At 34.3% G+C, this 143,901-nt stretch overlaps 4 protein-coding genes and 1 long non-coding RNA gene across 9 annotated transcripts; 4 read left to right on the top strand and 1 right to left on the bottom strand.

Moving 5' to 3' along the window:
• The first annotated feature begins 43,127 nt into the window (after window positions 1-43,127).
• LOC106623146 (lipopolysaccharide-induced tumor necrosis factor-alpha factor homolog) lies at window positions 43,128-59,347 on the top strand. 3 transcript variants are annotated; one of them, XR_011395962.1, is made up of 4 exons: window positions 43,149-43,237; window positions 48,888-49,030; window positions 49,766-49,922; window positions 49,985-50,163. XR_011395962.1 is itself a non-coding variant. In XM_070108165.1 (4 exons), exons 3-4 carry the CDS (start codon window positions 57,878-57,880, stop codon window positions 58,823-58,825), a joined length of 234 nt encoding a protein of 77 aa, XP_069964266.1. In that variant the 5' UTR covers window positions 43,154-43,237; window positions 49,766-50,244; window positions 57,844-57,877; the 3' UTR covers window positions 58,826-59,347. The 3 variants fall into 3 exon arrangements, 2 of the variants coding, with proteins under 2 accessions (XP_069964265.1, XP_069964266.1); XM_070108165.1 differs by lacking the exon at window positions 48,888-49,030 and adding exons at window positions 57,844-58,008; window positions 58,723-59,347 and having other exon boundaries at window positions 43,154-43,237; window positions 49,766-50,244; XM_070108164.1 differs by having other exon boundaries at window positions 43,128-43,237; window positions 49,766-50,163.
• A 2,149-nt stretch (window positions 59,348-61,496) lies between these two features.
• Window positions 61,497-71,148, top strand: LOC106623143 (lipopolysaccharide-induced tumor necrosis factor-alpha factor). The gene is made up of 3 exons (XM_014242554.3): window positions 61,497-62,275; window positions 67,006-67,141; window positions 70,476-71,148. Exons 1-3 carry the CDS (start codon window positions 61,852-61,854, stop codon window positions 70,585-70,587), a joined length of 672 nt encoding a protein of 223 aa, XP_014098029.3. The 5' UTR covers window positions 61,497-61,851; the 3' UTR covers window positions 70,588-71,148.
• A 4,921-nt stretch (window positions 71,149-76,069) lies between these two features.
• LOC138856881 (uncharacterized) lies at window positions 76,070-124,140 on the bottom strand. The gene is made up of 2 exons (XR_011395863.1): window positions 123,991-124,140; window positions 76,070-76,286 (listed from the first exon to the last, which is right to left on the bottom strand). It is a non-coding gene; the product is annotated as an uncharacterized lncRNA (long non-coding RNA).
• LOC106623145 (lipopolysaccharide-induced tumor necrosis factor-alpha factor homolog) lies at window positions 76,217-79,132 on the top strand. The gene is made up of 3 exons (XM_036362911.2): window positions 76,217-76,571; window positions 76,659-76,794; window positions 78,882-79,132. Exons 1-3 carry the CDS (start codon window positions 76,397-76,399, stop codon window positions 78,985-78,987), a joined length of 417 nt encoding a protein of 138 aa, XP_036218804.2. The 5' UTR covers window positions 76,217-76,396; the 3' UTR covers window positions 78,988-79,132.
• On the top strand, window positions 83,980-86,962 carry LOC106623142 (lipopolysaccharide-induced tumor necrosis factor-alpha factor homolog). Of its 3 annotated transcripts, none has more exons than XM_036362910.2 (4): window positions 83,980-84,134; window positions 84,246-84,742; window positions 86,430-86,571; window positions 86,673-86,962. In XM_036362910.2, the coding sequence occupies exons 2-4, from the start codon at window positions 84,319-84,321 to the stop codon at window positions 86,791-86,793; spliced, it is 687 nt and encodes a 228-aa protein (XP_036218803.2). In that variant the 5' UTR covers window positions 83,980-84,134; window positions 84,246-84,318; the 3' UTR covers window positions 86,794-86,962. The 3 variants fall into 3 exon arrangements, with proteins under 3 accessions (XP_036218803.2, XP_014098028.3, XP_014098027.3); XM_014242553.3 differs by having other exon boundaries at window positions 84,001-84,140; XM_014242552.3 differs by having other exon boundaries at window positions 84,022-84,182.
• Window positions 124,141-143,901: the final 19,761 nt, after the last annotated feature.

The following is a 143,901-nucleotide window of genomic DNA, read 5'->3' as shown; positions in this document are numbered from 1 at the left end:
TGTGTTTACCCTACTGTATGAAGTCCTGTCAGAATGCCAATCACTATTGTCCCAATTGTGACGCATACATTGGCACATACAAAAATTAACAAAATAATAACCAAAGCGGAAAATAAGAAGCTAAAGGAAAATCAAACAAACTCAAATGAAACAAACTCTTTTTAAAAACATTAAAGCGACGAAGTGGCCAAAAACGAAATTATTCAGACCGGATGACTATAGCATATAGCTGCCATACAAACTGAACAATCGGAATGAAGTGATTGTATGGAAAACTCTTTCATTTGACGAGGTATCTTCACGAAATTTAGCATGGATTATTATTTAAGGCAATAATCTATTCGCCGAAAGAATTGTATAGATCGGATGGCCATAGCATATAGCTTCCATATAACCTGAACGATCGGAATCAAGTGCTTGTATGGAAAACTCTTTCATCTGACGAGATATCTTCACGAAATTCGGTATTGGTTTTTGTTAAATAAAGCTATGCAATCTCCAAAGAAATTGTATAGATCGGATGACTATAGCATATAGCTGCCATATAAACTGAACGATCGGAATTAAATACTTGCATGGAAAACTTTTTCATTTGACGAGATATCTTCACGAAAATTGGCATAGGTTATTGCTAGAAGTATTGCAATATCCGAAAAAATTGTACAGATCGGATCACTATAGCATATATCTGCCAGACAAACTGAACGATCGGAATCAAGTGCTTGCATGGAAAAATTGTTCATTAGATAAGATATCTTCACGAAATCGGGCATGGATTTCTCTCAATGGCATATAGCTGCCATACAAACTGACAATCTTAATTAAGTTCTATGAAAAAAATTGTTTACGACAATTTATCTTCACGAAATATGACATGGATGATGATTGTCCAAGATATCGCTACAATCTTCGAACGAATTGTTCATATCAGACCACAGCTATCTTAGAAACGGACCGATCAAAATAAATTTTTATATGGAAGTTTTTAGTATGGATTATTGCTTAAGATATGACTTCAATCTTCGAACGTATTGTTAAGATCGGACCACTAAAGCATACAGCTGTCATAGAAACTGACCGATCAAAATCAAGATCTTGTATGGGCAATTTTTTTATATGACAAAATATATTCACGAAGTTTGGCATGACTTACTTTTTTCATTAAAAAGAGAACCCATTTTTTCCGAAATGTAATATAGTTTGTAATAGAAAATTAAACCCTTAAATTTTTCCTATATGGTAAATAGTGAGTAACATAACTAATCAATCTTCTCCAATATATTTACATTGTAATCAGATTTAACCACTTTACAAAAAATATATTATAAACAAATCAGATTAATTAATAATTTATACTGTCCAATTTGAGCTTTCAATAAAATTTTTCTTATATATATCTGCCAAAAACTGTTTTGCTTGTGCCAAAAGTAAGGTATGACATGTAGCTAATTGGGGCAATAAGTTGAAAATTGTGTTAAGAATGGATACATATGAGTAAGGAGCAAAAATATTATTTAATTAACCATAAAATAAACAAATCCCTAATTATTCAAGATAGATTATTATTTATTAATAATAATAGAACACTAACTTTGAAAACATAATTATTCAGTTTTAAAACCCTAATTAACTGATGGGTAAGTACAAAGCATTCTAGGTAGAATAACAGGTAGGAAATAAACATTGTTCGAAGCGTAGCTCAAAAGCATAACCTAGATAAAAAAACTTCGATAATGCCCCTTTTGTATTTAACGTCTTAATATTTCCAGTAAAATTACTTGATGAACTTTGGCATGGATTATTGGTCACGGTAACAATAAAATATCTTAAGAAATTTTTCATATCTGATTACTGTATCATATAGTTGCCATACAAACTGATCGATCTAAATAAATTTTGGTATGGAGGTAAGTAGACAATTATGTTAAGAATATATACATAAGAGAAAGGCGAAATAATATTTTTAATACTCATAAAATAAATAAATCCCTAATAATTCAAGATATATTATATTTATTAATAATAATTTTAAAACCCTAATTAACTGATGGATAGGTACAAAACAAAACCTAGGTAGAAAGATAACATAGTTCGCAGGTGAGGTAGAAAATATAACCTAGGTAAAAAAGAACCTCTACAATGTAACTTTTGTAATTAACGCCTTAACATTTCTTCGAAAATTCCTTGATTATACCAAGAAGGGCAAAAGAGTTTGCAGATGTGAAGTCGGGCTCTAAAGCATTCAATAAATAGGGCCCAAAACATCGGATCACTTCAGCCTACGCGAGCAGCTTAAACTTTCAACAAGGCACACTTTCAAAACAACAAAAAAAATCCTTTTCAAATAATAAGCATTATTTTAAAAATATTATTATTTTTTAAGAATAAGCATTATTTTATTTCTATTATAATTGTTTGACTGTTTATTTTTAGTATATTTTTAATTTGTATAAATATTAGGTCAAGTAAAAAGTTCTTTCGGCTTTTATTTAAATGATGGTGTTATTGTCCATAGTACTAGTGTTACGTGTCATACTATACGGCGCTGAAAACGTGTTTATTTGCGCTAAAAGTTTGTCTTTGACAGTTTTTCGATTGATTTACTCAGTTCGTTGTGAGCGCTCGTCAAAGATGGACACACAAAGAGAAAATTCGTTATATTTTACAATTTTTCTTCGATCAAGGCGAAAAAGCAGCCAAAGCGGCTGAAAAAATTAATTTAGTTTATGGGCCCGATACTGTAAACGAACGTGTAGCACAAAAGTAGTTTGCTAGGTTCCGTTCCGGTAATTTCGATGTCAAAGATGCACCACGCGTCGGGAGGCTTGTCGTCGAAAATTGCGATCAAATCATGGAAATAGTGGAAACAGACCGTCACGTGAGCACTTATTTAATTGCTGAGGAAATAAAGATAAGCCAGAAACCCTTTGGAACCATTTGCATAACCTTGGATTCAAAAAGAAGCTCGATGTTTGGGTGCCACACGAACTAACGCAAAAAACATGATGGACCGAATTTCCATCTGCGAATCGCTGCTGAATTGCAACAAAATCGACCCGTTTCTGAAGCGGATTGTGACTGGCGATGAAAAATGGGACACTTACGACAATATCGAGCGCAAACGGTCGTGGTCAAAGCTCGGGGAAGCGGCCCAGACTAAGCTTACCGAACTTGCACATGCCAATACTTTTCCCTTTCTTAAGACAAAACAATTCTTTGGAACTGTTTTGCCAATATTAATACTTAGCTTGCGTTTCCGGCACATGCCAATATTTCGAACCAATTTCCCAACTGACCAAATATGCAATGTCAACATAATTTTGCTTGAAATTAGATTTGTTTTGTTTGGGTGAGTTTTGTGTGAAAATTTGTTGGTTGTCTACTCGAAGGTGAGCATATCCAGCTTCAAATAGGATGTTCATTGCTCCTTCCAAAGTGTTTGGGTTTCTACATGTAAGACTAGTTTTCATGGGTTCGGGAATTTTAGATTTAAAAATATTTAGAGCTGTGCGAGAGTTATTTTGAGTTACCGCATTTGCAGCGACATTTTGTCCGAGGACAAATAAGGTTTTATTGTTGAGGCGTCTAAGTATTGCTTTTATAGCATCAAAAAAGTCGAGACTTGTGGTTTTAAATGTAACTGCTCTTAGTAAATCGTAAAGTTCATCGCAACTTAGTCGATCGCCAAAATTATTTTGGAGTACTTCCTTAATTTCGGTCCAGGAAGTTGCTTGGCAATTTATTTCAATAACCTCCCTAGCTTTGCCTTTTATTTACTTTTAATTAGGTCGGAAAATAGTCCTTGTGACAGTTCGTCATATGCTTGTAGCATGGGATGTACCCTGTCTATTAAATTTAAAAATGTCTGTAGGTTTTTATTGTCACCGTAAAATTCAGGTAAATTTCCCAAATATTTAAGAGGATCGAACTGTATTTGAGCCATTTTTTTTTTTTTTTTTTTTTTATAAGTCTACTTATTACAATACCTTATATTACGAAGCTGATGTTCTTCTGATTAGTGTTATCTTCGAGATCTTCTTTGATATCCTGGGATGTGGTTTTCTGATTACAGTTGTATTTCGGCTTCTGTCCAATAGTTTCCTCTTCTGCGACGGATTTTTGCAATCAAGTTGTTGAGTGTTTTTATTTATATAAATTTTGTTGAATGTTTTTATTTTCCAGCAGCAATTTTTTTTGCGTGTTCGGGTTTTTCGAATTAGAACGTAAAATGTTTTTTATTTTCCTGCAGCAATCTTTTGCGTGCTAGGAGTTCAGAAAGTTGTACTTTTAATGTAAAATGTTTTTTTTTTTTTTTTCCTGCATCAATCTTTTGCGTGCTAGGGGTTTAGAAAGTTTTACTTTTAATGTAAAATGTTTTTTTTTTCTGCAGCAATCTTTTGCCCACAGTTTTGCACTTCGTGACAATAAATTTTTTTTTTTTTCACTGTTGTGACAATCTTTTGTCCACAATTTCGCGAAAAATTTAGATTCGGATACCGTTTTTAAGGATTAATATCCACGCACTACTTCGCACTATTTATGTTGGCTAGGACTTATCGGTATCCTACCGACTGCGCCACTTTTAGTCTACAAGTTTTTTTAAACAAAAAAAAAAAATTAAATTAAATTATTTTCTTTATTCACTTGTTTATTACGTTCCTCTTGGAATTACATATTACGACTCTTAACTTCTAACAAAGTGCAACACTTATATCAAAATTATGTTGACATTGCATATTTGTCAGTTGGGGAATTGGTTCGAAATATTGGCATGTGCCGGAAACGCAAGCTAAGTATTAATATTGGCAAAACAGTTCCAAAGAATTGTTTTGTCTTAAGAAAGGGAAAAGTATTGGCATGTGCAAGTTCGGTAAGTTTAGTAAATTAATATTAATTTATATTATGTTGAGGGGTTTTGCTATAACACTGCTCCCCTATGGCCAAACGCTCAATTGAGCCCTCTACTGCCAACAACTATACCGCTTGAAGGCAGCACTCATCCAGAAGAGGCCATCTATGATCAACAGCGGCCGAATTGTGTTCCATCAGAACAATGCCAGGCCACACACGTCTTTGGTGACGCGCCAGAAGCTCCGGGAGCTCGGATGGGAGGTCCTAATGCACCCACCCTATAGTCCGGACCTGGCACCAAGTGATTACCATATTTTCCTGTACATGGCGAACGCGCTTAATGGTGAGAAGTTGGCCTCAAGAGAGGCCTGTGAAAATTAGCTCTCCGAGTTTTTTTGCCAATAGGGACGCAGCCTTCTACGAGAGGAGAATAATGAGGTTGGCATCTGGTTTTCAACAAGTTTACGAATAAAACGGCGCATATTTGACTTAAATCGGCCAAATGTACACAAAGTTATCATCTTTTGAAAAATCAATAAAAAACCGAACGAACTTTTTACTTAACCTAATATCTTATTAATTTATAAAAATGCCAAGAGTATCTAGACAATCGCAGGAGCAAAGACGTCGCAATGCTCTGAATCGAAGCCGACAACAATATAGTCAAAATTTGGAAAATAATAGACAGAGGAACGCAGCTCAAAATTTGGAGTTCCGCAATGAGGAGAGAACTCGTGACAGTTCTGCACGTTCCACTAGACGACAGAACCTACTTCACAGAGCAGCAGAGCACTAGCGTAATACAGTAGGTCATTCAAACAGACGTTTGAATCCAGAATATAGAGCAGCGGAGCAGGAGCGCAACACAATAGGACATTCGAACAGGCGCTTGGATCCGGAATATAGGACTGAAGAACAGGAACGCAACAACGCGGAACATTTAAATAGGAGAAACAATCCGGAATATAGAGCAGCGGAGCAGGAGCGCAACACAATAGAACATTCGAACAGGCGCTTGGATCCGGAATATAGGACTGAAGAGCGGGAACGCAACACCGCGGAACATTTAAATAGGAGAACCAATCCGGAATATAGAGCAGCGGAGCAGGAGCGCAACACAATGGAACGTTCTGTACGGCGTCAGAATGCAATAATAAGGGAAGAAGAGAGGCAACGAGATGCAGCATTGAGGAGAAGTCGTCGAGAAGATCCAATAAGAAGACGTCGTGAGCAAATTTTAAATTCTTCTCAAAGAAGAGTGAACCGCCAGCAAACCAAGCAACAACTAGCAAACGAGCAGGAATCAACGTTGGAAAGAGTACAATTGCATAGATCGGATCCCGCAAATCGTCAGTTAGAAAGCGAGAGGCAAACCAGGAGGAATATAAGAAGACGTCGTGAACTTTCTCCTGATGCACAGCTAGAAGAACAAGAACGTCAACGTCGAGCTGCCAATATCTTTGATATGTACGCATTGTTGATAAAGAAAGGACCCACTGAAATATGCGTGTGTTGCATTGGCACTTGGTTCCCTCAAGTGAAAAAACTAAAAAAATGTCAGACTTCAACAAAATTTGCGCTCTCAGAAGATGCTAGAAAAGTGTTTTATCTGTCATCAAAGTTTCCGTCTTCGAACCACAAGTACAACTTTTGCAACACATGCTATCATATTGTTAGAAAGGGCAAGATACCAAATATCTGCCTATCGGAAGGATTGGAGTTTCCTGATATTCCGGAATGCCTTCAAGATTTAACGTGTCTGGAAGAAAGACTGATATCACCGAGGATCCCATTTATGTGCATCATCTCCTTAGGATATGAACGACAATGTGCTATCCGTGGAGCAGTGGTGAATATCCCCATTTCAGTTGTAGAGACAGTCACCATGCTTCTACGAAGATTTGATAACAGCCATATTATTCAAGTGCACTTGAAACATCGATTGGAATATGAACAAAATTTTATGACGGAGACAGTGCGCCCAGCAAAAATATTGGAGGCACTAAACTATCTGCTGGGTACAGAGCTCTACGTCAAGCATAATATCCAAATGTCAAGTGATTGGCTGGCAAATGTTGGAAACGAGGAAACTGTTCCATTTCTTGCGGATCCTGCAGATGAGGCAGAAGTAAGAGACCTTCTTAATGCCCGTCAGGAAAATGTACCGCTTGAAATGGACGAGGATTTAAATCCAGGTGGTCAGGAGACTTTAATGGACAATGAACCCGTTGAAAATCGATCCATTGAACGGGTTGCAATGGCACCAGGACAAAGTAGACGCCCAAGAAACGTTACAACCGACGACGATGCTCAGGAATTGTCGTATCCAACGATTTACTGCGGAAAAAAGAGGACAACTACAACCACTTATAGTAAAATTGCACGTTCTGAAATTCGACGCTATGATCGGCGTTGTGTGCGCGTGGACGTGCTCCTGTATATTTATAAGTTCTACGAGTTGGAGCGCATTAAAAATGCAATTTCCATTTGCCTGCGTAAAAAGTCTGGATCGAGGAATATAACTGCTTCAAATGAGAGGGATGAAAATTTTGTCAGCAACCTTATCCAGCATGATTAAGGCTATCATGCACTCAAAGGACTTCGATTTGGTCCAGTTTGGTTTGCCAACATTTTTTATCACAATGTCTGCTGCAGAAACAAAATGGCCTGAGTTGTTAGTCATATTGAAGAAACTGGTGGATAAAGTAGACATTTTGGAAGAGGAAGCTACTGCTCTATCAAGCTCTGAAAAGGCGAGACTGATAAGGACAGATCCAGTTACATGTTCCAGGTATTTCGACAATCGATTCCGCCAAATGCTAAAATTATTACAAAACGGACTATTTGGAGAGAATTTAGTAGTCCGTTACTACTACAGAATTAAATTCCAGCATAGGGGATCACCACATTGTCTTGGCATGTACTGACTAAGTAACGCACCACAATTGGAAAGTGATGGAATCACCAACACAAATGATGTTGAAACATTCATCGATCGACACATCACAACCGATGGGGATGATTTGGACTTACTGAAATTCATTCAGTATCAAAAACACAGACATGGCCGAGCTTGCCTAAGAGACCTACATGGAAAACAAGTGTGCCGATTCAACATGCCATATCCGCCGATGCCACGGACAGAAATACTTTTCCCTTCGGAGAATGAGGAAGGTATTGAGCAACACAAAGCTCAATTCCAAAAAATACAGGAACTATTAACTCTAACGGATCTCCCAGAGGAAGAAACAACACGGTTGAACTGCTTCGAAAATTTTTTGGCGGATGAGCGAATCAACACTGACTATGAAAGATACAAGCTTGCTCTTCGCTCATCTGTAAAAAAAAGCCACACATTTTCCTAAAGAGAAAATTTTCAGATAGGACTCTAAATGCCTATAATAAAAATATCCTTAAATTGCATAGAGCAAATGTAGATATTCAATTCATTCTGGACGCATACGCTTGCTGCAGCTATATCATTAATTATATAAATAAATCCGAAGGAGGAGTATCAACATTATTGAGACAAGCTATGGAGGAAATAAATGCAGGGAATTTCTCCATGAAAAGAAAACTGCAGCACATCGGAAACAAATTTGTAAATGGATCGGAAATATCGGCTCAAGAAGCAGCTTATAATATTTTGGGACTGCATCTATCAGAAGCCAGTAATGGAGAAATATTTATAAATACATCCCATCCAAACAACCGAGTAAGGACGATAAAGCCCCGACTTGAATTGAATGCTTTACAGGAGGACTCTACGGACATATATGTGCCGAGTGTGCTGGAGCACTACTCTCAAAGTCCCGATCAATTGGAAGAACTATGCTTAGCAGATTTTGCAGCATGGTTCAGATTTTGCAAAACAAGCAGAAATGTTTCTGATAATAACGAAGAATACAACGAAGTAGAGAACGAGGATGACACGACAGCTGCACTTCCAATGGCATTAAAGGATGGATCAGGATTTCTAAGGAAAAGGAAGCAAGCCCTTATTCTGCGTTGGAAACGTTTTAGCGTTGAAAGTTCAAGAGCCGATTTCTTCAGAGAAACCGCCATGATATTTCACCCATGGAGAAATGAGGAAACAGACTTATTAAATTATGACGTCGAGAGTATTTGCAATTCACACATCGAGCAAATTGAGCTGAATAAGCTCAAATATGACAAATTTTCATCGAACGAACTAGAACGGATTTTAGAAAACCTTCATGTCACAGCTGATGATCGAGCTGCCATTAATGTTTTTCAAGAGCACAACAATACAGAGGAAGAGGCGGTTCGATTAATTAAACTCCCACCTCTAATATTAGAAGAATATTTACTGGCAATGGTGCAGTCACTTAACAGCAAACAGAGGGAATACTTTGCTCGTGTAATGCACAATGTCAGTAAAAGGGAAATCTTCTTCGAATATCTCGGCGGCGGTGCTGGAGTGGGCAAGAGTCGGCTTATAGCAACTATATATCAGTCGTTGACATTGCGAGCTAATAGTGTACCAGGAACCAACCCCTAAACAGCCAAGGTGTTACTCTGCGCACCCACTGGTAAAGCAGCATTTGGAATTGGGGGCCTAACCCTTCATTCGGTTTTTTCACTCCCCGTTAACCAGTCTTCCGGCGATCTTCGGCCACTAAATAGTGACACATTAAACACAATTCATGCCAATCTCATAGATATTAGGCTTATTATAATTGACGAAATTTCAAAGGTTGGAGCAAAGATGTTTGCATATTTAGATTACAGGCTAAAGCAAATTTTCAGGAGCACTTTGGAGGCATACCAATTATCGTGTTTGGTGACTTAAAGCAGCTGCCGCCAGTAGGAGATCGATGAATATTTGTGCCGAATAGGAATGATCATTACAGTACAATTACAGGAACACCGCTTTGGGATCAATTTCGGTACTTTGAGCTCACTGAAATAATGCGCCAGCGTGAAGATCAAGCATTTGGCATCGCTTGAAATAACATGTCAGAGCGAAATATGACACACGCTGACATCCAATTAATCAAAAGCAGGGAAAATACGTCTAATGAGATACCGAACGAAGCCATCCATCTATTTTATTCACATGCTGGAGCAAATGATTTTAATTTAACTAAACTGGCGAACACGATGACCGAGGAGTACATTTCGACTGCGAAGGGCAGACATTTTAGAAGCTGTGAAGTCTTTTAAGCCATCGGAAGGAATGCTTTATACATTGCAGCTCAAGACTTCGATCAAATATACGGTGACAGTCAACATAAGCATAAGTGATGGTCTCATCAATGGTGCTACGGGGGAACTAATGCAGGTTGATTCCGAATCACATAGATCTGAAAGCTCAGTGGTGCGACTATGGATAAAATTCGCAGAATCAAGAGTTGGAAGCTTTGCACGTTCCAAGCAGCCTCACAGTCGCAATGCAGATTGGACACCAATCATGAACGTGGTCCGATCATTCCAATACAAGAGAAATGAGCAAATAACCCTAGAACGCAGACAGTTTCCGGTCATTGCAGCTGAAGCCATCACGATACATAAAAGTCAAGGTAAGTAAGCAGATCAGCTTTATATGTAGGATGTAGCAGAGCCACAAGTGCCAATGGATTGTATATAATCGGGACATTTTCTTCCCCGAACCCATTTGGACCGCAGGATCTAATTAAAACTCAACTTAATAGGTTGAAGACAGACGGATGCTACAGATTTTGACTGAACAACGCCTAGGTATTTAATATCAAAATGTAAGGATTATTGAAGATATTAGATCAGACAAGCTGTTTTGTTCTGCTGATATTCTGTGCTTTGCCGAGACATGTGCCTTACCTCAAGCAGAATTCCCAATAGAAGGCTACAGTGTTACTGCACGCCTTGATGGAGAAACAAGATCATCCCGACGACGCCTAGTTGATAGGTGCCCAGGTCTATCAGAATGATCATTTTCAAGAAACGACACCGGTTCAACAAACGTTTACCAACTGTTAAACGTAAACAATTCAACAGTTTCCATATCACTTGTGAACAGGAACCCCCGCTATAGACATCCGGAATTTAGAAACCAAGTGGAAAATAATATCCGTCAGATAACTGAACAGTATAATGGACCGTCAGTAGTCCTTGGTGACTTTAACATATGTCGCCTAACAGCAACTGATGATTTGGAGGCTCGATTGCAACAGTAAGGATTTCAATCTTCATTTGCTAAGGTCGCCACAACAAAACAGGAAACATCAATAGATTGGGTATGGACAAACATGGATTCTGCAATGACCTCATGTATCACATATGAAACACCATATAGTGATCATGACGGAATATTTTTAAGCTTTAGAAAATAGGTATATTATATATATAGATATATGTTAGATTCAATATTATTAAATTTAAGTTTGTATTATAATATAAAGTGTAAGTCATAGATGTAATTATTGTAATTTATATATCATATAAAAAAGTATTATAGAATAATAAATATTATTATATGTTATACAATATATTTTCTAATTTCTATATATATTATAATTTGTTTTGTTTTCCATTAATTAATGTGAAAAATCAATCAGCTTAAAAAATTAAAATTTATGTAAATGTCTGAAAGATCTATTTACCTCAATAACTAACCTTAATTCGAATAGAAGATTGTTTATAGCAAAGAACCTGGCTATAAAGAACTGGCAAAATGCTTTACGTTGGATGCAAACCGTTGGCAAGTCACGTTTTCAAATGTAGTCATACATATAATAGTTACTAAAAGAAATGCACCTGTGAAGGGTATTATAGCTTCGGCGCAGCCGAAGATAATGTTTTCTCTTGTTTTTACAAAAATAAGCAATGATTGAAAAAATTAAACCGGACGGATTAATCCTGATATAACCACATGTCGTATGTAATGAGTTTTTCAAAGTTCTCGGGAAAAGTATTTAGAAAGCTTTATATGTACAGCTATTTTGGAATAGAGTTGCCATTTCACAGAATATAAAATTAAAAAATTATATATAAAAAATTGTATCCGAATAGAGTTTCAAAAAAGCATATTCGCAGAGTTTTATTTTAAACATATCTTGGCATATTGTTATCCCTAATCGAAAGATGGAAATTTTTCACCCAATTTTATCCATTTTAGGCAAAAAGATACACTGTTATTATAAAAACACGCTCTCTCAATTTCACTAAAATAACTCACATATTGGCCGATATGTGATATGGTATAAAGTCAACTGGAAGTTCTAAAATCTTTAAATTAGCTATATGGAGACTAAGGGAAGTATTGATCCAATTCTCAAATTTTCAAAATTCAAACATTTTCCAACGTTTTCGACAAAAAGTCAGCCATACGTACTGGAGTCCACATATCAGAAGGTTGGCATACTTTTAAAGTGATTATTTTGAAATGAGTGTGAATTCAGAAAAAGGCTTTTATTTTGACAAAAATTATTATACAAGTGAGTGAATACATTGCAAATTTGAAATGAAAGGAAAACATACGGCAAATTTGGCTAGACACATACAAAGAAAGCACGCCGACGTTTCAGAGAAGATCGTTGGCGATATTTCGAAGAAGAAATTCCAAAAGCACTCTACATTAAAATTTCTTTCATTGACAGTCTACATTTTTTCATGCTACATATGTATTTATATGCATAATATAATAACTATTGGTATCTTCCATGCTAGGTATATTAAATGTATTTAGTTTTTTAATCAACGCTGAAAAGTTTTAATACATACAATATTTTACACGAATTTGATCTCAATTATGAAGCCTTTTATTTCCGTAGATACATAATTGCATGTATGTATATACATAGCATATCAATATATCAATTAGTATAAAAACTGAATAATTTGAACCGAACCGATACTCATACACCGATTCTTGAATCGGTATAAGTAGTTTCTGATTGGTTCGACCGCTGAACCGAACAGCATCGATTTTTGTAGTGGTTTGCAGCTCTGCTATTTACAATGATATCGTCGTGGACACTTTGCCGAATATATGGCTCCATGTGTGTGTTAGCTTAGAAAAAATTAGGTGCAAATTTTTAAAATAGTTTTTTTAATATCAAAAGTAAATTCAAACAGTCCAGACCTTCCTTGACTAGTATTAACTCATTAAAATGTTTTTTGACCTTCCGGTTGATACCATCTCTATATTAGCAATATGTTCAACTCTTGAACGGAATTAAAAATTGGTGTAACCCCATTTCCTTGCCTGTTAGCCCAATATATCGAATTTCAGCCCACATTAGTAATATGATGAGTATAGATATTGGTGTTAACAAAGTTATACTTGTAGTATAAATACCTCGGGCATGAAGGAAAATATAATAATGAAAAATTACCTATGGTATGACTTTTGATCCTTGAAAATTTCAAAAGTATAGATTAATCGATTATACCCGAATGTAGCCGTTACTTACTTTAAATAATTAGATTTATAGGAGATTTAAAAGTTTACTTTTAAAACTAAAATTTAACCGGTTTTTATTTACATCAATTATACAATTATTATTTACATTATACATCTTCTAATACTCGTTCTAATAACTGGTGTCAGCTTATGTAAATATATTTATATATGTACGTCTCTATAAATTTTTATTAAATTGCTATAATATTTTTGGGAGACTGAAAAAGGCACTATTATAAAACTGTAAGTGTGTTAGAACTTTCACACAACGTTCTCAGCAACGTGTTGCAGGGAATTAGTCATATATGTATGTAACATATGTATTGTATGTGGCTATATTGGCAAGTGAAACAGTGTTGACATACCTCAAACAACAGGAGATTATCAATGTAGTTTGGAGCGCCAACAAGCAACGACGTGTTGTCGGAATATTGCCAAGAAATTCGGAGCGTAAAACATACAAAAAGAAAGTAAGTGAAGATTTCGATTCGATGCGGTGCCGTCATCTTCCGAGATGTGATATATTTTTTTATATTGTAAAGTGTTAAATAATTTTTAAACATTGATAAGTTTCAAGAGTGAAATGAGAAAAAAATCATATATAATAATATAATTGATTCACTCTGATCTGGATTTGGCAAGGTCAAAAGTAAATACTTGAATATGGAGACAAGAGTCTTGTTGATGAATGAGCTAAATTCATGTTGCTCAGTGTACGAAGTGCTTGAATTTGCAAACTGTAATGGAGGAGAAAACATATTTACATAGGTCGCACCAGGATCCTTTGCTATTTTTCTTTCGATAAAGTTATCATATTGAACAAAAGTTAATCGACAGCTTGCTTGAAAGCAGTTTTCTCTCCCTAGAATCTACTTTCCTGAACTCCTTTTTCAGTATTCTCAATGATTTCGTAGTAGTAATTTTATCGGAAATAGAAAGTTTTCAGCACAAATGTTAGGTTAGCTAAGGTTAAATGGTCGATTCTAACAGGAATCTCCCTTGAACAGCTTATAGTTGGCCCACTGTAGTACAAGTAAGAACTATTAGGATTGGGGCAAGACGAACTTTGATAAGCGCAAGTAGTACAATACTTGTAGATCTTTTATGTTCTAGTCTAGGCCAGAAGGATCTGGAAAAAGCACAAATGTACTAGCTTTCAAAAATTAGTATAATATAATATAAATAGTATATATATTGCCAGTGTGCCGGGTTATATATATTATAGTTTAACCGTTACCAAAACTCATATTGATGGTTTCATATTCACAATATATCATATACTGGCGAAAGTATTGATGTACATACTATATATTATATAAAATAGTCGGCGCCAAAATTGCATTATTACAGTAATCAAGTAATAAGAACACTTGCATCTCGTGCTTCTCTCATTTCGGCTGACTCTTCTAACGACAGACAATTATCCATACATTTTTAACCGCCAACGTGTCGCGGGCATGTTTACCGACGAAAGTACAAAAAACTTCGTGGCGCCGAAAATTCAATAAGTAGGTGAATTTTGAGGGTTGACATTATGGCGTCATCTCTGAAGACGGAGCATATTCCTCTTACACTAAATATAATATATACATATGTACCTACATAAGTTTATATTTACGGACGGTTGCATATTCAATATGTATAAAAATAAATTTCAGTTTAATTGATCGAGTGACTCGAGATGTGCTTTTAATTAATGCTTAAGCTTGCTCGTATATAAAAATAATTAAAATTCAAATTTAGAAGAAATTAATACTTAACGTATGTTGTGTGTTTATTAAAAAAATATTAGCTGTCATCAATTTGTTTAACCTCTGCTCTCTTGTTAAACATTTAAAATGTAAAAGCAACAACAAAGTGGTTGTTTTTTTAATGTATACCAATTGTTTGTTCGATTTGACACTTTCTAGGTTTTAATGAATTTTTTTAAGTAAAGGAATTATATATTCTTTAGTCTAAAATGAGAACAAGCGAGCTAAATATGTTAGTCAAGATACTCGCAAGCGACACTGGCCACTAGGAACCTAATTTCTCTTTATATAAACTGAAAATGGCATTACATATAGATAATCTATGTATATATATATAAAAGAAAGTCGAGTTAGCTACACTATTTATTACTCAAGAGCGGCCGATTTGGCTAAAAACTTGTGGGAAGGTAGCTTAGAACCAATGGACGGATACAGGATAATTTTAATCTTTTTGTGTTAAAAGTCAAAACAATTATATTATATATCAAGCATGTGTTCAAATTTCATGTAAGAATCATTTGCATATGTATTTTATTATAGCTAGCACAGAAATTTTTTTATACATATATATGTATGTTGTATATGGATTTTACTAATTGTTGTAACTGAACAAAGCGGTTTCTATTCTTGCACACAACATGTGGAAACGACAAGGCATTTATACAGGTTGGTTTGAAAGTTTCTATTTTCACAAAGAAATAGCACTACTAGCTCCAATTTTTTTCAAGTTGGTTCATCTCTACAAGTCATTCAGTTAATTTATTTTTTTGTTTGCAAGTCATTTGAAGTTTTTTAATATGGAAAAAATTTAATATCGCGCAGTGATTACATTCTAATTAAGTAATTAATAAGTTAATTTTACCTTCACTCACCGTTAGCAAATAATAATTAAAAAAGAAAAAGGATCGATTTAGGCGGGTGCTCAAAGAACTGATCGCTAGCGAGTCGATGAAAAAAAGGGAAGCGGGATCCTTCTTTTAGTCCCTTATATACCTGTTGATGTCTTCATGGTGGTGTGATCGGCGTTAAGTTGTATTTGTGTGCGTGTTGGTGCATGGTGTAGTGATGTGGAATGTATGGTAAGTAGGTGTGGTGATGTGGATGTGAATTGGTGTAGTGTGACAGTGTCTTACGGTGAGGGGGGATTGAGTGGTCATTTAGCCATCCCGCCCCCCCCTAGGCAAATTATTAGCCTAGTAGTCGCTGCAGCTGTTGTAACGTTTCCACAACGCTGCTCAGTCCATTGGAACGACGTGGTTGCGGTCTAGGCTGTCGACGCCGTGGTGTTACATTCCGCGGGCGTACCGCACGAGGTAGGGGATCGAGGTCCTGTTGCGCGGCTTCGCAGAGTAGGTGTCCGACCAACGTCGCGCCTCGAGGTGCGATGAAGTAGTGTGTGATGTGGTCTGCTGCAAATTTGGCACAGACCCGTGGACACACACTCTTGAGTCCCATGCGTGTGCGATAGGCAGTTTAGACAGTGTCCGTGTGCCTGGGCAACTTGTTGTCGTTGCAACGGTCGCATACTTCTGAAAATCCCACAATGTTGCAGGCGATGTGGGCGCCGACAAATGGGACATCGTATACGATGTGCCTCTGAAGGCGGCGATGATAGCGTCGGTGAAGGTCGCGTGCCCCCGCGAGGAACTGGTGCTGACATCGGTGTCGTTGCAGGTGCGCTTGCAGGGGCAGTTGCAACTGCAGATCGGGGCATTGGGGTAGGCCCCGTGCGTGGCACGTTGGTAGCCGACCGCACAGTTGGCGTGGGAGTAGTTCGCGTATCCACATCCATGTTAATCTGTATGAAAGAGTTGTTTAATTATGCAGACTTGTCATATAAAGGATATGGATGATCGTGTCACGTTATGTGGCATGAATGGGTCATCGTATTGATCGACCATTTTTTTATTAGTTATTTGTTATTTTTAACGGTTATTAACGAGTTTTTCGGTTTTTTGCTTATTGATTTGATTATTTTATTGGATTGCGGTAGTATCGGTTGATTGTTTGCGATTTGCTGTGTCACTATTATCGGCGGTTGGGAGAAAGCATAGCTTCACGAGCTGTCTGGTTATCATTCCGCTTTGTGTACGAAGATCAACCACTCGTATGTGACCGTATGTGATAGAAAAGCTACATTACGGCTCCATGTAGCTTTTCTATGCGCCCAAGCCGCCATTCGGTAGGAGGTAGACAATCATCATGGATGATGACACAATCTCCAAGTTTTGGTGCTTGTTCAGGAGTCTTCCAACGGTATCGTTTATGGAGATCCTTTATGTATCGTGATGGAGAATTTTAATTCTTTCCCAGCGATTTAATAAGGATAGCGACTCCACGCCTGGCTCAGGTATGGCCAGAATGGGTGTTCCTTTGAGAAAGTGCCCTGGAGTTAAGGCTGTGAAATCGGAGGGATCTTGCGAAAGGATTGTAAGAGGCCTGGAATTGAGAACGGCTTCACTTCGAATTAATAATGTCGTGAATTCTTCGTAATTGAATTTGTAATTTCCAGCTACTTTTTTTAAGTGGGATTTGAAGCTCTTTACAGCTGATTCCCATGAACCACCCATATGAGGAGCGCTTGGGGGGATGAATTGCCAATTAATGCCTTGGGGCGCGTACTTTTGTACAATCTCAGGTGAGACTTGGTCCACAAATTGTTTTTCGGTGGCTCTTTGAGCGCCGATAAATGTTTTACCATTATAACTCATGATCTTCGATGGAAAGCCGCGTCGACCGACGAAGCGAGCAAATGCCGCAAGAAAAGCCTCCTTCGTCAGATTAGTACAAAGCTCAAGGTGCACTGCTTTTGTCGTAAAACAGACAAAAACAGCCACATAGCCTTTCATCAGAGTGGGAGACCTTAACATGGACGCCTTCATTTGAAAAGGCCCAGCAAAATCGACACCTGTGATAGAGAAAGGCAGAGCAAAGTTGCAGCGTTCCGGGGGAAGTGCTGCCATAATCTGTGTTCGCATCTTTTGCTTGTGCGTGGTACAGATTTTGCACAAGAAAATGCACTTCCTTATTTGAGGCTTAAGTCGGGGAATGCAAAATTCTTGGCGGACCATATGTTGCATGAGATGATGTTCGGCATGAAGCATTAATATGTGGATATAATTGATTAGTAATGTGGCAAGTTGAGACTTCTCTGGTACAATTATGGGATGGCGTTCGTTATACGTTAGGCTTGAATTGGCAAGCCGACCATTCACACAAAGAAGTCCTTTCGTGTCGAGGAAGGGGTTTAGAACTAAGAGTGAACTCCTTGTCAATGGGTTTTGATTCTCTTAATAGTGTTATATCGCGGCTGAAGTAGCGCGTTTGAGTTGATGCGATTAGAGCGACCTTTGCCTTTTGCAATTCTAGGTGCGTCAATGTATCGCATTGGGGGTACTCTGAGGGAACTCCCTTAATTTTAATTTTAAGTCGCTCTATGAACTTTAATATAGAGGCGATTACTCTGAGGGCTCGGGAGAACGATGAAAATCTCCTCAAGGATGTCAGTATTCTCCACTGCTGTGTGAAAGGAGTCGATTTTTCGACTTTCTGGGGCTATTATATTGCGCATGGGCGATTGTGGCCAAGAATCGGGAGATTATGTTAACCATCGGGGACCATTCCACCAGAGGGTGCTGGTGGTAAAGTGCAGCGGTTTGCACCCTCTTGTACCTAGATCGGCAGGATTGTCAGCACTGGCTACGTGTCGCCAAGTGGCTGATCCCACTAGGTCAAGTATTTGAGACGTTCGATTAGAAATATACGTCTTCCATGCATGTGGTGGTTTTTCTAACCAGGCTAGTACAATTTCAGAATCGGACCACAGATACAATTTGTATTTTGCCATATTTAAATGCATTCGCACCATGGATACTAGTTTGGCTAGTAGTAGCGCTCCGCACAGTTCAAGTCGTGGCAGACTTATTGTTTTTAACGGAGCTACTTTTGCTTTTGCCACTAGCAAGTGGCTTGTGGTCGCAAAGTCGCTTTGTGTGCGAACATATTATATATAGTTGCGCAATATGCCTTTTCAGAAGCGTCACAGAAGCCGTGTAGTTCGACTTTGTGCTCCGGGGCATAATTTACCCATCGTGGGATTTGTATCTGTGAGATATCGTTTAGATTGTTTGCAAACTGGGACCACTTTTCTAAACGAAGTGGTTTTACTTGTTCGTCCCAGTCGGTTCCATCTAGCCATAATTCTTGTATTAGAATTTTTGCTTGTATCATAACTGGCGAAAGCCATCCTGCGGGATCGAAAAGTTTCGCCACAGAGGATAGAATTTGTCGCTTCGTTATGGCGGATAATGCAGATATTGACTCTCTAGTGTATGAAAACTAGTCAAATGTCGCATTCCATTGGATCCCCAGAGTTTTTGTTGTACTTTCCTTTTCGAATTTAAGGTGGTTCGCCGTTATCTTTTTCAACTGAAACCCTGCGGTTTTGAGGGCTTTCCCCACTTGTGATAGTGACTCGTATGCTTGTGGAAGACTGTGACTTCCATACAGGATATCGTCTACATACGTTTGTGTTTTTAACACCTGGGTTGCCAGAGGAAATTCTGACTTGGTGTTTTCTGCCAATTCGTGCAATGTTCGAATGGCTAGATAAGGAGCACAGTTGACGCCAAAGGTAACTGTTTTTAATTTATAGTCGCGGAGTGGACTATTGGGGGATTTTCGGAAAATAATTCGCTGAAAATCCTGATCGTCTTTATGTACGACTATTTGTCTATACATTTTTTCGACGTCTCCGTTGAATACGTATTTGAATATACGCCAATTTAAAATGAGTAGCATTAAATCTGGTTGGAGCGTGGGTCCCGTAAATAGGATATCATTTAGGGAATTCCCCAAGCTGGTGGATCTTGATGCATTAAAGACAACTCTTACTTTAGTTGTGTTTTTGTCTGGCTTTACCACTGCATGATGAGGCAAGTAAAATGAGTAATATTTGCCATTTATGATTTTTTCGTATGGGCTTACTTCCTCCAATGTGGTCTAAATGGAGGTATTCTTTTAACACGCCATCGTATTCTGGCTTAAGCTCACCTTTTTTAAGTAAGTTTTTTTCCATACTTATTAACTGCTGTATTGCAGAGGTGCCAGAGTGACCCAGGGCGAGTGTGTTAGGAAATTGTTGTTTTAGTGGTAGTCGTACGACATACCGACCATTACCTGATCTAGTAGTTGTGGCTTTGTAAAAGTCTTCACAATACTGATCTTCTGGGGTTGTAATTGATATAGGGGGGAGCTCATCTAACTCCCAAAATTTCTTTAATTGTGAATTGAGGTATTCGTTTGAGATTTCCTCAACCTGAGGATCCAACCGAAAATAGTATTTTGTGCTAATAGTGTATTTGAAATTTTCTCAATACCTTCGAGTATTATCTGTGGTATGAGATCGCTGCCTAATAGAAGGTCTATTTGAGCGGGAGTGTTGCAGTTGGGATCTGCTAGCTTTAGTTGTGAAACCTTTTGCCAATGCTTGCTATTTTTGTGATAGCTTGGAAGCATATTTTTAAGTTGCGGTAAGACTATAGCTTCTGCTTGTATGTGCTTATTCGCTTGGGGGGAAATTAAGGTAATGGGGCAGATTTTATTAGAGTTTTGAACTACTCTTCCGCCCATTCCTGTAATTTCAAAGTTGGCTTGTTTTGTTGGCAGTTGTAGCCTATTTTGTGCCCTAGACGCTATGAAAGATCGTTGTGATCCTTGGTCTATTAAGGCCCTAAGTTTAAACAGCTCTCCTCGGTGTTCGATGGAGACGACTGCTGTGGGTAGTAGTACCCTACTTTGGTTTTCGCTGTGTAGCGTTTGAGTTTTTAATGCCTTTGAGCAGCATGGTGCTTCTTGGCAATTATCGGGATTTCGCACTTCGGGATTTGCTGTTGCAACTAAACCCGTGGCTCTTTTCATATTTGCGCTGTTTGGGGGTGAGCTGGAAAATGTGTTGTAATGCAGCATTGAATGATGTCGTTTATGACAATAAACGCAATTAAATTTGCTTTCGCACTCTTTAAGTGTATGTGCATGTGATAGGCAATTTGTACAAAGTCTTTTTGTTCTCACAAAATTGTTCCTATCGACAATATTTAATTTTTTGAATTTATCGCAAGATTTAAGTTTATGCCCTCCTGTACACAGTTCGCATGACGTTTGTTTATACTGTTCGGACGTGAACGATTGATTTTTAAAAAAACTTCTATTTAAATGGTTATTGCTACTGGTTTGGGGTCTATTAAAGCTTCTATTGAGGTCGTTTTGAACGTTTTTAGTTCTAACTAGTTTTTTGTCTACCCTTTCTGCTATTTCATATTGGGTAGTTAGAAATTCTTTCATTTGCTGCCACGTTGGGCATTTTTACCGAGATGAGGGCGATTGCTCCCACAAAAGTAACGATTTTTCTGGTAATGCCGCGGTGCATATATTTACCAGAATAGGGTCCCAGCTGTCTGTGGGAATATTTTGTGTCGATAAAACCGACAAACAATTAGAAACAGTGGATTGTAGTCTAATAAATTTATCACTTGTTTCTTTCTGAATTTTAGGCAAGTTCATTAGTATCGTTACTTGTTTATCGACCAATATTCTTTCATTTTCGTATCTCGCTTTTAGAGCTTCCTAAGCCAGATTGAAATTATCATCCTTTTGTTTTGTATCGGAGGTGATACAATTTTTGTGCAGTTTGTTGGGTGGTTTATGTAAACGGCTGTAAACATGTCTCGGAAGGACGGCCATTGTTCATAACCACCATGAAAGATTTCTGTATCACATGTGGGCACCTTGAGATGGATGTCTGAATTTGACTCTTGACATTGAATTTGTGGCAGCTCTACTCTCGGATGTGGAGCAGGTGCTATGGCTTTAATTAATTTTAATTGATCCGAAATCATTGCTTTTGTTTCTTCAAACTGGTCTAAGCAGTTTTCGTACTTGGCGTAAGCCGAGGATTTAAAATTTTCAGGTAGATCTGAGTCGTCAGATTCTACTATTGCGTCATATGCTTGGAGACGTGTCCAGAAATTATCAAGCTTTTCCTTTTTGATTTCTAATACCGATTCAGAATTGTCCTGAATCGGCGAAGATGAAAATCGAGTGCAGTATCGTATTAGACTGTCACTCTCAGAGATAAATTTGGTGTATGAAATATCTTTCACCCGTTTTGGTTTTGTAGCACCTTGCTTTGAGTGTGTAGCTTCTGCAGGTGTACATGGACTCTTTTCTTCAGAAATCATTTCATCATCTCAACAAAATTAATTTTAACTTTCGTATATGTGTATAATCGCAAACTCTTTTAGTTAATAAGAGTTTTTAATTCGAATTAAGTTTCTTAAATACGCGGATTTAGTTTTTTATAATTACTGGTCGTATTTATTTTATGTTTTTATGTCCTTATGTAGGGGTATGCATGATCAATGCACTTTGTACCTAGGTATACACGAATTATTGTGCTGAAATGTTTGTTCGCAATTCTGCTTGTGTTTGTTTGCCAAAGAACAAGGGGTATTGCGGGATATTTGCCAAAATGGACTTTGAAGCAATTTTTAGTTGAGAATTTTTTTTTTTATTTTTTTATTTAGCTGTTAGCAAAAAAAAAATAATTTTTTTTTTGTATTATGGAATTATTTATTCATTTGTTGCTAAGATTTAACCGCACCGTTCAATTAGTTTTAAAATGATCGATATTTAAACGATTAAATTTAATAAAAATATGTATTTGTACCCACTGTATATGGGTTATGTGAGCATAGGCAGATCGTATGCCGTATGTCCAAGTGTGTATGTGTATTACTTTGCACGCGTGATATTTTTCGGCGTGAGAGAAGAGTGTGGAGAAAAATAAAAATTGTAATACGCAGGTATTTTACCGACTGCGCTTATGTTAATATATTCTGATATAATGTATATGTAAAAATATAAGAGAATGCTTAGTTATAAGATTTATCGGTAAATGCAATTTGCTTATTGTTTGCCGATTGAAAGTATATATATGTATGTTTGTATTTTTGTCTTTTCGCTGTGGATTCTAGGTGTAATTGTTATTGTGCCTTTAGCTTACTTATCGTTACGCAGTCCTGCTTGTTGCTTTATTAAGCCTAAGGGGTACTGCCGGAAATTCTTTGCAAGTAAATACTTGAATTTTTATTTTTTATTTTGTGGTTGTTGTGTGTATATATAGTATATACAAATGTAAGCACATAAGTTTAGGCAATCAATAATTTGTTAATATAATATATATATACATATATGTGTAAATATAAGTATATATGTATATAAGTATATTAACCTGATTTTTTGTTTTTTATGTATCGGTTATTTTAAATTTTCCGTTAACGTTAGGAAAAATTATAAGTATATAGTACTTCAATTTTTAGTTCCGTTTTTTTTTTTTATATATATATTTTCCGTTAACGTTTCCTGTACCCGTGGTTTCAAACTGTTAAACGGATTTTCCTAGTTTTAATGGTATACAGGATTTACAAACATACATATATAATTAATAAGAAAAATGAAAACGATACACTCACTTTGTCTCGCCTCAAGGGGGTTTTGGGGAGAATGTAAGAGGTTTAATTTTTGAGCGTTTTTTGGGTTCCTTCTTTCCCAACTTCCTTCACTCCAGCTGTCCTGATGCCTGTTGTGCAGCTCTCTTCCTGTGTTTTGTTGTTGCTGGCTGCTGTATATTTTGTTTTTGGTCTCGCGCCCGTTGTTGATTAATTTTTTTTTTTGTATATTTTCGGGTTTCGCGCCGCGTTTAGATTTTTTTTGTTTTTTGGTTTCGCGTCCGTTTGTTTTTGTGTTGAAGTAATTTTTGATTTTATGTGTTTTATATGTAACATACATATGTATATATTTCTTTATTCTATTACACTGCACTTTTTTTTCACTAACTGTCACTGCATCGTTTTGGGTTTTTTTTTCACTTTGTCACTGCACTTTTTTTTAATAAATGCACCGGCTTTTTTTCCATTGTTTGTTAAATTTTTTTTTTCACATTATTTGTTGTTCACGTTATTTTAATATTTTTTTTTCTACTTTTATGTTTAGCTACCCATAGTGCCGTCCACTAGGGCTCGAAGGACCATAATTAAGTAATTAATAAGTTAATTTTACCTTCACTCACCGTTAGCAAATAATAATTAAAAAAGAAAGAGAGTCGATTTAGGCGGGTGCTCAAAGAACTGATCGCTAGCGAGTCGATGAAAAAAAGGGAAGCGGGATCCTTCTTTTAGTCCCTTATATACCTGTTGATGTCTTCATGGTGGTGTGATCGTGTTAAGTTGTATTTGTGTGCGTGTTGGTGCATGGTGTAGTGATGTGGAATGTATGGTAAGTAGGTGTGGTGATGTGGATGTGAATTGGTGTAGTGTGACAGTGTCTTACGGTGAGGGGGGATTGAGTGGTCATTTAGCCACATTCTTTGTTTTGAAATGTTTGAAAAAAAGTAAAAGGAAATTTATGAACAATTGTTAGAAGTGTATAAGGAGTCCTCACCTTCAAAACGCACCGTTGAATTTTGGGCTGGTGAATTTAAATGTGGTCGTACTAGACTTGAAGACGATCCACGCAAGGGACGATCAAGAACCGCAACCACATCAGAAATCATTGAGCAAATTTATAATATTGTTAGTGAAGATCCAAGTTTAACTAAGCGTGAAATTGCTAATTCTCCGGGCAGCTCAGACGAACAAGTACTTCATATTTCACGTGGAGACTTACATATGAAAAAGCTGTTTGGAAAGTTAGTGCCGCACGAGTTAACAATACCACAAAAACCGGATCGAAAACAAGTTTCTCAGCATTTTTCATTTCTAGCGCAGAAACTTTTCTACCAACCTGTAATATCACAAAAGAAACCCGTATTCTCAGTTGCAACGTCAGGCATTGCGGCTACTTTACTTGATGATCGGCGAATGACGCACATGCATTCATAACAAACCAAAAACAGCATGTAACATAAACAAGTAAGGAAGGACTACGTTCGGATGTAACTGAACATTTCATGCTCTTGCTACTTACAAGAATAAAAGCCCGAAAATCTCCTTCAGGTCTTAACAAAATACTTAATTATGCATTATTCGATGAAATCGTGAATATATTACGATCAAATTTGGTATCTTCTTGACTTACATATATTGAAAGCCATAAGATTAGACTTAGTTTTATTGCTATATTTTAGTTCCGGTCAGGTATAGTCGAGAACATATTTTGAAGCAATTGTATATATAATATAAATAAACCTTGTTAAAATAACGAAAATCGTTATAAGTAGTATACTGTTCTGGGATGTATTGACCCGAATTTATCAATTCTTGACAATACCACATACTATTAACATACCACAGACTAATCTCGTTAAGGTATCTCACATACCATCACCAATCATATGGAGTAAAGTCAGCCGGATGTTCGAAAATCCGGATATTAGTTTTATGGCGATGAGGTCAAGTTTTCTCCCAATTTTATCCCTTTTAATCACAAAGATACACTGTTATGGTTAAAAACCACTCTCTAATTTTCATTGAGATAACTTACATATTGGCCGATATACTCGTGTGCGGTATAAAATCACGCAGAAGTTCAAACATATTTATATTAAGTATATGGGAGCTAAGGGAAGTATATACCCGATTCAACCCATTTTGGACATACAGACATAATATTATCAGGAAAGAATTCGACCTAAATTTCAATTATATATCTCACACATTGACGGATATTTTCGGTAAACAGTCAACTATAGGCACTGGAGTCCACATATATGGTACATATGTAGGGGCCTGAATAATTTTAGTTCGATTTTGACAATTTTTGGTCATAAGGTGGCACACTTTTAAGGCAGTATTCCTACAAAGTTGTATTCCGATACATCCATTTGTGCTTGATTTGCATAACAGAAAGTGAGACAATCAGATGAAATTTAAAATTGTGTTATATGGGAAGTAGGCGTGGTTGTAGTCAGATTTCGCGAATTTTCGCACTAACATAGGAGTTTTATTGTATTGAATAATTGATAATAATATAATGTAATGTATACCTTAGCCACAGCAACACGTGGACGGAGCCTTATATGAATGAAATGAGACCGTTTCTATGGAAAATCAATAATTTTAACATTATGATTCCTTTTTCTTTGCAGATCTCAGTCAATATGTCAGCTCAGGTCGGACCGGAACCATCCACGATCATTTGCCCAAATTGTAATAAGAAAATAATCACAACCGTGGACTATGCATCATCCACGAAAACACATTTGATCGCTTTGCTTTTATGTGTTATCGGGTAGGTCTTACCTCTAGGTGACACTTTTATTATATTTATGTAAAAAAAGAGAGTGAGACAGAGAGGTAGTGGGCAGTAAGAAAAGTCTAGGGAGATTTCGACTAAGTTAGACCTTACGCCAAGTGGCAATTTATTTAAGAGTAGATATTGTAGATATTATAGTTTCGAATAGATTAAGCCTCGGAAATTGGAACTATAAAAGAGTTTATCGCACTGGCCTGAGTCAAAATACTTTCACGCATTTTCAAGACCAGTTGTTCAGTTCACATACAAATGTTTTCTAGTTAGTTTTCTTGAATTTTCCAAAACTATAAGGTGTATCAACTATATTTGTTCCTCGATAGTGTTAAAGATGTTCATTCGTATCTTTGTTTTATGCTCAGCTACTCTGATCTTAAAAGTTTTGTAAAAGTTAAAATGTAAAGGAGCTGTTTAAAAATCGTACAGAAATTTTTAAGTATTAGTTTGCGATCAAAATCGTCTCATTTGTGCGTACTCGCTAAACATATCTTTCGGCCAAATATTAGCTCTCAGAGACCAATCATTTTGATTAATATAAAATTAGCTCTGAATTTAAATTGAAGTTCACCAAACCTGATCGATAATCGATAATGTATTCGCACGATCTGGAGAATTTGTTTGCCCACCATACATAAACCTTAAGAGAACATGTAATTCTACCCCATTATCATTAACTCTGACCCTTCTTTGTAAATAAATAATCCGTCCACGTTCATCCAAGGTTGGAAAAAAATATAATTTTAACATATTTTTTGTGATTCCAGCTTTTGGCCGTGCGCTTGCTGCCTTTACTGCACCAAATGTGCTCGTAATGTCGAACATCGTTGCCCATCGTGCAACTCTTTCGTTGGAATTTACAAACATTGAAGTGGCTTATTAAGGATTACTAACAGTTATTGTCGTTGAAAACTACTATACTGTATATAAAGCGTATATATGTATATGTAGGTATATATTTAACCTTTTTATAATAATCTTTCAGAAAAATTGAGATTCCTTATATGAAATATGAAATATACATAAAAACTGGAATGAAATCTGGGGAGATAATGCTCTTTTTAAACGATATAAACCTTTCCGTTTTTTTGAATCCGTAATATTGTATGTGTAAGTATGGGAAGGTTTAAAGCAAGGTAAGTAACGAAAGTTTAAAGCAAGGTAAGTAACAAAGGTTTCCAATAAAAATGATAAGTAAGCTCTTGCTCAGACAGACTAGGTTTTAGGAACTAAGGAGGTAACTAATTCAACAAGATTACTTTGTTTTTGCTTCAAATTAGTCTCAGACATAGCGAACATTAGCGGACTAATAACTCATTAAGGGGTTATATTCACTTGCAAGTAAAACCAAACGCTATTTGAAATTTTTTTTTTTTTTTTGAAGAAGCATTTCATATAATAAATAATGAATAAAATGTACATTTACAGAGTTTAATGTTTATTAATAGTCGGCGATCCATTATGGTAAATTTTGTATTGCCTTGATAGGAGATGCCCGATCTCCAGGGAGACCTCCGAAAAAAACCTTCTGGCGATGAGGAAGATTTTTTACCTTAGAATTATCTCAAATCCAAAAATCAAAAGCAAATTGTATTACTATAGATGCATACAGGTAATGATGGAAGGACATTCAAGTCAAAGTTTTTTTTCGACTTCCCACAAACAAAATCATTTTTTGTTATTGGCTTCAAAAAATTGGAACTATTATCTTAATCTAATTTTTTCGATCATTACCTAACAATTATATCTGGGAACTATGTAAGAAAATTTCCAGCTTATGGGTCCAGCCGTTCCGGAAAATTAACCTCACTGACTCTGAAAATTTCCTTTTCAGTGTTCTAGAACTTGTGCTAGGAATACCAAGAGAAGAAGAATTGTGTGTAGCTTTTGTTATTATTAACAAAAAAAAGCGCCAACCAATTCATTCGCTATTTCTGTTGTTGAGCTTAACAAAATTAACCGATTCATATCAAGCAGTAGAAATACTTGATCAAAAAATATTCGCTGGTAAAAACCAATAAAAAATCATTCGCTGGGTAACTCTCACTCTTACGTTTAGAGAAGAGCATAAAATGTTGCACTTTTTTCGGGGGAGAAGGCAACAGTCTGAGAAAAGAGCAAACGAAGCTAAACAAATTTGAGAAAATAACAAACAAATTTGATAGCCCGAGAATAGCGCAGAATGAATGCTACATTTTTGTGAGAAAAGAAAACGCTATTAGATTAAACATCATTCAGAAAGAGAGAGAGAAAGAGAGATACAATTCTTAGAATATATGAGAAAGAGTTAAATAATGTCCTGTTTAAGGCACAAACTTTATTATTTCATTGTATTAGATCTCAGATTATGATCCCATTAGCCATGTGCCTCCACTTCTTGCTTCTGTTCAAATATCATATTATATGCCCACGATTATACTTTCTCTACAAATCAATTAAATTCAAGGTAAACACTAAAAATGTTATTTCCCACCATTTTATTGATTTAAATTTTTTGCTGAGCTTTTGAAATATTTTCTAAGATAACTTTGAAAGATAAAAGGATAAATTACAAAATTATAAATGCACATGAGAGACATTGCATGCAGTTTTATACAGTTTTATTTATTTTTGTATATATATAAGTGGGCACAATTTAAGTGCATATATACATATATAATATGCTCAGTATATACATATGTTAATACCCATTAGAATGTAGATAATCATAAATGGCGCAACGAATGCAATGTCACCAATTAAATAGTTTTGAAACGTCCTTTGTGGACGACGTGTTTATAATGGTATTTATTATTTAGAACAAATTCTAAAGTAACAAGTAAGGAAGGGCTAAGTTCGGATGTAACCGAACATTTTATACTCTCGCAAAGTCAAATGGTATACTCGTTTAAGATTTCTTTGTGGATTGACTGATATTTTCGGTAGAAGGTCAATTATAGGCACTGGGGTCCACATATTTAGTACTTAGGGGTTTGAACAGTTTTGGTTCGATTTAGACAATTTTTGGCCGCAAGGTGGCATACTTTAATTGCATTATTCACGCAAAGTTTTACCTTGATATAATCATTGTTACCTGATTTGCATAGTGGAAAGTGAAAGAATCAGATGGAATTGAAAATGGTGTTACATGGGAAGTAAGCGTGGTTGTAGTCCGATTTCACCCATTTTCGCACTATTATGCACTGAATTTGGTTGAAATCGGTTGAGCAGATCTCAAGATATGGGTTTTCACCTAAAAGTGGGCTGTGCCACGCCCACTGACTTATTTTGAACGCGGTTCCTATAAAGCCAATTTATACCATTTTAGAGATAAAATTTAATGTCTCTGGCGTGTTAAGTGCTTGATTTATCGCGCTTTTAGTAGTTTTTAACAGTACCGTTATATGGGGAGTGGGCGGAGTTGCCACCCGATTTCAACTATTTTCACACCGTCAATAGAAGTGCTAAAAACATTTGCTTCTAGTGAATTTTGTTATTATAGCATTAGCGGTTTAGGAGATATGCACATTAAACCTATTAGAGGCGGGACCACGCCCACTTTTAAAAAAAAGTTTTAACTGCAGATGCCCCTCCCTAATGTGATCCTGTGTACCAAATAACAGTCTTGTATCTTATTGCGGAGCTTAGTTATGGCAAGTTATTTGTTTTTGATTAATGGCGTTTTTTGGGCGTGGCAGTAGTCCGATTACGCCCATCTGCAATACCAACCGTCTCACGGTACCAAGAAACATGTCTAGCAAGTTTCATAAAGATATCTCAATTTTTACTCAAGTTAGAGCTTGCACGGACGGACGGACGGACGGACAGACAGTCACCCGGATTTCAACTCCTCTCTTCATCCTGATCATTTATATATATATAACCCTATATCTAACTCGATTAGTTTTAGGTGATACAAACAACCGTTAAGTGAACAAAACTATTATACTCTGTAGCAACAGGTTGCGAGAGTATAAAAATGTAAAAAAAAATATTTGGAGCAAAAAAAATTTAATTGTACCTTAATTTCTTTTACCTTTAAGTTTAACAACTTTATTCGATTTTTTATAAAGAAAACTTACCTAATCGTGTAAATAAAAAATAAAAAGTTTGGAATATTGGAAACATTTTCAATCAGATTTGAAAAATTTTTGGATTAACAATATATTTTCTGTGAGCTTTCCAACGGACTGCAAAAAGAAGAAAGACATTTACATAATACCATTCACAAATAAAAAAAAATTTCCATACATGACATGATTTTGATCGTCCAGTTCGTAATTCAGCTATATGCTATAGTAATCCATTATCGGCGGTTCCAACAAATAAGCAGCTTCTTAGGAAGAAAAGGACGTTTGCAAATTTTCAGATCGATATCTTAAACTTAGAACCTAAGAAGTATTGCTATTTTAAGTTTACTAAAACAAAAAATATATATATGTAGGCTTGCCATTTTCGGGGATTCTATCGAAGACACAAACCCAATTTTAGAGTTATTAAATATTCAACTAATACTTAAAACCAAAAAAGAGCAGATTCTCGTCATGCATAATTTTTATCCACATTTCCATTTTTAAAGCCATTTGATAATTAAAAAATGAATAGCTGAAATTGCTACTTTTATGACTGTTCTACAATTTTCTTTTGCTATTCTTTAACGAATATTTTATTACGCACTTAAAAATATCGGATAATCAAATATATTAAAGAAAATTATCTTTTTGTAAGGCACGTTAATGAATGAGACAGACAGTAACCAACAGTGAAAATATTTTTGACTAAAAGTAAATTTTACATAATCATGCAAGTATTTGGGACAGTCTGTCAAACGTAGAAACATTTTTTATATATACCCTTGGTTGATTGGTTGAAAAGAGAGGCACAATTACGCCTATTGTGCTCCGAAATACGTACCGATATGTAGTAACATATCTACACTTCTTGCAAGGTGTGGTCGAAAACAAGGCGTGAAACTCAGTTAATTTTTATAAGCATAAGGACATACTTAGGTATGTGGTATGTGTTCACTTGATTTGTTTATCCACAAAGGTCCTTTAGTTATTTATTGTGCTTTACAACAATGCAAATGGCTAGAGTGACATAATGTATTTTAAGGAGGAAGGAGTTAGAAGAGTTTTGTTGGGGTGTGCTTTGACCGTGAACAATGGAATGAAGCGTGCAGAATTTTGGTTGGAGTTATCTACTTGTAGTATGAACTTGAAGTGTTATTATACTTGTAGATAGCAAAGAAAAAAAATTTTGGTAAGGGGAATCTTTCAGTGTGAACATTACACGAAGTTAAAATAGATTAGAATAATTGTCTAGCCTTAACTAAATAATTTAAGATTATACACGTCGACCAAATAACCAAAGCCCAGAAAAAAGCTTTGTAACCACACATTAATATACATGCCTCAAAAAGACACATTAAATTAGTAATATTCTCACCTCTTAAGGCGAAAAGTAAAAATTGTTTTTGAACCGACTCTAACTTGTCAGAATGGATTTGGTAGCTAGGGTTCCATACCACAGAGCCATATTTCAATATAGGTCTAACCAAAGTTGTATAAAGTGTTTTAGTAATATACGGATCTCTAAATTCTTTAGACCAACGTTTAACAAAACTGAGGACAGCTTTTGCTTTCAAGACCATGGTATCAATATGAAGACTGAAATTAAGCTTAGGGTCCATATTAACTCCCAAATCAACATAGTTAAAAACTTGCTCTAGAATATGGTGTTTTATTACATAAGAAGAGGGGTGCACAGATCTACGGAAAAAGCACATCGTCTTACATTTATTGAGATTCAATGGCAAATCATTTCTATCACACCATGCAACCAAATTGTTTAAGTCTGTTTGCAACAGACACCTTTCCACAGTTGAAGTGTATGATTTAAAAAGCTTTACTTCGTCAGCGTATAATAAAATTTTTGAGAGTTCTATTACTGAAGAGATATCGTTAATAAACAACAAGAACAGAATCGGGCCAAGATGACTACCTTGCGGAACACCTGAAGAAACATTAGTTGTATCTGAAGGTGTATCCTCAAATATCACTCGTTGTGTTCTATTATAAAGATAGGAAGATACCCATTGAAGGAATCTTGGCTGAAAGCCCAGCAGATCAAGTTTATGTATGAGAATCGAGATATTTACTTTATCGAAAGCTTTGCTAAAGTCTGTGTATATAACATCCGTATGCTTATGTTCCCTAAAACCCAGTGATACATGGTTTACAAATTCAAGTAAGTTTGTTATAGTCGAATTCCCTTTACGAAATCCATGCTGAGATGAGGAAATTAACGGAGAAATCGAAAAGAATATATGGTCAGTGATGATAGCTTCAAAAAGTTTAGGTATAACTGATAGTTTTGCGATACCTCTATAGTTTTCAATGTTGGATCTAAATCCAATTTTATGCAAAGGGATTATAAATGACTGTTTCCATATTGCAGGAAATATACCGTGTTTAAGAGAGGAATTAAATATCCTTGTCAAAGGCAGGTAAATATATTTGGCACTATTTTTTAGGAAGCATGAGGGTATCATGTCTGGGCCATAACTAAAAGATGGTTTTATCTTATTTAAATTAAGTAGGACTTGAAAATTTCTGCAAACATATTGGATATAATATCGATGTCACTTAAAGTAATAGATTTGTATTTCGTCGCGGACGGAAATTTGGAAATCCTGCGTTTGGAGTTGACGAAATCATAAAACGATTTTGGATTATTTACAATATTTTTTTTTTACTTTATTTAAGTAATTATTATAACATTTTTTGTTTAGGTTAAAATATTGTCAACGCAATAGAGAATATTTAGAATAGTCGACAAGTGAACCGGTTTTTTTAAAATGTTTAAAGGCTCGAGTTTTTCTGTTTTTCAATTTATATAACTCTTTCGAAAACCACGGACTTATACTTTTGCTTTTATTAACAATTACTATTGGAACATACTTTTCAAATAATTTCATAATAATGTTATTAAAATGAGAGACACTCAATTCAATGTCACCATTATAATTAGGCCATGTTATTGTAGAAAGTTCTTTATTTAACTTTTTATATTCTCGCAACCTGTTGCTACAGAGTATAATAGTTTTGTTCACCTAACGGTTGTTTGTATCACCTAAAACTAATCGAGGTAGATATAGGGTTATATATATATAAATGATCAGGATGAAGAGAGGAGTTGAAATCCGGGTGACTGTCTGTCCGTCCGTCCGTCCGTCCGTCCGTCCGTGCAAGCTCTAACTTGAGTAAAAATTGAGATATCTTTATGAAACTTGGTAGACATGTTTCTTGGTACCGTAAGATGGTTGGTATTGCAGATGGGCGTAATCGGACCACTGCCACGCCCACAAAACGCCATTAATCAAAAACAAATAACTTGCCATAACTAAGCTCCGCAATAAGATACAAGACTTTTATTTGGTACACAGGATCACATTAGGGAGGGGCATCTGCAGTTAAAACTTTTTTTTAAAAAGTGGGCGTGGTCCTGCCTCTAATAGGTTTAATGTCCATATCTCCTAAACCGCTAATGCTATAATAACAAAATTCACTGGAAGCAAATGTTTTTAGAACTTCTATTGACGGTGTGAAAATAGTTGAAATCGGGTGGCAACTTCGCCCACTCCCCATATAACGGTACTGTTAAAAACTACCAAAAGCGCGATAAATCAAGCACTAAACACGCCAGAGACATTAAATTTTGTCTCTGAGATGGTATAAGATGACTTTATAGGAACCGCGTTCAAAATTAGACAGTGGGCGTGGCACAGCCCACTTTTAGGTGAAAACCCATATCTTGAGATCTGCTTAACCGATTTCAACCAAATTCGGTGCATAACGTTCTTCTCATGTTTCTATGTCATAGTGCGAAAATGGGCGAAATCGGACTACAACCACGCTTACTTCCCATGTAACACCATTTTCAATTCCATCTGATTCTTTCACTTTCCACTATGCAAATCAGGTAACAATGATTATATCGGGGTAAAACTTTGCGTGAATAATGCAATTAAAGTATGCCACCTTGCGGCCAAAAATTGTCTAAATCGAACCAAAACTGTTCAAGCCTCTAAGTACTAAATATGTGGGCCCCAGTGCCTATAGTTGACCTTCTACCGAAAATATCAGTCAATCCACAAAGAAATCTCAAACGAGTATACCATTTGACTTTGCGAGAGTATAAAATGTTCGGTTACATCCGAACTTAGCCCTTCCTTACTTGTTTAAATAAGCTTTTGCAAAGTTAAACCGAGTACAGAAGCACGAAGTTTGATGATTATTATCCCGTACAATGCCTGAGATTTCGACAGATATTTCCAAAGCAGGATGATATGAGTCCTCTGGTAGAACAAGAGGATTACTCTGAATAACAGAACACTTTGCAGAGGTATCAACGTATACTAAATCTAAGCATTTACCAAATTTATTCTTAATCAAATTAATTTGGTTCAGACCCAACTCGGACATTTTTTCGAAAAACTCATTAAAACATGACCGATTGCAAATCGGCACGATATAGTCATCGAAAGGTTTCCACGAAGCACACGGTATATTGAAATCACCTAATACAATTATTGAATCTGCATTATTTGCCATCGAGGTAGCACTATTTATTAAAGAAGCATGCTGCATGTATACAGATAAGTCCGAATGGGGTGGTATATAAGATAGGGTTAAATAAATAAAGCAACTATTAACATAGATTCTAATACATTTAAATTCAAATGAGTCGGTTCCTGGAACGAGAACGTCTTCAAATGGGATAGAGGAATGTACGACAAATAGAACACTTCCACCGATTCTGTTCAGTCGATCGCATCTAAATATTTGAAATCCGCTGTTTAAAATCTCATTATCAAAAATGTGAGGTTTTAACCATGTTTCTGTAAATCCAATTATATGGAAATTAAAATTGGAACTGTTCAAATACAAGTCAGTTAATTTTGTATTAAGACCTCTAACATTTTGATAATAAATGCTTAGCGAATTTCTACCAATCAGTTTTTTATATCGGTGGTTGCTTTTGGTAATTTAACAATGTTTTCCTCAGTTTGACTTCTAAGTTTAGGTTTAAATTCGCGTACAAAAGCCCCAGGTGGCCAGAATGAACTATCTAAGATCTTTTTGAATGTTTCAAGAGATACGTCTATTTTTAACGATGATATACAATCTATCTATCATAATTGAAGTTAAATTTACGTAGGACATTCGAACAGGTGCTTGGATCCGGAATATAGGACTGAAGAACAGGAACGCAACACCGCGGAACATTTAAATAGGAGAACCAATCCGGAATATAGAGCAGCGGAGCAGGAGCGCAACACAATGGAACGTTCTGTACGGCGTCAGAATGCAATAATAAGGGAAGAAGAGAGGCAACGAGATGCAGCATTGAGGAGAAGTCGTCGAGAAGATCCAATAAGAAGACGTCGTGAGCAAATTTTAAATTCTTCTCAAAGAAGAGTGAACCGCCAGCAAACCAGGCAACAACTAGCAAACGAGCAGGAATCAACGTTGGAAAGAGTACAATTGCATAGATCGGATCCCGCAAATCGTCAGTTAGAAAGCGAGAGGCAAACCAGGAGGAATATAAGAAGACGTCGTGAACTTTCTCCTGATGCACAGCTAGAAGAACAAAAACGTCAACGCGATGTGTACGCATTGTTGATAAAGAAAGGACCCACTGAAATATGCGTGTGTTGCGGTGGCACTTGGTCCCCTCGTCAAGTAAAAAAACTAGAAAAATGTCAGACTTCAACAAAATTTGCGCGCTCAGAAGATGCTAGAAAAGTGGTGAATATCCCCATTTTAGTTGTAGAGACAGTCACCATGCTTCCACGAAGATTTGATAAAAGCCGTATTATTCAAGTGCACTTGAAACGTCGATTGGAATATGAACAAAATTTTATGACGGAGACAGTGCGACCAGCAAAAATATTGGAGGTACTAAACTATCTGCTGGGTACAGAGCTCTACGTCAAGCATAATATCCAAATGTCAAGTGATTGGCTGGCAAATGCTGGAAACGAGGAAACAGTGCCATTTATTGCGGATCCTGCAGATGAGGCAGAAGTAAGAGACCTTCTTAATGCCCGTCAGGAAAATGTACCGCTTGAAATGGACGAGGATTTAAATCCAGGTGGTCAGGAGACTTTAATGGACAATGAACCCGTTGAAAATCGATCCATTGAACGGGTTGCAATGGCACCAGGACAAAGTAGACGCCCAAGAAACGTTACAACCGACGACGATGCTCAGGAATTGTCGTATCCAACGATTTACTGCGGAAAAAAGAGGACAACTACAACCACTTATAGTAAAATTGCACGTTCTGAAATTCGACGCTATGATCGGCGTTGTGTGCGCGTGGACGTGCTCCTGTATATTTATAAGTTCTACGAGTTGCACGAGCGCATTAAAAATGCAATTTCCATTTGCCTGCGTAAAAAGTCTGGATCGAGGAATATAACTGCTTCAAATGAGATGAAAATTTTGTCAGCAACCTTATCCAGCATGATTAAGGCTATCATGCACTCAAAGGACTTCGATCCTCACCTGCACATTGGGAGGCTGAAAAGAAGAAAGTTTTAGCCATGATCAGCATTTTAGCCAGCCAGTTTGGTTTGCCAACATTTTTTATCACAATGTCTGCTGCAGAAACAAAATGGCCTGAGTTGTTAGTCATATTGAAGAAACTGGTGGATAAAGTAGACATTTCGGAAGAGGAAGCTACTGCTCTATCAAGCTCTGAAAAGGCGAGACTGATAAGGACAGATCCAGTTACATGTTCCAGGTATTTCGACAATCGATTCCGCCAAATGCTAAAATTATTACAAAACGGACTATTTGGAGAGAATTTAGTAGTCCGTTACTACTACAGAATTAAATTCCAGCATAGGGGATCACCACATTGTCATGGCATGTACTGACTAAGTAACGCACCACAATTGGAAAGTGATGGAATCACCAACACAAATGATGTTGAAACATTCATCGATCGACACATCACAACCGATGGGAATGATTTGGACTTACTGAAATTCATTCAGTATCGAAAACACAGACATGGCCGAGCTTGCCTAAGAGACCTACATGGAAAACAAGTGTGCCGATTCAACATGCCATATCCGCCGATGCCACGGACAGAAATACTTTTCCCTTTGGAGAATGAGGAAGGTATTGAGCAACACAAAGCTCAATTCCAAAAAATACAGGAACTATTAACTCTAACGGATCTCCCAGAGGAAGAAACAACACGGTTGAACTGCTTCGAAAATTTTTTGGCGGATGAGCGAATCAACACTGACTATGAAAGATACAAGCTTGCTCTTCGCTCATCTGTAAAAAAAAGCCACACATTTTCCTAAAGAGAAAATTTTCAGATAGGACTCTAAATGCCTATAATAAAAATATCCTTAAATTGCATAGAGCAAATGTAGATATTCAATTCATTCTGGACGCATACGCTTGCTGCAGCTATATCATTAATTATATAAATAAATCCGAAGGAGGAGTATCAACATTATTGAGACAAGCTATGGAGGAAATAAATGCAGGGAATTTCTCCATGAAAAGAAAACTGCAGCACATCGGAAACAAATTTGTAAATGGATCGGAAATATCGGCTCAAGAAGCAGCTTATAATATTTTGGGACTGCATCTATCAGAAGCCAGTAATGGGGAAATATTTATAAATACATCCCATCCAAACAACCGAGTAAGGACGATAAAGCCCCGACTTGAATTGAATGCTTTACAGGAGGACTCTACGGACATATATGTGCCGAGTGTGCTGGAGCACTACTCTCAAAGTCCCGATCAATTGGAAGAACTATGCTTAGCAGATTTTGCAGCATGGTTCAGATTTTGCAAAACAAGCAGAAATGTTTCTGATAATAACGAAGAATACAACGAAGTAGAGAACGAGGATGACACGACAGCTGCACTTCCAATGGCATTAAAGGATGGATCAGGATTTCTAAGGAAAAGGAAGCAAGCCCTTATTCTGCGTTGGAAACGTTTTAGCGTTGAAAGTTCAAGAGCCGATTTCTTCAGAGAAACCGCCATGATATTTCACCCATGGAGAAATGAGGAAACAGACTTATTAAATTATGACGTCGAGAGTATTTGCAATTCACACATCGAGCAAATTGAGCTGAATAAGCTCAAATATGACAAATTTTCATCGAACGAACTAGAACGGATTTTAGAAAACCTTCATGTCACAGCTGATGATCGAGCTGCCTCACAACTTTTAGATCCCGAATTTAGAGCTCTAGCCGTTCCAGAGCAAACAGGAGACATTAATGTTTTTCAAGAGCACAACAATACAGAGGAAGAGGCGGTTCGATTAATTAAACTCCCACCTCTAATATTAGAAGAATATTTACTGGCAATGGTGCAGTCACTTAACAGCAAACAGAGGGAATACTTTGCTCGTGTAATGCACAATGTCAGTAAAAGGGAAATCTTCTTCGAATATCTCGGAGGCGGTGCTGGAGTGGGCAAGAGTCGGCTTATAGCAACTATATATCAGTCGTTGACATTGCGAGCTAATAGTGTACCAGGAACCAACCCCTAAACAGCCAAGGTGTTACTCTGCGCACCCACTGGTAAAGCAGCATTTGGAATTGGGGGCCTAACCCTTCATTCGGTTTTTTCACTCCCCGTTAACCAGTCTTCCGGCGATCTTCGGCCACTAAATAGTGACACATTAAACACAATTCATGCCAATCTCATAGATATTAGGCTTATTATAATTGACGAAATTTCAAAGGTTGGAGCAAAGATGTTTGCATATTTAGATTACAGGCTAAAGCAAATTTTCAGGAGCACCGCTTACTTTGGAGGCATACCAATTATCGTGTTTGGTGACTTAAAGCAGCTGCCGCCAGTAGGAGATCGATGGATATTTGCGCCGAATAGGAATGATCATTACAGTACAATTACAGGAACACCGCTTTGGGATCAATTTCGGTACTTTGAGCTCACTGAAATAATGCGCCAGCGTGAAGATCAAGCATTTGGCATCGCTTGAAATAACTTGTCAGGGCGAAATATGACACACGCTGACATCCAATTAATCAAAAGCAGGGAAAATACGTCTAATGAGATACCGAACGAAGCCATCCATCTATTTTATTCACATGCTGGAGCAAATGATTTTAATTTAACTAAACTGGCGAACACGATGACCGAGGAGTACATTTCGACTGCGAAGGGCAGACATTTTAGAAGCTGTGAAGTCTTTTAAGCCATCGGAAGGAATGCTTTATACATTGCAGCTCAAAACTTCGATCAAATATATGGTGACAGTCAACATAAGCATAAGTGATGGTCTCATCAATGGTGCTACGGGGGAACTAATGCAGGTTGATTCCGAATCACATAGATCTGAAAGTTCAGTGGTGCGACTATGGATAAAATTCGCAGAATCAAGAGTTGGAAGCTTTGCACATTCCAAGCAGCCTCACAGTCGCAATGCAGATTGGACACCAATCATGAACGTGGTCCGATCATTCCAATATAAGAAAAATGAGCAAATAACCGTAGAACGCAGACAGTTTCCGGTCATTCCAGCTGAAGCCATCACGATACATAAAAGTCAAGGTGGAACATACACACAAGTTGCTGTTCATCTAGAGGGTAGAGTAAGCAGATCAGCTTTATATGTAGGATGTAGCAGAGCCACAAGTGTCAATGGATTGTATATAATCGGGACATTTTCTTCCCCGAACCCATTTGGACCGCAGGATCTAATTAAAACGCAACTTAATAGGTTGAAGACAGAAGGAGCATTGACGACATGCTACAGATTTTTGACTGAAAAATCGGAACAACGCCTAGGTATTTAATATCAAAATGTATGGAATAATGAAGATATTAAATCAGACAAGCTGTTCTGTTCTGCTGATATTCTGTGCTTTGCCGAGACATGGGCCTTACCTCAAGCAGAATTCCCAAAAGAAGGCTGAAGTGTTACTGCACGCCTTAATGGAGAAACAAGATCATCCCGACGACGCCCTGCCAACGGCTTTATAATATACTACAAGCAAGATAGGTGCCCAGGTCTATCAGAATGATCATTTTCAAGAAACGACACCGGTTTAACAAACGTTTACCAACTGTTAAACGTAAACAATTCAACAGTTTCCATATCACTTGTGAACAGGAACCCCCGCTATAGACATCCGGAATTTAGAAACCAAGTGGAAAATAATATCCGTCAGATAACTGAACAGTATAATAGACCGTCAGTGGTCCTTGGTGACTTTAACATATGTCGCCTAACAGCAACTGATGATTTGGAGGCTCGATTGCAACAGTAAGGATTTCAATCTTCATTTGCTAAGGTCGCCACAACAAAACAGAAAACATCAATAGATTGGGTATGGACAAACATGGATTCTGCAATGACCTCATGTATCACATATGAAACACCATAGAGTGATCATGACGGAATATTTTTAAGCTTTAGAAAATAGGTATATTATATATATAGATATATTATATATATAGATATATGTTAGATATATGTTAGATTCAATATTATTAAATTTAAGTTTGTATTATAATATAAAGTATAAGTCATAGATGTAATTATTGTAATTTATATATCATATAAAAAAGTATTATAGAATAATAAATATTATTATATGTTATATATTTTCTAATTTCTATATATATTATAATTTGTTTTGTTTTCCATTAATTAATGTGAAAAATCAATCAGCTTAAAAAATTAAAATTTATGTAAATGTCTGAAAGATCTATTTACCTCAATAACTAACCTTAATTCGAATAGAAGATTGTTTATAGCAAAGAACCTGGCTATAAAGAACTGGCAAAATGTTTTACGTTGGATGCAAACCGTTGGCAAGTCACGTTTTCAAATGTAGTCATACATATAGTAGTTACTAAAAGAAATGCACCTGTGAAGGGTATTATAGCTTCGGCGCAGCCGAAGATAACGTTTTACATAAAATAAGCAACGATCGATAAAATTAAACCGGAGGAATTAATCCTGATATAACCACATGTCGTATGTAAGGAGTTTTTCAAAGTACTCGGGAAAAGTATTTAAAAAGCTTTATATGTACAGCTATTTTGGAATAGAGTTGCCATTTCACAGAATATAAAATTAAAAAATTATATATAAAAAATTGTATCCGAATAGAGAGTTTCAAAAAAGCATATTCGCAGAGTTTTATTTTAAACATATCTTGGCATATTGTTATCCCTAATCGAAAGATGGAAACTAATGTGAAACAAAATTAAAAAAGATTAAAATTTTTCACCCGATTTTATCCATTTTAGGCAAAAAGATACACTGTTATTATAAAAACACGCTCTCTCAATTTCACTAAAATAACTCACATATTGGCCGATATGTGATATGGTATAAAGTCAACTGGAAGTTCTAAAATCTTTAAATTAGCTATAAGGAGACTAAGGGAAGTATTGATCCAATTCTCAAATTTTCAAAATTCAAACATTTTCCAACGTTTTCGAAAAAAAGGTCAGCCATACGTACTAGAGTCCACATATCAGAAGGTTGGTATACTTTTAAAGTGATTATTTTTGAAATAAGTGTGAATTCAGAAAAAGGCATTTATTTTGACAAAAATTATTATACAATACAAGTGAGTGAATACATTGCAAATTTTAAATGAAAGGAAAACATACGGCAAATTTGGCTAGACACATACAAAGAAAGCACGCCGGCGTTTCAGAGAAGATCGTTGGCGATATTTCGAAGAAGAAATTCCAAAAGCACTCTACATTAAAATTTCTTTCATTGACATTCTACATTTTTCCATTTATATGCATAATATAATAACTATTGGTATCTTTCATACTAGGTATATTAAATGTATTTAGTTTTTTAATCAACGCTGAAAAGTTTTAATACATACAATATTTTCCACGAATTTGATCTCAATTATGAAGCCTTTTATTTCCGTAGATACATACTTGCATGTATGTATATACATATTGCATATCAATATATCAATTAGTATAAAAACTGAATAATTTGAACCGAACCAAGTCGCGGTTCAGAAATACTCATACACCGATTCTTGAATCGGTATAAGTAGTTTCTGCAAAAATTAGGTGCAAATATTTAAAATAGTTTTTTTAATATCAAAAGTAAATTCAAACAGTCCAGACCTTCCTTGACTAGTATTAACTCATTAAAATGTTTTTTGACCTTCCGGTTGATACCGTCTCTATATTAGCAATATGTTCAACTCTTGAACGGAATTAAAAATTGGTGTAACCCCATTTCCTTGCCTGTTAGCCCAATATATCGAATTTCAGCCCACATTAGTAATATGATGAGTATAGATATTGGTGTTAACAAAGTTATACTTGTAGTATAAATACCTCGGGCATGAAGGAAAATGTAATAATGAAAAATTACCTATGGTATGACTTTTGATCCTTGAAAATTTCAAAAGTATAGTTTAATCGATTATACCCGAATGTAGCCGTTACTTACTTTAAATAATTAGATTTATAGGGGATTTAAAAGTTTACTTTTAAAACTAAAATTTAACCGCTTTTTATTTACATCAATTATACAATTATTATTTACATTATACATCTTCTAATACTCGTTCTAGTAACTGGTGTCAGCTTATGTAAATATATTTATATATGTACGTCTCTATAAATCTTTATTAAATTGCTATAATATTTTTGGGAGACTGAAAAAGGCACTATTATAGAACTGTAAGTGTGTTAGAACTATTCATATATGTATGTATGTAACATATGTATTGTATGTGGCTATATTGGCAAGTGAAACAGTGTTGACATACCTCAAACAACAGGAGATTCTCAATGTAGTTTGGAGCGCCAACAAGCAACGACGTGTTGTCGGAATATTGCCAAGAAATTCGGAGCGTAAAACATACAAAAAGAAAGTAAGTGAAGATTTCGATTCGATGCGGTGCCGTCATCTTCCGAGATGTGATATATTTTTTTATATTGTAAAGTGTTAAATAATTTTTAAACATTGATAAGTTTCAAGAGTGAAATGAGAAAAAAATCATATATAATAATATAATTGATTTACTCTGATCTGGATTTGGCAAGGTCAAAAGTAAATACTTGAATATGGAGACAAGAGTCTTGTTGATGAATGAGCTAAATTCATGTTGCTCAGTGTACGAAGTGCTTGAATTTGCAAACTGTAATGGAGGAGAAAACATATTTACATAGGTCGCACCAGGATCCTTTGCTATTTTTCTTTCGATAAAGTTATCATATTGAACAAAAGTTAATCGACAGCTTGCTTGAAAGCAGTTTTCTCTCCCTAGAATCGACTTTCCTGAACTCCTTTTTCAGTATTCTCAATGATTTCGTAGTAGTAATTTTATCGGAAATAGAAAGTTTTCAGCACAAATGTTAGGTTAGCTAAGGTTAAATGGTCGATTCTAACAGGAATCTCCCTTGAACAGCTTATAGTTGGCCCACTGTAGTACAAGTAAGAACTATTAGGATTGGGGCAAGACGAACTTTGATAAGCGCAAGTAGTACAATACTTGTAGATCTTTTATGTTCTAGTCTAGGCCAGAAGTATCTGGAAAAAGCACAAATGTACTAGCTTTCAAAAATTAGTATAATATAATATAAATAGTATATATATTGCCAGTGTGCCGGTTATATATATTATAGTTTAACAGTTACCAAAACTCATATTGATGGTTTCATATTCACAATATATCATATACTGGCGAAAGTATAGATGTACATACTATATATTATATAAAATAGTCGGCGCCAAAATTGCATTATTACAGTAATCAAGTAATAAGAACACTTGCATCTCGTGCTTCTCTCATTTCGGCTGACTCTTCTAACGACAGACAATTATCCATACATTTTTAACCGCCAACGTGTCGCGGGCATGTTTACCGACGAAAGTACAAAAAACTTCGTGGCGCCGAAAATTCAATAAGTAGGTGAATTTTGTGGGTTGACATTATGGCGTCATCTCTGAAGACGGAGCATATTCCTCTTACACTAAATATAATATATACATATGTACCTACATAAGTTTATATTTACGGACGGTTGCATATTCAATATGTATAAAAATAAATTTCAGTTTAATTGATCGAGTGACTCGAGATGTGCTTTTAATTAATGCTTAAGCTTGCTCGTATATAAAAATAATTAAAATTCAAATTTAGAAGAAATTAATACTTAACGTATGTTGTGTGTTTATTAAAAAAAATATTAGCTGTCATCAATTTGTTTAACCTCTGCTCTCTTGTTAAACATTTAAAATGTAAAAGCAACAACAAAGTGGTTGTTTTTTTAATGTATACCAATTGTTTGTTCGATTTGACACTTTCTAGGTTTTAATGAATTTTTTTAAGTAAAGGAATTATATATTCTTTAGTCTAAAATGAGAACAAGCGAGCTAAATATGTTAGTTAAGATACTCGCAAACGACACTGGCCACTAGCAACCTAATTTCTCTTTATATAAACTGAAAATGGCATTACATATAGATAATCTATGTATATACCTATATAAAAGAAAGTCGAGTTAACTACACTATTTATTACTCAAGAGCGGCCGATTTGGCTAAAAACTTGTGGGAAGGTAGCTTAGAACCAGGGGACGGATACAGGATAATTTTAATCTTTTTGTGTTAAAAGTCAAAACAATTATATATCAAAGCATGTGTTCAAATTTCATGTAAGAATCATTTGCAAATGTATTTTATTATAGCTAGCACAGAAATTTTTGTATACATATATATGTATGTTGTATATGGATTTTACTAATTGTTGTAACTGAACAAAGCGGTTTCTATTCTTGCACACAACATGTGGAAACGACAAGGCATTTATACAGGTTGGTTTGAAAGTTTCTATTTTCACAAAGAAATAGCACTACTAGCTCCAATTTTTTTTCAAGTTGGTTCATCTCTACAAGTCATTCAGTCAATTAATTTTTTGTTTGCAAGTCATTTGAATTTTTTTTAATATGGAAAAAATTTAATATCGCGCAGTGATTACATTCTTTGTTTTGAAATGTTTGAAAGAAAGTAAAAAGAAATTTATGAACAATGGTTAGAAGTGTATAAGGAGTCCTCACCTTCAAAACGCACCGTTGAATTTTGGGCTGGTGAATTTAAATGTGGTCGTACTAGACTTGAAGACGATCCACGCAAAGGACGACCAAGAACCGCAACCACATCAGAAATCATTGAGCAAATGTATAATATTGTTAGTGAAGATCCAAGTTTAACTAAGCGTGAAATTGCTAATTCTCTGGGCAGCTCAGACGAACAAGTACTTCATATTTCACGTGGAGACTTACATATGAAAAAGCTGTTTGGAAAGTTAGTGCCGCACGAGTTAACAATACCACAAAAACCGGATCGAAAACAAATTTCTCAGCATAATTTGGAGCATATTAAGCAGAATAAACCCGATTTTTGCGACGTTTTATAACTACGGATGAGACTTGGATCTAGTCACAACGATCAGCAAAGAAAATTAAGGCATCAGCAATCACAAAATATAACGAATTAAAGTACGAATTGCTTAAGCATCCACCGTATTCATCAGATTTGGCTTCCAGCGACAAATGTCTCTTCAGAAACCTAAAACAATTCCTTCTTGGAAAGCGTTTTTGGTTGAATGAAAGAGCTATATTATTAGGTCAAGTAAAAAGTTCGTTCGGTTTTTATCTAAGAGATGGCGTTATTGTTCATAGTACTAGTGTTACGTGTCACATCATGTCATACTATACGGCGCTGAAAACGTGTTTATTTGCGCTAAAAGTTTGTCTTTGACAGTTTTTCGATTGATTTACTCAGTTCGTTGTGAGCGCTCGTCAAAGGTGGACACACAAAGAGAAAATTCGCTATATTTTACAATTTTTCTTCGATCAAGGCGAAAAAGCAGCCAAAGCGGCTGAAAAAATTAATTTAGTTTATGGGCCTGATACTGTAAACGAACGTGTAGCACAAAAGTGGTTTGCTAGGTTCCGTTCCGGTAATTTCGATGTCAAAGATGCACCACGCGTCGGGAGGCTTGTCGTCGAAAATTGCGATAAAATCATGGAAAAAGTGGAAACAGACCGTCACGTGAGCACTTATTAAATTGCTGAGGAAATAAAGATAAGCCAGAAACCCTTTGGAACCATTTGCATAACCTTGGATTCAAAAAGAAGCTCGATGTTTGGGTGTCACACGAACTAACGCAAAAAACATGATGGACCGAATTTCTATCTGGGAATCGCTGCAGAATCGCAACAAAATCGACCCGTTTCTAAAGCGGATTGTGACTGGCCATGAAAAATGTGTCACTTATGACAATATCGAGCGCAAACGGCCGTGGTCAAAGCTCAGGGAAGCGGCCCAGACGGTGGCCAAGACCGGATTGACGGCCAGGAAGGTTTTGCTGCGTGTTTGGTGGGATTCGCAAGAAATCATTTACTACGAGCTGCTCCCCTATGGCCAAACGCTCAATTGAGCCCTCTACTGCCAACAACTAGACCGGTTGAAGGCAGCACTCATCCAGAAGAGGCCATCTATGATCAACAGCGGCCGAATTGTGTTCCATCAGAACAATGCCAGGCCACACACGTCTTTGGTGACGCACCAGAAGCTCCGGGAGCTCGAATGGCACCAAGTGATTACCATATTTTCCTGTCCATGGCGAACGCGCTTAATGGTGAGAAGTTGGCCTCAAGAGAGGCCTATGAAAATTAGCTCTCCGAGTTTTTTTGCCAATAGGGACGCAGCCTTCTACGAGAGGGGTATAATGAGGTTGGCATCTGGTTGGCAACAAGTTTACAAACAAAACGGCGCATATTTGACTTAAATCGGACAAATGTACACAAAGTTATCATCTTTTGAAAAATCAATAAAAAACCGAACGAACTTTTTACTTAACCTAATATTACAGCCGTATATTTTGCAGAACTTGCAGAAAGTCATTATAGGGATGGCATAAAATTATTGGATGATCATTGAAATAAGTGTATTGAAGTTAGGGAGATTATATTGAATAAAAAAATATATTTCGTACCAAAAACAGTATTTTTCATTTCTAGCGCAGAAACTTTTCTACCAACCTGTAATATCACAAAAGAAACCCGTATTCTCAGTTGCAACGTCAGGCATTGCGGCTACTTTACTTGATGATCGGCGAATGACGCACATGCATTCATAACAAACCAAAAACAGCATGTAACATAAACAAGTAAGGAAGGACTACGTTTCGGGTGTAACTGAACATTTCATGATCTTGCTACTTAATAAAAGCCCGAAAATCTCCTTCAGGTCTTAACAAAATACTTAATTATGCATTATTCGATGAAATCGTGAATATATTACGATCAAATTTGGTATCTTCTTGACTTACATATATTGAAAGCCATAAGATTAGACTTAGTTTTATTGCTATATTTTAGTTCCGGTCAGCTAAGGTTATATTAAAAATACCTTCAAATGAGATAAGTGTATGTATGTATGTGATATTAACTCGACCGAAGATGCTAAATTTAATATGCGAGTATATTTAGTTGTGGAAAGCGTCACACAGAGGATAGAAATTTATTATACGGTTATTAATTTTGTCATTGGTCAGGTATACTCGAGAACATATTTTGAAGCAATTGTATATATAAATAAACCTTGTTAGAATAACGAAAATCGTTATAAGTAGTATACTGTTCTGGGATGTATTGACCCGAATTTATCAATTCTTGACAATACCACATACTATTAACATACCACAGACTAATCTCGTTAAGGTATCTCACATACCATCACCAATCATATGGAGTAAAGTCAGCCGGATGTTCGAAAATCCGGATATTAGTTTTATGGGGATGAGGTCAAGTTTTCTCCCAATTTTCTCCCTTTTAATCACAAAGATACACTGTTATGGTTAAAAACCACTCTCTAATTTTCATCGAGATAACTTACATATTGGCCGATATACTCGTGTGCGGTATAAAATCACGCAGAAGTTCAAACATATTTATATTAAGTATATGGGAGCTAAGGGAAGTATATACCCGATTCAACCCATTTTAGACATACAGACATAATATTATCAGGAAAGAATTCGACCTGAATTTCAATTATATATCTCACACATTGACCGATATTTTCGGTAAACAGTCAACTATAGGCACTGGGGTCCACATATTTGGTACATAGGGGCCTGAACAGTTTTAGTTCGATTTTGACAATTTTTGGTCATAAGGTGGCACACTTTTAAGGCAGTATTCCTACAAAGTTGTATTCCGATACATCCATTTGTGCTTGATTTGCATACCAGAAAGTGAGACAATCAGATGAAATTTAAAATTGTGTTATATGGGAAGTAGGCGTGGTTGTAGTCAGATTTCGCGAATTTTCGCACTAACATAGGAGTTTTATTGTATTGAATAATTGATAATAATATAATGTAATGTATACCTTAGCCACAGCAACACGTGGATGGAGCCTTCTAGTGTAATATAAATGAAATGAGACCGTTTCTATGGAAAATCAATAATTTTAATTATTTAAGGAATCATAATCCTTTTTTTTTGCAGATCTCAGTCAATATGTCAGCTCAGGTCGGACCGGAACCATCCACGATCATTTGCCCAACTTGTAATAAGCAAATAATCACAACCGTGGACTATGCATCATCCACGAAAACACATTTGATCGCTTTGCTTTTATGTGTTATCGGGTAGGTCTTACCTTTAGGTGACACTTTTATTATATTATATTTATGTAAAAAAAGAGAGTGAAGACAGAGAACGAGAAATAGTGGGCAGTAAAAAAAGTCTAGGGAGATTTCGACTAAATTAGACGTTACGCCAAGTGGCAATTTATTTAAGAGTAGATATTGTAGATATTATAGTTTCGAATAGATTAAGCCTCGGAAATTGGAAATATAAAAGAGTTTATCGCACTGGCCTGAGTCAAAATTCTTTCACGCATTTTCAAGACCAGTTGTTCAGTTCACATACAAATGTTTTCTAGTTAGTTTTCTTGAATTTTCCAAAACTATAAGGTGTATCAACTATATTTGTTCCTCGATAGTGTTAAAGATGTTCATTCGTATCTTTGTTTTATGCTCAGCTACTCTGATCTTAAAAGTTTTGTAAAAGTTAAAATGTAAAGGAGCTGTTTAAAAATCGTACAGAAATTTTTAAGTATTAGTTTGCGATCAAAATCGTCTCATTTGTGCGTACTCGCTAAACATATCTTTCGGCCAAATATTAGCTCTCAGAGACCAATCATTTTGATTAATATAAAATTAGCTCTGAATTTAAATTGAAGTTCACCAAACCTGATCGATAATCGATAATGTATTCGCACGATCTGGAGAATTTGTTTGCCAACCATACAGAAAACCTTAAAGAACATATAAATCTACCCCGTCTAAAATATAATTTTAACATATTTTTTGTGATTCCAGCTTTTGGCCGTGCGCTTGCTGCCTTTACTGCACCAAATGTGCTCGTAATGTCGAACATCGTTGCCCTTCGTGCAACTCTTTCGTTGGAGTTTACGAACGTTGAAGTGGCTTATTAAGGATTACTAACAGTTATTTTCAACGACATCTACTATACTGTGTATATAAGCGTATATATGTATATGTAGGTATATATTTAACCTTTTTATAATAATCTTTCAGAAAAATTGAGATTCCTTATATGAAATATGAAATATACATAATAACTCGAATGCAATATGGGGAGATAATGCTCTTTTTAAACGATATAAACCTTTCCGTTTTTTTGAATCCGTAATATTGTTTACAAAGTTATAACTTCTATATTTTTATAATAAATATTATATTTTATTAAACAAAAACCGTATCCCCTTCTTCTAGTATATGGTATTCAATGAGTTTTTCTGGCAAAGATATCTAAGTATGGGAAGGTTTAAAGCAAGGTAAGTAACGAAGATTTCTAATAAAAATGATAAGTAAGCTCTTGCTCAGACAGACTAGGTTTTAGGAACTAAGGAGGTAACTAATTCAACTAGATAACTTTGTTTTTGCTTCAAATTAGTCTCAGACATAGCGAACATTAGCGGACTAATAACTCATTAAGGGGCTATATTCACTTGCAAGTAAAACCAAACGCTATTTGAAAATATTTTTTTTTGATTTTTGAAGAAGCATTTCATATAATAAATATACATTTACAGAGTTTAATGTTTATTAATAGTCGGCGATCCATTATGGAAAATTTTGTATTGCCTTGATAGGAGATGCCCGATCTCCAGGGAGACCTCCGAAAAAAACCTTCTGGCGATGAGGAAGATTTTTTACCTTAGAATTATCTCAAATCCAAAAATCAAAAGCAAATTGTATTACTATAGATGCATACAGGTAATGATGGAAGGACATTCAAGTCAAATTTTTTTTTCGACTTCCCACAAACAAAATCATTTTTTGTTAGCGGCTTAAAAAATCGGAACTATTATCTTAATCTAATTTTTTCGATCATTACCTAACAATTATATCTGGGAACTATGTAAGAAAATTTCCAGCTTATGGGTCCAGCCGTTCCGGAAAATTAACCTCACTGACTCTGACAATTGCGTTTTCAGTGTTCTAGAACTTGTGCCAGGAATTCCAAGAGAAGAAAAATAGTGTGTAGCTTTTGTTATTATTAACAAAAAAAAAGCGCCAACAAATTCATTCGCTATTTCTGTTGTTGAGCTTAACAAAATTAACCGATTCATATCAAGCAGTAGAAATACTTGATTAAAAAATATTCGCTGGTAAAAACCAATAAAAAATCATTCGCTGGGTAACTCTCACTCTTACGTTTAGAGAAGAGCATAAAATGTTGCACTTTTTTCGGGGGAGAAGGCAACAGTCTGAGAAAAGAGCAAACGAAGCTAAACAAATTTGAGAAAATAACAAACAAATTTGATAGCCCGAGAATAGCGCAGAATGAATGCTACATTTTTGTGAGAAAAGAAAACGCTATTAGATTAAACATCATTCAGAAAGAGAGAGAGAAAGAGAGATACAATTCTTAGAATATATGAGAAACAGTTAAATAATGTCCTGTTTAAGGCACAAACTTTATTTTTTCATTGTATTAGATCTCAGATTATGATCCCATTAGCCATGTGCCTCCACTTCTTGCTTCTGTTCAAATATCATATTATATGCCCTCGATTATACTTTCTCTACAAATCAATGAAATTCAAGGTAAACACTAAAACTGTTATTTCCCACCATTTTATTGATTTAAATTTTTTGCTGAGCTTTTGAAATATTTTCTAAGATAACTTTGAAAGATAAAAGGATAAATTACAAAATTATAATTGCACACGAGAGACATTGCATGCAGTTTTATACAGTTTTATTTATTTTTGTATATATATAAGTGGGCACAATTTAAGTGCATATATACATATATAATATGATCAGTATAAACATATGTTAATACCCATTAGAAAGTAGATAATCATAAATGGCGCAACGAATGCAATGTCACCAATTGAATAGTTTTGAAACGTCCTTTGTGGACGACGTGTTTATAACGGTAATAATTAGAGCAAATTCTAAAGTAAAAATATACAAAAAAATATTTGGAGCAAGAAAAATTTAATTGTACCTTAATTTCTTTTACCTTTAAGTTTAACAACTTTATTCGATTTTTTATAAAGAAAACTTAACCTAATCGTGTAAATAAAAAATAAAAAGTTTGGAATATTGGAAACATTTTCAATCAGATTTGAAAAATTTTTGGATTAACAATATATTTTCTGTGAGCTTTCCAACGGACTGCAAAAAGAAGAAAGACATTTAATTCGTTTGCATTGAAGCTAAAATACCATTCACAAATAAAAAAAATTTCCATACATAACATGATTTTGATCGTCCAGTTCGTAATTCAGCTATATGCTATAGTAATCCGATATCGGCGGTTTCAACAAATAAATTTTGAATTAGCAAATATTTTTTTTGCCACAAACATAATATAAATATGTAAAAAACTTGAAAAATACAACAACATTTTTTTAAAAAAATAATACATTATTTCTTATAGAGAAAGATCTTTCACGCAAAAAGCAACTTCATCGTGTATTTATTAAAAAATCATTTATTACAAAAATCAACTTCATCGTGTATTTATTACAAAATCTTATTTACTATACCTAATACTATAGTACTTTCCTCGAATTTCAAAAGACTTTCCTCGAAATTCAAAAACTGGAGGATCTCTTTCCACTTCTGTCCACATATTGCCATGTCCGGTATCTTCATTTATAAATGGGGCATTGATAAAAGTACTAGGAACTTCATCTAGACTTTCTGATTCATCCGAATCATACAACACATTCAATCAATGGCAATGGGAATGACTTCATATAATTTAGGCTTGGCAGCGAATGTGTTAAACTTAGAACCTTAGTAAACTTTGAAGAAGTATTGCTATTTTAAGTTTACTAAAACAAAAAATATTTATATGTAGGCTTGCCTACTATTCGCCGCTTGCCATTTTCGGGGATTCTATCGAAGACGCATACCCAATTTTAGAGTTATTAAATATTCAACTAATACTTAAAACCAAAAAAGAGCAGATTCTCGTCATGCATAATTTTTATCCACATTTCCATTTTTAAAGCCATTTGATAATTAAAAAATGAATAGCTGAAATTGCTACTTTTATGACTGTTCTACAATTTTCTTTTGCTATTATTTAACGAATATTTTATTACGCACTTAAAAATATCGGATAATCAAATATATTAAATAAAATTATCTTTTTGTAAGGCACGTTAATGAATGAGACAGACAGTAACCGACAGTGAAAATATTTTTGACTAAAAGTAAATTTTACATAATCATGCAAGTATTTGGGACAGTCTGTCAAACGTAGAAACATTTTTTATATATACCCTTGGTTGATTGGTTGAAAAGAGAGGCACAATTACGCATATTGTGCTCCGAAATACGTACCGATATGTAGTAACATATCTACACTTCTTGCAAGGTGTGGTCGAAAACAAGGCGTGAAACTCAGTTAATTTTTATAAGCATAAGGACATACTTAGGTATGTGGTATGTGTTCACTTGATTTGTTTATCCACAAAGGTCCTTTAGTTATTTATTGTGCTTTACAACAATGCAAATGGCTAGAGTGACATAATGTATTTGAAGGAGGAAGGAGTTAGAAGAGTTTTGTTGGGGTGTGCTTTGACCGTGAACAATGGAATGAAGCGTGCAGAATTTTGGTTGGAATTATCTACTTGTAGTATGAACTTGTAGTGTTATTATACTTGTAGATAGCAAAGAAAAAAATGTTTGGTAAGGGGAATCTTTCAGTGTGAACATTACACGAAGTTAAAATAGATTAGAATAATTGTCTAGCCTTAACTAAATAATTTAAGATTATACACGTCGACCAAATAACCAAAGCTCAGAAAAAAGTTTTGTAACCACACATTAATATACATGCCTCAAAAAGACACATTAAATTAGTAATATTCTCACCTCTTAGTGAAAAAGTAAATCAATTAAGACAAATGGGGAATAATCTACATTGCAAGTTCAAGTAGATTATGGAGACTGTAGTTGATAACCCCCCATTAAGGTGTTGTTTTAATATAGATCAAGGTCGACAAACACTGCGACTAAAACACGAATAAATAATAACAATTAACGAAGAACTAGGTTTGAGCCAAACCGAACAGTACAAGGCCGGTAATTAGTAATAGTTATTAGTGAAGTTGTCGATCCGTTATAGTTATTTTGGACACCAAACTTACTATATGTGTACAGTAACATGCTTACCTAATTTCTTAAAGATATCAGGATTATTATCATCAGAAGTATAAATATATTTTTTTTTGTGGATTATCATCACTCCAAATGCGACAAATTTGTTTAATAACCTTCTCATTCAACCAATCGTAAGCTTCATCGCTGAACAAAATATTCTTGTGAAAAATGGGATCGGTGGCCCCATTCTTCCATTCTTCACTTTAATTCTTTCACGCGATTCTCTTTTCATTTATTTCGCAAGTAACAGCTGTCAAAATAACTGACTGCGAAAAGGTATTGTTTCATTTTAAACCACATGTCTACAAAAAGGCACCCTTACAATAGAGCATTAGTTAGATTGGACTATTAAAAACTTTGAACAGTACCGTTATACATAATACTTACGTGAATTTTCAAATCTTATCATCAGACGATGAAATTCAATGTATTTTTTCGAAATTTGCTGGAATTTCTCAAGCAATTTATCAAAACCATGCATTTTAACCCATGGTGTAATAGACAGACACCCATTAATCAATTACACTGGTAAACAAAATTAAACTTTTTTTTACTTTTATGAAGTTTATAAACTGTCTCTTATCTCGCTGATTTCAAATTTACCCTCAGTTTCTCTTTAGCAGCTCTAGTTTAAGTGATACAGGTACTTCTTAAAATATCGTTGCTCGGCTTACTTGAATTAACTTTTAGGCCAAAAAAAGTACTAAATTTCATAAATAAACCGCTATTTCTACATTAAAAAGAACTTGTTTAAATGATCTGAATAGTTTTGGTGCTGTTTGTGGTGACTATAAGGACTACTTTGGGAAAATAAATACATAGAACATAACTGGTTAATATGCGTCGATCTTTAAATCGTAGAATTTGTTTCGGGTCAACAAGGGGGATATACCAAACACCCCTGTTTCATGTGTTTATAGGATAGCCCATCTAGGACAGAATACTAGACTAACAAGTAAGGAAGGGCTAAGTTCGGATGTAACCGAACATTTTATACTCTCGCAAAGTCAAATGGTATACTCGTTTGAGATTTCTTTGTGGATTGACTGATATTTTCGGTAGAAGGTCAACTATAGGCACTGGGGTCCACATATTTAGTACTTAGGGGTTTGAACAGTTTTGGTTCGATTTAGACAATTTTTGGCCGCAAGGTGGCATACTTTAATTGCATTATTCACGCAAAGTTTTACCTTGATATAATCATTGTTACCTGATTTGCATAGTGGAAAGTGAAAGAATCAGATGGAATTGAAAATGGTGTTACATGGGAAGTAAGCGTGGTTGTAGTCCGATTTCGCCCATTTTCGCACTATGACATAGAAACATTAAAAGAACGTTATGCACCGAATTTGGTTGAAATCGGTTAAGCAGATCTCAAGATATGGGTTTTCACCTAAAAGTGGGCGGTGCCACGCCTACTGCCTAATTTTCAACGCGGTTCCTATAAAGCCAATTTATACCATCTCAGAGATAAAATTTAATGTCTCTGGCGTGTTTAGTGCTTGATTTATCGCGCTTTTAGTAGTTTTTAACAGTACCGTTATATGGGGAGTGGGCGGAGTTGCCACCCGATTTCAACTATTTTCACACCGTCAATAGAAGTGCTAAAAACATTTGCTTCTAGTGAATTTTGTTATTATAGCATTAGCGGTTTAGGAGATATGCACATTAAACCTATTAGAGGCGGGACCACGCCCACTTTTTAAAAAAAAGTTTTAACTGCAGATGCCCCTCCCTAATGTGATCCTGTGTACCAAATAACAGTCTTGTATCTTATTGCGGAGCTTAGTTATGGCAAGTTATTTGTTTTTGATTAATAGCGTTTTGTGGGCGTGGCAGTGGTCCGAATACGCCCATCTGCAATACCAACCGTCTCACGGTACCAAGAAACATGTCTACCAAGTTTCATAAAGATATCTCAATTTTTACTCAAGTTAGAGCTTGCACGGACGGACAGACGGACGGACGGACGGACGGACGGACAGACAGTCACCCGGATTTCAACTCGTCTCTTCATCCTGATCATTTATATATACATAACCCTATATCTAACTCGATTAGTTTTAGGTGATACAAACAACCGTTAGGTAAACAAAACTATTATACTCTGTAGCAACAGGTTGCGAGAGTATAAAAAGAGTGGCCTATAAGAATGAATGTGGTACCGAGTAGTATAAATGTAGTGAATGTCCCTCTAGTAGCCAGAGCCGCATTATATTTCCTCCCTCTTCATATAAAGTTAGGTCTGATAAAACAGTTTATAAAAGCTTTAAACAAGGACGGGGAATGTTTTAAATTTATTAGTAAAATATTTCCGAATTTGGAAGCCAAATACTGCTGGAGCAGTCAAAACAAGACTGAACTAGAAGACTACTTATGGAAAAAAAGCACATAAAAGAAAGTTATTTTTTCATGATCAGTAAGAGTAATATATTTTTTAATTCTATAATTTTAGTATTTTTGGGTAAAAATGTAATATGTTTAAAATTTTAAAACTAGAGCTGATAGAGAAAAACTGACTACTCGATTTGGAATCAGCGTAAGCAAAATCATACAAAATCGGGTAAGAAACTTCAAAACTACTGTTACCAGGTATTATCTTTGTTATCGTGGTCATTTTGATATATGTTATATAATTCTAAATATATCTCGATTGATTTCAGTTGTAACAAATAACGATTAGGTGAACACAACGATTATACCCTGTGCAATATGTATAAGTATACTAATTATAATTTCTAATCAGCAATGTGTGATTAATGGACACAGTATACAGAAAGATGATAAGATTTGTGGAGAACAGTAAAGTCTTGAATATTGCAACGTGGCGTTTTTCTCTGAAAAGTATACAAACAAACATCTGTATTTCGTCAAACTTTGAGTCAACTGATACTAGTATTGCTCTTATCACTTACTGCTATGAACGCAAAGTTCACATAATTTCACAACATAAATAACTATTTTAAAACTTAAATGTTAGAAAAATATTTATTTTGTTAATAATCAGAGCTAACGAAAGATGATCATTAAAATATAAATTAAATAAACAACAACCAACTTCGAAACAAAAACTAATATTTGTTTACACTTAAGTTAAAGAGATAAAATATCGTTAGATGGTGCTAAATATAGTGTTAAAAGTAATATATTTGGTCTCACATTTTACATGAGAAGTCTTGCGAACTGAATATTTTGCTATCAGCAAAACGAAAAAAAATTAGCAATTATTGAAACTTCAAATTAAAAAATTAGCACTTAAATCGCATTACTGCACTTAACTTTACATCATAATTAGTAATTGGAAATCTCTAATAAATGTTGCAAAACAAAAAGAAATAACATTAATAATCTAATTACTAGTCATTACTAACAATAAGCATATGAAACCAGTTTGCCTAATTACTTTTTAGCGCGACTGTAATCAGCAATAAAATCAAGCTATTTGAATGTAAATATGAAAAAATCAAATTTAAATTTGCTAAGCGCATTTCCTTGTCATATTCTAGGGTCGTGCAATAGACGGCAGCGACAACAAAAAATTGAAATTAATTAAACTGCATGCAATACTATTTTTGCCATAGTGAAATGCACCGATTTTTTCAAAAACTCAGATAAATTATATTTGAAAACAATTGTACTTGTAATGTAGCTAAATTAGGCTCAACAACATTCTTAAGTAGAAGCCATGAATTTTTCACTTCCATAGCTTTTTAAACATTTCATTTTTCATTACTAACCCACAGCTCCATTTGTTGTTTCGCCGAATCACTTTGAGTAATGTCACCACCACTTGGACCAATACCGTGTAATTTGAGCTGTCCGAATTGCTCGAAACAGGTGACATCCCGTATGGAATACAGAGCATCAACAAAGTCCCATATTATTGCTTTACTACTCGCTGGTATGCTGTAAGTATTTATAACTGGCATATTGGAACATTAGGGTGGTCAGAAAATACAATACTTTTAATGAATAAATATTTATTGGTATTCAACTAAAAAACAATAACTTTTTTGTCGGAGATTTTAATCGTTATTTACTCAGTTTTAACACAAACTTGTGAGCTATTTCTTATCGGATAGTGCCAATATTGAAAGATCTATCCTACTGAGTCCGGTAAATTTAAAAAAATAATATAACTTTAGACAATCGTTTTGCCTGGGCTAATAATTAGCTATTGGGATAGCCATAATATAACCTCGAATACTTAAAACAGCATTTCAATCCAGTTCGTACCTTACCGAGTAGCATGTAAAGCTGTACTTTCGGAATTAAAATTAGTCATATTTCTCCTGAGATATCTCAACATAAATAAATAGATCTCAATCAGATTGTAGTACTGAAGGGATCCAAAAAATCGCTTTCGTGTGAAAAAATATTGTCGAATGCCTTAACGACTCATAATTACATCAATTCTTTTTCTCGACCAAACGAAATTCAAAGACACACAAAACTAGAAAACTGTAAGGCGGAAAACCTTACCGTTACAATTAAGAGCTCATACTTGGAAAGACTTTCTTAAAGAAAAAAAAAGAACTTTTTTGACCCACCCTTATAGCTATATGTATGGTATATATAAGCATGAGTTTCTAAAGGCTGTCGCTTTTTTTCTTTACTTCTAGCTGCCTACCTTGCGCCTGCGCTGTGTACTGCACGGATTGCGCACGAAATGTTGAGCACTACTGTCCATCTTGTAATGCATTTTTGGGTGTATACGATCGTTGAGTTCAATTTGATAAATTGCTTAGGTAAATTTTAACTAAGGATAGTAAGCGAAATTGGAAATTTGAACCAAAAAATTTCAATATAAAAAAAATCAAAAATACGATTTTCGAAACTTATTGAAATTATAATAAATTTCAAAAAAAATGATTTTACAGAAATATTATTTATTGCTTATATATTAAAGAAATATATAAGAATATCTTTAATTGAATTAATTATAGTGCCTATCCTTCGCATTTAGACTATAAGGTTTTTCTTTGACTTGAACTTGAAAGTCGATAAAAAAAAAGTTTAGTCATTACGAAATGCCGAAAATATTTGTGGTCTTATATAACTTTGTTACTTTTGGTTATGAGTTTTTCATTACACTTCTATATTTTACTACAAAAGCATGCACATTTTTAAAGAAATTTAAAAATTAGGCATGAAACACTGACAAATTTAGAGCTAAATCTTAAAAATGGCATGACTTTATTTATTTAGGAGTAAAAATTATATTGATGTGAATGTAGTCAAGTTATTCTGTAATATTAAATAAAAATTATGAAATATTATTTGCACATTACATACGAAAATTCTTATAATAGTTATATGGTGCCTACGGTAAGTTGTCACCCGGTTGTTATTCATTTTAAGCAGATAGATACACTGTGATTAGAAAAATGCGCTTTCTCATCTTCATCAAGATAATTCACATCTTGGCGGATATATGCTGTATAAAGTTAATCAGAACTTCGAAAATCTTCATATTAGGTATAAGAGGTAAGGGAAGTATTGACCAGATTCCACGCATTTTTGGCATACTATTATCTGGAAGGGATTCACTCCTAATTTCAATTATCTATTGTATTTAACACGTTGACCGATATTTTCAGTAAAAAGTCAGCTATACTTGTATGTACTTGTATTCTGACGTACATATATTTGGTATATGGGGGCTTGAACAGTTATGGGCCGATTTTAGAAAGTTTCAAACTTGAGATCTCATACTACAAAGACACTATTTGTGTGAAGTTTTATACCGATATATTCATCGGTACTTGATTTGTATACTGGAAAATGAACGAATCAGATGGAATTAAATTTTATGTATAGGGAAAGTATGCCCTCAATTACAATTACTACCGTGGAATAGAAAGTAATCCCACACCATTACTGAAAACCTTTTTTTTTGAACATGCCACTCGATATCAGAATTCCAATTTTTTTAATTAATGATATGACTTTTAGTTTTTGTAATCCAACTCATTAAAGAGATTTTCTTCAGTAATATCAATTACAAAATTATCTAATTATCGGTTTCAATGGAGGTTTCCACAATAAAAGATTAAAGAATTCCAAATAATTAAATGCTTTTAAAAAATCAATATGCTTTACTTGCTCATGGCTTCATCATGTTTCAGAATTTTTTTCTCTGTGCTCTCCCAAAATACAGATATACCTTCTGCTCAAATATAAACGAGACTGTCTCAAACAACAAAAACGGTTAATTATTCTTCAATATTTATTCTATCCCCTTCAAAATAGTCACCATTAGAGTTCACCATTAGAATTCTCTTTTATGACTTCAATCGACTGAAAATGCTTTCCACGAAGCGGCAATTTGAGTTTAGGGAAAAGAAAAAAGTCACACGGTGCCATGTCGGGTGAATACGGTGCTTGCGGAACAATATTTACGTTGTTTTTGGTCAAATAATCGCGTACAAGACGAGACGTATGAGCTGGATTTTGGAACAAGTCGAGCAGACACACGTCTCATGCCCAAAACATCGTGAATAATGCTATGAGCGGATCCATTTGATATGTTGAGCTCACTAGCTATCTCTCTTTCAGTCACGCGACGATTTTCCAACACATATTTCTTTATTTTTTCGACGTTTTCTTCGTTTATTGACGTTGTTGGACGACGATCATGGGGCAAGTTCTCCAGCGATGTACGGCCGTCCTTGAACGACTTATACCAATCAAAAATACGTGCACGTGATAGGCAAGACTCCCCATATGCCTTATGCAACATTTCCATTGCGTCCGTCGCACTTATTCCATTGGAATAACAAAATTTAAAACAAACAGTTTATGATCAACATTAATTTCCATAGTAAAATTCGAAAAACACACTCGAGGTTGACTTGTTTATAGTGCCTTAAAAAAAAAAACTATGTGACAGATCGCGCTCAAATTTGACATGTAAACATATAACAGTCCTGCCAACCTAAGCAAATGAAAGTATGGCCATATGTCATGTCCTCGTCGAGTTATGGATAAAGTCTCGTTTTGCGTTAAGCAGAAAGTATATACATATATAGAATACAATACAGATTCCCTTCTAACTTTCCGATTTTTTGAGTGGTAGGTTCAATTAACACAGTTATTTGAGTGGATTTAGTCGGACTTGCACCAAGGTGGTCTTATAATTCCAGTATACAACGAGCAAAAAATAAACGAAGAATAAGTCACGTAGCAACTAAGCTTCACATGCAAATCACATAATGCAAAAAGCTCGCCCACGAATTAATAAATAAATATTAATATTATATATACAACAAAATAGTTGGCAACGCTGCGTCACGGTCTTCTGATTGCTAGAATCAACGAGAGCCTTCGTAAAAACGTAGTGATAAGCATTGTGCAAGCTTATGAATCACTCGTCAACGAAGCAAACAGCTGCTAAGCGAAGCCGAGCAACAGTCAAGCGTTGGCAACGAACAGGAACACACGCGAAGTTGAAAGAAACTTCAACCGAAAAACAGCAACAATTTTGGTAAATATAGAAACTGTGCAAACAAACAACGTGCGGTGCAGGTGATTTCACAACAAAAAATCAGAAAACCAAAAGCAATAACAAACCCATTGACATTTGGTGTACGTGTCAAAAATTAAAGCAGAAGTTTTTTTGTGTATACTCATTTACAAACAGAGTAAAAACCAAACAAGTGTTGAAGTTCAAGAATTCGTCAGCAATTAAGTAATTAAAACATATCAAAAACAACTACAACAAAAAGCTAATTGAACACAACATCATTGCGATGGAAAAATCAGGTCCACCCGTCAACTATCCGCGTATGCCCGCCGAAATGCAGGAGGCTACACACAGCGGCTACATCGATCAGCCACCAGCCGCACCGCCATCCTACGACCAGGCGATGCACACCGCTCCCTATCCACCGGTGCAGGTGTTGCCCACACCGAGTAGCACTTCCGACGCCGCCAACCGTCCGTCCACACAGCAACAACAACCAGCACAAACACGCATGAATAAAACAACAACAAGTGCTGGTGGTATTGGCGCTGGCGCACAGCACACCTATGGCGGCAGCACACAGTACGGCGCCACCAGCGTGGGCGGCGCTGGTGGGAGCGGCGGTGTACCGCCACCACATCACGCTTACATGCCCAGCGCGTCAGCCGCGACGCAGCCGATGGTACAACAACCTGTTGTAATCATACAACGTAAGTACGATTAGCTGTAAATGTGAATCACTCACTTATCAGCGTAGAAGGGAATTGTGGCATGATGCAATTTGATATTTGCCGAGCAACAAAACAGTTGTCACAATTGGCAAATCGCTAGTGCGTTCAATGAAATATTTATTTTGTATTATAATTTTTGAACTAGTTTTTTAGAATTGTATTGGTGATTTATTTTAATGGAAATTTTTTAAAAGATTTTTTTTATATGTTTTAGTAAAAATTTTTTCCCAAAATTTTTTAGTTCGAAAACTACATGTTTGAAAAATTTGTATATTCTTAAAGCTAATCCAATTTTTCATAATTTTTATACCTTGAACAAGGTGTATTAAACTTTCCACCACTATGTTTACGTATATTATATATATGTTTTTGTTTTATATATATATATGTATATATATGTACATATGTATATTCACCGTGACGAGCTAAGTCAATTTAACCATATTCGATCGTCTGTAAGTCGGTATATACGCGAACTAGCCCCTCATTTTTTGAGATATCGATCTGAAATTTTGCACACGTCCTTTTCCCACCACTGAACGACTCATTTGTCAGAACCGCCGATATCAGACAACTACGACTCATAGCTGTTATACAAACTGACCGATCTAACTCAAATCCTTGTATGAAAAACTTTTTATTTGACAAGATATCGACACGAAATTTGGCATTGATTAAAATAAAACCCATAACTACAATATCCGAGAAAATAGTTTAGATCAGGCAACTATAACATTGTTTGTATGACACAAACTGAGCGTTCCTTGTATGAAAATTGTTTTTGTTTGATAAGGTATCGTCACAGAGTTTGGCACAGATTATTATCTCAGGCTTCACTACAATATCCGAAGAAATTGTTCAGATCGGACTACTACAGCATATATGTATGTAGCTGCCATAGAAACTACTTGATCAAAATCAAGATAAAGATTCTTTTATAACATATCCTTTATGCTATAAGAAATGCACCTGTGAAGTGTATTAAGCTCCAGTGCAGTCGAACGATAAAATAAACAAAATAATATTAATACTCAGATCGTGGGTACCCCGGTACCCGGTTGCTAAAAGACGTCGGTAAAGTTGGTTACTAACAAAAGGGTTAATTGAGTTAAATTTTTTTATTTTAAACATTTATACTCTTTTTAATTTAATTTTTTTTTAATCTCTAAAAGCTGGTCTGTAATTTATATTATTCAAAACACAAATTTTGGAAAACAGTGCATGGAATTTGGAATAATGAATGAATTTCATTTTTTTTTTTTGTATTAAAACCTTCTGAATTGATTTTCCATTAATTTTATAAAACTAAATTTAATAATTTTCAAAGCCGAGCAATATCTTCTCCTAATCAATCTAAAAAAAAATCCTGTTTGTTTCATTACCCCTCAAACTGAAAAACTTTATTTAACTTACTATTTAAATTTCCTTTAATTTTATTTTTCTAAAAAAAATTTTAAAACATATATAAGTTTATTTTGCGTTGAAATTTAAATAAATATTTTTGTTTTGTTTAAATTTTTCGAAACTTACATTGTTTTTTAAATTTATAGAATATTATATTATTATTGATTTAGTTCATTAAAAGTATATTCCGTTTATATTTTTTGAAACTTGAAATTTTCTTTACCCCAAACATTTTTGAAATAACGTTTTTTTACCAATGTATACCTTGTTTTTTTGCAAATAATTTTTTTATATTACTTAAATTTTAAAATTTAAGACTAATTAGTTTTTATGTTATTTTAATTTTTGAAATATATATAATTTTATTTTTTCTCGTAAAATATTATATTTCTAAAGATTTTTAAATTAAATAGAATATTTTAATACATATTATTTTTATCACTCTTCACTATAGAGTCTAACAGTAAAAATAGTATAATCAACAGATTAAAAAATTGGATACACACACACACACACCGGCATGCATTAGCTGCACTTGCATTTACAAATAATCTCATTAGTCAGACACAACTCATAATGCCTTTTGTTTTCAAAGTTTGCTCGGAAATGGGTACTTGATAGCAATTTTAATAACGTCAATGACATTTCAGTTGGAAAAGCACAAAACCGCTGATATTACTTTTTATAATTTGTTTATATATTTTACTATTATTTTTTTTTTTTTTTGTGGAAACAAATTGTTCTGGTATTCGAAGCAATTAGTCATAAGCAAATGGAAAAACCGAAATTTAAATTTTACTTACCTTCTTTTTATTTATTTATTTTTTTTGATAATCAATATTATAAATAAGTATTTTATTCAGATAAAAATTTGTTGATCAATATGCAAAAGAAACTCCCTGCTATTTAGTATACTTTATTTTTTTCTGATTCAGCAGCTTCTCCAAAAACTAGAGGAACACCTGGCACTCCCAGAAATTTTGACCACAATAATCATAATAGTAAAACAATATTTATAAATTTTTTCGTTTTTCAAATACTCTTTCATCCAAATTTTGTGGTCGGGAAGATAGTTATTTATATATATAATATCGAATAATAAAAGATAAGCACTAAATGTTGATGCAGTCTTACCTCTGACAATTCAAAGAAAATGCCATTGAAAGCACCTAAGCGTTCCTACAATGCTAGCTTAATACTACAATATACCAATTATGGTCTGAGTCTGAGACTAAAGCATTTAAGGGGAGCATAGATCGATAAATTCACACAAGTGAACTCCATGTTCTGAAAACGATTTCTCAAGCAGATCAAGAGATCTCTACACATAGCTTTTATACTACAACCGTAAGCTCACTCAATATACTGGCTAGGCATCATACAAGTATATATCTAGTAGGTAGTTACGCGCATACATAACTAAGCATGCGTTTCAAAAGTATGTTAGACATGCGTGTGTGCTTACATAAATATTTAATTTCCTCTAAAGCAAGTGTAGACAGAAGTAACTCAATACATTTGCTTTGTTTTCAACGCAAAGTGATTTTGAGGTGAAAATAAATAAAGAGCTAACGAGTTACCGACGTGGAGATGTGTGCTTGGCATTACTCAATGCAAAATAGAAAGGTGTGTGGCTTTTGTTAGCCGGAAAATGGTGTAACTTAAGACGACCGATAAAATGGTTGTAAACAAAGGAGTAGAGAAGAGGAGAGTACACAGTTATAAACAAATTGCATTCTTCTTTTCACTTCTCTTTCACGTCTCTGTTTTGCCTATAATGGAAAGAAAGAAAAAACTATGCCGATTATTGTCTTTTTAAAATCTAATTGAATTTGATAGAGATGGTTCTAGAAGTACGCCATTTTAATTTGTCTCTTTCAATTTAATCTAAAATATGCCTCACAGCGCTTAAACTTCAGTCTCGCAAAATTAATAATTTCACAAAGATAGTATACTATTAGTTTGACATGTCTTCTTACAAACAATTAAATTGCCTCAACATTCATTGGGACTACTAATGACTTAATTTGGAATAAATAGGTGTATGTTTAATGGCTGCTCATGATCTTCCAATTTTCGCCTAATGCTCACAGAAATTAAACAGCCAACAATCAATTAAAGAACTATATATCGTTCTTCATTATTTTGCTACTGTTATGACTGTTTCAAAAAACTTTTTAAGAACTGGCCGAACACAATTTCACCAGCAAACGAAAAATAGAGTAATTAATCTGCCTTTGTCATATTATATATCTCAGTTAAAGAAAGCACAAAATAATGACGCGAAGGCAGAGTCACGTCTACGTCAAACCGTTGACGTCAGTTATTATGTAATTACAACGTTGTTCCCATCTTTATATATATCGGATCTTTATACCCTGAACAGGATGTATTAAGCTTGCCACGAAGTTTGTAACACCCAGAAGGAAACGTCGGAGACCGTATGAAATTTATACCTAAATGATCAGCATGATGAGCTAAGTTGATTTAGCCATGTCCGTCTCTCTGTCTGTCTGCAAACATAAATATATGCAAAATAGTCCCTCAGTTTTTAAGCTTTCGATCTGAAATTTTACACCTGTCACTAAGAAGCTTTTCAGGAACGGCCGATATCGAAACACTATAGTTGGCATACAAACTGAACGATTGGAATCTTTCATTTGGCGAGATATCTTCTCGAAATTTAGCATAAGTTGTTTTCTAAGATAATCTCCGCAGAAATTATTCAGATCAGATCACTATATCATATAGCTGCCATACAGATTTAACGATCAGAATCAAGTTCATCTAAGGAGCCTTTGTGTTTGTGAAGGGTATTATAGTTTTATGCAACCGTCTTTAGCTTTATTTATCGGCAATTAGCTGCTTGCCCACCTGTCATATGCTGCCACTACAGCATTTTAATTATAAAATAATTTTCTTATCTTTTGTATTATATTAAAAACGTTTAACTACTTGTCTTTCAAAAAATGTTTGGGGATTTCTATGAAAAATATCATTATTTCTGCTAACCACTTTCAAAATATAAGAAGAAAGAAATTATTATGGTAAATTAAAATGTTAATGTATTCGGTTACATTATAAAATATATCCCAAAATTGCTTATCAACATAACAGTTCTAACTAGATAGGTATATATACGTATATAGATGTACATATGGTAAATACGAATGTTCTATGTTATGAATTATAGAACTATGTATGTACATACGTACATAACTTGTCATTAATTAAAAATTTTAAGTAGTAATAAAAAATGGCCTTGATTGATTGCAATAATTAATTATTTGTTTCATTTTTTGCAGAACAAGCGATTTTGCCCTTGGGGCCGGAGCCAACATTTATCACATGTCCAGGCTGTCACGTTACAAAGCTGACACGCATCGGCTATGAACCGAATGCTAGGACACATTTAATGGCGGCGATACTGTGCATTGTGGGGTAAGAAAATGTTAACAAATACTGTTTTAAACAAAAATAGATTAATATAATAATGATCAATAATGATTTAAAATAATTACAAATAATATATACTAAAATAAATTAAATTTAATTAAATTAAATTACATTAAATTAAATAAAACAAACCAATATAAAGTGAGATAAGAAAAAAATTATATAAAAAAAAATTTTATTAAAGTCAATAAAACTTAAATAATATTTAAATTTTTAAAATTTAATTACTTAAGCAACACCGAATTAAATAATAAAATAAAACAAATAATTGTCCAGAAGATTTTAAGATACATATCTGCGCATTATAGCGGATGTTTTTTAGTGTGATTTTCAAAGAGGCAATATCTTTTTCGGAGTTGGTCTTCTTAACAGCTCTTACATGATTTATACTCAGTTTGGTTTGCCATTCCACAGTGAACAGACTTACTTTGGAACAACGTTGGAAATAATAATTCCATTCGCGCAACGCAACTCACGCTGCGTCCCATATTCGATCGACATAATCCAACTGAGTCGATAACTCAAGCAGCTGCTACTGTGGAGCAGAATATCGAAAAAGATTAGTTATTATTTCTGCAAAAAGTGATCGAAAGCCTCTAGGCTGCAATTTATTCGAGCCGGCCGCGGCGGTCACTTGCCCGAAATTATTTTTAGAAAGTAATGGCATACCTCCTCCTCTTTGTAGTAAATCTAATATCTTGGCAATAACATTAAATTATTTGTGCTTTATTTCTTCTTGAAAACCACATGTCTAAAAACGACACCCTTTACTGTCATTACCAAAAAACTAGCAGCCATAACAAAACAGTTGTTGTTGAGAACGCTTGGTCCAGTTGGAGTGTTCTCTTTATAAACTAAATAGAATTTTTATATATGAAGTTTTAAACCATCAGAAGACACTTTGAACCTTTTTTATACTCTCGCAACCTGTTGCTACAATAGTATAATAGTTTTGTTCACCTAACAGTTGGTTGTATCACCTAAAACTAGTCGAGTTAGATATAGGGTTATATATATATAAATGATCAGGATAAAGAGACGAGTTGAAATCCGGGTCCGTCCGTCCTTGCAAGCTCTAACTTGAGTAAAAATTGAGATATCTTTATAAAACTTGGTACTGTGAGACGGTTGGTATTGCAGAGGGGCGTAATCGGACCACGCACACAAAACGCTATTATTCAAAAACAAATAAATTGCCATAACTAAGCTCCACAACAAGATGCAAGACTCTTATTTTGTATACAGGATCAGAATAAGTAGGGGTATCTGCAGTTAAAACTGTTTTTTAAAGTGGGCGTGGTCCCGCCCCTAATAGGTTTAATGTGCATATCTCCTAAACCGCTAATGCTATAATAACAAAATTCACGGAAACAAATGTTTTTAGAACTTCTACCTACAGTGTGAAAATGGGTGAAATCGGGTGGCAACTCCGCCCACTCCCAATATAACGGTACTGTTAAAAACTACTAAAAGCACGATAAATCAAGCACTAAACACGCCAGAGACATAAAATTTTATCTCTGGGATGGTATGAGATGACTTTATAGGAACCGCATTCAAAATAGACAGTGGGCGTGGCACCGCCCACATTTAGGTGAAAACCCATATCTTGAGATCTGCTTAACCAATTTTAACCAAATTCGATGCATAACGTTCTTTTCATATTTCTATGTTCATATTTCTATGTTATACTATAAATGGGCAAAATCGGACTACAACCACGCCTATTTCCCATATAACACCATATTCAATTCTATCTGATTCTTTCACTTTCCACTATGCATATCAAGCAACAATGATTATATCGGGCTAAAACTTTGCGTGAATAATACGATTAAAATATGCCACCTTGTGACCAAAAATTGTCTAAATCGAACCAAAACTGTTCAAGCCCCCAAGTTCTAAATATGTGGACCCCAGTGCCTATAATTGACTTTCTACCGAAAATATCAGTCAATCCACAAAGAAATCTTAAACGAGTATACCATTTGACTTTGCGAGAGTATAAAATGTTCGGTTACATCCGAACTTAGTCCTTCCTTACTTGTTTTTTTTTAATCGTAGTTGTCAACGAAATATCCGCTAAATTCGTTAAGACCGTAAAATAGCAATAATTAATAATAATATTTAATAATATGTATTATTCTATTGAGTAGTCTTTTGAGTACATGGTAAACTCACACAAATACTGCATATTCTGCCAAAGAAATATTGATTATTGTAACACTTAGGTTGATTAACATATTTTTTGATAACACCACAAGTAACTGCAATTAAGCTGTCAGTAATACCATTTTCCCATTTTCCAGTAAGTCAATAAGCTGTGTCTGAACCGCCAATATCGGACTATTATAGCTAATAGCTGCCAGACAAACTGATCATTCAAACTGAACGTCAAAATCAAGTTTTTGTATTGAAAACTTCTGTATTTCACGCGATTTCTTCACGAATGTTTTCATGGATTATTATCCAATGCAATACTACAATATCTGAATAAATATTATCAGTTTGGTCTCTTAGCAGCCATACAAGCCGAGTTCTTGTATGAAAACTTTTTTATTTGTGAAGGGTATTCAATGTATATAAAGTATTATATACCTATATATTATATATTATAAAGTATTAATATGTTAAATTAATATTTTATCATCATTTTTGTTTTTGGTAACCTTATTTTTTCATCATTATGTAAAAGTTTCCCCCAACTGATTCAATACACTTCATTGAGCCCATAGTGACATTTAAATAAATTTAATAGCAATTGAACATTAATATGGCAATTAGTTGGCTGCTGCAAAAATAATAAAATTGTATTTAGGAAGAAGTTTTTCAGTACTAATTTAGCCAATTTGCTAATTGACTTATTTAAAGAGTTGTGCCAAAAGCTTATAAAATTAATTTCGTCTCATTCATATTAGTAATATATTAATTGCGCTTTTTAATTATGTAAAATTGCAAACAATTACATATTTCTATATAAATGAAGCTCCCAGCACAAGTATTTCATTATTTCACAGCATTATGGCGTGCCAGACAATGCAAAACTAAAATATCTTATCAAAAAACCCCACTTATATCATTAATTCTTTGTTTGCTTGATAAAAATGCGCATTATTTGTAGCGGATATAAGCCCACACATATGTACGTACATTCATACATAAAAAGATATATTACAGTACTGGTGTTTGCTGCAAGCACCAGACACATATTTACATTTCGATAATGAAAACCTTCGATATGAAAATATATAATAAAAGGAAGTATATATAACAACGCTAAAATTTAGATCATGTTTTTCTGTTATTTATTTACTTTCAGCTTATGGTGTTGCGTCTGTTTGCCCTACTGTGCGGAGAGTTGCATGAGCACAAACCATTACTGTGGTAATTGCAATAAATATCTAGGCACCTACAATGGCGGCGGGTTCTGATGGGCTGGAGTTATAAGCATGCAGACACACATATGTATATGTTGACCTTCGACACTCGCCACGAAGTTTTTAAAACACTTTTATTGTATACAAATATATATATATATATATATATATATATGTGTAGTATAATATTATTATATTAATTTATTGTTAAACGATGAAACTTTAATTTACTTAAATAGTGAAAAATTAAAACAACAATGTATATAAAAAGTTAACTGAACGATTATTTATTAAGTGATCAACATATGATACATATATAAGCTTCATATATATTTTAAAGCATTATATACTAAAAATGCGTATATGCAAATATTATTTGAAATATTAGGCGGATAATTTAAAGCGAAATGTTATTTATTTATGTGTTTAAACATTTGACTTGAAATATAAGTATAATTAAAATGTTTGTTGCCATGCTTAACAATTATTTCGCTGTCCAGATTTCATGACTTTAAAGAGTGAATCAGAAATACTTAGCCACTAAATAAAAAACAGAGCTTTATTTTTACCATGGTAATCATTACTAATGATTAATCTGTACTAAAAACAACGAAAGTACTGTTTTGTTTTTTTTAAGAAAAACTGTAAAGGGCTTGAGCTTAGATTATATGAAGTCGTTGATACAAATGACAGTAAAATGAAACCACTTTCAAGAATAGTAGCGTATCTTCATGAAATTTAGCATGGATTATTATTCAAGGCGTTGGTATAATCTCGAAAAAAATTGTACAGATTGGACTACTATAACATATAGCTGACATACAAGCTGAACAATCAAACTCAAGTCCCTGTATGGAAAGCCTTTTTATATATATGAATGGCGGGTTAGAATTGGAATTTTTTTATTTTTTATTTCCTTTAATTTAATAAAAACAATTTAAAATACTTATGAGCAACTTCAAATTTTCTTATTACAGTAAAATTTTTAAACGAAATTATTATTTGCAGTAATGAGCGCGGAAATATAATATCTATGTATATAATGTATTTATGGTATATGTAAAAATAAAATACATACATATAACCACTTACATACATACATAAATACAGCTATGAAAATATGCACATTTTTATGGCTTCTTTCTTGGGTTACAGTATCGTAAATGTTTCTAATATATAACATGTTTGAGTTTTTTCTACGAATTTATTCCTCGTATTCTATGATAGTATACGAGGAATATATTTAAGTCCTTATTTTCCAACAACACAAATAATGATGTTCTTCTAATAAAATCTACGCAAATACTACTTTTGCAAAGTAATCGGTGCCATTTTTGTGATAAAATCAAAAAGTAACGGAATATCTTGGCAGTACATTCGACTCTGATCCAGCAACATCAAATTAAATGCAAAATGTTTACATGTTAGTCAACTTTGAATTAAAAGATTTTGGCATACATATACATGGATATATGAAATCAAACTGTGTGCAATTTACGTGTCCATTGCTGTATATCGCATACCGTATATATATATATATGCATATTCATACATAAGTGTGTGTACTTAATCTGTTAGCCGCCGAAAATCAAATTTTTTTACAATATTATATACACACATGTACATTCGCCTGTATTGAAGTGCCGACTAATCAGAGTGCAAAGCAATCATATTAACATTATTCGATTTTCACATTTTTGTGTTATTAGAACACTTACCATCACACTTAATGCCTAAAATTGGTGAAATTAAAATATATATAACACCCTGGTATGAACGTGAAATGACCACGAATTACAGAAAGAGTTAAAAGTAAACACAATAATTATGCTATAATTTCGCTTTATTCGAGGTACTTACTCACATACATACTATTTAAAGTTAAAGTAAATAGGGGAAATCAATAAAGTAAATCATTGTAAATAATACACATATGCTAAACCACAGCTCTGCACTTGCCTAGCATAGAAGAACAGAAAAAATTCTATATTATCTACGCTATTCTATAAACTTACTGTATTCAAACATAACCAAAACAAGAAAAAACGTTAACTTCGGTTGCGCCGAAGCAAGAACTTGATTCCGAACGTTCAATTTGTATGTCACCAATTTCTGTGGAGAATAATTTGTTGCCTTAAGCAATAACTCGTGTCTAATTTCGTGAAGATACCTCGTCAAATAAAAAAATGTTCCATGCAAGCACTTTACTCCGATTGTTCATTTAATATGGCAGCTATATGCCATAGTCATCCGATCCATACAATTTCTTCGGAGATTACATGGTTGCCTTAACTAATAATCCGTGCCAAATTTAGTGAAGATACCTCGTCAAATGAAAGAGTTTCCCATACAAACACTTGATTCCGACTGTTCAGTTTGTATGGCAGATATATGCTATAGTGGTCCGATATCGCCGTTCCGACAAATGAGCAGCTTCTTGGAAAAAGGAAGAAGAAAAAGAAGTGTTCAAAATATCAGATCGATATCTCAAAAACTGAGGGACTAGTTCGCGTATATACAGACGGACAGACGGACGGACGGACAGACAGACGGACATGGCTAAATCAACTTAGCTCGTCACGGTGATCATTTATATATACACTTTATATGGTCTCCGACGTTTCCTTCTGGGTGTTACAAACTTCGTGGCAAAATTAATATACCCTGTTCAGGGTATAAATATATAATATTCGAAAATTAATTTCTGTTTGCCTAATGCAATTCCATCCTATTTCACATTTATTATTTTAACTTTTTTCGGTACTAAAGAACAAGATCCAGAAAAAATAGATGGCGCCGGAGTTGAATAATTACCAAAAATAAACTTTTTACTGCCCTATCTGTATATTTAAGCAATATTCGAGATATATATTGCATAGTGACAAAGGAAAGGGAAAAATCATCCCCTAAAAACACGATGATAAACAAAATTAAAAGAGATGGTCAGATATTTTTCATATTATTTATTTTAAAACTTAAACCTAAATATTTGTATCAAAAATTGCCAGCAGGATTGGAGAAAAAGATTCCAACCCCTCAAGTTGATATATTGTATTTGGGTGTACAAGATATTAATTTGATTCTCAATCGAGCAAGATTTTCTCTTTACCGATCTATTGCATATCTGAACCTAAATAACGCAACGATTACCCTCCTCCCGCCAAACCGACGCAAGGGACGTAAACCGTATTCTTGCGGAATTAGCCGAAAGGGTAGAGAGTTTTTTTAGCTCAGCTCAGATTAAGAAAAAATTATATAGTCTTAAATTAAATTAAAATCATGACATATTCGCGTAAAGTCTCGTTTACTTCAAAATTTTATCTATAATGATTTTAACAGTTAGACTCTTTCTGCCTCGATAAGCGAGCCGGGATATTAAATTTAACTTCAGACAAGAGAAAAGAATTGAAACTGTTCCATTTAAAATTATTAACGACTAATGTATGGAGGACGACTTTACCTGGAATCGTATCTAAAATTCCCTAAGGCGAACAGCAAAAATTGATTTTGAACTCTGAAATGTTCGAATGGATTTGGTAACTAGGTAGTATTCAATGGACGAAACCAATATCGACTAGCTCAGCCAAACCGAGTGTACGAACATATTTCGCCACGAACTTATGGCGCTCGCTTATGTCGTGCTCACTTTATACTTTAAAATTTCTTCCAGTAATGCCAGAATTACATTAGACAATGTAAAGGTTAATTTATTACAGATTACGCAGACACCTGACCTACTAGTATCTTTGATGCAAAAGAGGCTATTACGGTCGAAAACATAAAAACATCTTTAAAAGGGATATGGATTAATGAAGTGTATTGAAGTTACTGGCACTCTAAAGATATAAAAGGAGAGTGCCAGATATCTCATTCTTGAATTTTTGGATATGGAGAAGCTCTGTTCAAAGTGGGTGGACCAACTGTTCGCATATTTATTATCCTAAGCAGTGTGTGTACTATCGTACTAATCACGAAGATTTGTTACAAATATATCAACATGACTCCATCATTTTACTACGGAATCCAAATGACTGTTGTTTAAGTAGATATTGGAACGTTCAAAGCTCGTAAAGCAGCCTAATTAAAAAAAAAGTATTATTTCATTAAGACAATAAATTGTGTTACAAATAAATGGAAACGAAATCTTCCTAAGTTGTTTTACGAATTGCTCCGAAACCACCATATTCTCTAGTTCCCAGCGGTTTCTCCTATCAACCAGACTTCAAGTGACTATATACTGGAAAAAATTTAGCACAAAAGGAAAGGTAATCGCCGAGGTTGAGCCCTATTATGAAGCAAAAGGCGTAGCATATTATACTCATATGATTTTAAAAAGTTGGGAGAATGCTATAAATGGCGTAATGATCTTGATGGTACCTATATCAATTAGTAAATGCAAAAAATTGTTTTTATTGAAAATTTCTGACGCTTTAGGAGTTACTTGATGCACCTTCATCGTGGTGTAAAAATAATAGGTTATCTAGTGGGAATGAATATCTTTGGATCATATTGGAAAGCTATGTAAGAATATTACAGTTAGTTTTCGAACATTATGGTAAAAATAAATAGTTGACAATAATGAGGAGATCTGTGCTATCACTGACTATTTTTCAGTAAATTTCATCTGATGTCAACATACCATTCATCAGATATTTAAATATATCAAAAAAAATCAAAAATATAATGAATATAAAATTATAAACAATAATACATTCCGAATACCTTCAGAATTTTCTGGGCCCATATACACTTCAAACTGATCTTCACTTCAAACTGATCACTATCTCTTCAAAATCGCCACAAGAGTATGAATTTCTCTCTTTTATAATCGGAAGTACTTTAAATTTCACTCGGTCTCTATACACACTTCAATAGGGCCTGAACTGATCTTGATCTTGAGCTAATTGTGTCCTCTCAAAAACCGTTCCAACCTAATGAATATTTTTTCGAATTCTGAGTAAAAGTAAGAGTAAATACCACTACCGCATTAAAGTGTCACAAAACAATCTTGTAGCCACGAATGAAGTAAAAGAAAGAGATGGAGAGAGTGTAGAGTACATATCCGAATGTAAACAAATAAAAGACTTTTTTGTATTATCGAGAAGTATGCAGTAAAGTAGAAAAACGAATTGAGCGGATATTGATTAATTGACCGGAGGTACAAGTACATATTGACATAATGATAAAAGCACGTACACTCTACGCGCTCTGCGCCCATTTTCGCTTTGAAATGAAAATTTACCGCGAATATCGATGATAAAAATTAAAGCTTTTCACTCGAAGGTGTTTGTCGCGCTACCGGTGCTGCTGATAACAAAAGATATCGGTGATGTGTGTGTGTGGGTAAGAGTAAATATATATACAGATATATATGTATCTAAGTATATACGTATGTAAGTATTTATGTATTTATGTATTGATAGATAGTTGCTTTGTTTATTTTCAGTTTCGTTGTAATTTTTATTATCTTTACACACTCACATACATAAATACATACATACTAGTATATATATATAGTACAGGTACATTATATGCATTTGCTTGCGCCACCGACTGGCTTTCGCTGCCTTCCTATAGTTTTTTTTTTAATTCTCTATTTTTTTCGATTTTGATTGTATCGCTGCCCGAAATCGACAAACGCTTGTCGAGCGCGAATGCCTCACAGTTTGGTTTGATAAATGAGTGCAATAGTAACGCCTTTTCACACCTGTTAGACGGGCAGTACGCAATTAGAACAAAGTGTTGAATACTAACTGAAAAGATAAAGAAACAGAAAATATTTTTGTTATTACAACAAATTAATTAATAATCGTTTCATCAATAGTGTTTATTATAAGCGAATATCTAATCAAGTCAAATAAATATGGATGACAAGTCGTCAGCACCGTCGCGCATCTACCCAACAGCGCCACTAGAGCAGACGGTGCCGCCCAACGAGCAACAGCAATCTTTATTGCCACCCGCGCCGCCCAGCTATGCGCAAGCAACAGGTGCCGCACCCACGGCCGCAAACACATCGCATGTTGTTGTAATTACGCGTAAGTGCGACAACCTTCAAATGTTTGTGGGAAAATAAAATAGTTTCAGTTAATTTTTTTTTCTTTCTTGGTGTTTTGTATGCACAGCGGGTGCGCCGATTTTATATGGACCTGTGCCGGTGGATATACAGTGTCCCTATTGCCACAATTATACACGCACACGTCTGCTGTTCAAGCCCACATCCCGTACACATCTGATCGCATTGCTGCTGTGTCTCTTTCAGTAAGTTTCTGTGTTATGGTGTTGCCAATAATTTGCTTTTACAGCCAATGAATCATTTATTTTGTGCGGTATATAATTGGAAAAACAAGTTATTTATTCATAAACCTCAACCTTTGCAAATGCATAGTATATGTATGTGTTTGATAATCATAATTTTAATTATATCATTATTTTATCGATATATACATTAGGGTGGTCCTTAAATATAAAGAACTTAAACCTCTTTGACGCAGATTTTCGCTAATTATCAACACGATACTCCATAACATAAATATTTTACTTTAGTCGAATATGTCACATATACATATTTGACCCCATTGGAGGTAATTATGGTGTGTCGTACAGGAGTTAAAATGCTAATATTTCCGCTTTATGCTTTCACTCAGAACCAAAATTTGTAACATGTGTACATATACGCGATCTGATTCACTTTTTCTGACCACCCTAATTTATGAACTACGCAATTTAATATTTTTATTACCAATCAACAGTTTTTAGTCAACCAACATAAATGGTTGCTTTATAATTATAATTTTAAGTGATTTAGAAATATTAAATATTCGGAGTTACAATTTAAAATTAGTTCACATTATATTTAACGAATATTAATATTTTATTTTAAAGAACAACTTTATTTTACAACTATTTGCAGAAAAAGGCTAAAATATGTGTTTAAGTCTATGATTAAAATATACAAAAAAAATTTTAAAATATCAAGCAAATCTCAAATCACAAAATTTTACACCAAATACTCAGCAAAAAATTAAAAAAACAAGAAAAAACGTTAAATTCGGTTGCACCTAAGCTATAATACCCCTCAGAAATACAGAGGCTCCTTACTAGAACTTGATTCCAATTGTTCAGTTTGTATAACAGCTATATGATAGTGTTCTGATCTTAACAATTTCTTCGAAGACTACATCGTTTTCTTAGTAAATAACTCATGCCAGATTTCGTGAAGATAGCTTTTCAAATGAAAAAGTTTTCCATGCAAGCACTTGATTCCGATTGTTCACTGTGTATGGCGTTTACGTTATAGTGGGCCGATGTCGGTGGTTCCGACAAACGAGCAGCTGAGAAAACGACCTGTGTAAAATTTCAGATCGATATTTTAAAAGCTGAGGGAGTAGTTCGCGTATATACAGACAGACAGACGGACATGGCTAAATCGACTCAGCTCACCATGCTGATCATTTATATATAAGTATATATTATATGGGTCTCCGACGTTTCCTTTTGGGTATTACAAACCTCGTGGCAAACTTAATACAACCTGTTCAGTGTATAAAAATACATGCAGAAATTAAATAGGATTGCCATACTTGTATATCAAAAAATAAATAAAATAATTGAAAAATTAAAATGAGGTATTCTTCCTTCTAAATAAATAGTATAACTTTACAATAACTTTCAAAAAGGGTCGCCAACTTTTTAGAAACCTTATTAAATTTATTTTATACTTTTATCAAATACATTAACATATTCAAAATACATCAAAAAAACTATCAAAAATTATAATAAAGTATGTTAAAGGATTTTAAGTAAACTTTCTTACAAAAAAAAAAATTAGTATTGCCAACTATCTGAAAATCTAAGTAAATTAAACAAAATCTGTATGTTTGAAATAACACATGTTGTCATGTACATTTTTCCAAAAAAAATTCAAATTTTTCATCGATCTTTTATATATCTAGAAATAATTAAAATAACCTAAAGTTAGTGAAAATATACTAAAACATGTAAGGAATTGATAAATTCGTGTGTAACCGAACATTTCATACTATAATCTTACATATTTACTCCATGAATATATCTTGCATATTGAACGATATATACGGTTAAAGGCCAACCGGAAGTTTTAAAATCTTTAACTAGTTATATGGGAGATAGGTGTAATATTGACCCGGTTTTATCTATTTTTGGCAATATAACATACTATTAACAGAATCAAATGCTCCCTGAGTATTAATTAAGTACCTCACATATCATCATCACAATATATTATATAAGGAGAAAAATCAACCGGATGTTAAAATATCCTGATGTTAGTTACAACTTCTTATCACTTCTTCTTTTTCTACTTTCAGACTTTATTGCTTCATATGTCTACCCTATTGCATTGGCAGTTGCATGAATACGGCGCACTATTGTGGCATGTGTGACCGTTACTTGGGCACTTATGTGCGAGAATAATAATGAAAAGCATAGAAAATGAAGTCTACAAGAAAATGCATTAATTTTAATATTTTTACATCACGCTTTTTAAATTAATTACACAACATTTTTCATTTATAAAAACAAAAATAAAGTTCTGTATGATTGTTTTCACATATACTAATTCATAGAGAATGTATGTTATTTGCGGTTATAAAGTTAAGATATAAATTTGGTTATATTTATATCTATTCATATTGGGAAGGGTTTGGAATACAGAATAGTTTATAGAGTGGTTTCTTTGTAAGGGTTCGAGACACGAATTAACAAAATAGTTTTTGATTTATTATTAGATTATCCAAAAGAGTATACATTTTAACTATTTATGGAACATGATTTCATACTTCCCATTTGTATCCTATTAACCCACTTTCTAAGAGCTTAGCCACGATCTTAAGAGCCTATTCGATTGACACTTTTCTTTTTCTTTCATTCGAGGTACACCATAAAAAAAAACAAGACTAGCTGACTCTTTTTGACTATCAGAGGGTTAATGTAAAAACTATTTTTAGTATTATCTATTTATATCAGTTTTAGTCATAGAAAGGAAATAACACATTCTTGAAATTTATAGATAATAAAAAAATGTTGGTAACAAGTAAGAAAGAAATAAGTTCGTGTGCAGTCGAAGATAATAAACTCAATTTAATTTAGATATCTTCAACTCACACCGATAACATACATACATATATTGTACTTTGTAAATATAAAATAATGTAAAAAAGTTAATGAAATGCATTATATTGCGTATATCAGTGTAAACAGAACAAACGAACAAGTTTCACCATGTCTGACAACAAACCATACCTACTTTAACCAAAGGGACGAATATTAGATAGGTTAGAAAGTATTAACCGATATATATTCTTCAGGAAGTCAACTAGACTAATGAAAATAAAAGCATGTAGGGTAGTGCTAAGTTCGGGCGTAACCGGACTTTTTATACTCCTTGCAAGAATCAAATGCTTTCAGGTGCTGGCAAAACTTTATATTAAATGTTGCGAAAGAATTCAACATTCATTATTCGACGAAATCATGAATGGATTTCAATCAAATTTGTATGTTATTAACTTACATTCATTAAGGTACCTCAAATACCATCACCAATATAGTTAAAAGGAGTAAAGTCAACTAGATGTTTGAAAATTTTGATATTAGTTATATGGGGGCTAGGACAAGTTTTCACCCAGTTGTATCCCTTTTAAGCACAAAGATGCATTATTATTAGGGAAACACGCTTTTCTAATTTCAGTAAAATAACTCACATATTTACCAATATATGCGGTAAAAAGTCCGCCGGAAACTCGAAAATTTGTCTATTAGGTATATGGGGACTTAATAATAACAATAATAACCCAACGATTACCCTCCTCCCGTCCAACCGACGCGAGGGGCGCAATCCGCATACGTGTGGAATTAGCCGAGTCAGAAAAGGCAAGAGAGTTTTTTAAGTGTTGAGATCTAAAACTGCTCAGCTACAGAAACAAAAATTTCAACAGCTAAGATCTAAAGTTACAATATAATAAATTGTTACATTTTCATTTATTAAGAGAAAACAATAAAGTCTTTTTAATTTTGAAAAGTGAGTCAGATAAGTCAAATGTGCTGGAATGAGAATTAAAATCATGACATATACGGCGGAATGGCTCGTTTAGTTCAAAATTTGATCTACAGGATTTTAGCAGTAAAGGTCTAAACTGCCTCGAAAGGCGAACCGGGATATTAAATTTAATTTCAGACAGGAGAAAAGAACTGCAAACAGTTCCATTCAAAAGTTTCACTAAGAATGTTATGCCAAGCATTTCCCTACGACTAGAAAGTATAGGTAGATTAATAAGTTTTAAACGACTAGTGTATGGAGGTAGACTTACCCTAGCATCCCATCGGAAATGCGCTAAGGCGAAAAGTAAAAATTGTTTTTGAACCGACTCTGACTTGTCAGAATGGATTTGGTAGCTAGGGTTCCATACCACAGAGCCATATTCCAATATAGGTCTAACCAAAGTTGCATAAAGTGTTTTAGTAATATACGGATCTCTAAATTCTTTGAGACTAACGTTTAACAAAACTGAGGACAGCTTTTGCTTTCAAGACCATGGTGTCAATATGAAGACTGAAATTAAGCTTAGGGTCCATATTAACTCCCAAATCAACATAGTTAAAAACTTGCTCTAGAATTAAGGAATTATTTATCCGATTCAATCCATTTTCGACTTATAATATATGCATTATATTATCAGGAAAGAATTCTCTCCGAATTTTTATAATATATCTCTGTGATTGGCCGATATTTTCTATAAAAAGTTCGCAGTAGGAACTGGGGTCCACATATTCGGTACCTAGGTTTTTGAATAGTTTTGGTTCGATTTTAACAACTTTTGATTGCAAGTTGGGAGAATTCATAGTTTCATCAAGTTATATTCATTGATTCGTGCTTTGTATGCTGGAAAGTGAAAGAATCATATGGAATTTAAAATTATGTTATTTGGGAACTAGGCGTGGTTGTAGTCCGATTTCGGTCATTTTCATACTGTAATATAGAGATGTCAGTATACTATGACGAGTTATAGGTTTTTACCTAACTGTGAGCGGTGCCACGCCCATCATCTCAGGTATAAAATGGTATGCCTCTGACGCATTTATTTATAAACTAATCGCACTTTTAGCATTTTTTAACAAACCCGTTATATGATGTCTCCTTAATTTTATTAAGATATCTTTTAAATTTTTAGTAAAAAGCCAGCATTTCCTATGTATAGAAATGGGAAAGAATAATGTTACTGTAACTCCTCTTTATTATAACCAAACAAAATTGCTCGTTGTAATATTGCATTTCTAGGTATGTTTGTATATAAAAGTTTCTGTATTTAATTACTTATTTTGATTGCATTTGACATGCAACGAAGTATTTTATAATTACAACAGCAACTAATAACATATGACACATAATAACCACAGGTCATAGTTCTGGATTGGGTTTACCATTAGGTATACATACATACCATACTATCAAATTTAGCTGGTCCATTTGAACAGAAAACCGAGTCGATAAAACTTTTTTCCTAGATTGGTACAACCTTTTTTATGTTCGTAGTAAGCTGATCTCTATATGTCAACAATAGCCACGGAAAATGAACAACGCATTTGCTTAAAATTTTGTGTTTTCAATGGAATCCCGGCCACGGAATTGACGGATTGGGTAGTCTACTTTGGCAGAACACATTTAAATTAACGTTTTGGGTATGAAGCGTGCTATAGACTCCCACCAACAGACCTGAGTCGCAAATGAAATGCTTGAAAATTGGCCTTACGCATGACGTCGTGTCAAATTTGGTTTGTACACCCAGCGGGAATCGTGCACTCAACTCACTGCTCTTAATAAAAGTAGTTAAAAATTTTATCTCCGGCTCCAAAAGATGTAGCCCTAGGAAGTAAAGGCATTATCATTTCTGTGGGTTTTTGAAACTAAAAGTGATTGCAATAAAATATTTACATTTTCTAACAATGTTAGAAAGAAGGTTGCTACCCGGTTATAAAATATTAATAACAAAATATTTGATACTGATAAAATTCAACAAAATTCGTTGTCGAAAAATTTTTTGAATAGCGTCGCCAAATTTTTAGTAAAAATGTTAGCAAGACCGTTCTATTGTAATATACACTTAAAACTTTACAGTTACATACAGTTTTGAGAAGCGTTGACAACTCTTACAAATTTTTTATTTACCCAGATCCGAAGTTACAACAACTGTAAATACTTCTATTGTTGCATTTAGAGTGATGATAATCCATTATCGTGCGATTTAACACTGCTGGACTACGACGATTGACGGCTTGGAAGAGAATATGCGTGGCGTTATTGTTAACATACGTCCTCAATTGCTGCATAAAGGTGTTAAAAAGTGGGCATCTTGCGTGGAAATTTATCGAGGTCAGCCGATGCGGTTTTTAGAACATAATGGTAAACCCTCATTTTTATAATAAAGTAAAGTTTTGACCATAACATTAAGTTATATGCGTTTTATATCTTCTTTAAAACAACATGTATAAAAAAAAAACACCGTTTAACCCCAACAACTAACATTTACTAGCCAAACAAACGGAAAATCCGCATATGCGGGAAATATTGTACTATCCTTCTAAACAACTTGGCCCAAGAGACTACGGGTTTCGAGCCAGCGATTTTTATATATATTTTAATAGATAGGTGCATTTTGATATTCTATTGTCGGAATCGGCTAGATCGTACAACTATATCACATATCTCCTATACAACCAATTATTCAGATTTATTTTCCGGTAGGCATTATTCAATTAAAAGGCTAAGAGCTCGTAATTTTGCAGAATAGTTCTCTAATATAGAATTAACAATGACAGTGATTTTGCGAGTTTATATAATAAAAAATCGACCTACGCTATCCTACACCTTTTTGAGTTATAACACATTCAAAAATCTCTACTGAAAAAGATTCAGACATTCACTGTTTTATCAAACGCTCACTGTATATCTTGTTTTGAATGTATTACTACCGAATTATTGCTACATATCTAGGTATACAAGTACTCCGGCAGTTACTGAGAGTACCAATGCTCAACAAGTAGAATTAAGTTTACTCCAACACTCATTTCGGCTTCGATAAGCTAATCGGCATAAGCGACTCTGAATTTTGACTTTCATTTTTACGAATTCCGTTTTGAGATGCTTTTTCGCGAATACTTTGTTTTGCCGTATCTCTCTAGCTCTATATGTTTGTAGCTGATGTGCTTTGTTAACATGAGGTAGATCTGCTAAAAGATACGAGTATGTGGAAGTAGAAAAACAACAAAAGCAATAAAAAAGCACGACGAAAGCCAAACAGTGCAAAGTATGAAATAATTGTGGCAAGCGGAATAAAACGAAAATATAAAATGGAATTATAAAAAATAAATAAATAAATAATTGAGATTGAAAAAAGTGCAAAATGAACACGAAAAGCGCAGACTAGAAATCCAAACGTGAATAAGCTGACGAACTTTGTAACTTCAGTCGCGGTGTGCAAGCGAGTCTGACTAGATCGTGGCGGTGTGCGAGTGCGACGTTGGTTTGTTTTTCAAATTCTATTTGCATTTGATTACAAAATCACTAGGTGAATGTGAGTTGCAGTGAAGCGATAAACAACAACAAAAATAAATAAGCAAGCAACTAATAACAACAATAAACACGGTGTACGAGTGAATTGACATATTATATTTAATAGGTGACCCCTTAAGGCCGACGTGAATTCCAGACACACATAAACACACACAAATAACAATATATAGAAAGTAAGCATGGATCAAAAGCGCGCTATGCTCTACCCGGATATCGATCCTGCCACACACAATGCTGCCACACGCGATCATCGCATATCTGCTTCGGCCGCTATGGGCTTGCCTACGGAGGCGCCACCTTCATATGATATGGCTATAGCATCCACATCTACATCCAGCGGCCCAACAAGTAATGGAGGAAGTGGCGCAGGCAATGATTTGGTCGACGATGGCGCTACTGCGCCGCTGGGCTGGCAGCCCAGCGCTCCATCACCAGCGACCACACCCGTAAAACAACCGCCAGCGCCAGTACCTCCGCTCCGGCAGCCACGCACAGCACAGCAGACGCCTCAACCGCATGACAGTCAGACAAGGCCGGTGATTGTGGTGCAACCGTTGCCAAACAACCAACAACGGCAAACACGCTCGCCGCCAATACAAACAAGTAAGTGTACACAGTGTGGTTTATTTTGAGTGTTGTTGTTTTTGGCATATTTGAAATTGTTGTCTGCACTTAACTTTGTAGTTAGTTTCACTATGCATCGTTATTTTGAAGATAAAGGGGTTATCAATATGGTCGCGTCAATCGATCAGAAGTTCGTCGCGGCTTTTCGTGTTTACCGCCGAACGAAGTTTTGAAAGACTCCCAAAAAATTCTCCAAAAGTTTTGTTTAATCCCTGGTATAGTTTACTTTTATGATATAGGTACATAGATCGTTTAGAAATTAGCATAGAGATGTTATCTAGATTCAACTTGAAGTTGGTCCGCAAACAGAGTTCTATCAGTTATAAGCTGGTTTCGAACGAATATTTTTCGTGTCTGAAATAACCCCAAGGATTATTCAGCACACATCTTTTTCTCCCCAAGAAACAACTCATTTGTCGGATTCGTCGATATCAAATCACTATAGGATATAGCTGTCATTCAAACTGATCAATTAAAATCAAGTTCTTGTATAGGAAACGTTTAATTTCACAAGATACCTTCACGAAATTCGGCAGGGATTATTGTCTAAAGCATTGCCGCAATATCCGAATATATTGTGAAGAACGTACCACAGACCTCATTTTATACAAGTATATGGTTCCTATAATAAATGAACTTGGGAAGGGTATTACTTTTGCGCAGTCGAAGTTAAGATTTTTTATTGTTTTTATTTCTCGTTGGTAGAAGACAGCGTTATAATCGCATCCACATCGACCGACCCCAATTGAGAACCCCTGTGCAAACACAAATAATTGCATATCTGTTTAGTTAGGAAACGCTAACCACTTTTATTATTTTTTCGGTTTTTTGTTTTAATTTGAATTTTCGCAACTCAAACTTCTACGCTCACAAAAATTATAAAAGGAAAATAGTTGAAATATTTGCTTTTATGATTTCTTAGCAAACATACCTAAGCACGCGCACTTGTATTCAATGCAATTCGCGTTACATATTTAATAAACAGACTTAATAAACTTAAGCGGAAACTTTGATGCTTATTGATAGCGTATAATATAGGATTATTTCATAGATTATTCGATCTAGTATCCAGCATATTCACAAGTGGACATAATTTATATAGAGGAAATGTAAGGCGTAAGGTTTCACATTCTGTATTATTTAAAAAGAAGATCTAGCAAGTTAAAACACTGTGAAAGATCGACGACACTTCTGAGTGCAACCAAGGAGAGTACTCTTGGATATTATTGCTTTAGGGTTAAAGTTCTATGGAAAAATTTTTTGTAATAAAATCGAAGAATACAAATCTAACAGACGTTCCACTGCTGAACGCCCAAAAGTCAACGGCTCTTCTGAGCAAAACAAAAGCATATATCTGGTGATTTATTCATAAGGGTAATTAGAATTAATATCGGTGCTATAAGCTTGTTGTTCCTTTGAATGGTTTTAGTCAAGTATGTGAAGGGATATAAAGCTCGTAGTCGGTGTGGGTTATGGAAGTTAGGCCATCCCTTAAAATTCCTTGTAGTACACGACAATTTCCTGGACAATATTAATCTTTTTACTATATCTTAACTTAGAAGAAAAACTTCTTGTGTCTTTTCCTTGACCCCAAACCTTGTATTTACCTAAACTAACCTAAAAAAATAAAATAATTTTAAATATACTCTAAACCGATTTCTTGTAGCTAGTACCACAGTGCCGATAAAACTAGGTCCGCATCCATGTGCGGTTGCGTGCCCCGTTTGCGGCGCCAACGAGACGACACGATTGATCTTCACGCCTAACACACGAACGCACATTTGTGCGGGATTACTCTGTCTGGCCGGGTGAGTTACGCCACTGTGCAGTGGATAGTTAGCAAAACTGTTATTATTATTTTAATATGGCATTGTAATGAAAATGAAATTTCTATGCATTCCATTTCCAGTTGGTGTTGTTGTGCTTGTACGGTGCCCTATTGCATGAACAGCTGTCGGACCGGTAATCATTATTGCTCGCGGTGCAACACATTTCTGGGTGTCTATAATCCGCGAAGAGCGAGAAAGTGAAAAAGTGAAAAAGTGATAGACTTTCCCACACAAACACAGTTATGTTTGTGTCTGTGTTTTTGGGTGAATACTTATATTATGTAATGTTTTTATAGTGATTTATTATTATAACTATTTTTTGTTTATTAATTTCACTTTAACTCGCCTCAGTCAATCTCATTTGCTGCGTATGTATATTTATTGATATATATATATACATATCTACAAACATGCAGCCATACATGTTTTTTACTTGTGCTGAAGCAAACATTTTACAACAACAATTTTTCTTTGTGTGCGTTTTGTAAACAAAATTTATTATTTCATATGCAATTACTTTAGGACAAACTGATAATAATTAAAAAAAAAATATGCATGCGATATAATCGTACAAGGCAATGTTGAAGTTTGTTTTTCTGCTGGCGATAACACTCTGGATTATAAAATACAAGTTCTATCTGTTTGCGTCTACAAACACACACAGATATACATACACATTTACAATTATGGTATAACAATAAAATCTGGCGTACCTTTGGCGCATCACAGTGCCTGGCACGTCAGTCAACCGCACATTTTTTCTCTTTTCATAAAATGCAAATATTTGCCCACTTAGCGGCTATTTTAATATATAAATATGAATATAACAGTAAGTATATGAATCAACAACTTAGCATCTGAAGCAATTTATCTGCTTTCTAATCGAATGATTTAGAAACATGTGAGGAGATGGACCCAGCCTCCTAGATAGCTATATATAATATAAGGTTCGAAACTTGGTGGAGTAGTACTTTTTTTCGAGGAATATGGTTTGTAGAGGACTGTTCTCTCGGTTAACTTTGACAAACTTCTCCGAATTGCAATTGGACTTTGTTACGCACTCCTTTGAGGTGCACTTGCGATAGCATTTCGTTGCCAAATATCATTGCAAAATTGCAAACCCGCACAGTTTGGACAAATTCTTATTGTCCAACCTCTAATATTGATGTTCGAATTTGACCTGCAATCACAGACTATATTATTATACCCTGAACATATTATAACAAGTTTAACAAGAATTTTAAAACGCCCAGAAGGAAACGTCGAGACGGAGATATAGATATATTTAAGTGATCAGTATGTCGAGCTGAGTCGATTTAGCCATGCCCGTTCGTCTACATATACGCGAACCAGTAGTTTTTGAGAAAGCGATCGAAGTTCTGTACACGTCCTTTCCTTCCAAAGAAGCAGCTCTTTTGCCGGAACCACCTATATTGTATCACTATAACATATAGCTGCCATACAAACTAAACAATCAGAATCAAAGGCGTGTAAGGAAAACTTTTTCATCTGAAAAGATATATTTACGAAATTTGGCATGAGTTATTGCCTAAGGCAATGGGGCAATCTCTGAAGAAATTCTTCAAATGGAACCCCTATGGCGTATATCTGCCATAGAAACTAATCGATCAAAATCAAGTTCTTGTATGGAAAAATGTTTATTTGTGAAGGGAATAATAGCTTCGGTGCAACCGAAAATAACGTTTTTCATTGGTTTATAAAGTTACAATATTTATACAAACTATTTACAACTTAATGCAGTTTACTTATTAAGTCTGGTTTTATTGCATAAAATTTAATTACTGTCATCGTCAAATCAATAAAACAGTTTTCATTTTATTTTTATATCATAGACAATTCAAACTCAGTTGGATTGCGAAAAAAATTCAAAGTTTTTAATGAAAATAACAGTGCAATTGAAATCATTCTTCAGAGAAATCAAATATTTTCAATTTGGCGTCATTGCATTTGACATAATAAAAATCGAGGTAACAAATATTTGTAATCCAAATGAACATAAGATAAAAACTATTTTGCGGTATTTCGTCTCTAGCGCGATCTATCAGACACATAAAATTTTCAACATTTTGCCTCAGTGTTCCAAATATATGGTACACCAAATCAGATTGTAAACAAGACATAAATATCTCTTTAGTACACTTTCATATAAAAGAATAAGAAAGGAATAAACCGCAAAGAAGTTCGAAGATTGCAAAGAAAGTTCAATCAAATATTACTACTCTCAAGTACATCAAATTTTCAGTCACGTTCACGCTTGTTGGCAGTGACAAGCATTGATGTTTGTGAATCGGATGGCGATTTCATTGATTAAACAGTTAAAAATAAACCGAAAAATAATTTTCAATTATATGAAGCCACGAAGTTAAAAGTTCCGATATCAGTGTATCAACGTTGTAAGGTTAGGTTTGGTTAGAGAGTAGATCCTAAGAAGGATCAAACTTGGACAGCTTAAACGCCGGTCCGTTGTGGTACCCAAAACTCCTATGAGCCGGATCAATAGACGCTTACATGTCGACAAAGCGATTTATGCCTATGACAAACTTGTTGAGACGGCCAATAACCGTTTCGGCCAAATCTTCTGGTCCGCCCATTGGTCCAGAGCTAGAATGCTCCCTCGTCGGGATATGAGCAGAGAAAAAGCTTCCTCGAGTGGCCGCTGTGACGCAGTGATCCAAATTTTCAGGAATGCAGCTGAAGGAGGAAAGAACTGTGGCGTGTCCTTGTTCGGACCTCTTCAAAAGAGGTGTATGAGACACCCTGTATTTTTATACCCTGAGCAGGGTATATTAAGTTTGCCACGAAGTTTGTATCAGCATGATGAGCTGAGTTGATTTAGTCATGTCCATCTGTCCGTCTGTTTGTATATACGCTAGTATATACGAGACCCTTAGTTTTTGAGATATCGATCTGAAATTTTGCACCTCTCCTTTTCTCACAAAAAAGCTTTTCGTTTGTCTAAGCGGACGATATCGGACCACTATAGCAGTTAGCCATACAAACTGAACAATCGGAATCAAATGCTGGCATGGAAAACTTTTTTATTTTTTAACAGATCACTATATCATATAGCTGTCATACAAACTGAACGATCGAAATAGAATTCTTGTAAGGAGCCTTTGTATTTGTGAAGGCTGTTATAGCTTCGGAACAACCGAAGTTAACGTTTTTTTTTGTTTTTACTTTTAAGTAATTAAGCTACTCATATTTTCTCATTTAACGCCACTTTTTATTTAAATATGCTATGTCAAGCTCTGCATTATATTGATAAATGTACAAACACACCAGCGTTGCCACCTTCATTGCCCATAATGGTCACATAAGCGTAGGCGTTCACACTGGATCTCCAACATAGTTCACTCTTAAACGCGAAGCTTGTAATATTTTTCAACAAAATTGATTGTTTTCAGTATTGTTTTTTTTTTTTGCTGTTTTAATAACTGGTTCTGTTTCAGAAACTAACTTGAATTTACTGTTAAACCTAGGTGCATATATGTCTAAATTGATAAATATTCGTATATACATATGTTATTATGTCTGAATATGTGTTTATATACGATTATGTTAAGCGTCATAAATTTACATAGAAATATATCGATTTAAGTAGATGAAATCGAATTATATACAAACAAATGCACATGTATCCATATATGTACATATATATATATCTCAGTTAGTATATGTTACTAGTATCGTATGTTTTTATTTCCACCATATATTTTTACCCATACAATAAATATACAGCTCGAGCCATTTTCGGAAAGCAATGATGACTATTTTAAATCGGATTTTTTCTAATATGCATACATATGTATGTATTTATGTACATACATTCTTGTAACATATGGTAAATGTTCAACTTCCGAATGCAGTAGAACTAAATTATGGAAATATGATTAACTATTGAAATAGATACTCGCAAACTTAAAATATGTACTTTTATAGATAGCCACATACTCATATATACAGTGTGTAGGTACTCAAGATTACAACTGCTTTTTATTGGGATTACCTAATTTTTCACATTTCAAGTTCCATGATGACAAACGTTTTCAAAAAGTATTCTATTATAGAGGCTTTTACTTATTTCTACAAATCTATATTGTATCCAAGGAGATATGGCAAATGTGGATATGTCTCTCGTTATATGTTTTGCAACTAGTATTTATCCATTTTTTAGCCACTTATTCCAATTTTAGTTTTTTCTTAATATATTGTATATTACATCGCTGTTTGGAACTAGTAACTTTCCCATTATACCATTATTAGTACTGGGATTTTTATACTCTTGCAACATGTTGCTACAGAGTATAATAGTTTGTTTACCTAACGGTTGTATGTATTACCTAAAACTAATCGAGATAGACATGGAGTTACATATGTATATATAAATGATCAGGATGAAGAGACTTGTTGAAATCCGGGTGACTGTCTCTCCATCTGTCCCTGTCCCCTAATAGTTGAGATATTTTTAAGAAACTTGTTAAATATATATGTTCCTCGGCACCCAAGGGAGATTGGTATTGTAGATGATCGTAATTGATAATTAATAATAACTGATCAAATGCGCCACAAGCATTAAATTTCACAAAAAAAATGGTGAGGAAGGGCTTTATAGGAGCAGGTGTAAATATTGGAGAATATATCTCAGGAACTGCTAGAGCAGTTTCAACCAAATTTAGTGTGTAAGAATATCCGTTCCTAATATACTTTGTAAAAAAGGGCAAAATCGGATTACAATCTAGCCTACTTTCCATATTACGAACTTTAAAATTCCATTTGATTATTTCACTTTACACTAACTAACATAAAACATCAATGAAGTTATCAGAATAACATTTTTGCACAAATAGATATTTCATCCGACGCCCAAAAATTATCAAAATCGGACTATTACTTTTCAAGGACGCAGACACCAAATATGTGAACCGCAGTGCATATGGCCGAGCATATCAATCAATCTGTGAGATATAGTAGTGTAATTCGGGGAGTATATTCGGGTTATTACTTCCCTTACTCCCTATTTACCTAATATAAATATTTTCGAACTTACGGTTGACTTCATACCGCAACTATCGGTCTATATGCATGAAATCTTAATGAAATTCTGAAAGAACCTTTCTAATAACAGTGCATCCTCTTGCCTAAAGTGGATGAAATCAGGGTTTTAATTGTATATAAAGTTTTCCTAGTTTAAAATAAAGTTTTACCAACGCCTGAAGGTATTTCCGCGGCTTTGATCCTTGTAAGTTGCGAGAGTATATAATGTTCGGTTAAGCCCTTCCTTACTTGTTTATAATAAGGATTGAGGAGCAAAAATAATTATAACCGACGCAGAAGATGTTTATAGCAACAGTGGCCAAGTTAAGATTTGCGGTCAGAACGATTTTGCTATGTGTCTGGCCAGAGAACGAATATCATTCATATAAGTTCTCTGATTATTGTCAGAGAATGTTGATGAGTAGAGAAGGAGCAAATGTTAAATGAAAACTTTTTGAGTACTAATTTGTAGTTCCAGATGAGGGAACATCGAAAAATATAACTTCGAAAAATAAAAATACACCACACAATATGCGAAATGCTATAAATAGACACAACGAATATTCCTATATGAAAAATCGTTGCGCATACCTATTTAGATTTATGTTTTCAATTTCTATGATATGACAAATTTATAATTATGAAAAGCCTTCTGAATTAAAAATCTGTATTACCGGTAAAAACCCCAGAATTCATAATAAAATAAACATTTAATAAGCTAGTTTTCTAACTTATGTATGTGCGTTGCGTAAGCAATATACTTATTAAACAAATGATAATAATAAAACGGTGGCTAAGCGGCCACGTTTCCACTTTTGTGGTGGCTTAGGTCGTAAACGGGAAGGGGTTAAGCACAATCCGAATACGAGCCTATACGTTCGAATCCTAAAACGAATTTTATTTAATTTTTTTATTTTATTAATTGGAGTCTAAGCATATCATAATTCAATTTCTTTAATAGCATATTTTACTTCCTGAGATAATTAAAATATATCAGGAAAATATAATATGTTCATGTTTAGGTTTATTGAATATTTCCTTATTATGCGTATTTACACAAATGTGATAATCACACATACATTCTTAAATACACGTACGCTGATGCTTGCTTCTTCTTGCCCCGCACAAGCAATGACTTTTGTCTACGCCTTTTGCTTTTTGCGAGTTGAACGATCGATGGCAAGGAGGGATTGGGGCGCACAGCCACATAATTATTTCAGATATATATTTTATTTATCGAATTTAGTTTAAAAACGATTATAGGTATGAATATATGTGTATTTATATATATATATATAATATATATTATATTACGAAAATAATTCATAAATGCATCAGTATTTTTCAATACTCATTAAGCAACATATTAATATATTAGGAGCCCTCACTTGACACGCCTCTGTGTATGGTGGCAAGCCAACGAAATAACGGCGAGTTCGCGCAGACATTGTGTTGTTGTAAAAAACGAAAAGACGACTTTGTCGACAAACATACATACATACAGACGAACCCGCATACATATTGACGGCAAATTTTGCGCATCGTCGCGGAGTTGACAAAATTTGTTTCAAGGGACAATTTTACGACAATGACGGTCGGCTATGTTGTCTCGTTTGTCCTTTTTGTAGTGGTTTGCTATTGAAAGTTGACTTATGCTCTTTTGAAATATTGCGATTACCGATTGGGCTGCATTTTCATAGCGTCGTATTTCGATAAAATGGGCTAAATCGACAAACTATGAAATAATGATAATAAGTAAACATATAAAAGTACTATATGCAGTGTGCTTAGAGTATATAGAAGTAGTTAATGATTTCATATACATGTCAATTTTATATAATTTTTTTAATTTAATGCCATATATAGTGAATAATATGCAAAAATATAAATATTATTTAAACTCGCTAAGAGGTCATGTTGCCAATTCTCCTTTTTGAAGTGAACATCAGACAAATTCTTCAATTTCTGATTTTTAGCAAATGTTGTGAGGAAGCAGCTTGTGGGCAACATACAAACGCGAGGGGGATGGTAGGATTTTCAGTGATACAAATTGTAAAATTGAAATTTTGCTGATTCTTCAATTTTACTGAAGACATTCAAATTATATCAAACTATAAGCAAAATGTATATACATACATATGCGCAGATGTTCTTTGATATGCGCATAAACAAAAATTGAAATAATAAAAATGAAAGTAATTGACTTCCGACAAGAAAATATAAATAATGAGGGAAATAATATGAAAATAGAATTAAAATATCATTTAATAAAAAAGGAATATAAAAATAAAAAAAGAGTATAAAAAAATATCTGATAGGATTTGAACTTAGGCAAAATATTTCACATTGCAATAAAGAAGTCTGCTATACAAGCAGCACCACAGACAATATCGAAGTCTTTGGGTTTAATCTGTGAATTCAAACAGCTATTATTGTTTACTTGCTTCAAATGTTCATATGTCCATATGTAAATATTTTTGAAATTGCCTTCTTTCATTCGCATGTCCAAATATATTTGCATATATGTATACATATGTACATATGTATGTCCCTCAATATGTCTTTCGCAAAAAATCAAACATTCGCGCAAGTGACAAAAAAACGTAGACGCACCAGCATCGGCCAATAATATTCAAGCAAACTCGCGGCTTATTTTCTAAGTATTTTATATTACAACGACAACAAATTCATTCATAAGGAACGTGCGCTGCTTCAAAGCAAAGTGCGTTCGTTCATAACTCTGCGCCGCGCTATTTTTTCTGTGCGCCTGGTAAACCACATTTGGTTTTCATATAGAATTCCTACGCATATGCGAAATAAATGAATGAAATTGAGTAAAACGAGAAAAATTCAATTTTACAATTTGACAGCCACCACTGAAAATCCTACCATCCCCCTCGCATTTGTATGTCCACAAGCTGCTTCCTCACAACATTTGCTAAAAATCAGAAATTAAAGAATTTGTCTGATGTTCACTTCAGAAAGGAGAATTGGCAACATGACCTATTCGAGTTTAAATAATATTTATATTTTTTCATATTATGCACTATTTATGGCATTAAATTATAAAATTTATATCAAATTGACATTCATATGAAATCATTAACTACTTCTATATATTCTAAGCACAGTCCATATAGTACTTTTATATGTTTACTTATTATCATTGTTTCATAGTTTTTCGATTTAGCCCATTTTGTCTAAATACGACGCTATGAAAATGCAGCCCAATTGGTAATCGCAATATTTCAAAAGAGCATAAGTCAACTTTCAATAGCAAACCACTGCAAAAAGGACAAACGAGACAACATAGCCGATCGACATTGTCGCAAAATTGTCGATTGAAACAAATTTTGTCAACTCCGCGACGATGCGCAAAATTTGGCGTCAATATGTATGCGAGCTCGTTTGTATGTATGTATATAAATATGTATGTTTGTCGGCAAAGTCATCATTTGGTTTTTTTCAACAACACAATGTCCGCGCGAACTCGCCGTTATTTCGTTGGCTTGCCACCATGCACATAGGCGTGTCAAGTGAGGGCTCATAATATATTGATATGTTGCTTAATTTGTATTGAAAAATACTGATGCATTTATGAATTATTTTCGTAATATAATAAATTCATACCTATAATCGTTTTCAAACTGAATTCGATAAATAAAATATATATCTGAAATAATTATGTGGCGGTGCGCCCCAATCCCTCCTTGCCTGCGATCGTTCAACTCGCAAAAAGCAAAAAGCGTAGACAAAAGTCATTGCTTGTGCGGGGCAAGAAGAAGCAAGCATCTGCGTACGTGTATTTAAGAATGTATGTGTGATTATCACATTTGTCATTTGTGTAAATACGCATAATAAGAAAATATTCAATAAACCTAATCATATGAACATATTTTCCTGATATATTTTAATTATATTAGGAAGTAAAATATGCTATTAAAGAAATTGAATTATGATATGCTTAAATAAAAAAATTAAATAAAATTTTGAGTTTTATGTATTTTACGATTCGAACGTATATGCTCGTATTCGGATTGAGCTTAACTCCTTCACGCCTACGACCTAAACCACTATATAAATGGAAACGCGGCCGCTTAGCCACTGTTTTATTGTTATCTTTTGTTCAATAAGCAATTACTCACTCAACGCACATACATAAGTTGGAAAACTAGCATATTAAATGTTTATTTTATTATGAATTCTGGAGTTTTTACCGATAATACAGATTTTTAATTAATAGAAATTGAAAACATAAATCTAAATAGGTATGCGCAACGATTTTTCATATAGGAATATTCGTTGTGTCTATTTATAGCATTTCGCATATTGTGTGGTGTATTTTTCTTTTTCGAAGTTATACTTTTCGATGTTCCCTCTTGTGGAATTACAAATTAGTACTCAAAAAGTTTTTAGTTAACATTTGCTCCTTCTCTATTCATATACGTTCTCTGGTTATTGTCAGGTTGAAATCCAAAATGTTATGGTTGTTGACTGCGCTAAACGCAATACAAATACTACGTCGTACTGTACTTAACGAAAAAAGATTTCTGTATTAACTTAACGAAGACACAGCCCTAAAGTATATTTCAACTTGAAAGCTTATTTTTAGTTATACCGTGAGAAATTTCTTAAATAAATATTAACAAATTAGTTTAGTAGGTGAATATTCCCTCAGAGTTCTTATTTACATTAAATTAAATTTAAAAAAATTTGTTAAGTGAAACATTTGATAGAAATTATTATAATCGGTACTATATTCGCTGCTAGTTGTTTAAAGAAGACTACTGAACAGGGGTATTTTAAGTTTGCACGGAGTTTGTAACACCCAGAAGAAAGCGTCGGAGACCTTATAACATACATATGTATGTACATAAATTAGCAGCATGACGAGCTGTGTCGATTTAGTCATGTCCATCCATTCGTCTGTCTGTATATACGCTAGTATATACGAGACCCTTAGATTTTGCGATTTAGCACAAATCGCACCACTGTAGCTTATGGCTCTGTGGAGAACTTTTTCATTTGTCGAGTTATCTTCAATACATTTGGCATGGATTATTCTCTCCGAAGAAATTGTGTAGATCGCACTTTGTGAAGTGTATTAGTGTGGATAGAGTGGAATAACTTAATTTTAAATGTGAAGTAGATTAAATGAAAAAGTCGAAATTTCTCAATGCAAAAAAACAAAATTAGCATATTGATCTTGGAACAGCTTTGCTGAGCTCTTATAAGCACTACAACCTACGGCTCGTCTAAAGGCTTACTGATATAATCTGCCTCATTTAGTAATCGAAATTTCAATATATTATGAGTGCCTAAAAGTAACTTTCTCCAAAGCCAGTTCGATTTTCTTAATGAAATAAGCTTTATCAAAATTCCGTCGCCTCCAGCACTGATGTTTCAAATTTTGCCACAAACAAAATATTGAAACTATTCGAGCAGAAAAATTATAGCATTTCCCGATCGAATTGATGGCGGAGACAAAAATAATGGAATTACAAATACACATTCATGCATACACACTCACATAGATAAAAGTCGATGAAAATCTAATTTTATGACAGCACAAAAGAAGAGACATCACCATGCTACAAAAGATGGCATAGAAAATCAGCAAAATGGAAAATTGGCAATAAAAATGGCAAGGCAAAGAAAACACCGGAAACCATGCAGAAAACAATAAATTACAAATATGATGGCGCCCAGAAAAGAAAAAAAAATCGAAAAATGGAAAAAATACATTAATAAAATAACTGATTCACAACGATTGCCGTACAACTGACAGCGTTGCCAGGTGAAACACAATGACAGCTGCAATAAAGAGAGTCGCAACATGAAGTAATCTGCACGAGGGAGCGAAGAAATAAACGAAAAATTCGACATTGGAGCCCTGTGGCACAAAGTCTTGCCTGCGACGACCTGCTGCCCTATTGCTGTTGTTGCCACAACAACACCTTCAATTATTTGCAACAGTGATTGCAGAAACGCCAAAAGAAAGGATGAATTTTCAGCAAGTGAGGTATGGTTGTGTGTATGTGTGCGTTTGTGTAGTAGAAAAAGTATGTGTGCATGAGTCTGTGTGGTGTGGGTGTAGGGAGCGAGCGGAGAATTGCAGAAAAGAAACACGCCTTACTGTGCCTAAAGTAACCCCAATAAAATTGTATGTGAATACGGGGTATATAAAATATACTCTGATGCTTAGGTGATATATATCTACTATGTGTTTATATATTATACTATGTACTATACATATATACATACATATATATATATGTAGCTATATACGTGTGCATGAGTTAGTGACCGCCCATTTAAAATTGTCTTATACACATACATATGTGTTTTCATGCTGGTGTGCGAGTGAAAGCTCATAAAAGCATCGAAAGTTCCGCTTACAAATTTTGTGTATAACAATATTGTGAGCTCTTGGCACAATTTTTAGGTTTTTATTTTTTTACATTTAACAACGTAACTGTTTTTGTTGTTGCAAATTGTAGCGTTGTGCTTTCGTTATATTTTTTGTTGTTGTTTTATTTTTTCTTGTTGTATTGCTATTTGTTTCGTTTTTATTGTTGTTGTTGCTGTATTTTTATTGTTGTTGTTGTCATATTTTTTATTGTTGCTGTTGTTGTATTTTTATTCTCGTTATATCGCTATTGCTGTTGTAATTTTCTTGTTGCTTTATTACTTCCTATTGTTGCTGTAGCTATGTATCTTCTGTAGTTAATTGCGCTACATAGTTGCCACTAAAGCTCTCACTGCAAAATGCCGCTGCTGCCTGCGACACACTTTCGGCAAGGGTGTTGGCGCTGCAAAGCTCATACCACTCGAACTCTCACACATACACGCACTTGTTTCATTAGCCTGTCTCTGCCTTTGAAATTTTACTGTGGTGGAGGCTGGGGCTTTGTGGCACAAATTGTTTCACTCTCTTATATAAAGGGGTTGCCTTTTTCTCTAGCGCTTACCGCCTTGAAGTAGGCAACTAAAATCCAACCACAAAAACAAAACAACTCGGATCGATTGACCTACTTTTCGAACAAATACATATACACTCTCTTACAAGTACTCATACATTGTTGCGCAGCTGTCGATTTCCTGACCAAACGCTCTCTCTCTCTCTCTCTCTCTCTATCTCTCTCTTACCACCTTTCTCTTTACGCCACATCTCGCTTGGGCGCATTAACTGCTTTGCAGCTTTGTAGCTTCGCAGCCATTTGCAAAGCTATGCGGAAGCATTCCTTAACTTTTTGGCGCTCATGTCCGCCTTTCGGTGTGTATCTGCTGTGCTTCAGTTTACTTCCTTTTCCTTAAAATAGCAAAATAAATTGTTTATTCTCTTTTAGAGACAATCTGCTATGTATGCCACTTCGTGCCGCAGCTTCGTGTGCTTTCCTCGGCTTCCAGTTGAAATTCGTATATCGGTTTAAGCATCCTGTGTGCTGTCTGCTTTACATGTTTTATATTTGGAAACCTACTACCTACAGTAATGATATACACACACACATACATAAATGGGTGTTATGACATAAAAAATTTCTGAATTTTCGGATTTACTCATAAATTCGTATACAGCAGCATTGATTAACTTGACACGAGATATTTTTAGGCTTTCGTCCTTAAAATCATCTGCACCCACCTACACACACACACACATTCATAAATACTAACATACATACATATTTACAATTAATTATAATCAATTCGAGCCAGCTCAGTGTGGTGGACTTTGCTTGCTTCTAGCTGTCTTTACAGAATTTAGTAATTTTTGTTGTTGTTGTGTTTTTTACAACGATTGTGCCTTAAAAGGACTGCTGGCTTTTTGTGTTGTAGTATGTTTCTTCTCGACAAGCGGGTCGCTATCTAAACAAACTTTCTACCGCAGCTTTGCATCGTTATGTTTTCGCGTAACAAATGACTTTGGTTATTCAACGCCAGAAAATGTTCTATAAAATATGTTTGGATTTGCGGGTTTACGGACTAGATCCCGAAACAACAACAACAAAAACAAATGCTTTGTTGTAGGTCAAACACAAACACATATGTATCTGTGAAGAAAAAATTTAAAAAAAAAAAATTATTAAGATACAAAAAATAATAGAAAACATACTAAAAAAGACATAAAAAAATATTAGTAGCGCCCAAAGCAGCCAAAATAAATCACCTGTACCCCGCTACATTTACTTTTGTTTTTTTAGGCATTACCATATTCGTATGCTCATTTCGATTTAACATATCTTATATACTTTTTCCACTGCTTCTTAAAATTTAGCTAGTAAACTTTTGCTCTTTATCTTTTTTGCCTTTGCCGCTGAACATTTTCACTTCCATTTCAATATTGCTCGCTTTTTGCTGCTTTTTTAATACAGTTACTTTCGTACGTCCACGCATCACTGATAACTTTTATCTTATCTGACAGATATGTTTGAGTGCAGGCGATAAGATACACGTGCCGAAGTTTTCGCTGAAGTTTGTCGACAATTTTACTGGAATTTTTACTGAAACTAAATTCAATGGAGCAGCCTTTAGAAATGGTAAAAGTGAAATAAATTTATACTAGGCTCAAACCCATGGGAAACGAAAGATAAAATAGTAAAAACGAAAGGAAAATAATTTACGGGCGATCTGAGGTCGGGGAAAGGTAGGGGAGAAATTGAATTTTTAAGGGTTAAAAACGCTTTATCTCGATTTCCGACAAAACTACGAGTCCCATAGAAAAAGTTCGTTTTCACATAACCAACAAATTTTTGTTAAAAACTCAAATATGCAAGTTTCGTCTACATAATCTCCATCTATAGTCATGCTTTTTGTTATAAGGAAGCCTTCAAAATAAGTGTTTTTCCAACTTAAGCTACTCACATTCAGTAAAATCTTTTTTCGGAAGACACTTTTTGAGTTAGCGTTCATAGCGTAATTCATTCAATAACTAACTATATAAATTTCTATCTCTCTGGTCTTCCTGAACGGGGCGTTTCATTGGTACTGGAACAGTTTTGACGGCATTCAGCAAACCGGTACTTAACCGTGGAATATGCTGGTGCAGATTTGCCGTAACACCTATTGTTTTGCAGATAGATAGTAGAGTAGCGTCACTTTAGGACAATAACTTGAAAAAGATTCAATGAAATATCATGAAACTTTGACAGCATTCCCGTTGAAGTTAGCATTCAAAGACAAAAGTATTTTCAGCCTATGTACAATGATATATATATGTACATACATGATTTAAAGTGAAGCTGATGAACTAAGGTCATAATAATCAATGGACAAGTCTAAAGGAAGATATACACCGATTTCGTTCTTTTTTGAAAAGAAATTAGAATCAGAATATAATGGGAGACGGGAACCCAAGATGCTATTGTTGCTGTGAAGCAGAGTACCGAAGAAGACCCGAATGAGTCCGTCCGCCAGCGCGCGCAACAATTGAAGCTGTGGCCATCCACTTTATGGATGATTTTGTGAAAGGATCTTGGTTTGTGACAAAATTCAACTTATGCTAGATTTAAGAAGAACGACTATCAAGCGCATCACACGTTCGGTGAATGGGCCCAATACGAGATGCCAAGCGATCCTGATTTTTACAAGAAAATTTTGTTCAACGATTAAGCTCACTTTTACGTTAATAAACAAAATTGTTGCATTTGGTGTGATGATAAGCCACACGCTATTGTTGAGTCGCCGTGGCATTCTCAACGCTTGAGTAATGACCTTTTCATGTGTGAATGGAAGGGTGTTGATGTTGACGACCGTTGGATCCAACAAGACGGCGCTTTACAAGAAAGCTTAATTATTGAACATAACATTAAATTATATGCGTTTTATTTCCCCTTGAAAACCATGTGCCTAAAAGACACCTTTTATTTCTGTTATATAACTTTTATTTCTTTTAAAGATTTGAAAAAATACAGTCATTTGTATGGTTTGTTACCACTTTTAACTAAAGCTATTTAAATTTTATGAATCAAAAATTTATAATCATTAGTTTTAACGGTAAAGTCACAACCAATATCATTTTTTAAAAATTAAAAAACCTTGTATATGACGATGGTAAATTGATAAGTCGGCATAGATCTCAGTTAAAAGCAAATACCTAATTGCCTAGATATAAATGGGAATCATACTACCAAATACGGCCAGAAGTATTTTTTTCACAAAATAGTCAAATCGGCTTATAACCTCACCTACTTCATATAACAAATGTTTTCATTTCATGAATTCGGAGGGAATTAGATACAAATGTTAATCCATCCGGAATTGTAAGATATAAATATAACCAACAAATATAGGTCTTCCCATCATAGAAAAAGACCAATCAATAAGATTTTAGTCGAAGAGAGTCATCGTATTGTTACAAACTTACCATGCAATTAAGACCTTGTAAACTAGTGTTAAAATTCGGGCCAAAACAAGATCATTTATGTATTAAAAGTAGCGCCCAACAAAAGGGCTCCTCTATTAAAGTTGTATAAATTGTGGCCGTTAAAATTGATTGATTGGGAACTGAGGCACATTTGTTTGGAAATATTATGTACGAAAAATTGCCACAAATTGCCGAATATCACACATGTGTGCACATACATGTGTATATGTACATACAAGGAAACATATACATATGTATATATATGATAGCTATATATATATATATGCATATACACAAGTACACAGATAAATTTGTATGAAAAATATGACCAACAAGAATGTTACAGCTTGCACCAAAAATTTACACACAAGAGTAGACCCATTAAATGTACATGTGTGAGAGTATATGTGTGTGAGTGTGTACGTATAGCGAAATTTCTGCATTTTATAGAGGTTTTGAGGCGAACAAGCAAAAAAATCAATATTAACCTAAAATTTCAAAACTCTGCGGTCGAGATAAGACACACATACACATAAATTCACCGGCAGCATAATACATATCTACACATATATGTACACAGAAGTAGCTTTGTAAGGCAACTAAGATACGAACGCTATTATTTTGGTAATTTATTTGTGGCATAGAAACGGCGCAATCAAGAAAAACAAAATGGGAGAAAAATATTTTGTATGTACATATGTACATATATAGGTATGTTTGTGTGAAGAAAAAACTGGAAAAAAATCTCAAATTGGGCGCGTAAATGAACGACTGAAAAAAGGGAGCGGTTTATGCCATAAATATATGAAAATATAGGCAGATTATGTGCATATATATGTAAGCATATACTCATGCACATACATACATAAGTATATAAAAGCAGAAATATCTTTATAAAGCTTTTATGCTTAGATTGCTGCTTGCAACTAACTGGAGTTATCAAATTGAAAAATTAGATAAATATATATGTATGTAAGTATGTACATACATACATATGTATGACTAAATTTATATGTAAACCTGATATATACATACATAGATATATAAGCCGATATTAAGCTCATTAATATATGCAAAATTTAAAGACAGCTTCGCGCGTATTCATAAAAATCGATTTACTTTTACAAAAAATGATCAATAATTGAGAGAAAATTTTCGGCTGCCAACTACAACAACAACATTAACATCAACAAAACTCAATCAGCGAACGAAATGAAAATGAAAATGGAAATAAAGAATTTATTTAGCAACAAGCAAACCTACCACACATATACTACAAACATAACTACATACATATATACGTAGATAAATACATTGTACATATGTATGTATATACCTTTATATACATATGTACAATTATTCCTTTTTCATTTGCTTTTCCGTTTGAAAAAAATAAGCGACACGTGCAATTGACCCACTTTCCCTACCAATCGCAGTAACTTGGAGATATGAAAGCACTCACACACATGCCCATACAAAGCACAAATAGTGAAGTGTGTGTGCATATATGTATGTGAGTTTCTAACTTTTAGAAACAACAACACAGGCAGAAAGGCGTTGAGATACAATTTTTTTTTCAAGAATATATGTTTTTTATATATGTATATACCATATATTTACATATGTACATATTAGTAAGCACACATACATATGCACATATTTACATGATGGGCAAACACATGGTGACAGCGCTTGTGGCGAACAGAACAAGCGTAAATTCATTTCCATGTACGTTTGTTAGTCGTTAGACACACACGCACATACATAGATATATTTACACACATACACATTAACTTTATATGTACCAATGAAATAAGCTGCTTTAGTCGATAACTTGGCTTGTGTGCGCATTTTAATGAAATGTAGCAATTTAGATACAAACAGATAAGTATATATAGTATGTAAGTTTTTATTCCATAAAATGTATGCATTGAAAGCTTTCATGCGGGCACACATACACATACATACAAATGCTGGCGGGCCACAAAAATGTTTTAATATGCTGCCAACATGAGAAATAAACTTTTGTTGCCAGCGCTTACTTACATATGTACTTATGTTTGTATGAATATATATATGTATGTGTGGTAGCGAAGTAGGCGAAAAGCTTATACGCGCAAATAAAAATTGTTAAGGGTACAAATTGAGAGAGAGAGAGAAACACTTAGATGCGAGAGCTCGTCATTATATATAAGAGCAACAGTGATGATAATTTAGCACGAATTAGGAACACATGTTCGAAAGCTTGTGTTTGGTAAATATTTAAAATGTTAGGTCTGTATAGGATTGTCAAAAAATATAATTTTTTGCTTAAAGTACACTTCAGGCAAAAAAAAAAACATTATACAAGCGGAAAAATAGACAAGAAAATAATTCCATGTTAAATTCAATTCCTTCGACATCCTTTAACAGCAAGCTTTGTGCTTCTACAGGCGACGGTGTTTCTTGGCACTCGTACTATTGACACAAAATAAAAACAAGAAAATACATTAACTTCGATTGCACCAAAACTAGTGAAGCTTTACGGGAACTTGATTTTGATTGGTCAATTTGTATAGCAGCTATATGCTACAGTGATTCATTCTGAAAAATTTCTGTAGTTTGCACCATTGCTTCAGGCATTGATTTATGACAAATTTCTTGAAGATATCCTGTCAAATGAAAAAGCTTTCCATACAAGCTTTTTATTCCTATCGTTCAGTTTGTATGTCATCTATTTGCTATAATTATACGATCTGAACAATTTCTACGAAGATCGCACCGTTGCTTTGAACAATAATCTATGCCACATTTCTTGAAGATATCTCGTCAAATGAAAAAGTTTTCCATATAGCCACTTGTTTTCGATTGTTCACTTTTCGAGGACAAAAGAATGTGAGCAAAACTTCTGATTGATATCTTAAAAACTGAGGTGATTTGACTAGTTCTCGTATATATAGATAGATGGACATAGCTAAATCCACTCAGCTCGTCTTGCTGATCATTTATGTATGTATATATTTGTATCCGAAGTTTCCTTCTCGGTGATACAAACTACGTGATAAGCTATACATATACCCAGTTCAGGGTAGAATCATTTTTTAAAGGACACAGATAGTGTGAAACCTTTAAAAAGGCAGTTTTTGAGAATTACTGTATCCCTTAATTTAAAATTTTAAGGCTATATTTATACATATTTCAAGGATATGTATGTAGGTACACAGCAAAATTTTTTAAGAAAAAAATAAATATTTTCCGATTTACATGCGATCTCCGACGTCGCTAAAACAAAGGTATTTCGTTTGTCTCCAGATGAAACCTAACAGAAAAAAAACATGTAAGGAAGGGTTAAGTACAGGTGCAACCCAACATTTCAGCCTCTTGCAACTTGCAAAGATTAAAGCCGGCTAAATACCTTCAGTTGGTGGCACAATTAAAATATGTAGTGGGAGAGGGTTCATTGTTCGACGAAATCGTGAATGGAATACAATCAAATTGGGTATCTTATTAACTTATATAGAAGGTGATGTACTCACTTAGTTTTAATAATATATTTTAATCGCTTTAGCGAAAGTTATATTAAAATCATCCGCAAGGTTCAATCGAAATTGGCTAAATTTAATATATTGAGTTTATGCGAAGAATGTCAACCAAAGAATTCATTATAATAGGGATATAATGCTTAGACCAAGACCAACTTCATTTATATTAATCATGCCAAATCATGAATACAATTTTATAACTTTTAAGAAAACGCGTCCCTTAAATTATCACACATTTTGACCGAACTAAACGGTTTGCAGTCAGGTGGAAAGTCGGAAATCATTATATAAGATATATTGGGGGCAGAGAAATGGAACGGCTGAGGTCCACATATTCGGTATGTGGGAGCTTGAACAGTTATGTTTCGACTCTCACAATTTTTGGACTCGTGATCCCATACCTTAAAGGCACTATTTGTGCAAACATAATAATTAATTGTGTACTGGAAAGTGGAAGAATCATACGGAATTTAAAATTGTGCTATATAGGAAGTAGGCGTGGTCAGTTTTTGAGATATCAATCTAAAAATTCCCCTCGTCCTTTTCTTTCCAAGAAGCTGCTTATTTGTCGGGACCGCCGATATCGGAATGATCAAGTGCTTGTATAGAGAACTTTTTCATTTGACGAGATATCTTCCCGAAATTGGATTATTGTCTAAGACAATATTGTAATCTACAAAGAAATAGTTCAGATCGGATCACTATATCATATAACTGCATACAAACTGAAGGATCGGAATCAAGTTGTTGTTAAAAATGTTCTGTATTTGTGAAGGATATTACAGTTAGCTTGGGTGCAACCGAAGTGACCGTTTTTTTCATGTTGAATTATACAAAGCATAAGATGCGAGGCAAAAATAAATAAATGATTATTTTAATCTTTGGAACAAAAATAGTTTTAATTTAAAAATTTCTGTTATAAATATCAACACTATCGTACATCATCAACTATCACATGGTAGAGTGCTGAGGGAATTTCATAAAGCTGGCTGTAAGTACCAAAAGCTAAGCATATGAAGCAATGTTTTAGAGTAGGCGACAGAGAGAACAGTTAAACATACATACTTGTATATATGTATGTGAATGATAGCAAAACCAGCAAAGAAACGTTTTCGACGATTCAGAGATATAGAGTTAGCTTTTCTATGGCAAATACAATTGAATAAATAAAAATGAGAATATGCATTGGTACATATGTTTATATGGATGATAATTATATGTATTATAAGCTTGGGCAGAAATACGATGGCTAACATGGAAAAATTGGAAACAAATTTAGATTTACTATATTTTTGATATAAAAAATTTATAAATAGCCGTTTTCTATGAATAATAATAAGAAACAAATTCTTAAGCGTATATTACATACATAAGTACGTATCTACACATGTACAGAATGTCTCACTTAATTCAATCTATTTAGCATTTCTCCTGAAAGCTGCTAAGAAAATTATTGATTTTTATGTCGCTGCCCACGTAGGCGCTCAGCCACTTAGTAAAAGCACGAAAATGTGCAGATTGCGCTTTGAGACACACGTACGTACACATATATATACATACATATGTATATACTTTAAGTAATACACGATTTTATATTGTATAATACTACAGCGCGCAGTGGCAGAGCGTAAACTTGAAGAGCGCCAAAAGTTGTTAAAAGTGAGCTTTTGTAGAAAATGACAAGCGTGAGATACTTTTTAAAAGATGGCGCGAACACACACTCACATACATGCAAACCATTTTATACACTTTTGCAGTTATTACAAACATTCAGCATTCCAATAGTGCGAACGAATGTGGTATGCAGAGAGCGCGAGAGGAACACACGCGCGCTATTTGGGCGCACCTCATTTTTGTAGCGTTAGAAGCAGAAGCGTGTTAAGTGGCGCGCTGGCAAGTATAGATACATGCACATATGCACACACACACATGGACGAGAAATAGTTTGCAGACACGTTATTTGTTGTATTCGCTACATACTTGTTGTATTTGCGACGCCTTTGCTCTCGCTGTCGACCTATTTACTGCGTACAGCATATGCGAATGTATGTATATGCGCGCAGTGCGAGCTTTTAGCAGCCACATTTCAAATAAGCGCACATACCAGTTTTTTATATGTATGTATGAATGTGTGTATATACCTACATACCTATATGTGTGCACTAGTACTTTTTTAAAGCGCGTTAGCAACACGCTCAGCCAGTACAGAGCGGCTGCTATGTAGTAAGTAAATATGTATTTACACAAAAAAGGGGAGATCGCGCACCATTAGATACAGATATAATTCCAAATACAAAAACCCACACATACATACATACACTCGCTTGCGCTGCATACGGCGCTCTCTGATGTTAAGTTCCAACACAACCCACCACCTCACCGCCCAGCAAAAGCCCCTGCGCAACCACACGCGCGTTATTAACGCCATACAAAATTGAGCGCCTATATAAATGTGTGTATGTGTGTACATGTATTTTCCATAAGATACAAAAGTGTATCTGTGCGCGCGCCTAAACGATTGCGTAGTAGCGCGGCAAAGCTACAAAAGTCTAACGAACGAAACGCGCAACTGTTTGAGTGCCAGCAGCAAAGTAAGAAAATATTAATTAAATAAACAACAAAAACAACAAAAGCAGCAAATGTTCATTTTTTCACGCTGTTGTTGTTGTTTGTGTATGTGAATTTTCATGGCCTACATAAGAAATTGTTTCAATATCGCTTGGCTACGCGTATTTGTAATAATCCGTTCGGCTTATCAGCGTTTTCAACAATTCATATGGACATACCTATAATGGAATTAGAAAACAAAACTACTTTACATTTTTAATTGCGTATTTTATTTAATTTAGATTTTTCGTTTTTCTAGGCGATTAGAGTTTAGTACTCATCAAACTTAGTGCTTTTTTCCTGTATACTTGTAGATACATAAAAACATATTATATGTATAAACGATATACTAGCATACAAAAACATTGAGATATTCAAAATATGTTGTTACTTACTAAAAGTCTAACGACTTTAAACATTGAAAATATGTATATAATTAAAAACAAAAATTTTAATTTTGCTTAATTTTTATTATTTTGTTCTATTCTTATAGGCTAGGGTAGATAATTTTTCAAAGCAAAAAAATCTTAGCAGCATAAAACCTATTGGAAACGAAAAATAAAATAACATATGTAAATGAAAGGAAAATTAATTTACGGGCGATCTGAGATCGGAAAAAGAATTTTTTTTTGCACTTTGTGAAAAAATTTCCAATAGTGATGTATATAATTTGTATACCATCAAATAGTAGGGACTTCAACAAAAATAAAAAAAACAAGAAAAAACGCCAACTTCGGTTGCACCGAAGCTATAATACCCTTCACAAATACAAAAGGTTTCTTAGAAGAATTTGATTCCGATCATTCAGCTTGTATGACAGCAATATGCTATAGTGATTTGATCTGAACAATATCTTCGGAGATTCTATTATTGCCTGAGGTTATGATCCGTTTCTAATTTCGTGAAGATATCTCGTCAAATAAAAAAGTTTCCCATACAAGTAATTGATTCCGATCATTCAGCTTGTATGGCAGCTATATGCTATGGTGGTCCGATATCGATCATTCCGACAAATGGGCATCTTCGTGGTGAGAAAAAGTTATGTGCTTAATTTAAGGTCGATAGCTCAAAAACTGAGAGACTAATTCACGTATATACAGACGGACAGACAAACGGATATGGCTAAATCAACTCAGTTCATCATACTTTAAAGGGTGTTTGGTGTTCCTTTTTGTGTATTACAAACATCGTGGTGTGTTTAATAAAGATGTGTGTTTAACCTCGATACAAAACTATAATAACAAAACAAAATAAAAAAAAGGATTTGGTTACTCGTAGATACCGTTCCCATGACTTTACGGTCTACACAACCGAAACAGATCATGATTTTTAACCGTCCAAGGACTGTCAACTTGGCAGCATACCTGAAAATTGTATGAGGACTCTTTTCAAGCGGCTACACTTAACAACAACAAAACAAATTATATACCAAAATGATGAAGAAGGTGAGTTTACCCTTTGAATCAGGAAAGTGAAGGGATGCAGGTTTATTTTCCAAAGTAATTTCCATAGTATTTACTCTACAAGTCGTTTTGGAAAAAAATTTATTAAGTTAGCTAAACCACTCTCTCGCATAATTTCAGCGACAAAGATTGTTTTGTCAATTGAACGAAAAAAAATTTAAAATAGTTATCGCTTTGTCTGTCTACGTAGAGAATCGGACTACTCTGATCTACAGAAAATAAGGCTACTCTAATTGTTTCTTTTTCATTTAAACATATTCTGTTTGTACGAAACATCGTAATTTTCCATAACAGAAAAAACTAATTAAAAATTTAGTTTAATCTAATCAGCACCAGACTACTATATTTATCTAAAACTAGCACGCTAATATCTACTATGTGGAAACTACAAACTTTTATAATAAAAATTGCAGCAGTCTTAAATCATAAATACTATATACACACATACATACGAATACATGTACATATGTAGAAATCAAATTTGATTAATTTAGTTTTATAACCTTCAAGGTTTTTGCAATTAAAAGACATGCTTAGTCAAGCTGCAAGGCAGTAAGCGAATGACGGCGTCGAATCAATTGAAAAGAATGTCAATGATAATATCAATATTTTCTTGAAAATATCATTAAATGCGTATATGACGAGTAAAATGGCCTGAAGCTATATTACATAACTGACTGGAGACGAACTAGTCCAAAAACCACTACTTGAAACTAGAATTTTTAATTCGAAAAAGATTAGTTTATCCTTAGACATTTCTGATTTTAATTTAACTACTTTGAATAATACTATTTTAGACCCAAAATTATGGGACTGAAAATGAAAACTCGAAAGCATAACAAATACAATACCTACATATAATTTAAAACGGGAGTACATACCCTTTAATAAATTGCCAAATCGCTCAAGTTTCAGTTTGAGATTTTCGATATACACTTAAATTTCACTAACACTTAAAAAAAATCTGAAAAAGGAAGAAAAATATTACTACTTATCCGAAAACATATGTATAATATGTATGTAACTATATACCGATTTAATGAAATCAATTTATTGAGTTCCTACTTGGTACCGCAGAACAATACCGGAAAAAAACAAGAAGAGAAAGAAGTACGGAGAGGTTAAGATTTCAAACAATGCCGATGGATCTAAGACCCAGAAATTGGAACTAACATTCATTACCGAATTATAAGAAGCTTGAAAAATTATCATCAAATAAAAAGTTAACGAAGCTGAACTCTCCAGGTCTACCAACCGAGTTATGTAAATACATCAGTTAACATAAATTCTATGAGAAAAGTCACAATATATATTTATACCCTGAACAGGTATTAAGTTTGCCGGGATATCTGTAACATTCAGAAGAAAACGTCGTCCTATAAAATATATGACGAGTTGAGTCGTCTGCATATACGCGAACCTCAGTTTTAGAGAAATCGATCTGAAATTTTGTACATTGCCTTTCCCACCAAAAATCGGACCAATATAGCTGCCATACAAACTAAACGATTGGAATTAAATGCTTGTATGAAAACTTTTTCATTTAACGAGATATCCTCAACAAATTAGGTTTGGATTATTGTCCGAAGAAACGGTGCAATCTTCGAAAAAATCGTTTAGATCGAGTTATTGTAAGGAGTCTTTTGTATTTCTGAAGGGTATTATAGCTTCGGGGCAACCGAAGTTAACGTTTTTTCATGTATTTTTCTCACTCCAAAATACTCATCAATTTAAGCACAAGTTTAAACTAGTCCGACGATTGTTGCATAATATTTGCACCCCCAAAACTATTCACTGTTAATATCTGCCATGTTACATCAATACAGCCTCATAAGTTAGAAAATATCTGCGTGTGAAAGGCGCTCTTCAAATGCACTCAGCATATTTATTGACATAGACGCGAAAGCACCCCTCTCCCCACCGAATATTTTTGTTTATTTTTGCAGATATGCATCTTGCGCATTGCGAGCGTGTGCAAATAAAATGTTGGCATTTTCTTTGTTGGTCTTTTTTTTGCGATTTTTCATTTTCTTGGAAATCATCAATGTTGGACGCTTACATCGAATGTCTAAATACATCGTTTTTGTTGTAGCATATGCCCATAGCGATGAGTGCTTACGGGTTCGCATGTGCATATATTTTTAGCAATGATGTAATGTTAACGTCAACAACAAAACAAAAGCAAGATATATAAGAAAAAAATAGCGAGCTTATGAAAATGTGAGAAAAGCAGACGATTTCTGAAGCAATAAATTTGAAAGGTAAGACGACAGATAAAAACTTACAATTGGCCAGTATTATGAGGCCCATTTCAAGGGCATTATAAATACTTGCATACACAATCAAGATTGACTATCAGACCTGTTGAAAATTAATAGGTGGGCAAGTAATGAATTAACTATACATAACTTATTAACCTATTAACTATAACAAACTATATATTTTATTATATTCTTATATCAAATATTATACATGATGCATGAAAAATTCTTCAAGCGGTATGGTTCCAAACTATATTAAATATAATTGATGTCAATAAAAGGCATTAATAGGCATCTATACTCTAAGAGTACCCTGCAGACTGTTTCTATTCCCTGTCTTCATATGTTTCATCATTTAAATGATTTCAAAACCGTTTTTCAAAAAAAACAATATTAGGGCTTTGAGAAACATGATTTGCTCGGTCCACTATATACGATTATACCTTGGAGCTGCTTCTTTGAACCTTTTATTGTGAGTAACTTTAACAACAGTTAAAAAATATTCCCCTAAATCCGCTAAAATTAAGCAATAGATATATTAGTTTATTCAAAAGACAAATCCAACCATATGTGGCTGCCAATAAAGCTACATATTGTTTTATCTATTGCCAAGCTACGAAAGCCAAACAAATTGTTTAGCATAAAAAATGGGCAAAAGTTCGATAAATAGCACAAAAAATGCTTAGCAACAGGAAAGAGTAGCGGCCGAGGCCAAAGTGGCGTCACAAAGCGTTAAGCGAACATTTGCCGGAAATGGTATTTTCGCAGTTGTCGCTACAAAAGTGGAATTTATCTAGAATTTAGATATATTTTTGTCGGTTGTTGATGGTTGAGCAAACTTTAAGTCACACTTGACGATGTGGGGACCAACTAATGGCATGCCGTGACATACATACTTATATGTGGGTATGCCGAAACTGACGACTATGCTGGTATATATTTAACAGTAAACTTTATTGAATATATAAGTACATAAGTGTGAGTGTGTGGTAGTTGAAATGGGTGATGATTTTAGGGGATATACATATGCTGGTTCTATATATATATGTACTTTTGTAAACATTTAAATATATTGTCAATCTAAAAAGCTGGTTTACGGAGCATATAATACTCTTACAAATATATGTATACAGTTAAGACGATTTTTTTTCTTTAATAAGTAAATACCCTAATAAATGGCACAGATTCATTAATGGTTAGAAGTTTCTCTAAGGTTTATGTTTTGGTTTCTGGTTTGGTTTTTGGAAGCCACGAATCTAAAAATTACTCCTTTACGGAAACGTAATAAATCTTGTGGGTATTAAAAATGATTGAATTGAGCAATTTAGCCAAGCTATAACACAAGCAGAATTCTTACATGTCAAAAAACTGAAAAAAGTATGAAATATATAGTACATATCTATATCGCTGTAAACAAAAAAAAAATCAAAATGCCGTCAAGAACTTACTAACTATAATTCTTCAACTCAGTTTAAAAATAACTATATACTACGATATTTGTGCATTTCTGTTCAAAATTTCATCGTTTATTTAATAAAAACACGTACAATAGTGTAACTAAAAGTATTGCCCATCTGAAACTGTAAAATTTTATCATCTTTCTGACACTTTTCTGGATTCCATCGCAAAACAACTGCGACGGCTTGGCGGCCAAGAATGAATGTAGCCAATTTTGCTACACTTTTCTAATGTGAACCATATTACAGTGAGGGCGTTCTGCATTGACCAGAACATAAGGTCGCCATAAGAAGCAAGGTCTGAGCTATAAAGTGCGTTAAGCAAAACTTCTCACACGCTGTTTTCCAAATAGTTTTTAACCGGTCTTGCAACCGGCCGAGCCTTGTCATGATGGGAAATTATTATTTCGTGTCTTGTCACAAATTCCGAGCGTATTTCGGTAATACAATAAATACAAAGCATTGCCTTGGCGCAATGGCTTTGCCGTTAATTTGGCTGGTTGATCAGGTTCCTATAGTTTTTTGCGTTTCGGGTTGCCGTAATAGATCCATTTTTCATCACTATTCACAATTCGATGCAAAAACTACTTCTTTTTGCAGCGTTCAAGCAGCATTTCTGACATCTGAAATACATATTAACTAAAATATATTGTGTAAGGTCGACCGAAAGAACGAAGATTCGATACATGAAGGCTGATGGACTAATTTCGCCAATATTTGGTACGAAATCTTAATATGTTCGTTATATATTTGGATATCGCAGATTTTTACCAATATACCTATACGGCCAGCGATGGTAAAATCAAACGAAAGGGCATGCGATAATATAAGTTCTATCAGCTGCTGTTCTCGGCTAAAAGTGTTATATTTCATACTACACTTTATCCTTTTAGACTAGTCTACCGGAACTAAAACATGTTTGTCTGACTTATAATTATCAAAACGAACTGACTTTAGACTCATTATTTATGGGTTGAAGAGCACACTTAGTGGGATCGCCTGAAACAAGGTTATTTTTGTAAATTTGTATTTAAACACAATTAGTGAATATGTGCAAAGATTTTCAAATAACGAAATAAGCAGAAAGCGATCGGCTGACTTGCCTTCAAGACTGCAGCCTAGAACTGCAGCCAATTTTAAAATTGTAATTAAAATAGACTAAATTAGCTTTTAAATAAACTACTTGAGCTGATTGAACTGAGCGGCTACTCTTCAAAAAATTGTTACTCAAAACATATATGAAATATTGATTTAAAATTTGTTTATATTATACGAGGTGTGGTCAAAGGAAAAGGTGAATTTTGATTTTTCGCGGGCTGTATATATATGTATTGTTTCTGTTTAAATCGGACACATATATTTATTATTTGGCTTGGAGCCAATTTCGAGTAGTAGTTTGTTTTTGACAACAGAAAAGGTTAGTTACGTTTTTTTGTTTTCTGTGATTTTTGACTTTTGAAAGAAATGGATCAAAGAATATGTATTAAATTTTGCGTTAAAAATGGAATAAAGTGCTCCAAGACACTTGCAATGTTGACTGTGACATCCGGTGAATCCACATTGTCTAAAAAAAGTGTTTATGAGTGGCACAAGCGCTTTACAGAAGGCCGAGAAATTGTTGATGGAGGTGCAATCACGTCAACAAGCGAGGAAAACATGGAAACAGTGAAAAAAATTGTTCTTGAAAATCGTCGTATCACTATTAGGGAAGGTGCAGGGGATGTTGGCATATCAATTGGCTCATGACATTCAATTTTCTCGAAAAATGCTTCGAGGATTGGTAAAAGCGTTGGCACAAGTGTATTATATCCTAGGGAGACTCCTGTAGTAGTGTCGATCAAAATTGTATTCTTTATTTACAAGTGCACTATTTTGCGAACAATTTAAATAAAGCTGAAAACACATGCATTTTAGATAAACTCTTATATAAATTGAGATTCCTTTTCTATTTTTTTCTTCATACAGGACAATTCTTAGCATCACTACCACGCGTCGAGGTCAACTTGAAAAAGGGGATTTCCCAGATGGGCTAAGTAGCCGCCATTTTGTATCAAAGTATCAGTATACATTTACTTTATACACTCAAATATATGTTTAACAAAGTTTGGATGAGAGACATGCATTTACCTATTCCTTACTGTTAAGATTATATATCAAAGTTAGCGCTTTTTTTAAGGCGCTAGACTGGCATAACCCCCCAAGTTCGTTTCTGAACAAAATTTAGCCCTACATTAGTTAATAGACACCGGCTTTTTCAATATTCTATAATAATATAAACGCATTGCAAGTTTCCTGCCAAAAAATTTAATGCTTATTTTTTATTTTCCTAACTTTCCCACGCATATTACAGCATTCATTTGCCCAATTATTGGCTAAGGGAGCATTTTCCTTACTTTTAACTCAATTTGGCTTTTGTGGCTAAAACTTTATACGTGAACTTCGCTACTGCAGAGTACTTACCACGAACCATGAATCATAGCAATGGTGCAAAATATATGTATAAAGCAATGTGAAAAGTAGTGGGCTTAAATTAATTACGTATACGCAGCGGGGAGTAGCAAACAAGGAAAACTAGTGCGAAATTTTTGCTAGACTGACTAAAAGTAGAGAATGTTTCGGTTATAATACCAAAAATGTGCTTAAATTTGAAATAACGGAAGTTTTTATATTACATATTTCGTTTTAGATGAAAAATCAGCGCCGGTGGCTTCAGTTTATTACCAACACATTTTTCAACAGCAAACCAAAAAAATGCCAAAATAAATATTTTAAACAAAACACACGCGTTGTGCGCTCAACTACCGTGCATTGCAACTTAGCTGCTATCAAAAACAACAACAGCAACAAGCAGTTTAATGATATTTAATGACAACCACAAATAAGTTAATGCCAAGGCATACACCGAATAGCGGTGCGGTGGGTGTGCTGCAATTTGAGGTGGGCGAGAAACTCATTAATACCAAATACTTGTATAAAATCTGCTCATGGCTATTATCCTTTTTAAGCTGCTGTTGGCTGTTGGTCGCGTTGTTTGCAGCAGCAATGGAATGGAGGAGCGACAACTTTAACTGATCTGTAGCATAATGTGCGAGTGGCGAAGCTAACTTCTGCGATTCACCGCTGTGGCAGCAAAGCAAAACGCAAATATCAACACAATCGTAACAGCAAGCTGCCGTTATGGCTGCTGCCGCTGACATTTCTAGCGCTCAGTCAGCGGATCCTTTAGCGATGCAGGATGCTGTAAAACTCGCAAATGGTTCAGGGAAATTGCAAGAAATGTTATGCTCAATGGAAAAGTGTAAAGGCAAGACAGAGGAGAGCAAAAAAAATATTAACAACAAAAAATTATGGCATATGAAAAAAGGTATAACGGCAAATGTGGGTAATTAAAAACGTTCTTTGTAGAACGGCAAAAGAAGTTAATTATGTGAGTTAATTAACTCACCGGCTTGCATTAATTATGAAATGGGTGTGTGTATGTAATTTTAGTAGCCTCTACATACATATGTATGTACAAAGTCTTAGTCTGATAATTTGGTTTCGCTAATTGCAAGCGTACTCAAAGGAACTTGCGTCTAATAATTCAGCGCTTACATCTGATTTATTAGATGTGATTTGGCATTATGGGATATTTAAAATAAAATAAATGTGGTAAAATTTACAACTTTTCAACCATAATAATTCATATCAAGGAACCGTTATTGTGGTAATACCTTTAGATTAGCTAAACAACGAGTTAGTGCCATTTAGATAATCAAACAAATTGTAGACAAGAGCTTAAAAATCTGAATTTACTTGATTTTTATATCCTGAAGAGAAATATATATATATATATATATCAGCATAGCAAATGATGTTAGAAATAGTGCTATAATACTCAGCTTGAATTGATATTATAGGCTTTAAATGAGATATGTATATACTCGTACTAGCCCCTTAGTTTTTGAGACATGGATCTGAAATTTTCCACAAGTAATTTTCACCTCAAGAATCTGATCATATTTCGGATGCGCTGATGTCGGACCACTGTAGGATATAGCTACCATACAAACTGAACAATCGGAATCAAGTGCTAGTATGAGAAAGTTTGACATGGATTACTGTCTAAGGCAATGGTTCAATCTCCTAAGAAATTATTCAGATAGGATCAGTAAAGCATATTGCTGCCGTACAAACTGACCGATCAAATCAAGTTCCGGTATAAAAAACCTTTTAATTTGGCGAGATATCTTCAACAAATTTGGCATTGGTTATTGTCCAAGGCAACGGTTTAATCTTTGAACAAATTGTTTAGATCGACAAGCTAACCGATCAAATCAATTTCATGTATGGAATCCTTTGTATTTGTGAAGGGTATTATTGCTACTGTGCAGTCGAAGTTAACGTTTCTTATTTTTACAATTTTCGTTCGATAGTGCTCCAAAAAATTTTCTTATGCAATTTTCTTTTCAAAAAATTTATCGAATGGAAGATAATAAGTTGGACAGATCCTTTATATCTACCTGTATTTAGAAACGTATAAAAATTATAAATGTTAGACATAATTGCTAATAAAGAACCATAGGGATTATCTTATGTTAGATAAAATATTAGCTAATTAGCTGCAGAAGATACGCAGAAATGTTCTAATTGAAATTATTAAACCCTTTCGGACTCTATCTACTTAAGCGTTGAGAGCACAGTTAAAATAAATAATACTGTACTCACAAACTTAGTCGTTGTGCCCACACGAATGCCTTAAAACCTATTTTACCTCAACTTACATCCCGATCTTTAGTTTTCTTTGAGTTTATGAAACACACATTCGAAAAGAAAGCGTTGAGCCAGCTCAGCGAACATTACCCCACGAAAAACTTGTAGGATTGCTTGGGCTCTCTAACAGAAATTACTCTGAAGTCTTGCAGCAAGCTCTCGAAATTTAAGTTGCACTCTCCCTACAATAGACCTACTGTCTTGAGATATTTATTATTAATAGAAAACCTAGTAGTAATGCCAATATTTGAATATTTATTAAGAAAAGTCAAACGCGATGAACTGTTCTAGGTTCTCTTGTCCGACTTGATCTCTAGATTATCGATAAATAACTCCTTCCTTACTTTTCACACCTTGTCAGAGTCCCAACTGAAGTATAATTTTAGGTAAATGTATATCACTTATATGTATATTGTGTAATAACTGTTCTACTAACTTAACCAAGGCTCTGAGCCTATGAACTCAACTGTGCTGGGTGGTTTTTTGTAAAAGCAGTCAGTTCTCAGCAGACAATGTTAATAATCTGAAAGTATTTCCAATAACTAAAGGGTCCAAATTAATGCATTCTTGTTATTTACATATTTGCGGCAGTCAAAAACATAGTTATATTCCGAATTAACACCGGAACCTCAGATGATCGCACGTCGAAAAATTTTAAAGTTCTTTTTACAAAAGTTCTATTATGAAGTTCATCAAAATATAAGTTGCACGAACTATTCTGAGGGAAGTACATATGTCAGATAGAGCAGCCAGTCTTTTCCGATGATATATGTATGTATGCATGTATGTATGTATGTACTCTTATTAACTATCGGCAGAGAATTTACATTCTCTGGTATTACTATTTGAGATCTCATGTATTCGGGGAATCAAAAAATCTTGACCCAGCATGAGCATTAAATTTTGGCTTTGGATTTAAAAACATGTATAAAATGATTCTAAAATAATACATTTATTACTTTTCACTAATGAGAGAACTACATATTTGTGTACATTTTTCGAGGTTAACTTTCTTTCCGATAGTACAAAAATAACCGTCACTTAAAACTCACGAAATATACGGAAATAATTAAAACCAGAAGCTAAAATGGCTTCGCATAAACTATGGCCCACATTGCGATACAAAAAAGTCTAAAAAAATAAATAACCAAATACCACACATAAATGGGTAAGTGGAAATAGAAAGGCCAAACTAATAAAAAAAAAGCGAGTGTAGAAAAAATGTAGTTTACGCAAGTTTTATACAAAAAGAAAAAAATAAATAAATACAAATAATACACACAATAGGCAGCAATTACTGTTATGGCGTAGTAGCACCATCGTTGTTGTTGTTATAGTTTCTTTCGTTATAACGACTATTTGGTCGCTATTATGATTGTTCTGTTGACGTTATTGTTGTTGCTACTGATGTTGTTATTATTATTATTGTTGTTGCTGTTGTTGTTGTTATACTAATGTATATAATATATGTATATGTATGTGTAGTAGCGTTATAGCTGGCGCGAAAGTAGGTCAAGCATTCGTAACATATGTGTGTATTTATGTGAATTTATTTGTACATATGTATCTGTATATACATTGGTATATATATGTATAAATGTACATATATACACATATAGCAACACATAGGCACATATGTGCATATATTTCTACATAAAGTGTCTATAGAAAATATACACAAAGAATGAATTCGACTTTCTGTTTTTATTTCAGTTTTTTCAAGCACACACATGCATATATACACATATATACGTACACACTCACTTTACGCACTTAAGTGCATAAACGTGAAAAGCCAACGCATAATAAAGAAAAAATAAAAAACAACAAAAAATGTTAACTTCGGTTGCACCAAAACTATAATCCCCTCCACAAATACAAATGCTCCTTATATGAAATTGATTCTGATCGTTAAATTTGTATGGCAGCTATGTGATATAGTGATCTGATCTGAACAATTTCTAAAAAAAACTTGTGCCTAAGTTCGTAAAGATATCACGTCAAATGAAAGATTCCAATCGTTCAGTTTGTATGCCAACTATAGTGGTCCGATATCGGCCGTTCCGACAAATGAAAAGCTTCTTAGTGAGAAAAAGATATGTGCAAAATTTTAGATCGGTAGCTTAAAAACTGATGGACTATTTTGTATATATACAGACAGACAGAGAGACGGACATGGCTAAATCAACTCAGCTCATCATGCTGATCATTTATGTATATATTTTATAGGGCCTCCGACGTTTCCTTCTGGGTGTTACAAACTTCGTGGCAAACTAAATACACCCTGTTCAGGGTATAAAAAAATGCAACAACAACCTACAAACGCTTGTAAGTTTATGCTAAGTGCATTGTGGATAAGTGGGCTTGTATAAGTATATAGAAGAACATACATATATACATATATATATGCATAATTATACACATACACCTATTTCCATAAGTATAAACATTCATGAATTACACTTCACAACTTTTCATATTTTGAAATTATGAATTTTTCTCATTTTTTTTTTCATTTTTTTATTTGTTTTATTGTTTACTGTTGCAGTAAAGGGTTTGTAGTTGTTGTTGTTGTTTGGCAGGTAACTACTTACATACTTATTTTAACTCTTTATCTTTACCATCAAAGGCAGACAGCAGCAGCAGCATGTTGGGTGAAGGTCTGTCCAAGTGGCAAGAAGCGATTTTACCTTAAAATTTCTATATGCATACATATACTATATATATACATAAGTATGTACACGCTTATATCATAAATATCGCAGTGAGTGGCACTTGTAATTATAAAAAAATTACATACTCAAAACAAATAGACTGAAAGCTTCTCAAAAAGGCGTATTTTCTCATGGTTTCATATTTGAAGGGCGTTTTCGAAATAATAACTGTAAAAAGTTTATATAATATGCGCGTACATACTATTGTGGATAGCAATTGGGCTTAATTAAAAAAGTATACTTTTTTGTGATGAGTTTGGAAAATGCTCACCTTGTTCACATAATTCAAGGAGAATCACAAAACTTTTTCTAAAGCTGCAACGCCATGGTAGCCGCCCTTAAATTAAAATCGTATCCAACATAAATAAATTCGAATAAAATAATTGCATCTACTTAAAAGCAATTATTCGGTTCATAAACAATGAATACATATATTCTCATGTTTAAACCAAAAAAAAACCATAAATTTTGTAAAATATATACATATGTATATCTTTTAGCTATACCTCCTGCTCAAATATAAACGAGACTGGCTCAATAAAACAAAAACGGTTAATTATTCTTCAATATTTATTTTATCCCCTTCGAAATAGTCACCATTAGAGGCGATACACATATGCCACCTTTTTTTCCAATCTTCCTAACACTTCTGGTAGGCCGCTTTAGGTATGGCTTTCAGTTCCTTCTTCGAATTCTCTTTTATGACTTCAATCGACTGAAAATGCTTTCCACGAAGCGGCAATTTGAGTTTAGGGAAAAGAAAATAGTCACACGGTGCCATGTCGGGTGAATACGGTGCTTGCGGAACAATATTTACGTTGTTTTTGGTCAAATAATCGCGTACAAGACGAGACGTATGAGCTGGATTTTGGAACAAGTCGAGCAGACACACGTCTCATGCCCAAAACATCGTGAATAATGCTATGAGCGGATCCATTTGATATGTTGAGCTCACTAGATATCTCTCTTTCAGTCACACGACGATTTTTCAACACAATTTTTTTTACTTTTTCGACATTTTTTTCGTTTATTGACGTTGCAGGACGACGATCATGGGGCAAGTTTTCCAGCGATGTACGGCCGTCCTTGAACGACTTATACCAATCAAAAATACGTGCACGTGATAGGCAAGACTCCCCATATGCCTTCTGCAACATTTTCATTGCGTCCGTCGCACTTATTCCATTGGAATAACAAAATTTCAAACAAACACTTTTTGCTCAACGTTAATTTCCATAGTAAAATTCGAAAAACACACTCGAGGTTGACTTGTTTATAGTGCCGTAAAAAAAAACTATGGAAGAGATCGCGCTCAAATTTGACATGTAATCATATAACAGTCCTGCCAACCTAAGCAAAAAAAAGTATGGCCATATGTCATGTCCTTGTTGAGTTATGGATAAAGTCTCGTTTATATTTGAGCAGGAGGTATAAACTATTGTAGTTTTTAAATTCAGAAACTTATAAAAAGTAAATAAAATGTACTTATGAACAATATTTCTATTTATTCAATTTAATAATATTAAAAGTTAAAAAAAAATTAAAAATTATTATATACTAATATACATATATATTTCCTTACGAAGATAGTTAGTTAGGTTTGTTTTGCTTGAAGTACACTTTAGTGGCCCAAACCATTATTCAATTCATAAAATAGTGCAAAAAACTTCCCTGTTCAATCCGCAGTAGTGTCGAGACTTTCGTACAATAAGTCAGTTCTATACAATGGCACTTTAAACACCTTATACCCTGAGCAAAATAACGAAGTCTCCATTAAGTATATATATAAATGATGACACTGATGAGCTGACTCGATTTAGCTATGTTTCGTCTGTCTGTGTGTATGCATGTATGTTTATATGCGAGCTAGTCGCACAGTTTTCGAGATATTGATCTAAAATTTGACACATGTTCTGCAAGTGTTGATTTGTTCTAACCAGCGATATCGGACAACGGTAGTATATAGCTGCCACACAAACTGACAAAACATATTCACGAAATGCGGCAGAGATTAGAATTGTGAGCAATGCTACAATCTCCGAACATATTGTTGAGATCGAACCTCTCTAACATAAACTGCCGTACAAACTGACCTATTAAAATTGAAAAAACATTTTTTTTGGGTGTTTTATAGACGTGTGGTTTGCAATGAGGCAGTACTTTTGACGGAGATGGTCAGTTTGACTTGACATTTCATAATGAACCGAATTACTCTGGAACAACGATTGCAAATCGTGCAAATTTATTACCAAAATAATGGATCGGTTCGCGCGATATATTTCTTTTCAGCGATGAAGTTCACTTTTGGTAGAATGGGTCCATTATTAAACAAACTTGTCGCATTTGAAGTTATGATAAAATTGAGGAAAGTATTGGTCCATATTTCTTCAAAAATGAAGCCGGCCATAATATTTCAATCGATAGGGAACACTATAGAGCCATGCTTAATTAGTTGTTTGTGACTGAAAGATGGCGCTACATGCCATACAGCCAACTAAATAAGCAATTTATTGAAGGATTAAGGAAGGAAGCATTGTCTCGCGAGACGTTGAACGCCTTGGAAGGGAATATTCAGTGCGTTATTACTGAAATACGGCACCTACTACTGCAAAAATGGTCGAAAATTGGGCCTTTCGATTGGAATTTATTGGAGCTAGCCGCGGCGGTTAATTGTCCGAAATTAATTTCAAGACATAATAGCAAACCCTTATCTTTATAATAAAGCTAAACATTAACTTATATGCGTTTTATTTATTTATTCTTGAATATCATATGTCAAAAAAAACACACTTTATAAGAGTTACAATTGAGGGGTGTTTTAGCTTCGCTGTAGCCGAAGTTAACATTTTTTTTTTCTTAATAATGCATTTCTCAAATCGGACGAACATGGTATTCTCTGGGAAACAACAAACCAGTTTTAGTTATTATTGCATTTTTTTCAAAACAATTTACAATTTCTTTTTTCGAGACGATCACGTTTTTTATTTTGTTCTAGATAGCACGAGTTGTAAAATTTACCGTCGTCCGTAGAACCCCTCTTGAAAAGGTGAAACCGAAGATTAGCCCAGTAGCCACCATTTTGTATAAAAATTTACACACAGAAAAAATTTCTGAAATCAGCGTAATACCACGGTAACAATATTTACTAATAAAAACCACAAAAGTTTAATAAAATAGTAGTCCACTTTAATTAATTACTTACTTTAATCCCATAACCTTAAATACAATTACGGCTTTTGGTATTAAAACTAAAAAATAAAAAAACTCAAAACAAAATTATTTTAAATAGAAAACAAAACTCTTTTTAAATCCACAATATACCATGAAATACAAACTGCCAGATGTGAATTATCTCTATGGCGAAAAATAAAACTTATTTACAAATGCATATATTTATAGCAATGCCTGTGTGCATTTAAATATTTACTAATACAACGCGCTGTCAATAAATACACACAAAATTATTTAAATTAACATGCCGCAAATAGCCTACACAGGCAAAAAGTCTATGTAAATCCTATATACTCATAAATTAATTCTAAAGTATACATACTCAAACACATCCAATAGTTATAGATAAAACGCAATCGACTTTTAAATAATATATGCATACATAAATTTTTCTAACTATATAAACAATACAGGGTGGTTAATTTTACCTGATATTTAGCTATCAAGTAGAGATATATTATATAAATATCTATATGCATACATTAGTCAAAATAAGAGGAACATTTTAAGAAAGCTGAGAAACCATATCCATATGCCTGGGTTCTTAAATGAATCAGCCTGGGAATTAAAAAATTAGTTCAAAACAAGAAAAAAAGGAAATTATACCGTTGGCTCGGATAGTAATCCAAATCCAAATTGAAGATATCTCCATTGCATTTGATCGATCAGTTTGTATGGAAAATATATGCTATAGTGCCGATATCGGCGATTCCCTGCAAATGTGCAACTTCTTTGGGTAAAAACGACGTGTGCAGAATTTCAGATTGATATCTCAAAAACTAAGAGACAGCTCGTCACGCTAATCACTATATATATACACCGACATTTCCATTTGGATGTTACAAATTTGTTCTACCTTGTACAGGGTATAAAAAGGTCTCAAGGAACAGAAGCACATTATAATAGGCAGGAAGATTATAGAAAAAGATCGTAATAGGGATTCAGAAGAAGAATTCCAGAGGGTCGAAACAGAGTATAGTGCCAGTGAAAAATAGTCTCCAAAACAACAATATTCAAAGAGACCGAAAATACCAGAAAGAATTTTAAGAATAGTAAAAAATAGTTTCCGAGTTCTAACAAAATCAGATTGTGCAAATGGACTGGAAATGGAAAATCCAAAAAAAAAAAACAAAATGAGAAATTTAGAAAACTCAAAATCCAATATTTTATATATATAAAATTTTTATATAGAACCTTAAGCTGAAATTACAGAAAATTCAATTGAATAGGCCTCGGTTCTTTCGCAAAAGCGGATTCGATAAAGTCGACCCAACTGGTCCGGTGTCATTATCGGTCCAGCTTTCCATTGTCCATTTGAAAAAGCTGAAAGAATTGCAATATTCGGTAAACAGGGAACTTTAACGAGGCTTGCTAACAGAACTTTTTTAGCCAAAATAAAGTACACAATTTGATTTAAGTCCTATTACAAATAAATCAATCTTAGCATCAGCGGTCTCGAGAATGTCGTTGCTATAACACGAAGCTATGATTTTATGATATTAAAATATTTTCTTATTTAAAAAAAGAACATTATGTGACACCCTTTACAGAAGTTCAATATGCAAAGTACTAGAAAATATTGCAAATATACAATTTATTATGTACTATAGTTGCATTTCAGTGTTCTTATGTGCATTTGGATGTCTCAGCTCGTAAATGTGTTAATGAAATGTGCAATAATAATAAAACTCAGGCCATAAAATACTTGCATGAATTGCAAATGTGGTCAACAAAGCCATAAAGATTACAACTAAAATGAGCGTAAAAATGATCACGTTTTCAAGTTGAGAATTCATTTTAAAATTTTTCTTGCTTCACTTAAAGTATTTCCCACATTTTATACATATATGAATATTTACATTTATCCACTTAAGTGTATTTTGGTAACTTATCTACGATTTAATCATACTAGGGGTAACCATAGACTACTTTTCTTGGCTCCCGAACGTTGAAGTCTGACAGAGTCTCAAACGCGATATGCACCCGACATAAAATTTAATTCTACAAGTAGCGGCACCCTCAATAAGCTCTCTTTTATTTTAGTAGTACATGTGTAACTTATAATGTATTTGTAGTTATTTTCACCACTTCTTTCATCATTTTGGAAATTTCACAGTGCGGACGCTGAATTCTAATTAATTCTTATGTCTATTGCTGTTCAAAAGATTTATAGTTTCGCATTTTTGTCGCAATAATAGAATTTTTAAGAGTAAATTACTAAAGCTCATACATTTATATATATATATCTTTATTGTCTAATAGACTCATGCCAAACGACAGGAAACATCTGTTGTACACACCTTGGAAATTAAATTTTTTTATGGGGAAATTTCTACGCTTTGCAATATTTTTCGCGGCGGCATCTTTTGATGAATCAAATGTACATTGGTATGTGTGTATAAAGCTTGCATACAAGAGTAGATACGCAAATATTGTATGTTTATGTACATATGTATGTATGAGTAACGGTATTAGACAAATGTATAGATGCGGATAAATTTTCAAACCAAGTGAAAGGCTGTTAAATTATCGAACTATATAGCTTCGAAGTAAAAAAAAACTTAAGAAAGCCCTTGGAGTCTTTTCGTCATTGTCTGAGGTTTACGAGATAAAGAATCACACTTAGTTAAATTCTATAAAAGCTCAAACTACAAATCAATTACTAATCAGGTGTATAGGTTTCTACAAAATATTTTCTAAATGTGGGTTTTGCCGTCAAAAAAGTCAAGTAAATTCTATTGGTTCAACGAAACAAATCCAAAATATTGAAGGAACGATTCCAAATGTTTAATGACTTTTCTTCAGATTTGCCGTTGCTTACCGAGTGCCAGCAATACTTATCGCAACCGGGACAAAAATCAATATACCGCTAGTCTATACTCTAAGCACTACATCACAGGCGGACAGTACCATAAATGTTTGGACCGTTATTGGAATAAATTTATCGAAAACCTATTAATATACAAATAATACAAATTTCTAGTTCCAAATCACCTGTCAAGAAAAAAATATTCGAAGTTTACAGAATATAGTTTCAAAAATAGTTAGAAGAAAGTTAGTTTCCATAGAAAATGACGTTACCTTACACCCTTGTTATAAAACTTTTCTTCAGAAGTGTTCTATTAAATCATTTTCTGGTTATAGAAAAAGTACTCGGATAAGAAATCCCAAATATTAGCATACTCAATTTGAAATGTAACTTAAAACAAGATTTCTTAAAGATCTGATTACTTTATTATTTAGTAAAGCAGTAAAAATATGATTATAATGAAAATACTATGCCAAAATTAAAAAAAAAAAATCCGGAATTCCTGCTTCAAAAATAATTATACAAAATATTGTTGTCGGGTTCATGTAATGGTATATCCAGCCTTCGTGATGAACGAATCGTTGGATTATTTTTTAGAGCAGCGTAAGGACGACCTCAAATTACTAAACACCCTCAGTCAAACTTCGAGACTTCATCAATTTGTGTGACCTTTAAAGACATTTCTCCAAGCCTTTTTCAACCCATCGTTTCTGCATATTTTTTACTTTGATATATGTGTGTATGGGCGTACGACTACAAATTAGAAGCTCGCTGCATAAAATTCCTTTTTCAGCACAAGTCACGCATCAAAAATGGGAAATAATTATGTACGAAATTGCTTCAATTAACATTAAAGTTAATTGAAAGCATCAGTGACTTTATTAAGACGTTAAAAGCAAAAATCCGAAAATGGCATCATACGAACGGCTACACCAGACAATAGGTGTGTATATATGTGTGTGTGTGTGCGTTTGTGGTTTGTTAACTTGTGGATTTTAATCGCTGTAGTATCTAGAAACTAAGATACTTACCATATGTACATATACAGACACACGAAAACTACCATATAAGAATTAGCAGGTCTTTGTGTTATTTATAGATGAAGTGACATCACATCATGACATCACACACACAGCAAGAGACATCAACGCGCATCACTAAACGCCAACACAAACAAAAAACACACTAAATTAAATAGCAAATAGATATATGTATACATATCTTTATCTATATACATATATATGTGTATGTATGTTTGTATTTGGTAGACTTGCGTGGGTTGTGTGTTCCTACGTGACAAAGATCTCTGATCTATTCAATACCTTAGATACACACAGAAACTTTCGTACGTGTATTTATCATATGTCTCACCCTTGCCCTCTGCTCCATGCGGCTCAGCTATGACGTTGAGGTAATGTAATGAATTTCCATGGACATCAATGCATCATTGCGCATTATTAGTCATGTTCTCCCCGGTGGCGTGTAGGTGGTTACAATTAAGTTTGTACAGAGACCAGGACAGTAATTAAATAGCAAACAACTGGTAATACGATGCTGTTATACATACTAGGGAGGGCAGCAGAGGAATCTATACAGAAAATTTGATTGAAACTATGGTCAAGAGTTACTAAGGCAGATGAAAGTAGTGAGTGTATTAAGCCTGTCACTACAAAGCCATGAGTCCTGATTTCGAACAGAAGAAAGAAAAAAAACAATAATTAAAAGTATTAGAGCGCAGCGCCAAATAGCATAACGGACTTTTAGCTGTTTTCGATTCGCCAGAGTTTAGAGAATGGCGAATAGAACAAACAACTGGCTTAATCACACTCAGGTAGAATTACAGACAGTTCTACCACTTTAATAAGTTATTCACATACTCTATTGAAATGAACTGCAGAGCTTGTTATTGCTTTTTGTTGTCACATATTTAACAAGAGAGCGGAGGTCAAACATAATAAGAGAGGTAAATAATCGTGGGCCACCTACTGACAACTTAATTTAATATATAGTATTTAGGAAATTAACAACCTTCCACCAAACTTTTGAAGACCCAATGCAACTGTTTTTCAAATTAAAAAAAAAAAAAAAAGAACCAAGCCCATATGTTATTCTATAATAATAAGGAGGAATTCGACCTGGATGATATTTTGTGGCTAAGTCCAACGAATGTCTTGATAGGTATTCACCCCATGAACGTGACGAGTTCGTATAACATCGGACACACATCCTCTGATGTAACATGACATGCTAATTCTTGTGAAGCCAAAGATCCAATTTTATGTCTGCAAATTTCAACTATAAAAAATTGCTTATCTTACCTCTATAGTGCACCCAGTTACCCAATCCTAAGATGCGATTGTTTTAGTTTCAACATTGCTGCCGACATGAAACTGTGCTTCGTCCAAAATGTTTTTCGAGTGTAGTCTTTAATGATTTTAATGGTCGAAAAGAGAGGTATTATTATAACAGAAGGGCGTAAACTATAAATTCTTGAGTTGTTGAGCTATAATGCGAGCCAATATTCCAGGATTTTTTCGTACACAAGAATAACGTTCTCTGGCATTGTGCCTTGCAACACATAATATAAATATCTTATCTTTGTGGATGTTTTTCTATAACAGCAAAGTAACATGTGACTGAAATACAACTCTTATAGAGTCGCTGAATTTCATTTTATGTATATGATAGAACTCGAATCTATAATAAGAGTTCAATTCATTTTAATCGAATTCGTACCTAACAACTCAGATCTTTAATTTAATGTCAGATCAGTTTTATGTCGTCTATCTGTTTAGCCTTAGAGAAAAAAAAAGAAAAATGAGACCCAAGATATCTTCACCCTTTACAATACAACTAATTCACTTTAGATTATGATTTAATGCTCAAAACAATATAAGATCTCATGATATAGAATAACTCTAAAGTTAGGAGAGAAGGAAAATCAGCAGAAGACACAATATGTATGTTGCCTTGGTTTTTGGCATATTTTTCTAAAGCGAGAACCTAGAATACTTCTTTAACGCGAATAATAAAAAAAAACGTTATTATATTATTTTCTTTAGCTTTCATACACGGCAGACTGGTGGAATAGTATGAGAATATTCAAGATATATGATCTTATGAAAAATCAAAACATTAATGATAAAAGTGAAAATATTTATTATTATATATTATTTAACTATTTAATTTATTACCTAATAAATAAATTTAATTGCATGCATACGATAACATTTAACTATAGCTATTTAACCTTTACTTGTTAAATAAATAATTGTTTAACAATTAGAAAGGCTTAATATTAATTGGCGTCATTAAAATTCGTAACTATAACAACAGTAAAGTGGAAAAAAAGATATGTCAAGGGTGCTGAAAAACAATTAATACAAACATAAAATTTTTTTATGATTTAAATATTAATACGCCAATTAAAAGATCATTAATCTAGGTTTTATGTAGGCATATTAAAGAAACTGAATACTTTGCGGGAATGAAATTCGATTTACAAATATGTACATATGTACGTATATACTACATATCAGATAGAATTAATGTACGTAGAATGATTGAGTTGAGGGTTCTTTCTTCTAATCAGATTGTTTGCCATAAAACTGTAAATCGGTCACGGTCATAAACGAAAAATTCATTCGAAGAGATAGGGAAGTTAGGAAAATGCAGCATACCTTGAAGAGAGCTCAGAAATTTAAGCGTCTGAAGAGCTTAAATATATTGGTATCTTTGCAATAACAATCTCTGTTAAAGGTCGGGTCTACTCAACTTTACACCTCAAATTTAATAAATTTATGGAATATTATATGCCACTACAACTAAAACCTTTATTATGTTACTAAGAGGATCCTATATTAAAAATAACCAAGTCCTTGAAGTCCTAAACTTTTATAAAGAATACGCTCTAAAGTTTCCTATACTTGTGACCACAATCGCGACTGAGGTTTGACTTTACTATCCATATCCAAATTATTACGAAGTTCAAATAGAAACAGTTTTGATGAAAAGTATTGAAAAGCATTTGAGCAATAAACCCCAATTTCAAAATACTTTTACACAGTCAATAGTATTCAATCAGTGCCTAGTCCATATTTGAGCCTCGAGACTTCGTTTAGTCAGAAACTGACAGGAGTTTATGAGTTTTTTGAATGTTAGAAAGACTCGAGCTGGGGAAAGACCTTAACTTCAAACAATTACTGTTAATTAGAGAACAATACAGTTAACAATAGCAAGTCAGTCAGAAATACGCTGGTTTACAATTTAAATTTTCGAAAATAAAAAATGTGTTTTTTCGTTTAAAGAGGTATTTTATTTATTAGAAAAATAAAATTACAAACTTTAATATACTTTAATAATACGGAATTCATTTTGAAAAAATTGGACTTCCTTGTTACTAAAGCTGGTCCCCAGACGACCTTCGAAAAGAAGTATCCGGCCGTGAGGAAGATTTTCCTACTTAAAAATCGAAATTTAAAAGAATGGCTACATTTAATGATCGAAGGACTAGTCAAAGTTTTTACAAGGTAGAGTAAAAGTGTCAAATCAATTGGTCCAGCTGTTTAGCAAAAATTTTCTTCACCGACTAGGAAACATGTTTCGAAAAAAAAGAGTTTAAAGTTTCGGGAGCCGATTAACTCCGAAACTTATGTCTGATCAAGTTCAAAATTTTTGAGAATATTTTCAAATATGCATGCTATACATTTGACATATATGCAATAAACGATTTTATGAAATCGCCGAAAGCTATAGGTGGAAATCTTCAGTTTAACAAAAACCAGGTAAATGGCCAGCACATTCTAAATAAAGCGACCGATTGCGGCACTCAAAATTTTATTAATTCACTCGAGCTCGAAAAGTATACACATACATATGTACATATATATGGAAATATGTATGTTTGTATGCACATTAAATGCGCCTGCACGCACTTGGTCGTTGGTTGCACAGCTGCAACATCAGCATTGTTGCAATGTGCAACGTGCAACGTGCTGCATTTGCGTTCACGGTGCGTGTCGGTTTCAAAATATCTGAAAGGCGAGTTCAACGAACTCGTTGTGGAGTTTTTGCTTCGTTTTTGTTTTTTTTTTTTTTGAGAGTTTTCCCCCGTTTTGTTTAATGTTTTTTCAACCGTTTTTTTGTTTCTTTTTTCGGAGTTTTTCCCTCCTGATTTCTAGCTGCTAGTTAATCGTTTTGGGAGAGTAGGATTTGGAAAATGCCACAGCATTGTTTACATACGAGTGGGCAGGTAGTTTTTGTTTTGTTGTTGTTGTATACGTATTAGAGTAAACAAAACTCATGCCTGCCTGTGGCATGTTGCAATCAACAGTGGCAAGCAGCGGTTGCATGCAGCATGTTTACGTCATAATAGCTGACAGACGTCGTTGCCACCAAGTCAGGCGCGCACACAAACCCACACACACATAACGTGCGTTAGTGTTGGTTTATGTGTGTATATGTATCTACGCAAATATGCGGCATTGCATTGCCGTCAGCTGCCGCTGCAACGCTGTAGCATGCAATTGGAAAAATGCGCATGCAAGCGAGATTCAAAGAAATGTATGCATACACTGGTGTGTTTGTTTTTATACCCTGAACAGAATATATTAAGTTTGCCACAAAGTTTATAGCACCTAGAAGCAGACATCCCAAATCTTATATATAGTATTAAGGATCTGCGTGACGAGCTGAGTCGACTTAGCGATGCCCGTATGTCCATCTGTATATACGCGAACTAGTCTCTCAGTTTTTGAGATATCGATCTGAAATTTTGTACATTGCCGTTTCTCACCGAGATGCTCATTTGCCGGAATGGGTGATATCGGACCACTTTAGCATATAGCTGCCACAGAAACTGAACGATCGGAATTAAGTACTTGTATGGGAAACATTTTTATTTAACAAGATATCCTCACCGAATTTGGCTTGGATTATTGTCTAAGGAAACGGTGAAATCTTCGAAAAAAAATTTCAGATCGTGTCACTATAGCTTTTAGCTGCCATACCAACTGACCGATCAAAATCAAGTTATTGTAAGGAATCTTTTGTATTTGTGTAGGGTATTATAGCTTCGGTGCAGCCGTAGTTAACGTTTTGTTTTCACATGCAAACATTCATGCCAATTGGTCGTCGTCTTGTCGCGCTCCCCTCACTCTGCTCGACAGTAGATTATGCTGCAACTCTTATATCTTATATGCTCATGTATGTGTGTGCGTAGATCTTCGTTTAACAGTTGTTTGACGCACGCACTGGTCTGTCCACGCAATGCATATGTTGAATTTTCCTATTTTCCTACTTTTCTTTGCGCGAAACACTCACTGGAGTATGCTTTGAATTGGTTAGTTTGCTTCCTTTGGCATTTCCTTGTTGATTGGACCTGGGTTTTGCTTGATTCTCGTTTCAATTGCGAGCACTTGGTAACACGTGCAGCTCATTGCCTTTAATTTCGAATGCGAAAGCATCGGGTCCTCATTTTTCCCGAGTTCATTGCACCCCCCTCCACCAGTGCATTTCCCCGCTCATAGACTGCGTTTGTTATTGTTTTTTTTAGTAGTTTCTGCCGCCGCGTGCGCTTGAAGTCACTACCATCAAGCAGCGTACGCAAATCGTAGCACCTTTTCTTCAAGTCGAACACTCAGAACCAACGAAGCTGTACTCACCAGCGTCGCCGTCTTGTAGCCGAGGGTTTTCCCCTATTTTTAATGCAGAGCAATTGCGTGTCTGGCATTCTTCTAAGTCATTGTTTTTTCGTTTACTTTACTTTTTTGTTGTACAACAATACTTTTTTACTTTTCCACTCTCTTATTTTGGTTTTTTTTTTCGTGATCTTTTTTCACTTTATTCCCCTTCTGCTTTCGTTTGTGATGTCATAAATATTAATGAGTGTATTGAACTCTTTCCTGGATCGGATTTCAAGTTAACGACCGTCTTTAGAAAACTGTCTCCGTTTGTTTACCTCGTTCTCAGTTCGTTGCCTTCTTATGCGTGAATTTTTTTTGGTTTTTGATTTTTGGTTTTCGTGGAATAAATTTAGGCCAACCAATATTTTTTTTTTTATGCAATCACTTTGGAAGTCACAAAGATACACACATACATACTCGCTAATGAATGTCGTCAATGAAATGTCAAGCCAAGGTGCAGGGAGAGAGATTTTTGTGGTGAGGCAACCATGGCACATTTGCGGTTTAGAATGCAGCCATGCAACTAATTTAGGAATAAGCGGAACATACTTATTTATGAACATATACTTGTAGATATACCTTGACAGATACATATGTATGTGCTCAGAATAATACTAGCGCTAAGAATGATCATGCATATTTTCATTATTTTCAAGTATTATAACAAAGCGTTTCTCCACTTCTGTTTGTAAACTTTTCTGAGGACCACACCTCGTCCCGTGTTCTGTGATGATGTTGTATAAATTAACGCAAGAGAATTCGGTAAATTCTTGTTTCGTAAAGAACTTCCCTGCTTATATAGACATAATTCCATGTTAGACGAAATTACTTGGCAACCACTGCCACCCACTCATCTTCCAATTAAGTTTTGTCAGTGTCTGGCAACAGGTGAGTACTGTGGTAATATTTTTAATTAAAAAAAACAAAACATTTCTTATAGCAAGAGGGGAATAATGAGAGACGTAAAGCGTAATTTTTGCTCGTCGGGAGAGGGGTTTGCTTCTCAATCTGCGCTTGATCTCCAGGCTCAGATGGTGGAATTTATGCTGGTTTTAAGATATACAAAGCGAAATCTCCCAGGTTTTTTGTCTTGCCCTCGTTAACCTTTATCGTTACTTTTTCTAGGCTGGAAAAGACTGGGCTGACGACTCTGTTGTTAAGGCCAACGATGTCAATATCATCTGCATACCTCGGTAGCCTTGTATTTTTAGACAGAGCAGAGACAGGTTTAGACTAGCGGCGTATATCACTTTTTCCAGCATTGTATTAAAAAAGACGCACGAGGGATAATCACGCTGTCTAAGGCCTAGTCTGGTAATGAACGGCTCGAAGAGATCCTTCCAAATTTTGATGGAGCAGACGGAGTTGTATATTTCTTGAAAGCTCTGTATTGCATGATATTTGCAGTTGATAAAAAGCTTGGAAGAATATGTATAATTATTTCAATTTGGTTTTTTATACCCTGAGTAAGTTTGTAACACCCAGAAGAAAACGTTGTAGATCCTATAAAATGCATATGCAAATAATGAGCGTAACGGCTGAGTTAAATTAGCTATGTCCGTCTGTATATACGTGAACTAGTGCCTCAGTTTTTAAAATATTGCTATGCAATTTTGTTCACGTCCTTTCCTCCCCAAGGAGCTGTGAAGTTCTAAAAACGAAAACTCTTTTATTTGACGATATTTCTTCATGAAATTTTTCGTAAGTTATTGTCAAAATCAGCGGTAAAATCTCTGAAGAAATTATTCAAATTGAACCACTATAGCATATGTATATGTAGCTACTATACAAACCCATCGATCAAAATCAGGTTATTGTTTAGAACTTTTTTTTTTTATTTGTGAAAGGTATTCTAGCTGTGGTGTTTATCAATTTCCCAAAACATAACTCCATCTCTATAACTCTTTAACTTTTGTCAAATAACTTTAACCAAGCATATGTTTTTCTGTTGAACAACTGCAAACAAGCATGCTCACATTAGCTTATGCGTCTTGGAACTTTGATGCCACGTTCACAAACGAATATTCATAACCTCAAATTAATTTAGGCCATGCTTTCTTCCGCTTGCTCTATTTTGCGTCTGGCTTTTCCTTTGTAGATTTGCATGTGTATATGTACATGTTCATGTGCGTAACCGCACTGCTTTGTCATTTTATGTGTGGCATGCAACAATCGTTTCCGCATCGCTTGGTGTTTCAGCATCGAATGCTTTTATCATTTTTGAGCGGTTTGACTGTGGAAAATCGACAATCCGTTGGTTATAAAAAAAAATCCTATGTATATATGTACTATGCATACATGCATACGTTCTTTTGTATATTTGTATGTTTGTGTATTATATGTATGTATACAAATATATACATAAGTAAATGTATATATGTATATATGTATGTGTATGCGTATATATTTTTTCTGACCCCATTTCTTTATCACACTCTGTTTCTATGTACCATTATTCGTAGAATTTTCTGTCGATTCGTGCTATTTCGTATTTTTTTAAACTCATTTTAACCCTCTTTCTATAGCTTATCTCTTTCCGCACCGTTTTTCTCGCTCAAAGCTCTCAGGCACTTTTGGCATTCGTAGTTTTTTCATTACAAGATAAATTTTTTCGACTGTATTCATGTTGACTTGATTTTATTGCAATTTTTCATGTACCCTTTTCTTTATATTCTCTTCTTTATGACTTGCCGTATATACATAATTCTTTGCCTTTGTTATTGCTTTTTGGCGTTGTTGCACTTTTCCTGCAACTGTTTGTTGACTTCCTTTTCAAACTGGTGTCTATAGTTTTTAATGATTGTCTTACTTCCTTCCTTATCGCCTTTGCCGTCGTTTTTTTTTCTCTCAATTTTATTGCTCTACTTAGTGTGGTTTGCAGTTATTCGAGTTTCTAGTTTTGTTTAATCTACATATGTATGTACGTATGTGCGTGTATGGGTATTTATTTTGCACCCTTTGTTGCATTTCCACTGCTGAAACTTCTATTGCACCCAAAGTACATCACATATAGAATTCATCTCTGCAGTTAACCCGCATTACTAGGGGTAGTTTTCGCCCCAGTTAAAGCCAACGCTGCGGAGTGTCTGTATGTACTCCAGTATAGTAAGCAATCGCTGCATAGCGTTGCCAATGAGATTTTGGTGTCATATTTACTTATTTGCAGCAGCTGAGTGAAGGAATTTCCTAATGAACACGAAGGCTCAGCCGAAGTTTACTGAGGCAAATGTTTTGGAAAATGTGTAACGGTATGTGATTATTACTGTATAGAAGAATTTGTGATATTTTAGGTCTAATGTCTAATTTCAAAAACATGTTTACAATATATTCTGCAGCTTTTCGGGAGCAAATTAAAATATGTAAAATGGAACGGGAGAAAATACTTTCAAAACCAGCTAGTATGTATGGACCCTATATACATATGTACATATATCTGTCTATAGGTTATTAGTCTAGCTGAGCTTTGGGGAAATTTAGTTAGTTACATGATATGTAATATTAACAGTACTTTTTTAGAAGAGTATGGCTTTCATTTAAATAAATAATATATAAAAATCTGAGTTAGTAAGCCCAAAATGTCGCGCTATTTAGTATTTGAGCATAATTTCGGGTATAGGCTAAACCTTTCTTATCTATCTATACCACATTTCACACGTTTCTTCTTTTCTAACATAAGATACATGAGTCACCTACACCAATAGCAGTGTAACGGTGTTAGATCACTGGGTTGCTATTTGACGCAAAATTCGAAAATAATTCCGCTACAGTGATTGGCACTAACTTACCACCCCCTAAGTTCCATCTTCTCCAACTTAAGCTTAAGAGATGTACTTATTGACTAATTCTTCAAGCAAACCACACCAGAAAGTAACTTTCTGTATTTAACAGACCGTGGAGAGTTCTATACGCAAAGTTTTCACTTTATATACGACATTTTTATGATCGTGGTAATATCGCGGTTAGCTGACGCCACGGTGGCCAAGTCAGGATTGACGATCAAGAAGGTTATGCAATAAGTTTGTTGAGATCAATAGAGAATTATCTACTATGACTGCTCTTTTACGGCCAAACTCTTAATTCGGTCCTATATTGTCAAAATTTGGATCGCCTTAAGAAAGTATCTTATACTTCAGTCCTGGCACGAAGTGATTACTACCTCTTCTTGTTTGTGGTGAATGATTTTGTTGGTGATAAATTCGCCCCAAGCAAACGGCTATTTATGTATTGTATAATAAATAAAATATTAAATTTAATGCAAAAACAGAATTTAGAATAGAATGAAGTAATTAACTAATTGCGTGATTATTCTTTCAATAAGAAAAAATGTACGTAAAAGCACCCATGAAAATTTGCGAACGGTGTTAAATAGGAGGTGTGTTTAGAAAATAACAGGAAGTTTAAAGTTTAAAATTTCGCGGGTTTGGAGAGTCCAGTTGTTAAAATTATTTTTAATTGTGGTATTTAGTACGATAAAATTCTCAGCTGTATTCATTGCTTGCTTGGTCTGTAACAGCCGCTATGGTTAGACGTGTTTTTATGAGCTTGGCGATTTTCGTTTGTTAAAAGCTCACACTACGTTGCTTGTTCGTGCATTCTTGGACAAACTGTAACGATGTCCCAGCCTCTATATTCGCCAGACATGACTCCGTGTGACATTTTCCTATTTTCAAAAACCAACGAACCTTAAGGGCCGTGGTTTAGAAAGATAGATGAAAATCGCTGAAAGAGCTAAAGACTATCCCAAAAAAGCGCTGGCATGATCGAATAATATCACATGGGACTATTTTGAATTTTTGAATGATTTAATGTGTACGAATGAAATTTCACGTTATTTTTTGAACACACCGATATTTTTGGTGAGAAAAATATAAATAAGAAATATTAGGAATTTATACGAAATGACTACTAGGCATTACCTGTATTTACTTTGGATGTATGTGCATTAAATCTAAATGTGATTGCCTTGTAGGGGACATAATAGATATTCATGAATAAATAAACAAATTCTTAAGAAATACTAAATTCCCGATATTTTTGAACAAACCTCGTATATAATATATGGCTAACAACACATACATATGTATGTATGTAGTATACATACCTACTATGTGCGTAATTCTGACTAAATGCAATTTAATCACTGAAAAGGCAATTCCTTCCGCTCTATCACAGTGCTGGTTCAAAAAAAGCTCAAGCAGATAGCAAATATTTGTTTATCCCAAAATGAAACGCATTCATAAAATTCTATGGAAATGCATAGGTATATGATGTTGCAGTTGTTGCTCTTATTTGCATACACATATAGATAGGAATACTTACATACATACGTGCAAACATATTTATATATGGATGTACATACATACGATGTACATATACAATTTATAGTGATGTTTCTTATGCGTTTCGGACCAACGTCATCACAAAAATATTTAGAAACAAGTAAGAAAGGGCTAAGTTCGGATGTAACCGAACATTTTATACTCTAGCAAATAGTATACTCGTTTGAGATTTATTTTTGGATTGACTGATATTTTCGGTAGAAGCTCAACTATAGGCACTGGGGTCCACATATTTAGTACTTAGGGGCTTGAACAGTTTTGGTTCGATTTAGACAATTTTTAGCCACAAGGTGGTATACTTTAAGCGCGTTATTCACGCAAAGTTTTATCCCGATACAGTCATTGTTGTCTGATTTGCTTAGTGGAAAGTGAAACAATCAGATAGAATTTAAAATGGTGTTATATGGGAAGTAGGCGTGGTTGTAGTCCGATTTCGCCCATTTTCGCACTATGACATAGAAATATGAAAAGAACGTTATGCGAATTTGGTTGAAATCGGTTAAGCAGATCTCAAGATATGGGTCACCTAAAAGTGGGCAGTGCCACGCCCACTGTCTAATTTTGAACGTGGTTCCTATAAAGTCATCTCATACCATCCCAGAGATAAAATTTAATGTCTCTAGCGTGTTTAGTGCTTGATTTATCGCGCTTTTAGTAGCTTTTAACAGTACCGTTATATGGGGAGCGGGCGAAGTTGCCACCCGATTTCACCCATTTTCACACTGTAGGTAGAGGTTTTAAAAATCTTTTGCTTCCAGTGAAATTTGTTATTATAGCTTCAGTGGTATAGGAGATATTCACATTAAACTTATTAGGGGCGGGACCACGCTTACTTTAAAAAAAAATTTAACTGCAGATGCCCCTCCCTAATGTGATCCTGTATACCAAATAAGAGTCTTGTATCTTGTTGTGGAGCTTAGTTATGGCAATTTATTTGTTTTTGAATAATGGCGTTTTGTTGGCGTGGCAGTGGTCCGATTACGCCCATCTGCAATACCAACCGTCTCACAGTATCAAGAAACATGTCTACCAAGTTTCATAAAGACATCTCAATTTTTACTCAAGTTAGAGCTTGCACGGACGGACGGACAGACAGTCACCCGGATTTCAAATCGCCTCTTCATCCTGATCATTTATATATACATAACCCTATATCTAACTCGATTAGTTTTAGGTGATACAAACAACCGTTAGGTGAACAAAACTATTATACACTGTAGCAACAGGTTGCGATAGTATATAAAAATATTGCGCTTTAAGGTCAGCTTTAATTGCGCTTCACTTATAACAAATTTATATGTACAAATGTACCTATGTAAGTACAATATTATATTATATTTCCTAGTCCTATATACGTTCGACATACATACATAAGTATGTAACTACGTATGTATGTATGTATAGTTTTCCATTCAACAAAAAATGATCGGAGACTTATTTTATGCAGAAATGTGTATTATATTAGGGTCGTCCTTAAACATCGCGAAATTTGTTATATCTCAAAATCAAATTCTACATTGGTTAACATATAGTCGAAGCCATATAATACAATTTTTTTCATACTCAAAAATCATTAGGGTGTGTCACATACAATAGTTAGGAGGAGCCAAAACTTTAAGTGAATACTCATAAAGAGAAGAAGTTATCAGAAATAAATTTTCAACACAGCAAATTTTATTTTGTCCTAATACAGAAATCTGAACTTTCAACCCTCTTGTATCTAATGGGCACATCTATGGTATCTTCTATAGGAATTTTTGTAGAGAATCATTGCCAGCATTGTTGTAATGAACATTTGAAACGCAATTTTAGCTGAGAACGACGTCCGAAGGCTATTTAGATACGCAGTAACACACATACAAGTAATAGTTAAATATGAGCATGTAAAACGCAATTCAATCCAATATGCTCGCAAATGCTATCTTTACAATGTGACACAACAGAAGCCACTATCAAAATCATATGAAAACATAACTTCAACAGTCGCATGCATTCATTGGAATAATGGGCTTTCTATGTGGTTACAAATATCTATACATACATATGCATGTGCGTATATCGTTTAGTGACGTAATTTGTACATCTTCCTTCACAGCTGTGAACCAGAGTTCAAGTTTTCTTTGTTTCGTAGCCGAATAACTTGAGTACTATCGCTGCATTTGCGTTGTAAAACGCATTTATTATTGCGTTTCGCTTTTGGAAAGACATACATACATATGTAAGTATGTTCAGATCACGATAATTATAATGCCTTTATGGAGATTTAAAAATGTAAGAAAATAATTTAGTTTTTAGTAGACATACATACATAGACGACCACATAGGAAGACTATCGCAAAGTGAAATATTTTGTCTCCAATTCTTTGCAGAAATAAATAAAATTAACTCAAGTTGGAGTGTCTCTTAATTCTTATTACGAAAATATATAAATAGCTACTGTATTAAAACCATGTAATGATTTCGCGACGAAAAAAGAAATTATCAATTACTTTCTACCGAATATCATCGGATATCATCAAATACTTATATATCTAAACCGAGAGTTATCCATATAGTTGCACAGGCATAAACAATGGAAATAGAAACGTGATCCCATGATAGAACATCAAAATGGAGCACCACAAATCATTTAGGCCTCTAGAAGGTAAACTAAATTTCTTCCCAGTACAATACTTATAGAACCGGTGTATTGGTGCATTGCTATTCAGCGTACAAGCAATGTAGGCATGCTCACTTACATATTTTATAAGCTTATCTAACGACTGTTAACCGGCTAAATCCTCTTAAGTGGTTATTAAATCGTTTGGGAGTGGCCAATTAATTTATAGATTCAATAAATATTAGTTCACATTTATACATACATACATATGTACATATGTATATATAACTAATTAGTTTTTCTGTCCCTCGGATTTATAAGTTATAATATATTCAGTAATATGATTATGATAATTTATCAAATAAAAATTTACATATGTATAATATATATATTATCAAGAAAATTCACAATCATTTTAATTAATCGTCAATATCGAGAAACCATTAGAAGGCTACTTTCAACAGTTACACATTGCATGGATGAAAGTATTTATTTTGCTTATCTGAATAAATCAATGGCAATATGTTAAAGTAGCTTAAGTCAATTTAATCACTGTTAGGTAATTGGTATTCTTCGAAAAAATCGGGTTCATTATTTATAATTATTTTATCGTTATTTAAATAATCCAAACTTAACTATTATCGACTAGTGTCGAACGAATTTGTTTTACAGACTTAAATTACTTTATTGAAACTAGTATAAGAAAAGGTAGAATAACAACAAAAAATTTCATTATTTTTCCAGTAGGTGCCTTTCGGAATCTGTAACTCGCGTTATATAAATGCGATCGAGTTCCGCCGGCATGGCAGAAAAGTTTGTGATTGCTGACTGAGTTTTGTTTGAGCACGCGTCAAATATGGACATCAGCGAAAAGAAAATACACCACATTTTCTACGATAAAAGCTAAAATGTAAGCCCGGCGGCTGAAAATATGAATAGTGTTCGTGGTCTTGCAACTCGATAAACAAATAATGGAAATCATCGAGTCCGACCAACATGTAAGCACTGTTTCGATGGCCCAGGAGCATTGCACAAAAAACCGTTAGGAACCGTTCTTATGCATTCTTATTATAGTCCGTAGCTGGTACCAAATAATTACTAACGTTTCTGACTATGACGAATAATTTTGCTGGTGAAAAAATCGCCCCATATAAACTTGTGAAAAAAACGTTTGTCAATAAGGACGAGGGTTTCTATGCGAGTCTCATTATGAAATTACCTTAAAAATAGCAACCAGTTGTCGAACAGACGATACATAATTGACCTTAATCGGATCATTATAACTTTGCTAAATAAAACCTTCAACTTAATGTAAAAATAATGGATTTTGTTTTACTAAACCCTATATATACTTGTAGATTTAATTTACTCGCAAAACTAAGTTTATTAGTCAATAGCTCCACTATTGTAGTTTGAAAGCCTACTCGGAAAGGCTTAAACATATTGTCATATAAAAAATGGCGTGGTGCTAAAATGTCTCTACTTTTTCATGCCTTTTTAACTTAGTACTTTATTGGTGAAAATCAAATTATATATGAAGAAAACTATCTTAGAGCTCTCGAAGAAAAAAACTACTATAGAACCATACAATAAGGTTTATCCGTGTAATGTCAGGGGCTTTCAAACTGCACCAATTTTTCAGCCAAAGTCCGACTCCTGCATATTCAAAGGAAAAGCGTTTCTTAACCCAAAAAATCTACCAAAAACTAGCAGAACGCACAAGTTGAGAGCGTAAAAATTTTATGATATAATATGAATATTTTTTGAAAAATAATGCCTATAAAATAGAGTTTATGCAACATCCCATGTTAGGTCAAGAAAAAAGAAGCTAATTGTCCAATGCCGAGTTTTTGGTTCTATTAAACAGTAACGGATTAAATTAATTTAATTGCAGTCAAATTATATTTAGAATTTTATTTTAGCAAAATTAATTAATATTTTATAATCTACCATACATTGTCTAAATTCTCACTTTAGAAAAATTTACCTACCAATGCAACCAAACTAGTATTACTAGTATTATTATAACCGAATCCTATCGGAATACGTTTATGTTGTATCACAAAGTATGAGTTTATGATTCATTTTAGTGTTTAACAGTAAGCACTGCACACTCACATGGAGTTTAACATACAAAAAATTTCTTAAATTCGCCCTAAACATCACTTTTTGGAATACAACTCCTTTTGAACCCAAATTCTGGCCTCACTGCTGAGAAAGTAAGTTATTTTCCCAATTCATCATAGTTTTTTTTAACACTACAATGAAAGTTCTATATCGTTTTTAGTGTGAACCAAATCAAAACTCGAGTTAAATCATCGCCACTTTGGTGCTTGGCTTTGAATACCTTTTTTAAACTCTTCTTTTTAAACACGATCTTTTTATGTCAATACTGCAATGTTTTGCAACAAAATTATACAAAATTTTTTTGATTTTGTGATTATTTTGTTAA

Source organism: Bactrocera oleae, chromosome 4, assembly GCF_042242935.1.
Source record: "Bactrocera oleae isolate idBacOlea1 chromosome 4, idBacOlea1, whole genome shotgun sequence".
Taxonomy (NCBI): Eukaryota; Metazoa; Arthropoda; class Insecta; order Diptera; family Tephritidae; genus Bactrocera; species Bactrocera oleae.
Note: the sequence above shows the minus strand (reverse complement) of the source record. Positions and strands in the feature narration are given on the sequence as shown.

Excerpts from the sequence above, each read along its gene's own strand:
- LOC106623146 (XM_070108165.1), top strand. The coding sequence starts at position 57,878 with ATGTCACCACCACTTGGACCAATACCGTGTAATTTGAGCTGTCCGAAT. Across the intron at positions 58,009-58,722 it reads TTACTACTCGCTGGTATGCT|CTGCCTACCTTGCGCCTGCG; the intron begins GTAAGTATTTAT and ends CTTTACTTCTAG.
- LOC106623143 (XM_014242554.3), top strand. The coding sequence starts at position 61,852 with ATGGAAAAATCAGGTCCACCCGTCAACTATCCGCGTATGCCCGCCGAA. Across the intron at positions 62,276-67,005 it reads ACCTGTTGTAATCATACAAC|AACAAGCGATTTTGCCCTTG; the intron begins GTAAGTACGATT and ends CATTTTTTGCAG. Across the intron at positions 67,142-70,475 it reads GCGATACTGTGCATTGTGGG|CTTATGGTGTTGCGTCTGTT; the intron begins GTAAGAAAATGT and ends ATTTACTTTCAG.
- LOC106623145 (XM_036362911.2), top strand. The coding sequence starts at position 76,397 with ATGGATGACAAGTCGTCAGCACCGTCGCGCATCTACCCAACAGCGCCA. Across the intron at positions 76,572-76,658 it reads GCATGTTGTTGTAATTACGC|CGGGTGCGCCGATTTTATAT; the intron begins GTAAGTGCGACA and ends TTGTATGCACAG. Across the intron at positions 76,795-78,881 it reads TTGCTGCTGTGTCTCTTTCA|ACTTTATTGCTTCATATGTC; the intron begins GTAAGTTTCTGT and ends TTCTACTTTCAG.
- LOC106623142 (XM_036362910.2), top strand. The coding sequence starts at position 84,319 with ATGGATCAAAAGCGCGCTATGCTCTACCCGGATATCGATCCTGCCACA. Across the intron at positions 84,743-86,429 it reads CTCGCCGCCAATACAAACAA|CTAGTACCACAGTGCCGATA; the intron begins GTAAGTGTACAC and ends GATTTCTTGTAG. Across the intron at positions 86,572-86,672 it reads GGATTACTCTGTCTGGCCGG|TTGGTGTTGTTGTGCTTGTA; the intron begins GTGAGTTACGCC and ends TTCCATTTCCAG.